Source organism: Schistosoma mansoni, chromosome 5, assembly GCF_000237925.1.
Source record: "Schistosoma mansoni strain Puerto Rico chromosome 5, complete genome".
Lineage (NCBI taxonomy): Eukaryota > Metazoa > Platyhelminthes > Trematoda > Strigeidida > Schistosomatidae > Schistosoma > Schistosoma mansoni.
Genome location: NC_031499.1, coordinates 3,276,117 through 3,420,295, shown reverse-complemented (window position 1 = coordinate 3,420,295; position 144,179 = coordinate 3,276,117). Strand labels below are relative to the sequence as shown.

General features: G+C 37.7%; 8 protein-coding genes and 5 non-coding genes across 13 annotated transcripts in view; 3 read left to right on the top strand and 10 right to left on the bottom strand.

Annotated features, from left to right (window-relative positions):
* The window catches only part of Smp_069890 (hypothetical protein), a gene marked incomplete at its 5' end in the record, with an annotated part of 12,275 nt that extends 9,810 nt beyond the window's left edge, over positions 1 to 2,465 (top strand). Inside the window, 2 exons of the mRNA XM_018797655.1 lie at positions 1,076 to 1,176; positions 2,179 to 2,465. Coding sequence (XP_018652675.1) covers positions 1,076 to 1,176; positions 2,179 to 2,250 — 173 coding nt within the window. The 3' untranslated portion in view covers positions 2,251 to 2,465. The remainder of the gene's footprint in view (positions 1 to 1,075; positions 1,177 to 2,178) is intronic.
* A 4,442-nt stretch (positions 2,466 to 6,907) lies between these two features.
* Smp_tRNA_00808_Asn_GTT.1.1 lies at positions 6,908 to 6,980 on the bottom strand. Its single transcript has one exon. It is a non-coding gene (tRNA).
* A 1,201-nt stretch (positions 6,981 to 8,181) lies between these two features.
* Positions 8,182 to 8,254, bottom strand: Smp_tRNA_00815_Asn_GTT.1.1. Its single transcript has one exon. It is a non-coding gene (tRNA).
* A 4,750-nt stretch (positions 8,255 to 13,004) lies between these two features.
* Positions 13,005 to 13,077, bottom strand: Smp_tRNA_01216_Asn_GTT.1.1. The gene has a single exon. It is a non-coding gene (tRNA).
* A 2,465-nt stretch (positions 13,078 to 15,542) lies between these two features.
* Smp_tRNA_01203_Asn_GTT.1.1 lies at positions 15,543 to 15,615 on the bottom strand. Its single transcript has one exon. It is a non-coding gene (tRNA).
* Positions 15,616 to 19,346: 3,731 nt separating this feature from the next.
* Smp_tRNA_01071_Asn_GTT.1.1 lies at positions 19,347 to 19,419 on the bottom strand. The gene has a single exon. It is a non-coding gene (tRNA).
* An 8,846-nt stretch (positions 19,420 to 28,265) lies between these two features.
* On the bottom strand, positions 28,266 to 38,616 carry Smp_069880. Its single transcript, XM_018797654.1, has 3 exons — positions 38,377 to 38,616; positions 31,887 to 32,069; positions 28,266 to 28,711 (listed from the first exon to the last, which is right to left on the bottom strand). Exons 1-3 carry the CDS (start codon positions 38,605 to 38,607, stop codon positions 28,445 to 28,447), a joined length of 681 nt encoding a protein of 226 aa, XP_018652674.1. The 5' UTR covers positions 38,608 to 38,616; the 3' UTR covers positions 28,266 to 28,444.
* Positions 38,617 to 41,927: 3,311 nt separating this feature from the next.
* Smp_069870 lies at positions 41,928 to 46,013 on the bottom strand. The gene is made up of 2 exons (XM_018797652.1): positions 45,699 to 46,013; positions 41,928 to 42,749 (listed from the first exon to the last, which is right to left on the bottom strand). Exons 1-2 carry the CDS (start codon positions 45,976 to 45,978, stop codon positions 42,043 to 42,045), a joined length of 987 nt encoding a protein of 328 aa, XP_018652673.1. The 5' UTR covers positions 45,979 to 46,013; the 3' UTR covers positions 41,928 to 42,042.
* Positions 46,014 to 57,141: 11,128 nt separating this feature from the next.
* Smp_160100 (hypothetical protein) lies at positions 57,142 to 69,896 on the top strand (the record flags this gene model as incomplete). Its single annotated transcript, XM_018797651.1, has 6 exons — positions 57,142 to 57,637; positions 61,703 to 61,902; positions 62,781 to 62,837; positions 66,041 to 66,185; positions 68,184 to 68,511; positions 69,695 to 69,896. 6 exons carry the CDS (start codon positions 57,142 to 57,144, stop codon positions 69,894 to 69,896), a joined length of 1,428 nt encoding a protein of 475 aa, XP_018652672.1.
* Positions 69,897 to 76,868: 6,972 nt separating this feature from the next.
* Smp_069840 (putative fetal globin-inducing factor) lies at positions 76,869 to 85,792 on the top strand. Its single transcript, XM_018797650.1, has 5 exons — positions 76,869 to 76,949; positions 81,418 to 81,514; positions 83,001 to 83,194; positions 84,412 to 84,544; positions 85,563 to 85,792. The coding sequence occupies exons 1-5, from the start codon at positions 76,893 to 76,895 to the stop codon at positions 85,766 to 85,768; spliced, it is 687 nt and encodes a 228-aa protein (XP_018652671.1). The 5' UTR covers positions 76,869 to 76,892; the 3' UTR covers positions 85,769 to 85,792.
* Positions 85,793 to 88,729: 2,937 nt separating this feature from the next.
* Positions 88,730 to 89,089, bottom strand: Smp_202800 (uncharacterized protein; the record flags this gene model as incomplete). The annotated part of the gene is made up of 2 exons (XM_018797649.1): positions 88,730 to 88,753; positions 88,904 to 89,089. The coding sequence occupies 2 exons, from the start codon at positions 89,087 to 89,089 to the stop codon at positions 88,730 to 88,732; spliced, it is 210 nt and encodes a 69-aa protein (XP_018652670.1).
* Positions 89,090 to 115,544: 26,455 nt separating this feature from the next.
* Positions 115,545 to 122,520, bottom strand: Smp_069820 (hypothetical protein; the record flags this gene model as incomplete). Its single annotated transcript, XM_018797648.1, has 4 exons — positions 122,324 to 122,520; positions 119,343 to 119,965; positions 116,786 to 116,881; positions 115,545 to 115,835 (listed from the first exon to the last, which is right to left on the bottom strand). Exons 1-4 carry the CDS (start codon positions 122,412 to 122,414, stop codon positions 115,545 to 115,547), a joined length of 1,101 nt encoding a protein of 366 aa, XP_018652669.1. The 5' UTR covers positions 122,415 to 122,520.
* Positions 122,521 to 128,910: 6,390 nt separating this feature from the next.
* Positions 128,911 to 142,153, bottom strand: Smp_069810 (hypothetical protein; the record flags this gene model as incomplete). The annotated part of the gene is made up of 5 exons (XM_018797647.1): positions 128,911 to 129,634; positions 132,819 to 132,978; positions 134,302 to 134,628; positions 137,753 to 138,035; positions 141,892 to 142,153. The coding sequence occupies 5 exons, from the start codon at positions 142,151 to 142,153 to the stop codon at positions 129,311 to 129,313; spliced, it is 1,356 nt and encodes a 451-aa protein (XP_018652668.1). The 3' UTR covers positions 128,911 to 129,310.
* Positions 142,154 to 144,179: the final 2,026 nt, after the last annotated feature.

Sequence of the window (144,179 nt, the reverse complement as noted above, 5' to 3'; positions counted from 1 at the left end):
AATTACTCTCCTTTCGAAACTACTAATCTTAGTAGTAATAGTCTATCGCTGAAACTCAGTTCTCATCAGTATAACTGAACAAGATGTTAGTAGTAATGTGGTGTGTACTGTTAGGATGATCCTGAAAATTTCTCTCAATAGATATGACAAGCTCAGGAGACATTAAGAAGCATTTTATCTAATCCGCGTTTGACTAGAAGTTTTGCTAGAAACATCACGAAAATGAAGAGTCACATGTAGAGTTTCTGATTGACTGATTACTACACTGCTACTATGTTTAGTAGTATTTTAGAATTTTCAGGAAAACCCTAGGACTTTTAAAATACTATAAAAGCCCTATATTTTTTGTACATAAATGAACCTTTGGAGTAAAGTGCTTCTCGCATATTTTGCACCTTTTCTCTCGTGTTCAAATCACTGTGTAGATTTAACTTGAGGGTTAAGAGACTAGTTTAGGATACGAATATAGCGTTCAATCAGCAATACTTATCATAATTTGTGTTATGACGTATGAATTTGCCCTCTATATGTGTATATACGTCCAATGATACAGGAAATACGTACGAGCAGTCTTGGGTGCAATCCGGTCCTTCCTATCTGCCTAGCCCAGCCCGCCAAGTCCAGAACACAAATAACAGCCTCAGCAATATGAATCATTATTCACAAGCATACTGAGTTTATATACTAACCAAACAGACCAAATTATACCAAAAAATAGAAAGACAACATTTGTACAATAATTGGCCAATGTGGCTGTAGATAGGGGGAAAGTAATCAATAGTAATAGTTCCAAGGTCAAAATAAAGGTTATGATAAGAGGAACACGAATACGATTAGGTCACTTATTTAACAACTATCCAATAGGAAATAGGCATATTACATTTGTCCATACATAGACCTCAGATTTACCATTCATAATTCAGCATATTACATTTGTCCATAAATAGACCTCAGATTTACCATTCATAATTCACCAGGGGATAAAACAATTTGAATATTATTTGTTTCGTTTGTTTTTATTAATTTTTAACTGCCTAAATGGTTTATTTTTCATTGTTGATCTTTTCTTTATCAGTAATAGATGAAATTAATGAAAGAAGTGAATTTTTGACACAAATGAGAAAACTTGGACGACTCAAAGAATATCAAACAACTGTTGAAACAGAAATATCTCAAGTGAGTTGAAAGAAAAGAAACTAATTTTCGTCGTTTTTTCCAGTGAGAAGACGTGACTAGTGGAGTCCAATCTGCGTCAGATGAAGACACTTATCCACCTCAGACAATGGATGAAGGGTTGCGTATGATCATGGATCGATTAAAGTTAGACTGACTTAGTTGTCTAGAGATGAAGCGTCCGCACGTAGGACCGAAGGTTCATGATTGCGCACTGCTGAGGGGTTCCATACTAGGAGGAAACGGCCGTCCATTGCCTTCGGGTTTTCAATGGTGGTCTTGCTTAGATCGACTCATAAATTCAACTATTAAAAAAGAAATATTAGGAAAACTTACCATTTAAGTAGGTTTCTATCTTAGAGGATTCATTAGTAAATAGAGTTTGAAGAAACTATAAGTGATCTCTAAGAAGAAAATTAACCGTAGGTAGATCATCAGTTAGTTTTTCTCAAATTAACCTTAGTTACAAATCAATATACTATTGTACCTTTATTATGTACGCTTGAGCATTGCTTACTGCCTACTCATGTATTCATTCTGCTAGCCTTGCTTACTATTAATCGCTTAATTGATTCGATAATTCATTCATTTCCATTTGTATATATATGTACATCTTAATCCTGTTCATTGACTCGCTTATTCACTGTACGTGCTTACTCGCTGATTCGATCCATCGATCTCTCGCTTGCTTTACGGCACTACTCTTTCATGTTTGCTTAACGTGCCTGTAATTTTGGATATCTGTGTTGTGGTTCAATAATAAACGCAATCAACACTTTGTATTCGTCTTCTGATGATTTATACACCGTTGGGGCGTTATCGAGTAACGATTATCAGGACGAACAATATACTAAGTTTAAGGATAATATAATGAATATAGCCTATTTAAAAGTGAAAAGCAGTCTCTATAACCTAATTATCATTTTAAATTGTTCTTAGTTCATTGGTATTATTATATGTTCCCCCTATTTTCTTTATATTTTCTTATGAATAATAATAATGAAGTTGATACGTGAAATGGAACAAATCGATTTGAAACGAACCAAACAAATGAATCAAAGTGATCTGAACAATTGATTTCTTTGGTCAGAAATTAATCAGATTGGCAATGGATACATTTATATAAACATATCAGAACCCAAAATGTAAAAAATAATTATCCATAATTTTGTTTTCCTCTTCTCGATCTCTCTTTCTTTCTCCCTCTCACTGTCTTCCTGTCTCTATCCCGAAAACCCACTGTATTAGTGCATATACAGTATATTTCTGATTCAATAATTTAATGTTTTGTCAAACTGTCAGTCTTATCACTGGCCTAAAAGATGTTAATAAAGGTTTATCTAACTCTAGTTAGGTAGAAAGATTTTAACAAAATATACATCTCGTCTACCTTCGTATATAATTATTGACTTCATTAGCATCAGTGTATAACGGAATAAAATAAGTCAAAAGGGTAGAATGAATTCAGGATACGTATATTTCACATATACGACCTAGAGAGACAATCAAAGAAACGAAGTGCAGAAGTAGATCAGACAAGTCTCGTGTGCCAAATCAATTTTATAAAGCGTAACTCAATATTTATGGCCAGGCAAAAATAACCTAAAGATATGTGATGAATAGGGTAAGGGGGACACACACGCTCATACGAAAACAGTCGAGGTAGTAAGCGAATAATTGACAAGGTCAGAATGTAACTCACGAGGACTAAATATATCAGTCTGTTCAGAAGCTAGAATAATTCATATGGGCTTGACTTGGTACTAAACATTACATGGTCCACTGATCATGGCTTCCTACAAGAACTTCAGAAATAATCTTTGAAGCTTGTCACTAGTGAGCGTATGATTCTGGTGTTTCGGATCGTGGATACATACTTCTGAGTCCAATACTAGGCCTAAACTTCCGTCCATGGCTTCCATGTTTTCAATAGTCCTCTGTCGTGGATCGATGCGTGATTTCAATAAATCTATCATTGTCTTCAGTTTCTTCGATCAACACAGGTTTCTCCGTAATCCGAATAATTAATAAATGGTACTTCTATATTTTTATTAATGCATTAGAAAGGACATTTAACGAAGTATAAAATTTACCTGCACACTGATGTCGTATGCAGATTATATTTCGAATGCTTATTGTAGACTTATGCATGAATATTTATGATAAACCTTTTCAGGTTTTTAACCATTTTTCACGATTTCCGTAAGTTTGAAGCACGATAATTTGATTCGATCTTATGAGAATAAGCTATAATGGATCGTTTTTCAAATTCCGCTTCGGATCATAGTTACGTGACTTTTGTATAAACGACACACTACTCATAATTACTCAGTAGTTCGAGTGATATGCAAGTAATATTATTTGCACACAGTTACACGTCATAATTCATTATTGTACTATACCGTTTGTCCAGCCATTTTATTTACTGCTTATTTAATACAAAAATTCGTTTTCATATATGCAGAAGTATTTATTCACTATTTACTTGTGTGATTTTTTTGTGTGTTACTCCTTGAAACCATTCTTTTCACTAAGTATATTACCTACTTACGCCTGTTACTCCCAATGGAGCATAGGCCGTCGACCACCATTCTCCAACCCACTCTGTCCTGAACCTTCTTTTCTAGTTCTATCCAATTTTTGTTCATTCTTCTCATTTCTGTCTCTATTCCTCGGCGTAATGTGTTTTTTGGTCTTCTTCTTCTCCTTTGACCTTCAGGATTCCATGTGAGGGCTTGTCTTGTGACGCAGTTGGATGATTTCCTCAGTGTGTGCCCTATCCACTTCCAGCTCTTTTTCCTGATTTCTTCCTCCGCTGGAAATTAAGTATATTACCCAACATATTTTTCGTTAATCACTCTTATTTCCATTTGAACTAACCGTATTCTCTGTAATAATTATATTCTTGGTTAATTGGTCGGATAACATTTATTTCTGTCCCATATTTTTGCGACTGTTAAATATTCATTCGTACATCTGATAATTCAAATTTCGAACAAAGCAGGAATGATGATATTTGCAGATTACGATGAGTTCATTAATGACTATATCCCTAAAAACCTATCAGTACGATGTGAAAGTTGTTTACGAAGTTCAAAAACACCGAACTCACTAGACGCGGGCTCTAATGTGGATCTAATGAACTCATTCAAAGTTATTAATAAATTCTCGGAAGTCATGGTAATAAGACCAGAGCAAAGACCGGCCGACACCTCGTCGTGGTACGACTAGTAGCCTTAAATGATTCGAATACTTGTTATTTATTCAGTATTTCGGAACTCCTTGGCTACAGCTTGAAGTGAACCGCATCTATACCCATATGTATATTATGTAGGCCTTGGCCTATAAATTCTGTTTATGCATTCAGCACGTGCTTGTGACAGTAGACATCTATGCCCACGTGGGTACTGTAGAGTATATACGTCGTGGATGTGTAAATTCTATATATACATGTAACGCATACTTGAGGCAGTACCGAGTTCCATGATGATGTATTTATTATAAATTTAGACACTTTTTGGTTGTTACAAAGTTACCAAATGTGATCAGAAGGTGCGAGTGTACTGGAGTAGACTGTCAACATGTCTGTCTGCTTCATATGTACATACAAGTAGATTGCTAACGTGTCTGCTTGCACCAAATAAGGCATAGTTGAATCGAAGTTCCTGCATACTAGCGAAATAAAACAAAGTAAACTGCTAACGGGTCCATTTGATTTGCTTTCCATAGTGTTTCAATCTTGCACTCTTTGCAAAGCATTTTTCTTCGAACAAAGGGCCTAATGGCTTCTCGTACATAACTGAGGGTGAAATAATAATAATCATAGTGATCCGAAGACTTACACCAGACCATGATATCTAAAAACCAGACGATAATAAATCTTCAACTGCCTTGGTAACATAATTAACGTTTTCCAATCAAATGTAAATATATTTAGTGGACTGAATACTCATATTCATCATTCCATTCATAGCGTTCAAAATCCGGTTGCTGATGTCCAAAAAACTTATTTGAACATTCTATACAAATTACATTAAATAGTCATGAAAACATTAATCAAAATTGGAAATGAAAAATAAACATTTTAATGATATATACTACCTGACAGAAAATTGAAATTCAGGATCATTAATCACCCACTCATCTAGTTAGGAATGCAGTCGAATCAGTCAGAGATTTGTTCCGACGAGTTTTGCATCGGTCGAAATCGACACTGACTGGTCGTCAGGCAGTTGCATGGTAGACGTTTGATTTCCTTGTTGGCAATATTCTCGTGACGAATTGCACTCGTATGTCTTGTTCCCTCCCTATATCCACATAGTGCGATCAGTCCGGTGATGATTGAGGAGCGTGTCTGCACAGAGAAATGGTTGGTATTCGTCAACTGCGTTGTCAAACAGCATGGTGGTATTTCGAGTCTGATAGTTGATCAATTCAACGCGTCAAATGTGTTATGGGTGAGAATGAGTTAATCAGGGAGTGAGTGCGTGAGTTAGGAGGTGTGTAATGTGTGAAGAGAGTGTTTGACACAATGGTGTAGGATGTGAATTCGAATGGAGTGTGGTATTGGACAGGCGACGTATAGTCGTTGGATGGAGATATGATTTTGGGTTGGTATACTGCCACAGTGATTGAGAGTCGGCCGGCTGTGTGTTGGTGGATTAGGTATACAGTGTGAGTGTATTGATGGATGTGTGACGAAGCGAGTGGTGATGTTGTTGATGTGTATCGTCAAGAGTGGCTACCGCATCCACTAATACACATACACAACTCATCACTCACTCACCAACGCGCTAACCGGTTGCGCCACGGAGGCGACGTTCATGCGACCCACACAATACCAACTCACATCGCACACTAAAACCACCAACAAAACACAATCACCACCACTACCACCATCACATATACACCGACACCGACACCGACTACAATACCACGTCTGCACCACCACCATCACCACCACCACCGTCAACACCAAAAACAACAACATCAATCACAACCACCGCAACACACACTCACACATCCACTAATACACATACACAACTCATCACTCACTCGATTACCACGTCTGTACGCACTTGTACACCTACGTTGAGGAACACCAATCACCCACTCATCTAGTTAGGAATGCAGTCGAATCAGTCAGAGATTTGTTCCGACGAGTTTTGCATCGGTCGAAATCGACACTGACTGGTCGTCAGGCAGTTGCATGGTAGACGTTTGATTTCCTTGTTGGCAATATTCTCGTGACGAATTGCACTCGTATGTCTTGTTCCCTCCCTATATCCACATAGTGCGATCAGTCCGGTGATGATTGAGGAGCGTGTCTGCACAGAGAAATGGTTGGTATTCGTCAACTGCGTTGTCAAACAGCATGGTGGTATTTCGAGTCTGATAGTTGATCAATTCAACGCGTCAAATGTGTTATGGGTGAGAATGAGTTAATCAGGGAGTGAGTGCGTGAGTTAGGAGGTGTGTAATGTGTGAAGAGAGTGTTTGACACAATGGTGTAGGATGTGAATTCGAATGGAGTGTGGTGGAATCGACGTGTGGTATTGGACAGGCGACGTATAGTCGTTGGATGGAGATATGATTTTGGGTTGGTATACTGCCACAGTGATTGAGAGTCGGCCGGCTGTGTGTTGGTGGATTAGGTATACAGTGTGAGTGTATTGATGGATGTGTGACGAAGCGAGTGGTGATGTTGTTGATGTGTATCGTCAAAAGTGGCTACCGCCTCCGGGTGGGCTCGAACCACCAACCTTTCGGTTAACAGCCGAACGCGCTAACCGGTTGCGCCACGGAGGCGACGTTCATGCGACCCACACAATACCAACTCACATCGCACACTAAAACCACCAACAAAACACAATCACCACCACTACCACCATCACATATACACCGACACCGACACCGACTACAATACCACGTCTGCACCACCACCATCACCACCACCACCGTCAACACCAAAAACAACAACATCAATCACAACCACCGCAACACACACTCACACATCCACTAATACACATACACAACTCATCACTCACTCACTCACTCACCCAATCATTCATTCACTCACACACACTCGAAAACACACACGCAAACACTCACAATCACAACAGTCACAACAATCAAGGATGACACCGACGCACACGTTTTCACACATCTCGACACAATCAACATTGGAACGCCGATCGTCACAACACAATTCTATATATACACTCACAAGTCAAATCACCGACAACTCGTCACATACTTGATTCAAGTCATCCAAACTCACCACCGTCACATTACTAATCCGACTAACGCATACACACACACACACTGATTCGATTGCCACGTCTGTACGCACTTGTACACCTACGTTGAGGAACACCAATCACCCACTCATCTAGTTAGGAATGCAGTCGAATCAGTCAGAGATTTGTTCCGACGAGTTTTGCATCGGTCGAAATCGACACTGACTGGTCGTCAGGCAGTTGCATGGTAGACGTTTGATTTCCTTGTTGGCAATATTCTCGTGACGAATTGCACTCGTATGTCTTGTTCCCTCCCTATATCCACATAGTGCGATCAGTCCGGTGATGATTGAGGAGCGTGTCTGCACAGAGAAATGGTTGGTATTCGTCAACTGCGTTGTCAAACAGCATGGTGGTATTTCGAGTCTGATAGTTGATCAATTCAACGCGTCAAATGTGTTATGGGTGAGAATGAGTTAATCAGGGAGTGAGTGCGTGAGTTAGGAGGTGTGTAATGTGTGAAGAGAGTGTTTGACACAATGGTGTAGGATGTGAATTCGAATGGAGTGTGGTGGAATCGACGTGTGGTATTGGACAGGCGACGTATAGTCGTTGGATGGAGATATGATTTTGGGTTGGTATACTGCCACAGTGATTGAGAGTCGGCCGGCTGTGTGTTGGTGGATTAGGTATACAGTGTGAGTGTATTGATGGATGTGTGACGAAGCGAGTGGTGATGTTGTTGATGTGTATCGTCAAAAGTGGCTACCGCCTCCGGGTGGGCTCGAACCACCAACCTTTCGGTTAACAGCCGAACGCGCTAACCGGTTGCGCCACGGAGGCGACGTTCATGCGACCCACACAATACCAACTCACATCGCACACTAAAACCACCAACAAAACACAATCACCACCACTACCACCATCACATATACACCGACACCGACACCGACTACAATACCACGTCTGCACCACCACCATCACCACCACCACCGTCAACACCAAAAACAACAACATCAATCACAACCACCGCAACACACACTCACACATCCACTAATACACATACACAACTCATCACTCACTCGATTACCACGTCTGTACGCACTTGTACACCTACGTTGAGGAACACCAATCACCCACTCATCTAGTTAGGAATGCAGTCGAATCAGTCAGAGATTTGTTCCGACGAGTTTTGCATCGGTCGAAATCGACACTGACTGGTCGTCAGGCAGTTGCATGGTAGACGTTTGATTTCCTTGTTGGCAATATTCTCGTGACGAATTGCACTCGTATGTCTTGTTCCCTCCCTATATCCACATAGTGCGATCAGTCCGGTGATGATTGAGGAGCGTGTCTGCACAGAGAAATGGTTGGTATTCGTCAACTGCGTTGTCAAACAGCATGGTGGTATTTCGAGTCTGATAGTTGATCAATTCAACGCGTCAAATGTGTTATGGGTGAGAATGAGTTAATCAGGGAGTGAGTGCGTGAGTTAGGAGGTGTGTAATGTGTGAAGAGAGTGTTTGACACAATGGTGTAGGATGTGAATTCGAATGGAGTGTGGTGGAATCGACGTGTGGTATTGGACAGGCGACGTATAGTCGTTGGATGGAGATATGATTTTGGGTTGGTATACTGCCACAGTGATTGAGAGTCGGCCGGCTGTGTGTTGGTGGATTAGGTATACAGTGTGAGTGTATTGATGGATGTGTGACGAAGCGAGTGGTGATGTTGTTGATGTGTATCGTCAAAAGTGGCTACCGCCTCCGGGTGGGCTCGAACCACCAACCTTTCGGTTAACAGCCGAACGCGCTAACCGGTTGCGCCACGGAGGCGACGTTCATGCGACCCACACAATACCAACTCACATCGCACACTAAAACCACCAACAAAACACAATCACCACCACTACCACCATCACATATACACCGACACCGACACCGACTACAATACCACGTCTGCACCACCACCATCACCACCACCACCGTCAACACCAAAAACAACAACATCAATCACAACCACCGCAACACACACTCACACATCCACTAATACACATACACAACTCATCACTCACTCACTCACTCACCCAATCATTCATTCACTCACACACACTCGAAAACACACACGCAAACACTCACAATCACAACAGTCACAACAATCAAGGATGACACCGACGCACACGTTTTCACACAACTCGACACAATCAACATTGGAACGCCGATCGTCACAACACAATTCTATATATACACTCACAAGTCAAATCACCGACAACTCGTCACATACTTGATTCAAGTCATCCAAACTCACCACCGTCACATTACTAATCCGACTAACGCATACACACACACACACACTGATTCGATTGCCACGTCTGTACGCACTTGTACACCTACGTTGAGGAACACCAATCACCCACTCATCTAGTTAGGAATGCAGTCGAATCAGTCAGAGATTTGTTCCGACGAGTTTTGCATCGGTCGAAATCGACACTGACTGGTCGTCAGGCAGTTGCATGGTAGACGTTTGATTTCCTTGTTGGCAATATTCTCGTGACGAATTGCACTCGTATGTCTTGTTCCCTCCCTATATCCACATAGTGCGATCAGTCCGGTGATGATTGAGGAGCGTGTCTGCACAGAGAAATGGTTGGTATTCGTCAACTGCGTTGTCAAACAGCATGGTGGTATTTCGAGTCTGATAGTTGATCAATTCAACGCGTCAAATGTGTTATGGGTGAGAATGAGTTAATCAGGGAGTGAGTGCGTGAGTTAGGAGGTGTGTAATGTGTGAAGAGAGTGTTTGACACAATGGTGTAGGATGTGAATTCGAATGGAGTGTGGTGGAATCGACGTGTGGTATTGGACAGGCGACGTATAGTCGTTGGATGGAGATATGATTTTGGGTTGGTATACTGCCACAGTGATTGAGAGTCGGCCGGCTGTGTGTTGGTGGATTAGGTATACAGTGTGAGTGTATTGATGGATGTGTGACGAAGCGAGTGGTGATGTTGTTGATGTGTATCGTCAAAAGTGGCTACCGCCTCCGGGTGGGCTCGAACCACCAACCTTTCGGTTAACAGCCGAACGCGCTAACCGGTTGCGCCACGGAGGCGACGTTCATGCGACCCACACAATACCAACTCACATCGCACACTAAAACCACCAACAAAACACAATCACCACCACTACCACCATCACATATACACCGACACCGACACCGACTACAATACCACGTCTGCACCACCACCATCACCACCACCACCGTCAACACCAAAAACAACAACATCAATCACAACCACCGCAACACACACTCACACATCCACTAATACACATACACAACTCATCACTCACTCACTCACTCACCCAATCATTCATTCACTCACACACACTCGAAAACACACACGCAAACACTCACAATCACAACAGTCACAACAATCAAGGATGACACCGACGCACACGTTTTCACACATCTCGACACAATCAACATTGGAACGCCGATCGTCACAACACAATTCTATATATACACTCACAAGTCAAATCACCGACAACTCGTCACATACTTGATTCAAGTCATCCAAACTCACCACCGTCACATTACTAATCCGACTAACGCATACACACACACACACACACTGATTCGATTGCCACGTCTGTACGCACTTGTACACCTACGTTGAGGAACACCAATCACCCACTCATCTTGTTAGGAATGCAGTCGAATCAGTCAGAGATTTGTTCCGACGAGTTTTGCATCGGTCGAAATCGACACTGACTGGTCGTCAGGCAGTTGCATGGTAGACGTTTGATTTCCTTGTTGGCAATATTCTCGTGACGAATTGCACTCGTATGTCTTGTTCCCTCCCTATATCCACATAGTGCGATCAGTCCGGTGATGATTGAGGAGCGTGTCTGCACAGAGAAATGGTTGGTATTCGTCAACTGCGTTGTCAAACAGCATGGTGGTATTTCGAGTCTGATAGTTGATCAATTCAACGCGTCAAATGTGTTATGGGTGAGAATGAGTTAATCAGGGAGTGAGTGCGTGAGTTAGGAGGTGTGTAATGTGTGAAGAGAGTGTTTGACACAATGGTGTAGGATGTGAATTCGAATGGAGTGTGGTGGAATCGACGTGTGGTATTGGACAGGCGACGTATAGTCGTTGGATGGAGATATGATTTTGGGTTGGTATACTGCCACAGTGATTGAGAGTCGGCCGGCTGTGTGTTGGTGGATTAGGTATACAGTGTGAGTGTATTGATGGATGTGTGACGAAGCGAGTGGTGATGTTGTTGATGTGTATCGTCAAAAGTGGCTACCGCCTCCGGGTGGGCTCGAACCACCAACCTTTCGGTTAACAGCCGAACGCGCTAACCGGTTGCGCCACGGAGGCGACGTTCATGCGACCCACACAATACCAACTCACATCGCACACTAAAACCACCAACAAAACACAATCACCACCACTACCACCATCACATATACACCGACACCGACACCGACTACAATACCACGTCTGCACCACCACCATCACCACCACCACCACCAACACCAAAAACAACAACATCAATCACAACCACCGCAACACACACTCACACATCCACTAATACACATACACAACTCATCACTCACTCACTCACCCACCCAATCATTCATTCACTCACACACACTCGAAAACACACACGCAAACACTCACAATCACAACAGTCACAACAATCAAGGATGACACCGACGCACACGTTTTCACACATCTCGACACAATCAACATTGGAACGCCGATCGTCACAACACAATTCTATATATACACTCACAAGTCAAATCACCGACAACTCGTCACATACTTGATTCAAGTCATCCAAACTCACCACCGTCACATTACTAATCCGACTAACGCATACACACACACACACACTGATTCGATTGCCACGTCTGTACGCACTTGTACACCTACGTTGAGGAACACCAATCACCCACTCATCTAGTTAGGAATGCAGTCGAATCGGTCAGAGATTTGTTCCGACGAGTTTTGCATCGGTCGAAATCGACACTGACTTGTCGTCAGGCAGTTGCATGGTAGACGTTTGATTTCCTTGTTGGCAATATTCTCGTGACGAATTGCACTCGTATGTCTTGTTCCCTCCCTATATCCACATAGTGCGATCAGTCCGGTGATGATTGAGGAGCGTGTCTGCACAGAGAAATGGTTGGTATTCGTCAACTGCGTTGTCAAACAGCATGGTGGTATTTCGAGTCTGATAGTTGATCAATTCAACGCGTCAAATGTGTTATGGGTGAGAATGAGTTAATCAGGGAGTGAGTGCGTGAGTTAGGAGGTGTGTAATGTGTGAAGAGAGTGTTTGACACAATGGTGTAGGATGTGAATTCGAATGGAGTGTGGTGGAATCGACGTGTGGTATTGGACAGGCGACGTATAGTCGTTGGATGGAGATATGATTTTGGGTTGGTATACTGCCACAGTGATTGAGAGTCGGCCGGCTGTGTGTTGGTGGATTAGGTATACAGTGTGAGTGTATTGATGGATGTGTGACGAAGCGAGTGGTGATGTTGTTGATGTGTATCGTCAAAAGTGGCTACCGCCTCCGGGTGGGCTCGAACCACCAACCTTTCGGTTAACAGCCGAACGCGCTAACCGGTTGCGCCACGGAGGCGACGTTCATGCGACCCACACAATACCAACTCACATCGCACACTAAAACCACCAACAAAACACAATCACCACCACTACCACCATCACATATACACCGACACCGACACCGACTACAATACCACGTCTGCACCACCACCATCACCACCACCAACACCAAAAACAACAACATCAATCACAACCACCGCAACACACACTCACACATCCACTAATACACATACACAACTCATCACTCACTCACCCAATCATCCATTCACTCACACACACTCGAAAACACACACGCAAACACTCACAATCACAACAGTCACAACAATCAAGGATGACACCGACGCACACGTTTTCACACATCTCGACACAATCAACATTGGAACGCCGATCGTCACAACACAATTCTATATATACACTCACAAGTCAAATCACCGACAACTCGTCACATACTTGATTCAAGTCATCCAAACTCACCACCGTCACATTACTAATCCGACTAATGCATACACACACACACACACTGATTCGATTGCCACGTCTGTACGCACTTGTACACCTACGTTGAGGAACACCAATCACCCACTCATCTAGTTAGGAATGCAGTCGAATCAGTCAGAGATTTGTTCCGACGAGTTTTGCATCGGTCGAAATCGACACTGACTGGTCGTCAGGCAGTTGCATGGTAGACGTTTGATTTCCTTGTTGGCAATATTCTCGTGACGAATTGCACTCGTATGTCTTGTTCCCTCCCTATATCCACATAGTGCGATCAGTCCGGTGATGATTGAGGAGCGTGTCTGCACAGAGAAATGGTTGGTATTCGTCAACTGCGTTGTCAAACAGCATGGTGGTATTTCGAGTCTGATAGTTGATCAATTCAACGCGTCAAATGTGTTATGGGTGAGAATGAGTTAATCAGGGAGTGAGTGCGTGAGTTAGGAGGTGTGTAATGTGTGAAGAGAGTGTTTGACACAATGGTGTAGGATGTGAATTCGAATGGAGTGTGGTGGAATCGACGTGTGGTATTGGACAGGCGACGTATAGTCGTTGGATGGAGATATGATTTTGGGTTGGTATACTGCCACAGTGATTGAGAGTCGGCCGGCTGTGTGTTGGTGGATTAGGTATACAGTGTGAGTGTATTGATGGATGTGTGACGAAGCGAGTGGTGATGTTGTTGATGTGTATCGTCAAAAGTGGCTACCGCCTCCGGGTGGGCTCGAACCACCAACCTTTCGGTTAACAGCCGAACGCGCTAACCGGTTGCGCCACGGAGGCGACGTTCATGCGACCCACACAATACCAACTCACATCGCACACTAAAACCACCAACAAAACACAATCACCACCACTACCACCATCACATATACACCGACACCGACACCGACTACAATACCACGTCTGCACCACCACCATCACCACCACCACCACCAACACCAAAAACAACAACATCAATCACAACCACCGCAACACACACTCACACATCCACTAATACACATACACAACTCATCACTCACTCACTCACTCACCCAATCATTCATTCACTCACACACACTCGAAAACACACACGCAAACACTCACAATCACAACAGTCACAACAATCAAGGATGACACCGACGCACACGTTTTCACACATCTCGACACAATCAACATTGGAACGCCGATCGTCACAACACAATTCTATATATACACTCACAAGTCAAATCACCGACAACTCGTCACATACTTGATTCAAGTCATCCAAACTCACCACCGTCACATTACTAATCCGACTAATGCATACACACACACACACACTGATTCGATTGCCACGTCTGTACGCACTTGTACACCTACGTTGAGGAACACCAATCACCCACTCATCTAGTTAGGAATGCAGTCGAATCAGTCAGAGATTTGTTCCGACGAGTTTTGCATCGGTCGAAATCGACACTGACTGGTCGTCAGGCAGTTGCATGGTAGACGTTTGATTTCCTTGTTGGCAATATTCTCGTGACGAATTGCACTCGTATGTCTTGTTCCCTCCCTATATCCACATAGTGCGATCAGTCCGGTGATGATTGAGGAGCGTGTCTGCACAGAGAAATGGTTGGTATTCGTCAACTGCGTTGTCAAACAGCATGGTGGTATTTCGAGTCTGATAGTTGATCAATTCAACGCGTCAAATGTGTTATGGGTGAGAATGAGTTAATCAGGGAGTGAGTGCGTGAGTTAGGAGGTGTGTAATGTGTGAAGAGAGTGTTTGACACAATGGTGTAGGATGTGAATTCGAATGGAGTGTGGTGGAATCGACGTGTGGTATTGGACAGGCGACGTATAGTCGTTGGATGGAGATATGATTTTGGGTTGGTATACTGCCACAGTGATTGAGAGTCGGCCGGCTGTGTGTTGGTGGATTAGGTATACAGTGTGAGTGTATTGATGGATGTGTGACGAAGCGAGTGGTGATGTTGTTGATGTGTATCGTCAAAAGTGGCTACCGCCTCCGGGTGGGCTCAAACCACCAACCTTTCGGTTAACAGCCGAACGCGCTAACCGGTTGCGCCACGGAGGCGACGTTCATGCGACCCACACAATACCAACTCACATCGCACACTAAAACCACCAACAAAACACAATCACCACCACTACCACCATCACATATACACCGACACCGACACCGACTACAATACCACGTCTGCACCACCACCATCACCACCACCAACACCAAAAACAACAACATCAATCACAACCACCGCAACACACACTCACACATCCACTAATACACATACACAACTCATCACTCACTCACCCAATCATCCATTCACTCACACACACTCGAAAACACACACGCAAACACTCACAATCACAACAGTCACAACAATCAAGGATGACACTGACGCACACGTTTTCACACAACTCGACACAATCAACATTGGAACGCCGATCGTCACAACACAATTCTATATATACACTCACAAGTCAAATCACCGACAACTCGTCACATACTTGATTCAAGTCATCCAAACTCACCACCGTCACATTACTAATCCGACTAACGCATACACACACACACACTGATTCGATTGCCACGTCTGTACGCACTTGTACACCTACGTTGAGGAACACCAATCACCCACTCATCTAGTTAGGAATGCAGTCGAATCAGTCAGAGATTTGTTCCGACGAGTTTTGCATCGGTCGAAATCGACACTGACTGGTCGTCAGGCAGTTGCATGGTAGACGTTTGATTTCCTTGTTGGCAATATTCTCGTGACGAATTGCACTCGTATGTCTTGTTCCCTCCCTATATCCACATAGTGCGATCAGTCCGGTGATGATTGAGGAGCGTGTCTGCACAGAGAAATGGTTGGTATTCGTCAACTGCGTTGTCAAACAGCATGGTGGTATTTCGAGTCTGATAGTTGATCAATTCAACGCGTCAAATGTGTTATGGGTGAGAATGAGTTAATCAGGGAGTGAGTGCGTGAGTTAGGAGGTGTGTAATGTGTGAAGAGAGTGTTTGACACAATGGTGTAGGATGTGAATTCGAATGGAGTGTGGTGGAATCGACGTGTGGTATTGGACAGGCGACGTATAGTCGTTGGATGGAGATATGATTTTGGGTTGGTATACTGCCACAGTGATTGAGAGTCGGCCGGCTGTGTGTTGGTGGATTAGGTATACAGTGTGAGTGTATTGATGGATGTGTGACGAAGCGAGTGGTGATGTTGTTGATGTGTATCGTCAAGTGGCTACCGCCTCCGGGTGGGCTCGAACCACCAACCTTTCGGTTAACAGCCGAACGCGCTAACCGGTTGCGCCACGGAGGCGACGTTCATGCGACCCACACAATACCAACTCACATCGCACACTAAAACCACCAACAAAACACAATCACCACCACTACCACCATCACATATACACCGACACCGACACCGACTACAATACCACGTCTGCACCACCACCATCACCACCACCACCAACACCAAAAACAACAACATCAATCACAACCACCGCAACACACACTCACACATCCACTAATACACATACACAACTCATCACTCACTCACTCACTCACCCAATCATTCATTCACTCACACACACTCGAAAACACACACGCAAACACTCACAATCACAACAGTCACAACAATCAAGGATGACACCGACGCACACGTTTTCACACATCTCGACACAATCAACATTGGAACGCCGATCGTCACAACACAATTCTATATATACACTCACAAGTCAAATCACCGACAACTCGTCACATACTTGATTCAAGTCATCCAAACTCACCACCGTCACATTACTAATCCGACTAACGCATACACACACACACACACTGATTCGATTGCCACGTCTGTACGCACTTGTACACCTACGTTGAGGAACACCAATCACCCACTCATCTAGTTAGGAATGCAGTCGAATCAGTCAGAGATTTGTTCCGACGAGTTTTGCATCGGTCGAAATCGACACTGACTGGTCGTCAGGCAGTTGCATGGTAGACGTTTGATTTCCTTGTTGGCAATATTCTCGTGACGAATTGCACTCGTATGTCTTGTTCCCTCCCTATATCCACATAGTGCGATCAGTCCGGTGATGATTGAGGAGCGTGTCTGCACAGAGAAATGGTTGGTATTCGTCAACTGCGTTGTCAAACAGCATGGTGGTATTTCGAGTCTGATAGTTGATCAATTCAACGCGTCAAATGTGTTATGGGTGAGAATGAGTTAATCAGGGAGTGAGTGCGTGAGTTAGGAGGTGTGTAATGTGTGAAGAGAGTGTTTGACACAATGGTGTAGGATGTGAATTCGAATGGAGTGTGGTGGAATCGACGTGTGGTATTGGACAGGCGACGTATAGTCGTTGGATGGAGATATGATTTTGGGTTGGTATACTGCCACAGTGATTGAGAGTCGGCCGGCTGTGTGTTGGTGGATTAGGTATACAGTGTGAGTGTATTGATGGATGTGTGACGAAGCGAGTGGTGATGTTGTTGATGTGTATCGTCAAGTGGCTACCGCCTCCGGGTGGGCTCGAACCACCAACCTTTCGGTTAACAGCCGAACGCGCTAACCGGTTGCGCCACGGAGGCGACGTTCATGCGACCCACACAATACCAACTCACATCGCACACTAAAACCACCAACAAAACACAATCACCACCACTACCACCATCACATATACACCGACACCGACACCGACTACAATACCACGTCTGCACCACCACCATCACCACCACCACCGTCAACACCAAAAACAACAACATCAATCACAACCACCGCAACACACACTCACACATCCACTAATACACATACACAACTCATCACTCACTCACTCACTCACCCAATCATTCATTCACTCACACACACTCGAAAACACACACGCAAACACTCACAATCACAACAGTCACAACAATCAAGGATGACACTGACGCACACGTTTTCACACATCTCGACACAATCAACATTGGAACGCCGATCGTCACAACACAATTCTATATATACACTCACAAGTCAAATCACCGACAACTCGTCACATACTTGATTCAAGTCATCCAAACTCACCACCGTCACATTACTAATCCGACTAACGCATACACACACACACACACTGATTCGATTGCCACGTCTGTACGCACTTGTACACCTACGTTGAGGAACACTAATCACCCACTCATCTAGTTAGGAATGCAGTCGAATCAGTCAGAGATTTGTTCCGACGAGTTTTGCATCGGTCGAAATCGACACTGACTGGTCGTCAGGCAGTTGCATGGTAGACGTTTGATTTCCTTGTTGGCAATATTCTCGTGACGAATTGCACTCGTATGTCTTGTTCCCTCCCTATATCCACATAGTGCGATCAGTCCGGTGATGATTGAGGAGCGTGTCTGCACAGAGAAATGGTTGGTATTCGTCAACTGCGTTGTCAAACAGCATGGTGGTATTTCGAGTCTGATAGTTGATCAATTCAACGCGTCAAATGTGTTATGGGTGAGAATGAGTTAATCAGGGAGTGAGTGCGTGAGTTAGGAGGTGTGTAATGTGTGAAGAGAGTGTTTGACACAATGGTGTAGGATGTGAATTCGAATGGAGTGTGGTGGAATCGACGTGTGGTATTGGACAGGCGACGTATAGTCGTTGGATGGAGATATGATTTTGGGTTGGTATACTGCCACAGTGATTGAGAGTCGGCCGGCTGTGTGTTGGTGGATTAGGTATACAGTGTGAGTGTATTGATGGATGTGTGACGAAGCGAGTGGTGATGTTGTTGATGTGTATCGTCAAGAGTGGCTACCGCCTCCGGGTGGGCTCGAACCACCAACCTTTCGGTTAACAGCCGAATGCGCTAACCGGTTGCGCCACGGAGGCGACGTTCATGCGACCCACACAATACCAACTCACATCGCACACTAAAACCACCAACAAAACACAATCACCACCACTACCACCATCACATATACACCGACACCGACACCGACTACAATACCACGTCTGCACCACCACCATCACCACCACCACCGTCAACACCAAAAACAACAACATCAATCACAACCACCGCAACACACACTCACACATCCACTAATACACATACACAACTCATCACTCACTCACTCACTCACCCAATCATTCATTCACTCACACACACTCGAAAACACACACGCAAACACTCACAATCACAACAGTCACAACAATCAAGGATGACACCGACGCACACGTTTTCACACATCTCGACACAATCAACATTGGAACGCCGATCGTCACAACACAATTCTATATATACACTCACAAGTCAAATCACCGACAACTCGTCACATACTTGATTCAAGTCATCCAAACTCACCACCGTCACATTACTAATCCGACTAACGCATACACACACACACACACTGATTCGATTGCCACGTCTGTACGCACTTGTACACCTACGTTGAGGAACACCAATCACCCACTCATCTAGTTAGGAATGCAGTCGAATCAGTCAGAGATTTGTTCCGACGAGTTTTGCATCGGTCGAAATCGACACTGACTGGTCGTCAGGCAGTTGCATGGTAGACGTTTGATTTCCTTGTTGGCAATATTCTCGTGACGAATTGCACTCGTATGTCTTGTTCCCTCCCTATATCCACATAGTGCGATCAGTCCGGTGATGATTGAGGAGCGTGTCTGCACAGAGAAATGGTTGGTATTCGTCAACTGCGTTGTCAAACAGCATGGTGGTATTTCGAGTCTGATAGTTGATCAATTCAACGCGTCAAATGTGTTATGGGTGAGAATGAGTTAATCAGGGAGTGAGTGCGTGAGTTAGGAGGTGTGTAATGTGTGAAGAGAGTGTTTGACACAATGGTGTAGGATGTGAATTCGAATGGAGTGTGGTGGAATCGACGTGTGGTATTGGACAGGCGACGTATAGTCGTTGGATGGAGATATGATTTTGGGTTGGTATACTGCCACAGTGATTGAGAGTCGGCCGGCTGTGTGTTGGTGGATTAGGTATACAGTGTATACAGTGCAACCGAAAACTGACAGTGTTTGTTATTTGTGATTACCTCTTCAAACAGCGTACCATTGTAATTAACTGAATTATTTCGGTTTTCTGTGTTGAATTCCATAGACAATGAATTTCAAGATCCAGGTTTGCTTACTCTCACTTTACCGGGTATTTCGAGTGAAATAACTAAGGTGTATTCATGTCTTTATCGGGAAAGTGGGGATGGTCATTTCGAGACGTATTACACTTATGGTTAAAGGCTGACTGACGGAGAAGGAGATATATGAGTGGCGTTATTTAGCAGACGATTTGTATGCTCATTTATTCACTCACTCACAATACAGCAGTCACACTTGCAGTTCTCAGTTATATTACCACCCAATGTAAACGGAAATGTGTTTTGTATAAGACAGAAATAAACGAGAAGTCCTTGGAGCTGATATTTTCCTTACAGAACGCTCAATTGTCATACTTGACTGAAATGGTCATGTGCTGTTGAAAGATGGATCTGAGTTTAAAGACACGCAATGAGCGTCAGTGATTAGGTGTGATCCATTGTTTTGTGGTTGTATGTGAAAAAATTCACTAGACGTTTCATCAAGTGGTATATGTTGATCAGTTGACGTGTATCACCGAGTCTTTACACAGTGAAGATAATACTCATTTTCTCATTGTTTGTTTGAATACTCCCATTGATGACTGGAAATGAGATTAATCCGTCTGATTTTGATATACGTGCTTCCTGTGACGACTGTCTCGATGTTGCTTCAAGTCACGAGCAACGTGAGCAAAAATGGATGGTGACCAGCAGTGAAGTCCATTGCAGTCCTAAACATCAATGAATCAATTTATTCAACATCACAAAATTAAATATAAAACCCCACCCCAATGCACAAGTCATTTTATATGTGGACTTAGTAGCTAAGTGTATAACGAGACGCCGCTTGAAGGGAATGGTACTGGGTTCCAGTCTCAGAGTAGTCATCAACACTGAGGTGCATGTATATCCAGCTAACATGTCCTAAATTTGACGAAGTATGATGCGTCTGTGATTGCATTGCTAGCCATTTCTCTTCCTTGGTTTGTAAGTGACTATATCGCCTGATTGTATCTTAAAATGTGAAGTAACTTTTAAAGAAATAAACTTTTGTGAAGACTCTGGACTGATTCCTTTGTAAAATACTCAGAAATTACATGATTACATTCTTCAGTTACTGGTCGAACATTGTTCACTTTCGAAAATGAGAGTAATGTCGACTGTACTTTTCGGCGATGTCTGACGATCAACACTGTATCTGTTATGAGAACTCCTTCAGTTTCTTATTTTGACCGCTCCTTGAATAGTGTCAACAACTTGTTATACTTGCAAAAAAATATCGAAATTTTAAGTGTCTCTTTCTGTTTAATGTATCACATCAGATGAGAGAAACCGTTACATAGATGTTCCTGGGAAATGGATCAAAAGTGGCACGTTAGTGGAGTATGAAGCTTACTGGAGTATGTTAAACGTTACTTAATCATCGCTAACTATTTTCACACTTCAATACATCACTTTTGTTTTATCAAATTTAAAATTCCTTGTGTAATTGTAGTCAGCTATTAAATCATATCTTGGCATTCGAGTCAAATGACGTTTCACTTACCATTAAAAACTACACGTCAATTCATCGTTGAAAAGTAAAAATGATTAGGCATCTATTTTGAACAAATGTTGAAGTGTTCACTTTGATGAATTTTACTTAAACACATAGTCACAAACGATAGATGAGATCATATTAATCTCAAAAATGATTCAGTGTCAGATAGTTGATTGTAAATTGACTAGGAAGCGTTCACGTTTTCTTTTGGTACATATTATATCGAATATTCAAGAGGCATCGAAACCGCAAAAACACTGCATGTAATTGCGACTACCTTGAAGACGAATGCTCAATTTCCGAAATCTCTACTTTGTCATACATATCCGAATAATTGTAGGTATAGACAAGTAACGTCTCCAAATCACAATTTACCAGTTTGCCAGTTTCAGGAATAATTTCACAGTATAAAGATGTCTTCGTTCTCGAGTATGTACAGTGAGTAATTACAAACAATTTTTAGTTCACTGTGTGTTGACCATTGAAATAACATTTCGCTTACTGGGAGAATCTCTCCATAATCTAATTGTCAGATCGCATTCAACATTCGTTGAATAAAATTCCACCTTTATCGTCTATGAATTTTCGTTGATTCAACTAATCGAACACATTAACTGACAGCACAAAGACCAGAATGTGGCCACACACATCGATATCTTCCATCATAATAGGTCGACTGAAATCTTCTCAAGAAAAATATAATTGGTCATCGGCAAAAAAATGTCACTCTCATTTCGTGTTTCGACTGAATTAACACTACTGAAAAAGAATTTTCAGTCTGAGAACAACTGACTTTCTTGCACTGATTTCAATCATAAACCTGATATCATGAAAAACATCTGTATAACCATCGAAAATTCAATGCAGTATGGTTTGCTGAATCCAGTGGCACCGTCGAGTATACATGTCTGAATGTAGACAGTTATTCGCCTGTCGTAATCCACTCTTCATATTTGACATTCAACGTAGTTTCATTCAATTCAATCATGTTGTCGTGAAATATGATTGAAATTGAAAGTATACTAAATCTTGCATTATGCAACTTGATGACAATTTTCCAGTGAAAAACGTCGTCACTTAACTCCAAAATCACCATTTTATCATTCGGTTATTGTAACATGTTTTCTTGATTCACTTACCTTTTGTTAGATAATTTGAAATGAAATCACCTTATTCTTTTCACAGAAATCTGTTCACAATACCATTCTATTGAAGCATGTCAAAATGTAAGACTGCCGAATATAACATGTATTTGGTGTGGAAAAGTGGAAAAATGCATAGATAGTATTGATCAGGATACTCATAACTTGAAAGTAAATGATTGCCGTGTTGAGGTTAGTACTTGCTAAACTTCAAATGTCCTTTACAATATCCCCTGATTCCACATTCCGAATAAAACCACTTATTCGGAAGAACATTATATTGCTACGAATAAGAACTGACTTGTATTCTTCCATCAGTGACTAAATAAAGCTTTGTATACGTTGATGTTATCTAATGAGAAATGAGTACAGTGTTTCCTTTCCATGGAAACAGTAAACAAAGAATCGAAGCTTCGTTTGCTATCGATTACTTACATACTCCTGTTACCCCTCTTGGAGGATCATAGGCCTCACACCAGTATTCTCCATTCAACCTTGTTTGCTATCAATGCTTAACAACAACTATTTTTGAGCTCATTCAATGTGTATTTATTTCAGAAATTCAACGTGGATTGTTACGGAATACCGAGGAAACCATTTTGAGTGAAAAAGCGTATCTTGTTAGAAATTGTGTATTATGTTTAAAAAATTAGTGGTCGTTTGTAGACTTCCATTATTCATGTCCAGAATAAGGATTTCTTACTATGTGTTGAGAATTATGAAACCTGAATGGTTTGCATCAATTACAAATTTATTGATTTACATTTACATAGTGATTGGATGTGACATCCAGAACACAAATTTCGTCACACAAATGATCCATTAATTAGTTGTAGGATGGTGCGTACTTATCACATTGATTGTCAAATCGATAGTAGATGTTTTAAATGATTGTACAAAAATACAAATTGTGTAATTAATTGTGGAATTCTCTTCCATCGTCCTTACTGACAATGCTGTATAATGACTAGTATTTGACATTTATTAATGAGTGGCATTGTTTTGTTTATTCAGAAGAGCACGGGTGCTGATGATTTGAGTACATACACACCTGTCAAACATAATGAAACGACATCGAGAATGACTGATGTTCAGGTTAAAGAAAACCTCGAGGAAACTATCGAAGAAACTCATCAACATTCAGTAAGTATTTGACATTTATTAATGAATGGCATTGTTTTGTTTATTCAGAAAAGCACGGGTGTTAATAATTTGAGCACACACACACCTGTCAAACATAATGAAACGACATCGAGAATGACTGATGTTCAGGTTAAAGAAAACCTCGAGGAAACTATCGAAGAAACTCATCAACATTCAGTAAGTATTTGATATTTAGTAATAAATGATACTGTTTTGTCTTTCTTCAGAATATGTCTACCAAAATAACAGAAGAAAATAAACAGAACAAATCACTTCGATACTTATACATTTTGATTCCTTTGGTCGTCTCTCTATTTGTAATATGTATCGGTTATATAATTTGGAGATGGCTCCATAAAAGAAAGAGAAGTAATGAACGATTCTCATAATTGTCTTATAACTCGATTTGAATATCCTGACGAAGGTTTTTCTATCTCGTCTTTTATTGGAAAACTGTAGATTTAATTAATCATTTCAATAAGTTGCATAATTTCTTCATGGAACTATGTACATTTTTATGCTTGTGTATGTAATAACTGATGTAATCTTTTTAATAAAATTGAAAACATGGTCTTCATTCAATATGAACTGGTTTGTTTTACAAGAGGTTTACAACAATTCATTTGTCAGTCAGAAGTATTGTATATACGTGGTTTTGTGATAATTGCAATCAATAATCTATCTAAGGAAACATGAGACGATTGTATGATTTGACAAAGAAGCTCGCTCGAAATTATAGTAAACCAGAACGACCAGTGAAAAGTAAGGGAGGCAAAGTAATCACTAACATTGAAGAACAGCGAAACAATTGGGTAGAGCACTTCAAGGAACTCCTAAATCGTCCAGCCCCATTGAACCCACCCAACATCAAAACATCACCCACGGACCTCCCAGTCGATGTTGACCCGCAAACAATTGAAGTGATCAGCATGGCCATCAGACAAATCAAGAGCGGCAAAGCAACACAGGACCAGGCAGCATTCCAGCAGAGGCACTGAAAGCAGATGTAGCAGTAACTGCAAAGATACTCCACATTCTCTTCAGTAAGATTTGGGATGAAGATCAAATATCAACAGACTGGAAAGAAGGCTTTTTTGATCAAAATACCAAAGAAAGGCGATCTCAGCAAGTGTGATAACTACAGGGGCATCACTCTTCTCTCAATACCAGGAAAAGTCTTCAACATGGTGTTGTTAAACAGAATGAAGGATTCCGTAGACACCCAACTTCGAGATCGACAGGCTGGACTCCGTAAGGATCGATCATGTACAGACCGAATGGCAACACTATGAAGCCTTCTTCGACACTATTGCGTGCCTGAGAAGATAGTCAATATCATGCAGAATTCCTATGATGGATTAAACTGCAAAATCGTGCATGGAGGACAGCCCACTGACTCGTTTGAAGTAAAGACCGGTGTCAGGCAATGTTGCTTACTCTCACCCTTTCTCTTTCACCGGGTGATCGACTGGATCATGAAGACGTCAACAACTGGAGGGAAGCACGGGATACAATGGACAGCTGAGATGCAGCTGGACGATTCAGACTTCGCAGGTGATCTGGCCCTTCTATCACACACGCAACAACAAATGCAGGAGAAGACAACCGGCGTAGTAGTAGCAGCATCAGCAACGGTAGGTCTCAATATACACAAAGGCAAAAGCAAGATTCTCTGATACTACACAGCATACACCGATCGAATTGCACTTGACTGAGAAGTATTGGAAGATGCGAAAATCATTACATATCTGGGCAGTATTATTGATGGACATGGTGGATCTGATGTAGGTATGAAGGCACGGATCGGCAAAGCAAGAGCAGCATATCTACAACTGAAGAACATCTGGAACTCAAAACAACTGTCTGTTAACCAACACTAAGATCAGAATTTTCAATACAAATGTCAAGACAAATCTACTGTATGAGGCGGAAACCTGGAGAACTACGAAAGCCATCATCCAGAAAATACAGATGTTTATTAACAGTTGTCTACGCAAGATACTTCGGATCCGTTGGCCAGAGACTATCAGCAACAACCTACTGTGGGAGAGAACAAACCAGATTCCTGTGGAGGAAGAAATCAGAAAGAAGCGCTAGAAATGGATAGGCCACACATTAATGAAAGCACCCGACTGCGTTGCAAGGCAAGCCCTCACTTGGAATCCCCAAGGCCAAAGGAGGAGCGGAAGATCAAAGAACACATTACGCCGAGAAATGGAGTCAGACATGAGAAGAATGAACGAAAACTGGATAGAACTGTTATATACTAGATAAGAAGTAAGTACGGATAACTTACGGGACCTATTACTGGACTATTATTCTATGTATATTCCTATTGTATAACTATTCAGTAACTAGATTATCTATATCTATATTCATCTTATTATAAGCTTCATTTTGACCTATTGATTATTATCATACGATTCACTGTTCCTAAATTATACTCAGTTTATTGATTATTGTCTCCCACGCTTACAGCCACATTTGGCTTGATTTTGTACAAATATTATTTTCTATTTTATGGTATGGTGTGGTCTGTCTGTCTAGTATATAAACGATTCGCAATAGCAGAAGCTGTTATTGGTGTTCTGGACTCAAGTGGACGGGCTAGGCGGATTAAGGACCAATAAGGGCGCGAGATTACTCATACTGATTGGACGTCCTTGATTGTCACCGTGTTAAGGTCGTAGAAGTCGTCTTCCTATTGGTGGATAATTCACGCGAGTTACGTCCTTGTTTAATTTGTAAGGTCATAACAAATTAGCGACGACCTTGAACAAGTCATAACAATTGGCTAACGACCTTTTTTCAAGACATAACAAGAACTAGAAAAGAAAGCCCAGGACAGAGTGGGTTGGAGAATTCTGGTCGGCGGCCTATGCTCCATTAGGGGTAGCAGGCGTAAGTAATCAACAATGATCCCGTTGCGAATGTCCATTTTGATGAAGTCTCTATACTGAAAATATCATTTGAAATTAATGACGGTCATTGTTTTAAACTGAGCTGTCGGAACATCTTATTAATACATAATTGGGCACCTACATTCTTTTTTACCTTATTATTCAACGTTCATTGAACGCTAAGCGACAAACTATTGTTAGCTAAGTATCATCAATACTAATTACGATTCCGTCCGTCATTTTATTATTGACATGGTCAGTTTACGGTCACTTATTTCACTTAAAGCTTAGTCTTTAGAAAGACCTAAACTGGAGTCGTCTTTGTCAGGTTCCGATGCTTTGATTGAAGTGATCACTTTCTTGAACGTAATAAACCTATCAATATGTCTTGATATGGATCCTCATAGTCTATAAATGTCTCCCAAAAACCATTTGCAACATAATCTCTACGAACAAGCTCAAACTGTATTGAATGAATAGGAGTACATTTTGGAGGAAATAAGGTAGAAACAAACAACTCAAGGCATTCATTAGAATCAGTTAACGGAATATACTCATTGAGACATAAAACTAAGAAATATTAGTTCAGTGAACAGTGCTCTGTCCGTCCAGTTGATTTTCGAAACTATAAAACTACAGATTTGTTGCTGATTTGCTATACCGATTTCTTCACTTATAGGCAAGCGGTATTTGCTTAAATAAAACCACTTTTATCAACCAGTAATTCTCTGTAAGCCTAGTCTTTTTAACCAGCGTGTAATAAGCGGAAGGAAAGGAAAATTGTGGTATTTGAAATGAGGCTAGGTATTATCGCCCTCTAGTTACACAATCCTCGTGCATTATGGGTATAATTCAGAGAGTAGTCCTGAGGTTATGTACAGAGTACTGAAAAAAGGTAACAAAGCCGTTGATATGATTATTAATCTTCATCAAGTGATGTGGTCGAGATATATATTATGTATGTATAACCACCGCCCACCTCAATATGCGGTGTTAGCAGGTAATCATCAGAATAGTAACAATAATAATATTAATAGTAGCAATTAACTAATGAACGAGGTTAAGAAAAAGAGAAGTGATATTTATTTCTTAGCAAATGTGATTTGCATAGCATGAGTCGGTGTCAGTTTAAACCCTTCATAAGCAGATCGCGCAGCAGCAGCTTGTGATTCAGTATCATATTCGACAAAGCCAACTCCACCAGCAGCACGTCTAGCCTCTTTGAATCCCGAGAATTGACTAAATAACATTGTAAGCATAGCATCAGTAGTTTCTTCTGGTAAATTACTAACAAATAAAATATGATTTGGTTGATCTAACAATGCATTGATATCTCCACCGGTACCCGCCTAAAAGAGATTTGATAAAAGTGATCAAGTGTGCTTTAAAATATTTACTGGGGAAAAAATTAAAACGTTTTTTTAGAATATGGGAATTAGTACTATCGTCCAAGTCATTAACATATCATACAAGTAATCAAGTAAGGAAGAACGGGGTGTTCTCTTTCTCCCTTAAAATGCTATCGTATGGTCACGTGTTTATGAGTTCTGCCACGAAAGTCCTAATAACTGCCTTCTTGTGGTGCGGGTATTTTCTACAAAGTTGAGAGGCTGGAGAGTGAACATCTGGTGCTTAAATCAACCAAGTTGGTGAATACGGAAGTTTTAACCAAGGAAGTTGATAAACGATTATTTACAAGTGCTCCAGGAATATGATGTATGAACTTATTTTGGTTATCGGTTACCACGAAAACGTATCACATGTTGTGCCACTGCTTTGTGGAGTAAAATTCAAGGTTAAAGGCTCCAGGAATGGGACCCTAAGAAAACCACTTGATTCCAACTGATTGTCAGGACAGTATCCCAGTCCACACATAAATATTTTGTGGCGCAAACTATTTGTGGTGCCCAGTTGTACCACATTTTATACTAACCCAATAGATAAAGCAGAGAAGTCAAGTTTACTAAAGGCGTTTGTTTCCTTAAAATTTCAAGATATTTGCACAATAACTGATCATTATCAGAGGCTGGGATCCTCAAATATACAAATGAGAATAACTGGAAAATAAGGAACTAGAATAAAGACAACGAAGGATGAAAATATTCAGACGTAAAAAGTATGATATTCGGAGTTAAATGAGAAGAAATAATTAAATGAGTTTGTCCAGATTTTATTGTTTACCCCGCTATGCTTAAATACACAACAACAACGGACGATCATTGATAGGTTAAAGACTTTTATCATCATCTGTAATGACTTGTAGACAAGATTAATATGCCGCTGTTGTTACTTGAACTAAGTCCTGATAATTGTTGCTCGTAAAACTGTTTAATACGACTGTGGAATAACTGCTACTTGCTACCTATTACAAGGAAATGAAACTGTTATGCCGATCCAAGAAATATAAGAAGACTGATTTACTCAATTTTAATACCACATCCTCCTCTATAGTTTCAGTATAATGACAAGTTCAAATTGACTAACAAAATAGCCGTTAAAACTCTTTATAAAGTCCATTTTTTCAATAAAGACGAATAGATAACTTTGTATACCTGATTGTTTTACTTTAAAGCGTTTAAACAAATTCATAAAACTCTTACTATATAGATACCTTTATCTAACAAACATATTTCATAACATGGATGCTGCTTCAGGACTGCTCTGCCTCAGTACTTGGACTAATAACAATGATTGAGCACGTCGATAACTTCACTCACCGTGGAAGTCATATCAGACCTGGTGCTTTGATGTCTGACGAAATCTCGGGATACAATCAAAAAACTCAGGTGGTTTTTGACAGCTACCGGCTGTCACAATGTTGCTGGTGAATTTGTTCTTCATCCCTGTTTAGAACCTCAGTCCAAAAATCTTCTTATACCTTCCGGTTACCATTTTATATGCCTAATTTCTTTTATTACTACTACTGTAGTAAACGAAAACTTAGATGGAGAAGATCAATTTATTGATCAATGCAAAATTACCGAATGTTTTCGTAAAATATGAAAACCACACATCAAATACGTATTTTGCACATCTTTCATCAGTTGTCCTTTACATCCTTCATGATTCTTTCAGCTCCGTTGTTATTACGATTACTTTCTGTTTTTTTTAATTGAATCTTCTCAATCTTCTGCAGGCATACATTTCACTTCCGATAGGTGCTGCATACTACTTATATCTGTCAACATAAGTAGCATCCACCATACTACTACTGATACCGTTACTACTCCTACTGCTCTGGGATGTCTTTAAATAATTTTATCTCGCTGTCCTGTGGTGTGGCAACTTTAACCCAAGCACATGTGTCAGGTTCTAATTTGCGTATGACTGATTGACTGACGTGAACTGAGTGTAACGAACTAAAGATCTCATGCTAACATTTCAAGTTGTCATTGCTGAATTGTCTTAGTCACATGCTATTATTGGTCCTTATCGATTGGTTTCATTATTAAATGTAAGTGCATCGAATATGCTTACTGAGTTATTGGTTCATTTTTTCTCTTATTCTTCTCTTTCCCAGCTTTCTTTAAGCACTCTGCTCTTCACGCTCCCCTAGAACACAAAGTACCTTCAGGCTTGACATGAATCACTACACTGAACCAATAATCCACTCAATGATCTATCCCCCAAGTCAATCAGCACACAGAATGATTGAACTGTAAAATTAATTCAATCAATATCACTACTAGTCAGTATATCATTCTACACTACATATAAGTCACGCTTCCTACAATCTCTGTACTTTACCCCTATAATTTGTTAAAACAATTTGTATGAATTATACTTATTTCCCAAAACGTATTTCGTATTTGACATTTAACATCAAGTTATCTCTGAAATTGTTACACAATCGCGTCATTGCAAGTAATATATTTGAAATTGATTAGGAATTATGATAGATGAAGTCAAATGCATTTACAATACAACTTAACTATTATGATTCTGAATACAATCAAAACAAAAAAAACCATAACTGTGTCTTTCACTGTTATACACAATATGATGGAAAAAAATCGTAGCTCAGGTAAACATTTTTGGTGATGATAAGTACACTGGGCGAAATGATTTTATTTATGGAGCTTTCACTATCTTTCAGGATAACAAAACATTAGAGCGTATTTCATTTATAATAAAGTGAACTCTTTAATTATTCCATTTGAAAGAAAATGTCAGTTAACAAACAATCTGACCAGTAATCAATCAAACAAAACAGTCAACTTAAATAGAAAGGAAATGGTAACACAAAAAATTATTGATTTAGCACTAATAGATGCACTCTAAATAGTTTGCTTCTATACATGGAGTAGAATGTCGATGATGTAGTAGTGCTCAAAATAAAAATGAAGGCTTTGCATTTAAAAATAAAAATGAAGGCTTTGCATTTAATTAAACTAAGTACTAGTTTGGAGGATTTTACAACTATACAATATATATATATATATATATATATATATATATATATTGGATTAGTCAAATCGTTTTTATGATCAAATAAAGAAAACGATAATAATGATTAAAACATACTGGACCATTTACTGATTGATTAGCTGCTTGTAAAGCCGCTGCTGCAGCTGCAGCACGTTGTGCCATTTTCTTTCGTCTACGTTTTTCACGTTCTTCTTCACGTCTCTTTTGAACTTCAGCACTGACACCTTTCAAACAGATAATCTGTTGCGAATCTTTTTTAGCATAAGTTACTCGCATAGGCTGAGAAAAAAATGAAAAACAATATATATATGAATAGAACAGAATAAAACATTATACGAAGAGAAAATTTTTAAGCAGAAATGAACGGTTATTAATATTCAGTCAGTCAGTCACAACGTAGAACTTCGTACGTACGTACATCAGTTCGAGTTGCCATACCACATTAGCACAGAGATGCAGTTGTCGATTCAAATCCCATAGTGGTAGAAGTAGTAGGAGTATAATCAGAAATCCAAAAGATTAGGGGTTTCAAGAAATTATTGAAGGAGTATAGTACAGTGAAATAAATTTGGAAAGAGAAAAAGATAAAGACATGAGGAATTTAGAAGATTAGAACTTGGGAGAACACAAAGAGTGGATGCACCTTCGCCATTGCAAACGATTTTGAGCCATGTCATTCAAGGTCTCTAACCATCGGTTGCTGTCATCTCGCGAATCCCAACCAGGTAGTCTACACCTACCAACATGGCCCAGTCCACTTGTCAGTGACTTCATTGATTTGTGCCACGTTTTGGTCTGGCCACCCCTAGCTTTCTTCCAACCTACTCCTACACCATGAAACATTGCACGTCGGGGCAGTCGGTGGTCGGGCATACGTAACACATGTCCCAGCCATCTCAACTGATGAAGTTTCACTACTTCATCAATCGATTTGCCATCCCTACCTAGTACTCGTTTCCTAACAACTGCATTACTTACCCGGTGGTCCCAGGATATACGAGCAATGCTTCGAAGACACCTATGATCGAACACTAGTAGCCTACGAATATCCTCTACTCTTATTGGCCATGTTTCACTGCCATAGAGTAGGACGGAGCGAACTGCTGCACAGTAAACCCGTCCTTTGGTTGCTAGACGGATATCTCGCCTACGCCATAAATGACGCAAGTTGGCGAAAGCTAGACGAGCCTTCTGTATCCGTGCTGAGATTTCGTCACATACCAGACCACAAGGGCTGATGAGACTTCCAAGATAAGTGAAGTGGTCTACACGCTCAACTACTTCACTCCCTATCATTAGTTCAGGTGTCGATGCAACCCAATCCTGAAGTAACATTTTGCACTTCGAGGGAGAGAATCGCATTCCGAACATGCCTGCATAGTTGCTTATAGTGGTCAGAAGACTCTGCATGTTGTCAGCGTCTTCACCGAGTAAAACTATGTCGTCGGCGTATTCTAAGTCGACAAGTGAGTCTCCTGGTAAAAGTTCAACTCCTGGAGGTTTAGCTGATGAAAGTGCTATCTCTAAAAGTAAGTCAATGACAAAGTTAAACAAGAATGGGGAGAGTATTAAACAGTTACGGACAGAAAAGAACGTAACAGTGATTTATTACTTAATCTGACAATAGGGATAGACATTGTTAGAGTAGAGAGCCTTTATGAGGTTAATGTACTTCTTTGGTACTCCTTTCAGTGACAAACATTGCCATAGAACCTCACGATCAACAGAGTCAAATGCCGCCTTAAGGTCAAGAAATACTACTATTGTGGGACGTCTGAATTTGTGTCTATGTTCTAGGACCTGACGTAGGGTGAATATCTGGTCTATGCAACCACGTCCAGGTCGAAAACCAGCTTGGTTTTCTCTAGTCTGCTCTTCACGAGCTTTGGTTAGGCGACCTAGTATTATTGAAGCTAATATTTTAGACACTATATTAGTCAAACTGATCCCTCTGTGATTGTCACAAGAGGACTTTTGTCCTTTCTTATAAACTGGCACAATCAGTGATTGGGACCAGTCAGATGGAATTACGTCCAGTTCCCAGATTCTACCTAAGACCTCAGTCAATCTCACTGCTAGTACTGGACCACCATCCTTAAAAATCTCAGGGGTCAACCTGTCAGGGCCTGCTGCTCTCCCTCGCTTCAGATTTCCTATAGCTTTTTCAACCTCACAGAGGGTTGGAGGACTTACATCAATTTGCCATTCAGGACGACTGGGGATCGTGGGTAATTGAAGTGTGGCTGAAGGCCAGTTGAACTGATCCCTAAAGTGTTCTGCCCATCGATCCAACCTCCTGGATTGAGAATGAATTATATGCCCATCTTTATCTGAGATGGTTTCACTGATATTCGGGTTCCTAATACCGGTTTCTTTAACGAGTCTGAATAGCTGCCTACTGTTACCTATTGCCGCTGCCTTTTCCATCTCTCTTGCTTTCGCTACCCACCACTGTTCACGATCATTACGTAGACTTCTTATAAGCCTGCGCTTAAGTTGACTCCGCTCTTCGTTATGCTCAGAGCCAGGTGGGATGAGTTTACGAGCATCTATCAGTGCGGTAGATGCTGCCGAGATCCATTGTTTCTCCCTAACGTTATGGTTTACCTTATTAGCGGATATCACTGCTGATTCCACAGCTTTTCGGATGTCATTCCACGCTGCCTCGGGGTGGACACAACTTACATGGCTGCCTAACTGTTTTTCTAGTTGTTCCTGAAATATATTCTTAGCTTGCCTACCATTAAGTAGAACCCTTAGAGGCTTCCCTGCAGTGTCTTTCCTACGTCCAGTAAGACGCAGACAAATACGTGCTCGCACTAGAGCATGATCTGAATCTAAGCATGTGCCCCAGAATGAGCGACAGTCTTCTATCGAGCCCCTCCATCGGTGGCTGATAGCGATGTGATCTAATTGGGTCCAACGTTGGGACGAATTCGGGGGTCGCCAGGTCAAAAGATGTTTTTCCTTATGCTTAAAGTTAGTATTTGCAAGAAATAGGCGGTTATCTGAGCATAGCTGCAACAGACGGTCGCCATTATCTGTTCTTTTCGCCATGACACCATAAGATCCACCCAGGTGTCCTTCCCTTTCACTTAGTTTACCTACTTGAGCATTAAAGTCACCTGCTACTATTACTACATCAGAACGCCTAGCTTCTCGGAGAAGGTCAGAAAGTTTCCTGTAGAACTCATCTTTTATATCGTCTGAGCTGCAGTCAGTGGGAGAGTAGGCAGAGACGACGAAGAGGCAACGACGAATTTCCCTATCTTTCCGAGTCCTTACTGATCCGTTTAGTCGAACAGCGCATAGACGACTGTCTACTGGGATCCAGTCTAAAAGAGCTAGTTCTGCCCTAGGACTTAATGCTATACCTACTCCAGCGAGGCCACGGGAAGCAGCGTCAGGGCTTCCAGATACACGGAGCGTGTATCGAGATGAAACTTTATTTTGATTAGGTGCGGTCAAATGAATGACACTACTCGGATCTTGTATGCGCGTTTCGGAGACGCAGCACACATCGATGGTGTAAGATTCTAGAGTTCTAGCTAAGGAAGCCTGTTGTCCTATTTGGCACAATGTTCGGACATTAAAAGTTCCTATATGTAGTTTAGAGCGTGGTTTCAAGAGACCAGGAATAACGTTCTGTGTACTCGAATCGTTTGCCCTAGCGGTGCGACGCGATAAAAGGACGTGGGAAGGGTTAGTCGAGGAGATAACAGAGTTATTAGGTGTAGGAAGGATTTGAAAGCGACCAACTTGGTCTTGTGTGCAGTTAAGGGTATGAGGGCTAGTATCACTTCCCGGCTGCCCACACCGTGGAAGGGTATTTCTTGAGGGACCTGAAAAAGAAGTTGGATTAGTGTTGGTCTTAACGACCTGGGAGCGTGACCGCAGTGCCCAAGGGACATCTGCTTGAGGCCGGTCACGCACGGCCTTTTTGTGGGGGATTTTTGACGTGTTAGCTCCGTTCTTCAAAAGTCCTTACCGCCGGAGACGGAAATCCGTGGGATAAGGCGAGGTGTGCATTTTTAGGGTCGACCTTTTCTAACCCCACCCCTCCTTGTGGGAAGGCAGCATCGCTGTCATGCTGGTTGTCTGAAGGAAACACCTTACTGCTTTCACACCTCTGTACAGTCAGCAGTACGACTTCGCCTTCGGACCTTGGGATTGCTGCTTTTAGTCTCACCGCTCTTCAACCGACCTGTCTGGCATGGTAGGACCTTGAGGAACGATTGTTCCAGCCAGCATAGCTCGATTGGATCATCACGATAGGCAAGCCCGACCACCACGTCAAGGTAGCAGCAACGGTCGGGGGTTATTAATATTAGATTTGAGTAGTGGAGTGAACATCAACACTGGGATGTAAGTACATCCAGCTGATGAGTCGCAAATAGAATGAGACGTTTGTCATGAACTCTACTACTTCTACGACTACCTACTATCTATCTATGCTTAAAAAAGCTTATGAATGATAGCAATATCAAGACAATCCCATAAGGATACACATAGTCCAAAAGAGACTGATCAATTCCAGTTCATAACAGCAACAATCGGAAGACATAAATCAATACAATTGAATTATAAAGTAACAATTGAGTATTCCAAAAGAAAAAGAAGGTAAGGGCTCAAAGTGTGACACGTTAAAATACAACAACAAATATGGTGGTCATAATAATATAAATTGGTTTCTATACGTCTTTTACTAATTCTAAGTCATGTATAATACAAGACCATATATTATCTTGGTGTGGGTAAAAATGAAAGCATAATTTACAAACGTATCAATCAGGTTTAAGATGGTAGCTATTGGATTTTCCCGAGAAATTTAAAACACGATAACAGATAGTTTATATTCTTGTTTAGAAATAAATGTAACCTAAGAATATTTATTCATTAAAATATTTAAAATTGATAAATATTGAACGATTGAAGAAATTTTAAAAGTAACTTAAAGAATCCTGATACTTAGAATCAAGGAACTAACTGCATATTTACTCATCCACTCTATTCCTTCCTAACCACTCCTCTTAAATCTTAACTATTAGGCCAGATAAAAATACATAACTCAGTAATATATATACATATACATATAGATCCTTATACGGCTGAGAGTGGGGAGGGTCAGCTCTCCCTCTCGAAATGCTCTCACATGGCTATAACTATCGACGGAATAATAATATGCACAAATTATTGATATATATAGATATACATCGCCCCTCAGTGATATAATCCAAGACCTTAGTAAAGGACACAATTAAATATATTCAATATCATGACTTGTTTGTCGTCTATTACTTAGCACTTGGCTTTAATACATCTTGTGCGCACAGGGGGAGTCATATATCTGGACTCGGTTAACCTGTTATTATTATTATCAGTTCGTAAGATAGTCTTCGAAAAAAAAATAGACGGAAGATACCAACTGGCCTTTTCAAATGCATATGAAGCCTCACCATATCTAACACGACTGAAACTTAACAACCCCATGTACAAAACTTTATATTATTAATATTGCTTTACGACTTTTGAGTCACGCTTTTTGATTATATTACTTATAAGTAACTGTTAATTTATTGCAAAGTTTTCTCGTCCATGTTTTTTCGATCGTTTACAATATCTACTTAATTGATCGGTGTAACTATGATTCATTCAGCCATATTGAACAGGCTATTTTATCTCAATGTATGTGTTTGACGAAGCATGAATTCAATAATTTGTGTGAAAACTTGTAACCTAGACAAAATGCTACTTATTGTACAACTACGTGGAAATAATTTATTATTGAGATGGATTTAGTAATAGAGAAATTCTTCAAACTACAGAGGGTGAGGTTTAAATTTTCAAAATAATCGCTTAGTATACAAGGGATTAGATTTTCAGCCAATGGTTATAAATTTGAACATCGCGTAGATATGTAGTGGTAGCAGTAGTAGTCTCATTAGCTCTAGAACAAAATGTGTGGCACTAAGTCTAATACATAAACCCCAAGTTGGTTACTGAGTGATGTAAGACTTAATTTTACTTAAAGTATTAAGTAGTGTAGGTAAGGAATCGTAATTTTCCGTTGTCGATATTCAAGACTGTCAAATGACACACATACTGAAACCTGTGATAAGGCTATATCGTGGCAACCCACTTAGGATGCACACGTATCAAAGAACGATTAATCGCAGCCCTGAGCATCAACAGCAGGAAATCACATACATTTACTGATATCTTCCTACCTGATGAATACTCTAGTGGATCACTGGACTTGGTAGCTCAATGGATAAAATGATAAGCACTCGAAGAGAAAAGTACAGAGTTTGAGTCAGTGTGAACATCAAAAGTGGAATCCAGGTACATCCAGCTGACGATCTCCAGATAGGACAAAATCCGTGTCCTAAACTCCACTGATTGTTACATATTAAATATTATCAATTTATAGCTTCAATTCTTTCACAACACTGCATAAGTATACAAATATATTATTTATCTATAACAATCTACCCAATGCTCAATTTATTTAAAATTATCAAATCAAAACTTGGTAATGATACCTACAAATGTATACATGCATTAGGACTAACCAAAATAAACTTACTCGTTGAAATAATTGAAATCCTTGTAATGAACGATAAGCTTGCGTTGCACAAGCAATATCCTGATAAATAATAAATGCCTGTCCACGCATTTTCATTGTTTTCATAGCTATAATATCAATTAGTCGACCATGTTGACCAAATATATAATATAGTGCTTTTTTCAAATCGTTTTTCTTTACTTTGTCATTTAAATTATTCACATATAACGTATGATTTGGTCGGATATCCATTTATATAACTAATATTTATCAAATCCGAGCACGCAAGCATACACACACCGTATATGTATGAAAATAAAGAAGGGATATAATGAATGAATTGAAATAGTGTTACATGTGGGAGAAAGTAGGACTTGATATTATATATATAATCAGTGTGAGGGAGTTTTGATTTTTGAGTTTGAAGTTTTACATCATGAACTGTCTGAGGATTTTCATGAGAGGACGAAATAGCTGTCCAGTGTGCCCTAGTTATAGAATAATTGTCTAAGGTCAATCAGTGATGTGAATTATGAAATATCATATATTACTATTATTATCAGTACAGTCTCAGATTAGAAGTGAAATTCCCGACCGTAGCTGCTACCATGACGTGGTGGCCGAGCTTGCCTATCGTGATGACCCAACCGAGCTATGTTGGCTGGAACATATTTTCCTGTAGGTCCTACCATGCTAGGCAGGTCGATTAGAGAAGGGTAAGACTAAAAGCAGCAACTGAAGGTCTGAGGGCGAAGTCGTACTGCTGACTGTAGAGGGGTGTGACAGCAGTAAGATGTTTCGCTAGGACAACCAGAATCTGCAGCGATGCTGCCTTCTTACAAGGAAGGAAGAGGTTAGAAAAGGTCGGCTCAAAAAACACCACGCCTCACCTTACCTCACGGATTTTCATTTCCAGCGGTAAGGCCCTTTGAAGAATGGAGCTAACACGTCAAAAATCCCCCACAAAAAGGCCGTGAGTGACCGGCCTCAAGAGGTTGTTCCTTTGGCTCTGCGGTCATACTCCCAGGTCGTTAAGACCAACATTAATCCAACTTTTTTTTCAGGTCCCTCAAGAAATACCCTTCAACAGTGTGGGCAGCCAGTAAGCGATATCAACCCTCATACCCGTAACAACACAAGAGACCAAACTGGTCACATTGAAATCCTTACTACACCTAATAACTCTCTTATCTCCACGACTAACCCTTCTCACACCCCTTTATCACCCCGCACCGCTAGGGTGAACAATTCAAGTACGCGGAACGCTATTCCTGGTCTCCTGAAACCACGCTCTAAACTACACGTAGGAGCTTTTAGCGTCCAAACACTGTGCCAAATAGAACAGGCTTCTCCTTAGCTAGGCCTTTAGAATCTCGCACAATCAATGTGTGCTGCGTCTCCGAAACACGCATACAGGATCCGAGTAGCGTCATTCATATGACCTCAGCATGTCAAAATAAATAACCGATTCGATTCACGCTTCGTGTATCTGGAAGCACTGATGCTGCTCTCCGTGGCCTCGCTGGCATAGGCATAGCACTGAGTCCCAGAGCAGAACTAGCTTTTTTAGGCTGGATCTCAGTAGAGTCTTTTGTGCGCTATTCAACTAAACAGAACAGTAAGGACTCCAGAAGATAGGCACACTCGTCGTCTCTGCCTACTCTCCAACTGAATGCAGCTCGGATGATGTAAAAGATGAGTTTTACAGAAAGCTTTCCGACCTCCGAAAAGCTAGGCGCTCTGATGAAGTAATAGTGGCTGACTTTAATGCTCAAGTAGGTAAACTAAGCGAAAGGGAAAGACACATGGGTGGATCTTATAGTGTCGTACCAGGGCATTCGGTGGCGGCCAAACCAAATCCATGAAGTCACTGACAAGTGGACTGAGCCATGTTGGTAGGTGTAGACTACCTGGTTGGGATCCGCGAGATGATAGCAATCGATGGTTAGAGACCTTGAATGATATGGCTCAAAATCGCTTGCAAAGGCGAAGGTGCATTTACTCTTTGTGTTTTGCCAAATTCTAATCTTCTAAATTCTTCATGTCCCTTTCTTTTTTCTCTTTCCAAATTTACTTCACTAGATCATACTCCTTGAATAACATAATTTCTTCTTACTACCTCTACCACTATGTGATTTGAATCGACAACTGCATCTCTATGCTAACGTGGTATGACAACTTGAAATGATGTATGCGCGTACGAAGTTCTACGTTGTGACTGACTGACTGAGAAGTGAAATTAGGGCATTTTTATAGGTTTGCTTTTTGACTGGAAGCCTCAATTCGAAAAATGCGCTTTTTTATACTTCAATTAATCTGTGGAAAACGGAAACTCTGTATAGGCCTGCTTTTGAATGTTTTGACGAGATTGTTTTCTTAATATGATTAAAACATATAAAGAACACGCAAATTTCAACCCGTATGCAAGTGTACTGAAAATGTACAAACGGACAACTACTGTGTAGAAATCAGGCTACATTAATCTTAATTATATCGCATAACGCGCAAAAATCAAGCTTTAATCCATTCAAACAAATAAGCATAAAACAACTAAAGGTAAATTATACATCATTAATACTAGCCCATAATCCAAGTACAGATTTGTGTCACTGAATTTGATTCACACTCGGTGACGGCTGGTGATACGATTCGATTTCTTTACTTACTTAGCAGTAACTGATTTCATGTTATCTAGTAGTGAGTGTTTAATGAATTTTGTTGGCCAGGTTCCAATGTTGATAATCGTCAAAATTAATCGATTTCATAATACATTTTACTTTAATATTGGAGGCAACTTGAAAGAAGCACTGGATTTAGTTTCTAAGACAATTAACGCCCTCAAGTAAGGCGTATCTTCAGTCTTGGGGGGACTGACGTGTTTTTTGTGATTAACTCAGTGTTGTAGACTGTGACATGAGGATAAGTTACTTTAAGATTGATGTCCCTCGTTCAAGCGTCAGACAGCATTACTCCTGGGTCCAGTAATTCCTGCAGATTACCTCCAGTCACTAAACACTACACACAACTTGAGAAGTCCCGTATGTACAAAAATGCAGATATGGTGGTTGCAAGTAGTTACGTCAGCTGTGAAGTCTGAATGAATATCGTTCAGTGCCCTATTCATACAACCCAACAAAGTATTGGATGACCATTTTAAGAAGCGGATTACGTGAGCAAAGTAGTCAACTGAATGTGATTAAAGTAGCATTATAGCTTTTCAGTGACCTAAGTGACTTAAAAACTTACGCACTACGAAGTCAATCCATTTTGCTACTTTGGAATTCTTAATAAATGACAAGTACGAATAAATATGGGATGAGTTGGAACATTTGGACCGATTTGTAAAGGCAATAAAAATTAATGACACGATATTTTACTTATCTAGTGTTTAGTACATTATAACTAATCTTATACACAAAGGTTTGTTCAATATAATCTATTCATACGAAACAAACCAAAAGCCAAACTTTATGCAAATACAATCAATTAGAAAAGGAAAAACAACAATAAGCGTCATCACTCCTTCAACAATCAAATAATATTAATTATCGGTATGGAAAAAAACTCATAAAGACCAAACAGAATTTTTTTATTTTATTAAAAATTGTAAACATGTACACTTATGAAGTAATAAGATTGAAGAAATTCATAGTTAAAATGAATGAATTATTTTATCTCAAAATCCTTCTATTTCTTCGCAAAAGTAATACGTATTGCTTGACCGGGTCGAATATTAAAACCTTGAAGGCCAAGTTTTGCAGCTGATGCCTCTACTTCATTACCAAATTCAACAAAAGCAATATCATGTCTTCCTGGAACCATACGAACTTCTCGATACCCAGTGAATTGTCCAAAAAGCATACTTAACATTGCTTCATCAGAATCATCCGGTAAGTTAGTTAAGAATAAAATCTTATTAGGTGGTTGATCTGGAATAGTTGCTGGATTCACAGTCGGTGGTGGTGGGGGAGGACAATAACTACTAGTTTGATCGACACCATTAGAACTTTTTTCGTTGGTGGTATCATTGTTAGCTGAGGCCGAAGCTGCAGCGGCAGCGGCAGCAGCGGCTGCTGCAGCTCTTTGTTGTCTTCTACGGATAGCTCTAGCACTAGTGCCTCCTTGTGGACCAGCTGAATTTATTGCAGCAGCAGAAGCTGCGGCTTCGGCGGCAGCCGCAGCGGCGGCGGCCGCTGCTGCTCTTGATGCAGCTTTCGGTCTTTGTACAAATGTGCCTTTACGTTTAGCAATGACATCTGAATCAACTTTGGCAAAATGTATTCGCATGGGTTTTTCATACAATGGAAAGCCTTGCATTGACCGAAGTGCTGTGGACGCACTACTGATATCATCAAAGACAACAAAGGCTTGACCGCGCATTTTAAGTGTTCGTGCTATGAAAGGAACAATAAAATTATGACAACTTAGAATCAGTCTGAACAGTAGTAAAGATTAGCGAAAATGTAGGTCACGATAATATGCTTCATAGATGCCATACAATACTTCCATAATTCCACAACAAGTGTACACAAAACGACATAAAGTATAAGTATTCACAGAAACATGCAGAATAGAGGCTTGAATAGTGACATGCAAAATTAAGCTCCCACCATGCTAGAAATACTTTGCGATTAGAACGAATATGATGCTATTTTTAGAAAATCAAAAGGTTTTGTTGAGTATTTAAAAGATAAAGAATAAAATGATTTGTTACGATTGTTAATAATGGGCTATTGTTAAGTGATATTATGACTGGACACACCACCAGTGTTGTTGGTCGAACCGAGACTATGTAAGATAAAATGCAAATCGTATTTTCAATATCCGGATGAGAAATACGTACTGGTTTAAAATATCATTTTATTTAAGCATCACTTTGGAAGTGAACTCCACATTTTCTAGTTACAACGTAAGAAGCTGTCGACTGCCCGTGAATGGTGACCGACTCTTAAGTTAGTACACGTCCTTGAATACACATCAGAGGTGCCTCTTAACTCATATAATATGAGTTTCTATGAAGACAACGAACCACACAGTCTGTCCACGGAGAAAGATCTAGTATACCTCTGAGGAGACAGGCTGTTATGCCCCGATAAAGATAATGAATTGTAACTTTGGGATCTATTTAGGAACAAATATTATGCATATATTTTTTATCGTATAATCGCTAAATAACTAAACTATTCATATTCGTGTCCCCCTTATTCTAAGCTTTATTGTGAACTATAAACTATTGTTATATAATTTACCATTCCTGAATTATGCCGTCTATTATTTACTATCTCCCCTATTCACAGCCACATTTGGCTGAATCTTGTACACATGTTATTTTCTATTTTATGGTACGATGTGGTCAGTTTGATTGGTATATAAACTCAGTACGTTTGAAATACAATGATTCATACCACAGAGGCTGTCCTGGACTTAACTGGCTGGGCTAGGCAGAAGAAAGGACCGATACGTACTGTAGACTGCTCATAGGGTTACCTTGTAATTTGCTGCTCTCTGATTGGCGGTTTTTATCACATCTTACGTTAACAAGGCATCCACCCGGCCACAAGTTATAACACAGGCGTAATAAGAAAAGGTGTAAAGCATTCAGGTACTTATATCATAGTATGTCCTAAAGACCAAGTACATATCTTACAATAAAGGAATGTTGCCATAGTAAAACGTTCCAATCAACAGCTTTTGATGTATTTAAAACGTTGAAAATATCTATATCAACCAAAATCTGACTAAATGGTGCTAAATCCAAAGTGACTGCAGTTAGTAAGCTAAACATGTAAAATGGTCGGCAACAACTTTGTAAAGCTCTTTTAATGGACAGCTATATTACAACGAATTCAAAGAAGTGTAGAAGCATAAATCGCGGAAAACCGATAGCTGTCTCTCAATGACTTTGATTCCAACACCTAGCACCTCACTAGGGCGACAAGATAACATTGCGAGCTTCTACACAATAGACGACTCAAAACGTGGAGCGAAAACCCCAACTCGATGAATAAGTTGTGGGGTAGATTTAACACCTAGCGCAGCTGAAGTGGCACATACAAACAACTAAGTTAGGTTTCATTAATAGTGAGCTTATACGTAACCTGAATATTAATCACTACTACCCAAGAATACCAAGATTTATACTAGACTCCCATTTCGTGAACAACATGCGGTTAAATGGAATTAAGTAAAATTATTCACCACACATAAAAAGGAACAACCTAATATCAACGGACAATCTCTTTTAAATTAACGATCAGGAGATATGGGATGACAGAAACAACTAACATTCATTACTGTCAGTCTTAAACACCTAACATAGCCAAAGTCGATTTATTTATTTGAACACAAATATCAGTACAAAGGGGCACCAGATAAATATGCGCCGCACAAAAAATTGTAATTTCATTGATCGTGTGAGGGCTATGATACTGTCTGGGTGCCCAGACCGAAGCAGGTGGTTTTCTTGGGGGACCACACCAAGAGCTTTTGACCTAAAAATCTGACCAACAAGACAGTGGAGCATCGTGAGGAGATGCAGTCTCATGGTAGCCGGTTACCAAGAATTGGTCTATACGCCATTTTTCCCTGGCGGATACTGGAGCCCATGTACACCATTGGTTTGGAATCAGGATTTTCCAAATCCTCCAGGTGGACTGACAGTGTCTACTGGCCCGGTTATAGCACCGGACATTCGCTTTTCGTATTCTTAACTTCGTAAACAGTAATGCCACGAAAAGGCAGTGAGTAGGACTTCCCTAGCAGAGGCTGCATACGCGTGGCCGTGTAAGAGTATTTCGAGAGAGGGCGGGCCCTCCCCACTCTCGGCCGTACCAGGGCATAAGAAGCAGTTACGTGTCTCAAAGATTAGTGAAAACAAACGAAAACCCAAAAAATGTGATTAAACCCTATTGTCAATTAGTTGCGAGTCATAGTGGCCTGCACAGCGAATATTAGGCACACTAGAGATATTTTAGGCTTTATTAAGAATAGACAAATATTCTCATTGTATAGGTTTTACCGCTATTATTTGTACCAGCTCTGGCTTGGAGACGTAGTATAAGAGTAATTAAAATATGACGAGCAATTGTCAGATGAAATGAGTAATTTAAAGACGGACAAACTTGTTTGTACGTACGGTGAGACTTTTGATACCTGAGGATCTAGTTAGCACTGTAATTCGGGGTCCTGAAATGGTGTGACTAACATCAAGTAGCTAATTGAACATAAATTACATTTAAGTGTTTCAAAGGTATCATGAAAACAACGCAAACTTATTATTGGAGAAGGATAACTAGGGCTAACAGTTTTGACTAAAAATGAAGAGTCTAACAAACTCAACTTACATGTAATTATATCCAGTATTTGACCAAACTGATCAAATACTGCGCATAGGGATTTCTTTAATTCATCACACTTTATCTTTTCATTCATATTGTTTATATATATGGTATTATTTGGTTGTCCGATTGATTCTGGCATGCGTGTAAGAGCTTGGGGCATGACAACAGCTGGAGTTACGGAAGGCAATGCTCCAGGAGCTGCCATATGTGGCAGTCCGACTAGCAAGTTGGGAGCAGCAACAGGGGGGATGATAGGTATATTCCCAGTTGCAATCGGATTCATTTTCGGTGGAATGTTACAAAAATTCAAAAAATCCGCACCCCTTAAGGCCGTGTGTACAGTAAATGATTAATTCCCAATAATCATAAAAACGAAAAATAGGCTTTTCTAACGTTGCTTTTGATTATTAGTGGTAGCAATAGTAGTATTATTATTATTAAAACTTTGAGATTCAAAGGCTGACCAACGATAATGAATTCAATGCAGTATGAGTTGGTTTCATGTCGTATACAATGTATATGCGGATTGCCTATTGAAAATCATGTGTGAGATGAGATTGAGCGAACAAACTTCTATTACTTTGGAAAAATGGCAGGATGAAGATATTTTTGCAGCAGACCTCTGGTTTGGGAACGAGTGAAAATGGTTACGTTGGACTTATGTGTGAATAACTTTTGTTATTGTTTATACTATTCACAATGTCAACCCACCCGTACGATTGATTTTATCGATTGAAAAGCGTTATTCAAACCAGTTTGTTAACTTTATTATGAAAGTACGTACGTTATTATCACAATCGTTTAATATAATGCGTGTGTTTCTCCTCACAGGCCTTGTTCTCTGACTGATGTCACTTTGCCAGGTTTCTGAAATACTTGTTGCACATCTTTCACTTGGTGTTCCTAAAAGTTGAAATAAGCGTTACGGATTATAGACGAGCTTGTCGATAAGCTTTATCTGGTATCGAAGCCTGTCTTTTCTTATTGTCTTTGTGCATACGTTCCTTATACGTTTGCATTGCACGTATCAGTTCGTTTGTATTATATGCGCCATCTGTAAAAAGATTATAACAACTGCCAAATCATAATAAAGTACAAACAGACAAACCGATTGATTAACTTGTTGGTATACGTGCATGAATGCGCTATCGTTATTTTTCTCTGACTTAAGTTATCTAACAATCTGGCCTGAGTAGCATCTTGTTTGTAAACCCGTGCTGTGAATTATTACTTATGCCACTAAATGTGACGTATAACTGGTATGCACGAAATATGTTACTACTAATAGTAACGTTGTTCAAATTCTTATGCACGTGGATTTACTTCCTGTTTCTACGACCAGTGTCTTATGTGATATATCAACCTAACTGAGTAACGTATTGCAGCAAATCAAGTAACGTCTGTAACATTTTAATCCTGCCTACAAACTGTGATGCCTCGTGTGACATATTAATATCATTATTATTATTTGGGGATAACACATTATTATTACAAGTATCGCAATTACTAGTATTGCTGTCTAGTAGCAACACGTTGTTCGTAAAGTTAATATTCTATTGAGGGAACAAGAGAATAATTGTGTCAGTGTTCGTTTTCTAGTTAGTGAGTATGGTCCGTCTCTGCTTGGATCAAAGGGCCTTCAGATACCTGGACGACCTTAGTTAAAGATCCAGCATTGCGATTCCGGAAGGCCGTCAGAGGTAGGAAAACTCAGCCAATAAACTAGTAAATAAAGGGAGAGGCCGTAGACTAACTCCATATGGTTCAAGAGAGGCTGTAAAGAGTTAGTTAGATAAACCAGTTGGAAAAGCGATAATAATTACGATTGTGTTTTCCTACTGGGCTACCCTCATCGTGACTTCGTTAAAGGCGGATTGGAAAACACTTAGGATTTGTGGAGATTACCTCATGACTTTTATTACCCGGCTACTTCAAAAATGTTGTGGAACTAGAGAAGCTGGAGATATACTTAGTAAATTACGGGGATCTGTAACAACCTAGGTTGATTATTTCAGAGTTGACTCCAAACAACCAAGTATATGTCAGAATAACAAAGCTCAAGTATTCGTTCACTTCATTGTTTCGAAGAGACATAACATCATCTTTTATGCTATATTGAATGTCGAAAAGCTTTGAGTGTCTGAACAGGTACGCTTCAACTCCATTGTGACTGTACCATGGGCGAAAAAAGACTTATTCACGACTTATCTGGTCTCTTCTATCAATAAAACGTGGTTTGCCTTCCTCCACAAAAGGTCTACTACTTGAAATCTCTAGAGAAATGACTACAATTAATACAGCATTTGGAATGTGTAGGTAGAGATTCCTACCGCTCAGACAGTAAGTCACCCCTGCGATATTTCAGGCTGCATGCCAGACTGTTACTGGTCTTTAAGGTGTTGAATCGTATCAAGATCACATGGTAGTCCATGAGGAGAATATTGAATTGCACAATAGATGCATTTTAAAGTTATTTAGGCACTTTCATTATAAATATAAATCCGTCTATCCAATTATAAGTTTCAAGTTGATTCTGTCAACTGACTAAGCTGTACTGTAGGTGCCAACGGTCGTAAGCTTGGTATGGGTCGCTTAGTTCCGTTGATTTGGGCCCACTTACCTGTAAATATCTCAGCTCCCAGATCATGGGTTACTGATCTTTCTTTTAATTCCAGGTTTATTGCTAACTTGACACAAATATTATCTTCAATTTTCTGCTTAGTTTACAGTGGTGATTTTGTATATGAACAACCAAATGGGGATGGTCTGAGAAACGTTTCCCAGTTCTTAAATAGTGAGGCTTTCCTCGTATCTTCACCTGCTAATACATTTGTCCTCACCGCAGACGCATCTCCATCGGAGTCAAGTACGGCTCTATAGCAAAATAAGAAACCTGTTTTATTACTAAACTATCAGGCAAGAGTGAAAAGAAGTATTCCTGTACTCGAGTAGACGCTTTAATCGTGGTTTAGTTATTATAGATTATTTGGTATAAAGCCCCATGTTTCTACTGAACGTCAAACTCCAATGTTTATTTAACGCCTGAATAAATCACTTAGTCGGCCGTAGTCCGCCAGGATCCAGTGATGAAATTAGGAGTTAATTGTTTGTGATCTCAACATGTTTCCTCGTTAGTTTCTCATCGAAAAACATTACAGAACCTTGTCAATCTAAATGAAGGTCAAGCGACAAAATTATTCATGCAAATCATCAGCATAAACAGTTGAACAAACTGAGAAGATCAAAGTCGATTTAACCCCAACACTGACAAATTTTCAAGCCCTTATGACTGACATGAGTTAGGAGCTGCGTGATTATATTATAAATTGCGATCCGGTAACATCCATCTGCTTAATGTTGATATTAATAGTCGGATTCAGAGTTTCTTTTGAGTGCTTGTTTGGCCGACAACTGCGAGATAGTTTAGTCATTATACCAGTGAAGTGGGATAATATCTTAATTGAGTTACATTATGATCTTCACTGTGTTCAACGTCCGCTAAGAAGACTGATATGGTAGCCAAAATTATGAACCAGAAAACATGTATCACTAACGACTAAGATTGGTTTGATGGCAAATGTTAAAACATATGTTCTCCTCGATAATCACACGAACAATGACCAATGTTTTCTATCTTGTAAATATATTTGATAATTACAATCAACTAGCATACATCAACAACCGGCAGGTAAGAATATTAATAAATGGTCTTTCGAAAATTAGAACATTTAATCAAGTGCATGTAACCCGCAGATGCCTTCATGTTCAACAGATAACTGTCGTCTGTCTGTCCGAAATTCGTATAATTATCAGTATTTTCACCTATAAAGAGAATTTTTGATTACAGTTCATATGTGTTACAAGTATTACTCGGCCCCATCATGTTCGAGCAGTGATAGGGCTGAAAAAATTCCCCGTAACTAAATGAATGGAAATGGGATCTATCTCATTTTCAATAGGTTTTAGTTCAATGAGTTGCTTCTAGGAACACAGGGAATAAACTTCTACTTATGACTTAATCCAATGCATTACTTATGCGTCTGCTTTCGGTACGAAGTGTACCAAGCTCCTTGTCCTTGTTACTTTTAAAAAACTTTGAAATCATTATACAGTTCCACCACATAAATAATTAGACGGTATATTCCCGTAATCATATTTTTATAACATTTTCCAAATTTGTCAGATTAGTCCTCTAATAACTACACTAGAATGGAACTCTATCTGCGGACCCACACTGTTTGTTTTCGATCATATCTGGATGAATGGCATCTAACTGGATTGTCAGAAATATATTACTGGTAGTATCGTTCGCATCCAGTAGACTAGCATCGACATAAGAGATATTGGGCGTTTTACTTTCTGGTGTTTGGTATACGTTTGTCGCGTAGCTTCTTCAAGTATAAACAGCCATTTGTGTCAGCGGAGAGATGGGATTTGCTTCAGCGAGCGCCTTTAATTAAGGTGACTTTACAGGTGCTGTACTTTAGCTAGAATAAGAATGCAAAGGGCTTAGCATGTACCAGGTACAGGAGGAATATCTAGCAATAGATTAGAGGGGGAGTATTTATTATAGTTTGCGTCAACGTCATGATATTTTCTCGGTCACCATGCCATTTTTTGGACCTATCGCGCATGATATTTTTGCGTTGTTTCTTTGAAAAATTTGAAGTGGGATTAATTTTGATCTGGTTATTTATTCTTTGAAGTTGTAGCTTACACTGAGTCACAAAACGTCAGAAAATCCAATGTTTTACTCCATCGGATATATATAATGTGTTTATTTATGAATCATTTTTTATTATTATAATCCAACTTAACTCCTTAAAGATGTTCACGTAGACTTTCTTTTTGCGCATGTAATGAATGAAATCTAACATTTTGGAATTGCTACACATATCTTCTGATCTATTGCCACCGCCTTCTTTTTGACTTATCTTTCAGCCTACTAATACCCGAAGAATTTCTATCATTTTCTTGGTGACCTCCGTCGCGCAGTTATCCCGGTCGGTATGGTATCGAACCGACTTCACGATGATTCTGGTGGGAGATTAGTTCAGTTGTATTAGTTCCATATCATATTATTTTCGAAGCCCAGAGTATAAATGCTGAGAGGATTCCCTCTCAACATGCAACACGAGGAGAAGGTCAGTAATGGCAAGCGCGCGAACATTCAACATGCATCACACGGCTCGTTCATACAGGCTCGGTAGCCCTGCATAGCCTGTTGCTTTTTGTCCCAGTTATGTTACCCTCTTTCCGGCGCAAGTGCATTCTTCAGAAATGCCAGACGTGATACTCTTTATTATTACGCTAGGATGGATCAGTGTAGACAATCATGTGACTTACACGTAAAAACCTTCAGGTAATGTAGTCACGCCGTAACAAATCTACAATGTTAAGATTAGGTCTATTGTTATAGTAGCAAAGACAGACGTTCGAATATCAAAAATGAACATGATTCTAAAAGCTTCACGTAATCTTCACTAAGAGTTAGATGTTGAATGTAAACCTTCCCAGTCATCGCGCGTTCGTCTTTAAGTATAGTGTGGCTAAGATTCAAAGCCACTACAATGTCACAATATTCTTGGACGTTTTATAGTTTATTGGTAGTTTAATTATTCTCCCAACATTTGAACATGTGGTATTAGACGGACTTCACTCAACTCATCTTTGTGGGGGCAAAGGGCCAACACCTGCTTATCAAAGTTGTTGGTTGTCTGAGACTGATTCTGACAGGGGCCCACAATTGGAAAGCTGTGATTCATGTTTACTTAGGCTATTATACAATAGACGCGCTTGGAATCCTTGGCTCACATTCTGTGAATCGTGACACCGTTTCGATTCCTATTATCGTGACCCATTTTTAAATCCATGTTATGCTCTAGTCACTATTCATTCATATTCCAGCTGACCAGAAGTGATTGTAGCTGTAAATAAATCCCCAAAACCAACAGCTCTGGAAGTGTTCGTTATTGGATGCTGACCACATTAGTTTTAGTGGACTCGTTTAGCTGAAGGCTCTCGGTCATGCATCCGTACCAGATCACGTTACAGAACGGCGTGGGAAACATCTCCTACGATCATTAGCCAGATTAGATCAGTCACTTCTCGATATATTGATAACCCATCAAATATACCTTCCAACCTCCTGGCTTCTGACTTTTGATTTCACTGGGTGTGCGCTATTCGATTATAGAAGGTGCTACTGGTAAAGTGTTGTCAAACTACAATACTGGTGGTATCTTCATGGTACTCATAAGCAACCCTAGCGGAAACCTTACTCAGAGAGCACTTAGGAAGATATTTAGTCGTGCAGGGTCACCCTATTTATTAGTAGTTGATAATGTAACCCATTTCACGGAAAGAGATCAACAGCTGGCTTAGTGATACTGGATCCCCTCATCTATTCACACCTCAACTCCATTATCAATCTGGTGGCTTAGCAGAAAATTTCGTACCAATCCCAATAAGTGTTATCAAACCAGTGGACAGAACTAATTCAGAAGAACTAAAAAAGTACGTCGACACTGTCTCGCTCGGATATCTTAATATAGAACATCCAAGATCTCACAAAAGTTCAGCCCAATGCCACAAATTTCCCATATTACGAACTCAGTGAACAAAAATACATCATCTCGAGTATCGTTTTACCGAATAAATGGCAAATGACCATCTACGGAGATCATAATTCAGAGAATGGGTGGTAGAACAGTAAAGATTCTTGATTTAAATGACCATGCAGTTCACAGTAGACATATAGACTGAGTGAAGAATAATGAGTTAGGAGTCTACAATTTTAGCTTTGATAATTCTCTAAGTAACACTGATTCTGTAGATAATTCTGAACTTCATACAGATAGTTCAAATTTTTGTTCTAATGATTCTCCTGCTACTGATGACTCTCTAGATAATCCCAAATTTCGGATAGATGATAAAAATAGAGTTCAGGTTGTCCAACAGCTGAGAAGATCTAACAGAATTGCAAATAAATCCAAACTAAATTATATTCACATAGATAGATCATCAATATGTGGCGGCTGTGGTAAATGACCAATACACTTATTGTACAGTTAAATATTTTATGTTTAGTTCTGTCGTGATAACACTAAAAATTCACACTATATTCTTCGAATCGAAGTTTTCGCTTGTGTATTGCAGAAGTTTTAGACTTGTGGTAGACATGTAGTATTTAGTTATACTACTTCAAATTCATAGATAATCTAGGTAAAGTTACCTATTTTTAACCCTCAATCTACAAAACATGCTCCATGACGTACAAATTCTGCTTTGTTCTGTTGTCAAAGCACGGCAGATCGATACAGTCAAAACATACTTTTCAAACAACGTAAAGACTGAATTCCAATCCAGGTACAAAATTTTTTTCTTTAACTGTCACTAATCAACATAAATATACAGTTCCAAAAATAATTATAGTGAATTTCGCAACAAACCTCCAATTTTTAGGTTTTCGAAACAAATACCTGAGAAAAACGGTGCGACGCCGAAAATGTCTTGGTACAAAGGTACAAACAAACAAGTTCAAAATTTGTGTAAAACAATTATATCAAAAACTCATTTGAATTATTGATATTTATAATAACAATTGTTATTCAGCCAAATAACTTCAGTTCCTCCCTCGACATAACGTTTTCTATGTTTTTTCCAGGAAAATGAAGTGGCTTGAATCCGGATTTATTTGAACAGGTTCCCAGTGCTTATCTAGGTCATTGTAGTGCCGTGCTTCGTTAATAGTTCACCTCAATGACCGTTATAATACCAGTCTTAACGGCGCATAATATCAGAAGGCAAAGGGAAGCGGCAACTACATTTTTATTTAAATAACGTAGGTAAAAAAGCTGTGAGCACATGAGCAAATGTTAGCAAGCGAAACATACATGACACGTAATGGGGTTGGCTGGTAAGCCAACTCACTATGAGCAAGCATTAATCAATATTTATAGTGAGACAACGATGAATGACAGACATATGATGGATAAGATACAAAGTGTGCATACACATACGCACATATAAAAAAGTAGTCAAGGTTAGTAAGCGAATAATTGACAAGATCAAAATATGACTCATAATGGAAAAACGAATTGGCTTGACCAGAAGCTAGAATAAAGTATATGGGCTTAACATATAAACTGATACTATAACATCTTGAAAAAACTGTTACATTATTTCATTTTATCTAAAGGAGAATATCTTGATCTTAGAGTGTTTTCAGAGACTTTCAGGCTAAAAGTTACTCATCATAGAAATAACCCTTTGGTAACTTTTCTGATACTTATGGAAATTTTGCAAGGTTAGATCGACAAAAAAATAACGGAGTCTATGACCGTCCATATGTTCTTTTATGAATATTAGGCACTGTGTTTCGGAAGCCATGTTGGTGTGTGATAGCTTAAAATTGTTCATAGACTAGAGAGTGACATTATATGCACCATTCCTCAAAGCATCTGATGCAGTAACTCTGTCCAACTCTTTCAGATCGAGCGAATGAAGTCCATAAATCCGCTTCTTTCCTGAAGATTGAACTATTCATAAGATTAATAAGTACGCACGAAAGTCTAAACAGTTGGTAAAAAACTAATTACCTCACACTAGTGCTTCACAAGGATATTGGGTGCTGCAATAAGAAACTGAAAGTAAACACGACCTTGAAAGCATTCAAAATAGTATTCACATCGTGACGTACTCTTCATTGTGTGTTGTTGCTAGAAATGACGGTCATTTATACTTCTACTATGTTGAAATGGTTTTCACTAGGGACTGAAATTTAGGCTGTAACATATTGAATGTGTATTTTTCATTAATATTTAGGTGCATTTCACTGAAATCGTCCATAATAGGCTTGTGTGGTATTGCATTCTCTGAAATCTTTCGGTTTCTAGAAAGAGGAGTTTAATTAACTGTCGATGTGCGTTTTTGCTAGAGATCAGCTAACTTCATATTCTAAAGTTATGATCCAAGCAACCACTATAGAGGGAATAAAGGCGGATAAAGAAGAAATAAGGGGAACATTCCGTTAGAAAACAAAAAAATATTAGGAAGACGTTCAAAATCGGGGAAATTGTAGATTTTCCTCTTTTGTCTTTCCATGTTCTGGACGTACTTAAATTGTCAACAAAATGCCCACCGAATGGTCTACTTTTCCACTAAGTACTCGCCAAAATTTTCAGTTTGGCTACACACTTGATTTTCTACCTTTTGCCTTACTCTAAATGTCTACTATGTTCGTTATATAGTTTAACCAGCCGTTTTCTTTGACGGATGACAAGGGCTGCGATTATAGTGCACTTAATGATTGTAAAGGAGAAAAAAACACTTGAATTCGTATGTTGCTGTAAAACATGTGCTTCTGAAGTACTCTTCGATGGAGTGCCAAGTAGTGTAAAACAGCTCGCAAATTCAAGTGTCATGACGTATAACAAGATATAGTGCATAGACGTTTTCGGATTATCTTCCATTAGCCACGTCACCATGGCAATGTGGAATGTAAATGAATAATCCAATGGATTTAGTAGATTTACAAATTTGTCCTTCCTATCTTCTTGCCAAAGACACGCATTCGACGTTCACAGTTCCTCTTCAGACGACAAAGCGAACTGCAAACTTGATAGTCCAATATTAAATTTTCGTAGTTCTTCACGCCCATCAAACTTAGACATTGGTTGCACAGTGTTCGCACTCAAGTCTGATGTAACTGATGATATGTTCTGCAGTAAAATATGCGGTTTATTAAATCTCAAGCATTTACCTCAACTGGACACGTGACTTGCCCGGCCGAAAACGTGCTACCCACGCGCTTCAACTCAGACGTTGGGGGAGGGACGCATCCACATGCGTCGAACTAGTTCATTGACATTTTTAAATAAAACGCCTGCTTCGCAATTGGTGAGTTGTATGTCTATCTTCCTGTGGGTAATATCACGATGTGTTTCTTGTTACAGATAATCCTAGGTAATTATTTGCTTAAGTATAAAGTAGTTTGATATTTTTTAGGTATCTTGACAAGGTTTTAGTGACTTCAACACTTTTTGAATTCTACAGGACTTGAATGGAAGAAGTAATTGTACCGTCAAGACGGCAAACTAGGCTTTATTGGAATATGTTATAGTTACATGAGGCGGTTTTTCATTATGTTGAGTGATAGGATCCTACCATAAATTAAATTTTTCCGGGTTACTCAGAATTTCAAATAAACGGAGTAATATATATGGGATTCTAGGCCAATAAAGTATACTTTAATAAACTACTCTATGTTACTAATTGGTCGATCATATGAACAACTTTTCTCAAGCTTTTTTGCAAAACAAGAGTTTTATTTCTACAAAGCTTTAGTGAATATGTGGAAACCGATCCCCAGATAGATGTTGCACTACGCATAATGTCGCCCCAATACCCAATCTACTTTTTAGAACAATTTTATTCTACAGGTAAATACGGTACTTAATATGAAAGAGATGGCAAAGTAGTTTATTAGTTAGTGAGCAGTAAGTTGAGGATCAGTGAACTCAATGCCTAGACCTTCTGGCTTTCTTTTCAAATCCATCTTCACTTTGGAGCTAAGTAAAATGCGAGTTAAGTATCACAATCGGTTCCTGACTCATGAGGTACATAATAATTACTGTATTAATAGGAGTATTTATATCCCGGGAACTTGATTTTCTGAATATCGTTCTTGACAAAATATTTAGTGATCATATTCACATCAGCACAAAATTCAATATTCACTGACGTTTTGAACAGTATTGTTTGGGTTGTATGTATCTTCATACTAACGCTAGATAATTGGGTTGATACCCAGTTTAGTACATTTCTCATGGTATTGCTCGCAAAAACCAAGCCAATAAATTATCAATGAATGCCAAGCTCTTTTGAAATAATATCTTTCGAAAAATTAGATTTATATGAAATGTATAAACAACAATCTTTGAACCGAGATATTAGGTCAAAAACCAGTTGTGTTAAACCATGCGCAGTTAATCAACGCGATTTTTACGATCGTTTGACGATGAGAAATAAGACATGTTTGAATAGAAGATACGTTCTTGGCCTTAAGAAAAGAACTTTGAATATTTTAGTCAGTCATGTCTTAGATTCCTCCATTATTGTGTAACTAACTCCCATATACTTTTTCAGTGATAGCCTTAAGTGGTACACAGTATCGTAGTTCTTTAACTTCTATGCATTATTCACGGCTTTAAACACCTTGTATAGTACCCTCATGATCACTAAATAGAACAAGGGACTTTTAAATGCTTATTACTGGTAGTCACTTATCTTTTTATGTACGAAGCATTTCACTATTCAAATTCTTTTATTTTGTAATGTTTTTATTGGTACATCTTCTAAAACTATGTATCTGTTTATTTAAAATACACAATGAATAATCGTTTCATTATCACACCTATTAGTGCAGAAAACCAAAGTAAAAACAATGCTAGAAACGAACTCGAAAACCACAATATCTCCGAGGGATGTAGATTTGCGTATAAATGTGATCAATCCTGTTGATAATGAAAAGGAATCACTTCACACTTATCAGAAGAGATATCTGTCATCCAACAAAGATGTTGACTACCGAACTTACTTGCCACGAGTTCAAATGGATTCTATACGAAAAGATTACTCTCTTGCTGGAAATTCATCATCTATTAAAACTTCGTGTGTTACCGCCTATGATTATGGTCAACCTTTTGTAGACAGAAAATGGTGTTCTTTACAGAATAGTGAGCAGTCATTAAATCTTAAAATTAGTGGTTTTACGCAATCTAGTCTTAACAATTCGCTATCTGGAAGAATGTGGCGGAATGAACAATCAGATTCGTTCAGTCTACCAACAATTAATGTCCCCCGTTTAAATCCTACTGCTCTCCTGCCTACCCCTTCCACAAAGCCATTCAAGGAGTCCGATAATCCGCCTCATTGTTATGGTCATCAAAATTAGATTCGACATTTGCAACAATAATGTGTGACAAAGACAGTATTCATGAGCCTACACATATATTATTCTTAATAATTCTAGAATAAATAACAAATTTTCACGTCAACTCAGGGTACTCAGTCACAGCAATCTCCCTGATTCCAGTTGAGCACAGTTCGCTCCAATATTTTTATATATACATATCATTTTTGTGGAAATAAAGTACAGGTGATGTTTTTTATTACTCTTTACTCTAAAAAATTCCCTTAACCAAATATTCGTTGCTATCAGCCAAATTATGAATAGCCACAAATATTGTACATTCATCTGAATTCTTATTTAGTTCACTTGCTATTTTCCTTGATATTTTTTTGTGTATACTTTTGAAGTAAGAATCATTATATGTTGGCAATTTGTCTTTTTATGCGTTCGTTAGAATATATCTTTGTTTCAGTATCAAGTCTGTGTTGTTAACAGTTAAGCTGGATTGTTTTTACCTAAATATAAGGTAGGGAGAAGATATGATTGTTTTAATAAATATGTTACATGCAATTTATTATTGTATTCGTTAATATTATTTTCAATTGTTTGATCATGCGTATGTTGAGAGCAACGTTGTTAATTTTAAGATTTTCTCATCCTTACTGTTTAGGAGAAATCAAATTGTTCATCTTGCATACTAAGATGTTCAAACTAATAATTTATTCCGTGATCCATAGTTTGAGAACGTTACAAGTATCAGTTATTAGCCTGTGGTCCTATCGAACAATTGATGAGTAGTGGTAACTGAGACAGCATAATATGTATAGGGATTTCTTCGTGTTTGCCAAAAGCAATCGCTTTTTTAACGACAGTTTTTCGCAAAACCTTTAAGAAATCCCCACTCATATTGACTCGTTCACATCATTGTAACAATTGTTTAACGTAGTTGCTGAGTAATCTGTCAATAAAGTGGTTGTAACTGTGAATCATAAGGTTCTCATGTTATTGAATATTGAAAACCATACTGTAATGATCACAGTAGTGGGTTTGTGGATCAGTGGTAAACGCGTTCGACTTTCAGTCACTAGGTTTCAGGGTCGAGTCCCCTTTCTATTTGGACAACCGGACAATATCACTAGTTAAAGCTGAATACACGAATCTGAATCTGGTAAATTAGTTAATTAACGAGAGGTTACTATTATTATTATTATTATTATTATCCTTGCTAATTCATCTGTCTATTTTTACATTTATAGCTGGGTCTGTCAAATATGTCTTATTATTGTACAGGTCTGTACAGAATTATCCAGGCATCTAAACACAACAATAACATTTTTCTACAGATTCCACATATTATACAATTATTGTTCGTCCAACCATATATCTGGTGCCCCCCTGTGTTAAAATAAATAAATATTTAAAAAAGATTTAAGAAACCCTGAACATTTAGCAATAATAATAGGTACACGCTGATTAAACCTAGTGTTTTGCAAATGAAACGTTCCTTAATGGAAAGTAGCAACCAGAAGAGCATATTATTAACACCGACATTGAGGTCAAGTCTTCGTTTGGTTTTGACCGATGGGCTGAAACGATGATGAAAACATGCCATGCTGAGAAATTACCGTGTATTTTCTAATGACTGACGTTGTGTTAAAAAAATATTCCCAGGTATTGAAAATTGTGACATTTCTGTAGATTGATTATAATAACAGACAGATAACATATATCCATCCAACTTCATGGCTTTCCAAATTTCAAGGCCAGAATATATATATATATATAATGGTTTCAGCCAGGTGATCAAAGACAACCAGAAACTTGACCCAAATGTATGTCAGCCCAAGTTCTCACTTTGGCACAGTAAGAGAAAGAATGCACAGAATGTGAAATATAGTAGGAAGAATAACGATTTATATACGGAGTACGAATATATATACTCCATTTCGCGTTCTGCTTATTCATTTGGTAGTGATACTAGTATTTGGCTGCTTGAACTGGATTTAGTGGAACGGAGTAGTTGGAAGTCGCTTGTTTTGACCTTCAGACCATCGCGCTACACAATCGTCAAATTTGTAACTTAATATTTTCTTGTAAAGTAATCTTGTGGGTTTGTTTTAAGTAAAGTTAAGTCTTCGACATTTCGTAAAACTGTTGATAAGTCTTTGAACCATCGTTGCGCAAACAATTACGGTATCTTTTGGATAACGAAATGAAGCTATAAAACTTGTCCGATCTCACTTTATAAAATAGATAGTTTCGACATTGACATCTCGTTATTTGTAGGTCATATCCGTCACAGATTGATCTCAGGGTACAATTAAAAACCAAGAAGGACTGGAAATCCTGAGTTTGATCTCTGCAGCGGTGGTGGGTACTCACTGATGAAGAGTCCTATGCTGTGACTAAACAGCTTTCCAGTGCTCCTTAGTTTTCAACAGTACCTTATATCATTCCCTGATAAAATAAATCAGTCTCCTCAAGTTCTCTTCCACTTCCTTTGTTTGTTAGTCATTATAATCGTTATTAATTATGAAGGTTGTATAGGTAGTCTAGTAAATTTTATCTTTTTCTTGACCTTTTTTATTAGGCTAGCAATTCCTTTTCTGTGCTCTCAAGTGAAAATGCCATACCGAACCTAACTAACAGCCGATCAGTTTCAAAGAGTAGACAGACAAGATCATTGCTGAAATACTGGAATAGTGTGTGGCAGTTTTTTAGTTCTATGTATATTTTTTAGATAAGTAACGTAACTCATTTATAACGTACTGACTTATTCACTGGAATTCGAGTCACACATTTGGATGAACTATCCATAATGTATTTAGTGAAGTTGTTAAATCCTCACTTAATAGATGGAAAATACACAATGATGTAAATCTGCACTATGCGCTAGTATTTACTATGTCACATATATAGACAAACATTTTTACAAAAGCTAACCAACTTCTTTATGGAAAATAGGAATGGATACTTGTGTTTTGTCATTGGAACATCGTTAACATTCTAGATCTAGAAATTTTCATTCTGATTAGTTCCCTTTTACGTAAGTTGTCATTCACAGGCCTGTTGATTTACATTCGTCTTACTTATTTTTAACTTCCTATTTACCAAACGCATTTATAAACGTAGTTATGTCGCTTCTTGATAAGCCCAGATAAATTGGAGCCGGTATCGTTAGATGTTAAGTGCGGCAGTTATCGCATTTTATTGTTGGATTAGTAAAGGAATACAGACAATTCTACTACTATTCATATATGAACAAACCTAAAATGATTTAAAAAATTAAATAATCAACGTCTCTAGTGGGTAACTAACTACCTCACACCCGATATTGTTTAGTTCCACTAGTCACGGCTTCTTACCAGAACTCAGGGGATTTCCTCTCGAAGCTAGTCACTAGTGAGTGAGCACATGATAATTGTCAGTATAGGGTTGTGGAAATTGTTGAGTTTCATTGAAATTATGAACCCATCATTGTTGGGTCACTATTAAAAACCTGGAACTATTAGACGGCTGTTTCATCCTAGTACGTACGTACGAAGTTCTACGTTGTGATCGACTGACCCATCCTAGTATGGGACTCCTCATGAATGAGAATCCTCAGGCGGGAATCAAACTCAGGACCTTTGGCATCACACGCCTCTAAACTACTGGGCAGTCATCCGATGGTATTGTTATCTAACTTCAATCAATCTACGACACGGCGCAACTATTTTCCATTGCTTTTGCTGGGAAACTGCCTCACACCCGCCAATATACAGTGACATTGCAGTAGTGAAAAATCGTGTACATATATACAGAGATGATAATGGACTTTACAAGAGTTTTTATTTTCATGATATTTACATGACCATGAAAAAGATCAACTTTCAGGCACATTAGTGAATCATGTAAACTGATTTATAGTTGGTTTCAATATTCAGTTGATTAATAAACGTAGCAATTTAAAGTAATGATAAGTTTAGTGTTTCCAAAATGATCTTCCAAACAAGCCCTCACCAGTTGTATTGAATACTATATTATTTATACTGTATTGCTTTCTCACTTCATATTTAGTTGCTTATTTTTATTCGCCTTAATAATAAATAAGGTTTCGATCCTGCACAAATTCATTATGGTGTACATCGTTTCCATTCACGTAGACAACAGCAACGTATCTTCAGTCCTATGGCTAGTTTATGGAAAGCTATGCAAAATCAAAGTCAAATAATGGTTATGACTCGTGGTTTAAAGGAGCCTCGTGCTTCAATTATTGGCAATTTAGTTGCTTTCGATCGTTATTGGAATTTAGTAAGTGACAATTAGTAATTTTAAAAAAAACCATGTACAGTTTATCTGTTCTGCATAAATTTGTGTTATAATTGACTTTTATATCGAAACAATCCACACTGGATAAACATATATACACCCAATAAGACTGATCAAATTCCATTTTATGTCATCAATAACAGAATATATCCCAAATTCAATTAATTTACAGTTTATCAGAAGGGGGTTTTGTGGAGATTTTATTAATTTTATATAGTTGAGATAATGAGTCAATTGAAGCTAGACTACCATGGAAAACCTGGAAGTACTGGACGGCCGTTTCGTCCTATTGTGGGACTCCTCAGCAGTGCGCATCCACCATCCCGCCTCGCGAAACTGATAGGTCCTGGGTTCGAGTCCCGCGAGCTCGACCGTGAATGCGCACTGCTTGGAAAGAGATACTACAAACTTATTCACATTAATTTAACTACCAATACATGCCAGTAAAACTTAAATAAATAAATAAATGTCATAGGCATAGTTTTAATGTGATTTTAATCTCATTCACATCTTCATTTGCTATTAATACTTTGTTAAGTAGTTAAAAGTAGTCGGAAAGAAACTCGAAACTTAGGTGTTGTGTTTGTTAGGATCAGTCAGCAAACGGTACCTGGAACAATAAGGAAACGGACATATATGAACCACCAATCAACTGTATAGTAGCTGAGCAAAACACATTCAAAGCATCTAGCTCAGAGAACGAAAATTCACTTGACCTACAAATCACCATCACTAAAAGTTTAGATCAGCATGACATTTTGCACTACTTAAGGACCGATCAGTTATGTTTTTATTAATTATATTAATTAACCGTGCATCATCGATGTTCTTATTTTTCATTCTTTTCTAAATATCTTTAGATTCTAAAGAATGTGACTGAGTATTCTGTTCATCTTCCGAAATCAGCTTTAAAAGGTGTAGGTTTTGTTTATTCCTAGAAGTCATTTTGATTTTTACATTTATTTCACCACGTTCGCATATCTATATTCATAGTTTTAGGCAATAATTTAATTCCCTTAGTTTGAATACAAGAGAACAGTTTAGAAAATTCTGTTGATCAATATACTTAATTGAATCACATGTATTTACATGAATACAGTTCTAATTGCTAGACAAAAATATAAGCACTGGTAGTATTCAATATGTTATTAAGATCCAAATGTATAATGCTTGAAATATCAAATGTTTAACTGTGATTTTGAACATGAAATTCTGGTTGATGTTAATCGGTATCCAAACTAATCAGTCATATTACTCAGTAATATGGTGAGCCAATCAGAAGTAGTCTAATGAGAAGGTCAATTGATGGCAATCAGAAGTGATCTTAAGGACAAGAGCATTTCATTAGCTAAGAAGTGGGTCAATTTACTAAGGATTATAGTGGTATATATATGAATGAGTATTTGTGCATTTTATCCAGTAGTTCAATGCACTTTCTCACTCGCTGTTGTGTTTTTGCTCAAGTAATCAGTTGGGGTGTGGTAGCGCATAGCACACAGTATACCAGTATCAGATTTTGAACACCGTCCATCACAACACTCAGAAATATATTTTATCAGTTAATGAAATTTCTTTATTAACAAACATTGCTTGATGCCATTCTGTGATAGTTAATGTAGAATCTCATATATATATATATATATATATATATATATATATATATATATATATATATATATATATCCTTGACCTTGACAGGGATCGATGATCTGTTCGATATTCAGTGACCCAACTGCCGGATATATATATATATATATATATATATATATATATATATATATATCAGTTTTCATCCTACATCAACACAGTGAGATGAAATCATCAAGGTGAATCCCAGACTATTCGAAGTAGTAGTACTATCCGGTATAGTAGAAAAGATTCGGTATAGATATTGTGACTCATGAAGAAAGAATAAATCAGCTTTGCAAAATGTAAGAAATACTAAGGGAAGATTCACTGAATACATCTACTCTTTTGTTACCGATTCTAATATATATTACTCAAAATATGAAGGATTTCACTGATTATTTCAACGTATACAAATTTCCTCCATATAATATCAACTGTTTAACTTAATATCATGGATTTTGTATTAAAATTACGGTTTAACTTACACTTATATCTTAGATATTTCAAATAATTATCACCTTAATAATCTCCTATAAAGTTTAGAGTGTCGACTTAAAGTATTTCTCCTTTAATTCTACTTCAAAATCACTGAGGGAGGGTACATACGTAAACATTGTTCTATTTACTTTATTGTGGACAACTAAGTAATATCCGTGAACTTCACACTTTAAGCATAAACCTAAATAAATAAATCTCTAGTCGATTAATCAAACTGAAATAATCCCTAGACTTGAACAATAACTAGAATATAAAACCTAGTTAAAATATTATCTAAGGTGTTCTTATTTATTTAACAATAAATTAATCACAGTAAATAATAAGATTGAAAGTAGGTATCAAATTCAGATCAAAATAGTTTGAAGATGGAATATGACCATATTAAGGAATTACTGACAAAAGAGTTTCATAATAGACTAAAATAGATGTTTACAGTGACTCTCTCCTATAAAAGTAGGTAGAAACAAGACTAGCGAGTCATAGCATAAGTTCATGAAGTTACTAATTATTGAGTCTTGATATATTGGTAGGTGAATAATTCTTGTGTACGTTTCATATGGTTGGAAACCTTCAATCACTTGTCTTATAATCTTATAATGTAATATTACACTATACATTTCATTTCCCAACGTTATTTGATTTTTTTAATATGTGTCAGTCAGTCAGCTACAACGTAGGACCAGGCACATATATGCATTGGTCCAAGTTGCCATACCTCATTAGCACAACAAAATGAACACCAAATTCATAGAAGTAGTTAATTTAGTGGTGGTAGTATATAAAAGATAGGTTGTATATAAGGATATAGTATAGGAAAGAAGAAAGTTATGAAGCAATTTTAATCTCAAGGTTTAAGAGAAGATAAAGAGTGTATACACCTACGCCATTGTGATCGATTCTGAGCCATGTCACCTAAAGTCTCCAACCATTGGTTATGATAGTCACGCGGACCCCAACCAAGTAGTCTGCATCTGCCAACATAGATCATACTAGAAGTTAGTGAATTCAAGCACTGATGCCACGTTTTGGTTTGGCCGCCCCTAACTTTCTTCCAACCATCCCCAACACTAGTCAGTGTTGCGCGTCGTGGTAATCGGTGTTCAGGCATACGTAACACATGGCCTAACCATCTCAATCGATGAAGATTCATGACCTCATCAACTGATTTACCTACATTCCCTAATACCCTGATTGTAACCTCACTATAACTTACCCGGTGTGTGTTCTGTTAATTTAAACTATTATCATCTGGACACTGTTAATTTCTATCTTGTCAATAGTCTTTCTCAGAGTACAGATACAAATATGACAAAATCAGTCTATGAATATTCGTACTAGGTTCTATTTTTTTCCTTACTAACTGACAAAATTGTTTTTATAACTTACCAAATGCATATTCGTGCATTTGGTTTCAAATTATACTCTTAATGTGCCATCTAGTAATACTAACCGGTTGCCCAAACTAAAGAGGCAGAATGACGTTAAAACTTTGAATCTAGTGATTAAAAATCAAACACATTTTAACCATTAAAGTATCGTCCCACTCACCAACTTGTTGCAAATAGTTTTTTTTGTTAATATGCTACAACGATACTTCAATAATAACAACAATGCGCACATATTTTTGATTAATTTAATGACATTAATTTTATTCTGTCATAGAAATACATCTTAAATTGTTATAACGCTCTTCTACACGAATGGGACGCTAATTTGCCTTTGACGAATATCTACACTAGGTTCCCTCCCAGTGTCTATTCTACAGGACTTTGACACAACTCAGATCAAGAACACATGATTAGCCTGACTAGAATGTAAATATATTTCCACACCAAAAACCGACAACAATCCTACACAATCACAATAATAATAAGGATAGGAGAATATATAGCTCATCTAGTACCTGTCAAACTATATTACAAGTCTGACTAAGCAAACAACCAATCATTCTCGCCCACACATCCTAAATATTCTTCTCAATTTGTTCTTGTAGAATGGAAAACCGGGACGAAGTAAAAAACGACGGGAACAACGTTTACGAAAGTTTCAACGAAATAATGACGCTTTATTTCAGTTAAAACAATGTTCAAATTTATGCCAATCACCATCCAATCAAACTGATGATCAGCTGAAGGATAGTAAATACATATTTTTGTAATATTTATGTTAAATGATTAAATTATATCATTTCTATCACGTTATGTTTAATATGTATAGTTTCTTGTTAATTTAAAATTTAAAATAATAGGACGAAACGGCCGTCCAGTGCTTCCAGGTTTTCCATGGTGGTCTAGCTTCAATTGACTCATGGTTTCAATTATGAAAATACTGAAATATCCACAAAAACTCCTTCTGATCTATAATGATATGCTCACTAGTGACTGACTGTAAGGAATGTTTCTTTGAGTTCTAGTGGTAGGCAGTGACCAGTGGACTTCAACCAAGTCTGTTGTAGAGATATCAACTCACTGAAGACAATTGGTGAACGGTTGCTCAAAACATCATGGATCGGTTGAAGTTAGACATTAACACCGTTGGATGCCGGCTCAGTGGTCTAGAGGTTAAGCGCTCGCGCGCGAGACTTATAGGTCCTGGGTTCGAATCTCGCGAGGCGGGATCGTGAATGCGCACTGCTGATGAGTCCCTATATAGGACGAAACGGCTGTCCAGTGCTTTCATGGTGGTTTAGCTGCAATTGACTCAAGATCTCAACTATGAAAATACTGAAATATCCAGAAAAAACCCTTTCTGAATTTAAAATTCATCTTATTCAGTTAATTGTAATCAACGTAGAACCTGGTGTAAATATTACATTAGTTCAGTTGGCTCTACAATACAAACATAATTAAATGAAATGAATGAGATAAATTACAAACAAAAAGCCTGAAATAATGTAACAACAGTAAAATAATGTAAAAGACTAAACATTGACATGGTGGAATAAAAATGACATGTATTAAGAGGTATCTAGAAGATAAAGGATGAATGTATCTGCATCACAGTATGATCGATTTCAAGCCATATCATCTAATGTCTACAACCATTGATTGGAATTATTGCATGAATCCCTACCATGGTAGTTTGAATCTCACTAACATGACTTGAACCAACAGTTGTTGATCTCGTGAATAGATGCTATATCTTCTACTATGTCTCTGTAAAACACTAGTTAACCAACCAAATCTACTTTCATTTTAATCTGATAACACTTTAATACTACATTCCATTGCATAAGTCACTGATCTTAAACTCTAAAAAGAATTACTGAATAAGTGAATATCTAAAAAATCAAATTACATGGTATAGACCAGATAAATGTTGCTTATGCTAATTCAGTGAACACTATATCATCAATACAGTGTCAGAAAACTGCCAATTTTTTCCTAACAAAATACATTAAGCATATATGGTATTAAATTGGTGTCTTTTATATAATGATCCATATTGTGATTAAATATTTATTGGTTTTCGATTTAATTCGAGTATCGAATTGTGTTAAACTTGACTAAATGACATGTTTGTTAGTTGTACATGTGAAAAGCACTAGATTTACCTTATTCTGTTAATCATTAGACAAGTTATAAGCTCTGATAACTAAAGTAAACCACCAATTACCATTTAATACTTAATTTTATAATCTTTAGAACAGTTCGACTGAATGATGAGTATCAAATGCTTTAAACTAAGTTTAAAGCCTCAGAGAGTGTGGATTTCCGTTCATAAAGGCAAGAAAATGTTCAAACAACTAACTAATTAACTCCGAAGACTTTCTTTTTACTCAAAAATATAAACAAATAATTAGTTAGACATTAACACCGTTGGGTGCCGGTTCAGTGGTCTAGAGGTTAAGCGCTTGCGCGCGAGACTTATAGGTCCTGGGTTCGAATCTCGTGAGGCGGGATCGTGGATGAGCACTGCTGATGAGTCCCTATATAGGACGAAACGGCTGTCCAGTGCTTTCATGGTGGTCTAGCTTCAATTGACTCATGATTTTAACTATTGAAAATAATATACTACTTATGTTCATCAATCGTTCTGTTACAAATTATATATTATAACATTTTTATTCCACTAACTTTGATATGTATCTTTATTTTCACTCCTTATAAATATTTGTAACTATCCCGTTTTATTAGATAAACCATTAGAAATCGGACAGTTATTTCCTGATCAGTTTGAAAATCATGATCAAGATGGGATTGTGGAAAAAGAAGTATATGATGATGAAATTAATAGACTGAGACCTTTTCATCTACTCGGTAAATCCCCTTTATCTGATACAAATGATCATGATGATCAATCTATCAAAAAATGTGATAAGATTGATAAAAGTGTTTCAGTGAATATTCATAATCATTTAGACGAGAATAATAATAATAATAATTGTCATTATTATAAATCGTCAAATTGGACATCATCTATGGTTGATTTGAATGAACGAAATATGTCTGAACTGTCTGATATGTGAGTTTTATATCATGTGATTGTTGTTGTTGTGGTTTTTCCGTTCACATTTTGCGTTTTATAACAAAGTGTTCAGCTTAATCGTACTGAATAGTTTCGATTGGTAATGTTTTCGTGCTCAGGAATTGTACTACTAAAGTAAATATATGAGCTTATCTTAAGGAATATTTTGATGGATGATTGAGTTTCCATTAAAATATATTACGTATTTGATGCACTTGATAGTTACCGATGTTAGTACAGTCTGTCTACATTCCACTGCTAGCCATAATCCTTTTTTTGGTACTGCTTGTGCTAAAAGTAGTTGTATCCGCATAATCTGTACAGTATAAACATATGCTAATAGACGCTAGTCAAAGTTCAGTTCTGAACTTCACTGTTTTTATTAATAATATAAACGTCATATCCATTGAACAACGTATGGCGGTAAATAAATCCCCCAAATAAATAGTTATATGCGTTTTCGATATTGATACTTGACCTCATTAATCTTACTGGACACACTTAGCTAAAGACTCTCAGTCACGCATCTGTACTAGATCATGACTGGGTACGCCGTGGTACTTATTCTTTGCAACTGCTAGCGAGCCTAGACTAAACGCTTCTCGATATATCGATAGCCTTCGAAGTATATTTTCGAACCTCTCCATTCCCGACTTCTGATTTGACTTGATTGGTATACCTCAATTATAAAGGTGTTACATATAAAAGCATTGTCAAACTCCGAATGCCTATGGCATCTTTAACGATAATGGTGATGTGAATTCAATAGATAACGCTTTCAGAGTTTGAAATAAAATGTACTCACTTCAAACCTCGATATGAACGTTAGCACCGATGAGCTCGAAATGGGATGAAACATGCGTCATAAATTCTATTGCTAGAAACAATTTACCTATTCAAATTCATTCAGTATTGTTTGTTTGAATCTTCCCAGCGATTTGTTAGGACTGCAACTAGTCAGTCTCTAATTGGCATATGTGCATACTGTGCGTATTGCCCCAATTTAGCCTTAATTCACAAGCATGGTAAGCAAAGATGGATAGTGGCTAGCAGTGGAATCCAGTTTGACGCGCGTTTCGTCCTATTTGGGACTCGTCAGCTGGATATACCTGCATCTTCAAATTAAGTACTATTTTTCTTTTCTTATCAATATTTTTAATTATTCTTTATTTTATTCTAGTTCACTTTGGTATAATTTACAAACTCATCAGAAACATTCTTTCACTGAGAAACAACATAATCAACAAAATGAATTAATTTCCATTGATGATCATCATTATGACAATGATAATGGTGATGACAGCAACGAACAACAATTATTTATCCGTGGTGCTAATATTATTTTAATACGAATTATTTCAGAGAAACAATTGCAAAATTGAACAAACAGAATTCTCTATCGGTTTATTTTTTCACTTCTCCATTCATCTTCTTTTATCCAATTTGTAATTTTGAGTAAATGAATAAATCAGAAGGGGTTTTTGTGGAGATTTAGTATTTGCATAGTTAAAAGCATGAGTCGATTTAAGCTAGACCACCAAGGAAAACCTGAAAGCACTGGATGGATGCGCACTGCTGAGGAATCCCACAATCGGACGAAATGGCCGTCCAGTGCTTCCAGGTTTTCCTTGGTGGTCTAGATTCAATTGACTCATGCTTCCAATTATGTAAATGAATAAACTCAAAATTTCGTATATATATGTGTATATGTATGCCAAGAAATAAGTTTACTGTTTATCCTTATCTTCCTTACTTTTACTCCATAATAAGACGGACATTGTATGGTTTACAACAAGGGAAATGTTCATACTTTTAAATTGTTAGAGGGTCAAATACCTAAGGCATATATATTAAAAAGGAATTTTTATGTTCAAAAAATATTCAATAGTTGCTAAACCTATATTTGTTTTTCCCAATATGGATGTCAAAGAGGATGTGGTAGGTTTTATTACTTGATATACGGAATAAGAAGCACATTAGATCTTGATTTAAACACACAAGTCTTTCACCATTCTCCATAGAATAATAGGATATATAGTCCCTATACAAAGTAAGGAAGTAAATAAATAGGTTAACTTTGAAGTTTTACTGCTGATGGATTATTGGCTACCTCCTAAGCGTCCAATTTAGACTATTACAGAGGACCACAAAAGGTTGGGACCTAATTTTCCTTGTTTGTTTCACAAAGAGGTTAAAAATTTCTCAATACTACAGCACCAAAGTTTAAAACCGAACAGGAACACCGTGTACCTGGTCTGTCGACTTATTTGTAAAGTATAACTCCAACAAGTAAAAGTATTTGTTTTGAAAGTAGAATAACACATTCTCAGTAACATGGTCGTTCAAGCTGCATGTACAATAATATAGATTTGTAAAATTTCGGCCTAATAAATATGCATATGGTTATTTACAGAACTAGATTATTGAATATAATAAAGCGCGACAGACTTGGCATGATATGGCTGCCCATATATGATCATGAGCCAAGGTCAAATATCTTTATACTGTAAGTGTTACGTCTTGTAAGTTGAACGCTATATTCAGATCCTAAGCTATTCTGATAACCCCAGGCTAGAACTACTCAGCGACTTGAACACCAGGGAGAAGACTTGAGTATGAGAGAAATACTTTACTACAAGGTTCATTCTTGTACAGAAAATACAGGGATTTTATAGTAATTAAGAGACCTTGAGTTTACATAGTAACAGTGTGTTGATCAGCCAACCAGGATCTCGTTATTTTAGTAACATAGCTTCTGACTAATCGCTGATTGGTTGGGGCTCTTTATGAGACTCTGGAGGCTCTGTTAGAGTTCTCTGTAAGCCGACTCAACAGTATGTTTCACATCGTGACACACAAAGGCATAGTTTTGTGACCTATAGATGATAAATACAAACTTTCATGCAGAATCATATATCTAACGTAATGACTCAAGATCTGGAGTCACCACGCTTGGACAACCCAGCCCTATTGTTTCTACTACATGTCTCAGTTGACTATGAGTGACCCTCACTGTCCAGCACAACACTTCTTTGTTAGCATATTTTTATTGAGGATGGTACGTCTAAAATTCAGTGTTAGTCAGTTGTCACAACGTCACTTTACTACTTGAATCAACGCTAGGCTGATTAGACCCACTACTCACCTGAAGTCATCGATAAATCTATAAGAATCCCCTAAGAATTGATTAGCTGAAAGGAAAATAAAGAAGGAGGTTTAAGTAAATGACCGAGTTATAACTTGTATTAGCTTCAAATACTTTGGATCCACTCTCGATAGGGGTAAACATAACTGACACACGTACTATTAATAGTAAACATATGGCGTAATGTGAATATTTTTAACACGCTAAAATAAAATCCGTAGTACACACAGGTGACTAACGGTTCAAAGTATGAATAGAGCAAATATTTTGTACCTAGATGAATAATAATCAGGTAAGAAAGTCGTCAGTGTTAGAAATGTGAGTAATAGAACTACTTCAGCTCAAAGAAGAAGTTCAATTGTGATTCTGATGTTAAATTGTCAACAACTTGTTCAATTGTGTGTTCAGAAACTGACCTAGTCCTACTAGATATAGAAGCTTAGATTCCGGTGCTAATTTCTCGGTGGATGGATAAAAAAAATTATCGTTCTTGATTTCTTACAGAAATACCTTAGCACTACCCTATAAAGACCCTTAGTAATACTGTGTTAAACGCACACATGGAGTTGACTTGCAAATCCCAATATTCCTGCACCTCCTCATTTCAAGGCTGAAGTTCAGGAACGAGCGGAAAAGTGGATGACAGTGTCGATCTTAGTAATACAGTTGCTATAGACTATTCTATTTATTGCGCTAGATTGGTTCCAGTCTTACTTTTTTGACTATCTGCCTATCTTTCTATCTGTCGGTCATATATCATAGTGGTATTGATATTTAAATACTTAAAACACACCGAGCAACTAATATACCGAAGAGTGTGGACTCATGTCAATACAATGCAGTCTAAAATTATCTAATTAAGTTCTGGATTTATCCCATTACAATACAGTTGCCGAATAAATCAATCCCAGTTCTATTTCTCTTCTAATACAGTTGGTAGTTGTCCTGGCGGCAGTATCATTATAAGTCCAGTCTGACTGCAGTTTTATTGAAGTCCGGTATAATTTATAATACTACTATTACTTCATTCAACTTGTATCCACCCGGTCTCATCACAATTAAATTATGTTTGTTATTACTGTACACGTCAGTCGACCAAATTAGTTATTTATACATCTAGAGGCAGTTTCATTCTAGATCTTGTTTGGTACATTAGTTACTGGCCATCGAGTTAACAAACACCAATAGAGTAGGTACGCAACATAATATTTACATCGGTCACCATAACTAAAACATTCTTCCTGAACTCAACAATCGATCCCTTGAAGTAACCCATAAAATGTTCATCAAACCGGTAAAGTCACAATTTTTCTCTGTAGATGTCGGCCCTATTCGAAGCACTCTGCCGGTTATTGTGACCTCAATCACCTCAACAGACTACTCTAAGAGTAGAGTTAACTATCACAGACTATGGTTCACGATCTTTTGCTTGTAATAGCTGTACATGATGCATGTCTCGCAAAATGCCCATCATTATCAGTTTCATTATGCCCATAACTAATTGTTATTATTTTCATTACTATCGATGTCTGTTTCACCATTTATCGTTTCCATTTGTCTGTTATCTTTACGTTTTTATTTATCCATGTTGTCTGTGTTTTAATTTCTTCTGATCATTTTATTCTCTTAGCTCCCCTGGATAACAATCTATAATTTCCAATCTCCAAGTAATTCATATCTAGACATGATAGTGTGAAAGCTCATTGTTCCAGAAAGCCTACTCACCTGAGGTAAATACATTCACTCAAGCTCATGTCATACAAACACACGGATGATTGTTGAATTCAGTGGGACTAGTATGGTCATGTGGCTAGTGAAGCGTTGTTGGAAGCAGCCGGAGATCTGTAACTATATCATGACAATAAGAATGGAGCATAAGTTGACCATCTAGTTCATAAACCGGATAATTTCTTGTACCCATACTAGCTCATTGTAATGATATTAGATGTTGGACCACTGTACAAGGTTACGAGACGATTTTCGATTCACTCATCTAACCCTCCACAAGTGTAAATCTCTGTCTCAACAAATTATTACGCACCATTTTGTAGAGGACCAGATTAAGTCGTGACTTATTATTACTCCCAAGTCTTTTTATTCTTGAACGTTTGGAAGAGATGTGCCATCAATTGTATTTTGGTAACTATTACCGTGCACGATGTGCATGAGCACATTCTTCTAAGAATTATCTTCTAAGCCCCAACCTCGAGTCCATCTAACAAATTCGTTCAAGTCAGCTTGGAGATGAAAACGATCAGCCTCACCTCTTATTGTTCGCCAGATTTTGACATAATCTGCAAACAATAATGTCGACGACTTAAGCAATAGACGTAATTCATTAACATAAGGAAGGAAAAGTAGAGGGCCTAAAATGTTACATTGGGGGACGCAACCTTCGACTGGCTTCCATTAGGATAGCGTTCCACTGACCCTCACACACTCTCTCTCTCTGCGGTCACATAAGAAGTTTCCTATCCATTCCTGTATGGCGCCTGTTATTCCAAAGCTTGGGTGCTTCTGCGTAAGACCTAAGTGTGAAATTTTGTCAAACACCTAGCTAAAATCTATGGATATCACATTGACAGACAGACCGTTATCTAGATCTGCTGTCCAAACATCTCTCGCAATCGTTAGGTAGTTAGGCGGGTGAGAGGGACATGTTGAGGAGCGTCGCGAGCGGTCTTGAAATAATATTTGCAAGCGATGAGAGCAAACCCTAAACCCATCGGGACCCGATATCTTACAATGTTTCAGGTTACTTATCAATGGAAGAACAGTTTACACAGTCACATGTACAGATCCTATGGCAGGTATCTCGGTGAAATTGAGACAAGTATTTGTACCACTACACATAGAGTAGACTTTACTAAAATATAACATTATACCCCCCCTTTGCGACTTATAACTCTATCACTTCTGAGACAGATGTAGCCTGCAATGTTGAGAGAGCAGTCTATATATACGGTTAGCCAAGTTTCTACGACAACAATTATATCACGACTTAATTCATCCACCGTCAAACATAGCTCGGACGTTTCATTTCGAAGACTACAGGCGTTCGTGTAGCACACACTTGAGGTGCTTTGGGAGTCATTCATTCCACTCACACAGGTCACGAAAGCATCAGCTTCCATGACCTGACCACCCAAAAACCCAAAATCATAAGGTTCGTTTCACCATTTAGCTCTCGATTTCGTAACTTTGTTGGAGCATTCTTCCACTTCATTCGATCCTCAAGTGGCAAATCTGGTCGGATACGAATATTTGAATCACGAGTTTCGATTACGTTATTCAATATTACGACTGTTTTCACAAAATTCTCAAGTGCCAACTTCGAGGTCCTTCTTTGGTGGGTCTCGGTTCAACTCATTTATTGAGTCTTATTACTAGGAACGTGCTTAACTTATTTAGAAGTCGTATTCACGGCTTCAGACCGCGATGTCAGATCCTGCCTGTTAACTGCTGGCATCTTACCGTTAGTTTTTCTTGTAAAAGAGTCATGAGAGTCGAGCGAATGACCGACAACAATGTTTGATAGGACCAAACTTTTCCTATCTACGGTAGGACTAAATATTGTCTTAACTTGTCACTTTGATGAAGTAAACTGACACATGGCATGTGAGTTCACGAAGGACTTTTTATTAAACGGGAATTATTTGGGGCTATCTTTCCTTCTCTTCTAAGTTTTCGCATCATCCATTTCCCATCAGTTGCAGCATTCAGAATAGAACTATTCGGGACGGTAATCGTTTTGTCTGCGTCACCAGTCACTGCCCTAGCAACTTGGCCACAAGTATCTAATAGTGTAACGATCAATAGTTGTTTCGGGATAGTAAGTCATATTGCATGTTGAACAGTCGTGGGTCTGGTACGTACCGTGACAGCACTTACGACAGTGAAGCATTCTTCGCAACCAGTACCCGTGTTTCCGATACAGCCCTCGTCAAAATTTTCATCAGCCAACGGCAGAAGGCTAATTGCCTCTTGGATGAGCAATGTTTTGCTCGAGCAACGAAGCATACAGAGCCAATGAGAGTTATACTTTGAGCACATTTTATAAGCAGTGGGACTTAGGCGGGTACTCATCTTATGGAACCACTTCTTGCATTCATCACATATTCCTTCTTCCACAAGGAATAAGCAAGATAGCTGTCCACATTTGTGGGCAGAGCCAACTGTCTTAAAATTAAATAAAAATGGTAACACAAAATAGCTCGTAAAAAATCTCAAACCTTAACCAAATAAATCGAGTCAAGGTAGACTAAGTGTGTTTTAATAAACTGAACACAAAAATCAAACCACATAAGTACAATATCACTTTTAATAAAATAAATTCAATTTAAGTGTAAACAGTAGTTTTGATACATAATATACGATCCAAATTGTTAATTCAACTTAACGAGAAACAATATCACCGTCTTTTTAAATTGTGCGTCTTGAAGCGTATGGTCTTGATGAGTCATTTTGGTGCCGCGGTTTCGTTTATTCTTGCAAATATCCAACAACAGTGACCAACTGAAAAAGTGTTAAGATGAGTCAATCACCCTTCAAGTCGTTGCCGCAAAATCCGAAACCACTGATAACCTTGAGGTTTGCAACGATATGAACATTAGTTTGATGTCTACTGTATTATGTGGGTTTCGGCGCGCGTGCTTAATTGCGAACTATTCAGCAATATCTAAGACTTTGGTAGCATCAAAGAAATGTTTAGGAATTCCATTTAAAGCATTTCCACTGTCAACGCCCTGTAGATTCTTTGCGCATGGTATACCATTAACCAAAACAATGATCGAAGATCGAGTAATGCTCGTGTTAAGACTCTACGATAAAATCGACCCGTACAAAGTTGGTTTAGTTAGTATGGCTCAACAAATTATAGATAGCACTAAATTCTAGATTCAATGAAGACTTTGGAATAGACAGTTTAGATCATGTAGAGCTTGTCATGGCAATAGAAGAAGAGTTCAGTAAGTTCTTTTGATTTAATAGTCTCCAGATATTGAAATCCCTGATATGGATTCTCAACGTTTCCTCTCTCCCCAAGATATCATCCAGTATCTATGTGATCGGCACGATGTCTACGATTAGTGATTATAGTTCCAAACACTTGTTTGTTGTAATTAGTATCAATATTCAAAATAAACCTTGATGTACACATGTTTTTTCTCTCTGTCTATCGTTTGCTTCTGTTTTAATCCACAAACCCCTCGTTTAGGTGTTCTGATTGACTGGGATGTCGTCGCAATCTGAAGATGACTCACATGACGAGTTGCCATTCGATATCGATGAAGTGAGTCTTTTATAACTCAGCCCTTGTTTTCGTTATCTCAATCTTAGCTTTCCTACAACATCGGAATAATGTACTAATAAGTCCATTGTTTCATTCATTAGAAAGAGTAAATCATCATGATAGAAGTAAAAACATCAGTGTAGTGATAATAAGCATTTTTTATCACTATATATGGCTTATGAACAACTTTAGAGAGGCTAAAGTGGCCATGAGAATGTCCATTTACTTACAAGGGCTAAATAAGGGTCATAAACTAGTGTGAGGAATTAGGATTATGATTTACAGTTGGTGGTTAAATTTAGTAATTAAATCCTGGGTTTTCACGAACTGACGTCAGCTAAAATACCAGAAAGCCATTTATCCGAATGAATAAATAAATCTCAAGTCAAAATCGAAGACCTGTTGCTCTAAATTTGATTGGATCGTCCTTGAATTATAGTCTCGCCCTTGTACTTACCGTTCAGTTTCCTACCACACACTAACCTAATTTAGACATTGAGATCGGGATTCTGACTGATAAAACACTTTGATATACTCATTAATGTAGAACAAAAACTAATGGTGTCCTCTGATGCATTAAGGTTGGAGTTCTCAAGGGTTATGGCCCGGAATTCGCAGTTTGATTAGGGTTCCCAGATAAGTGATTCAGACATACTTTCTCCCAATCGAACCCGGTAACGATTAAATTCTTCAAGTAACAATAGTAAAACACTCGCGTAGTTTCGGTTTTTCTACATCACATGGTGATCCGGCTCTGAAACAAAACTAGGTAAAACCTGTTGCTTTTCGGGTCATACTAAATAAAATAGTTGTGACAAGTCACTCATGCCTAGCGGATCTTTTACATGCTGTGGTAATTTTTTTGAAATCTTAGTGAAATCAGAGAATACCGAACACCCAGTCCATTTAATAATCTTAACTGTTTAGTGAAAAGCAGGTTTCGTAGTTAAGGATCGTCAACCATGATGTAAAATACATGATTTGGTGGCATGAATGTAAACCAATCGTAATGGCTTATATATGTTCACTGTTTATATCTTTTGACGTCGTCAATATGATTTAATCATGCTCTTTTCTGCTCACACTTTTGTTTTGTCTTATCCCGCAAATCTCTCTACTACTATTAGTATCATGTTTTCGAGCCATAGTTTTCTTTTTGTATCGTCTCACTGTGAAATATAGTGACGTAAACTACTGTACAGTCGTAACCGAATTTGACCGGTTTTCTGTGTTTTGAGGTACACGATTCATCAACTTAAAAGTAGTGTCTTTATAAGTTAAATTATCTACATTCATAGTATCGTTCATCCTTAATAAGTATGGGTCAGTGGCCTAGTGGTTAATGTACTCAAACCTTAGCCAATAAATCCCGTGTTCGGTCGCCGTCCCACTCACTTTAGTTTGGGGAGCCAGATAGTATGATTAGCTCTTAATGTGGCTCTACATTATGAGTTAACTTAATAAATTAATCAACAAGTCATCTATTTAGAAGTTTAGTGATCTTAATGTAGCCGGTTATTATGACTATTAACATTATTTGTTCTTTAGCGTGTAAGAATCTAAACTAATGTACGTTTGTGAGATTTATAGTGACACCACTAGTTGGTGACTCACAATGCTACTGTATGACTACTTTGAATGGGATAAAAATAAGCAAATGTCTACAACACTTCACTGATTTATACTACAGAAAAACTATCATTTCCGTTTGACGAAGTAGATATATATTCCTTGCTTTGGCGATCTGTCTTATGAATCACTATAGGGTTGAATTTTGTGATCTGTGAAGGAAAAATTTCCACAAAATATGAACTTCAGATTTATGCCTAAACATGTGTTTGCGTTAGATATTGGCGACAGTTGATATTTAATACCCTTTTTGTATCAATAAATCTTGATGCTTTTCATCTAACTTCTTAAAAATTACCAGTTACGTAGTATTTACCTTACTCATTGGACTTTAAGCATATTTTAATGCCTTTATGTGCAAGTTATCTTTTTTGTACCCTGTTAAATCAGTTCACAATAAGTCCATCATTGCAAATTCTTACTGGTGTGTATACATTGCTGATCAATTTTTACAATCATTAACTATTAAGCTTGATTAATCAGCGTTTATAAAATCACCTTATAGTCTAACTTTTGTTCACTTTGTTCAATAAATTATCCACAAACTTATAATGAAGTTGAGCATTATATAACTACTAATCCAGACAATCCTATACTAGAATCTTAGTGTACTTTCAGACGTCAGTGAACCACTTGATTAGATGAATGTGAACTCCATCGATCACTATTTACGTGGTTAGTTTTCATCCACCTATTCTGTTGTTCATTAACTTGAAACTGAATCACGATGCATTTATCCACTGAAACAATGGTGGGAACTCTGGAAATAATCCAAGTTTGTACTATGATCACATTCCTTAACCGATGTGATTTACCATAAATATACTTGCGCCTTGTGGAGAGGATAAACCACCTACCAGCATTATTCATCAAACTCTGTCCTGTGTAATTCTTTCCAGTTGCTATTCAATCTCTTCATGTCTGCTTCCAATTCTCGTCGCAATCTGTTCTTCGGTATTCTTCTTTCCCGTTTTCCTTCAGCATTCCGAGTTAGCGCTTCCTTTGTGCATAAAAGTATGTTGAAAGAAAGCTAGTGGCAGCAAGACGGTAACATTGCACTGGTTTATGAAGTCATCGACTGAGTTATGTTACTAATTGTCTGATACCTGATTATGTCCTCGTGATTATTGTAACCAATGGTTGAAGACTTTGAATGAGGATGGTGAAGATCGTTTGGAATGGTGCAGATGCATCCATTCTTTGTCTTTTTCCACATTCCAAGCCTTTGGACTCCTCATAATGTTATTGTTGTTATTTCTCCGATTCATATTTCGTAGAATCGTGTGTTCGATGTCTAATTTTTTGTATTGCCACTGATTTCGTTACTACGTCTACTACTGTGAGATATAGCATAATGGTTTTATTTGTGTTTGTTAATGGGATATGACAACGTGAACCGACGTACATGCATATCAGTTTCGAAGTTGCATCTGACTGATTGTTTTTAAATCATAGTCGAGTAGTTAACAAATATTATTTACTAAAGTTAATCTCTTTTTTTTAATTTCAATGCATGGAATGTGTTATTCATTATTCTTATATCTGTAATGTTTCTTAAGTAGGAACATATCTTCCAATTTTAATGTATTTATCAAGTTTAGAACAATTCAGTTTTTTCTCGCAATACCAAAAAACTATTTTCGTCCTTTACACTTTTTCAAAAGTTAAATGTTGTTGAAATAAATTCAATGTTTAACATATTGGTACTTTCACTAACTTAGTCAATTAATAGTTCCTAATGACATACATTTTCTTACTTACTTACTTACTTACGCCTGTTACTCCCAATGGAGCATAGGCCGCCGACTAGCATTCTCCAACCCACTCTGTCCTGGGCCTTCTTTTCTAGTTCTATACAGTTTTTGTTCATTCTTCTCATGTCTGTCTCTATTTCTCGACATAGTGTGTTCTTTGATCTTCCTCTTCTCCTTTGACCTTCAGGATTCCATGTGAGGGCTTGTCTTGTGACGCAGTTGGGTGATTTCCTGAATGTGTGTCCTATCTACTTCCAGCACTTCTTCCTGATTTCTTCCTCCAATGAAATCTGGTTTGTTGTCTCCCACAATAACTTGTTGCTGATAGTGTCTGGCCGGCGGATCCGAAGTATCTTGCGTAGGCAACTGTTAATAAACACTTGTATCTTCTGGATGATGGCTTTCGTAGTTCTCCACGTCTCCGCCCCATACAGTAGAACTGCCTTGACATTCGTATTAAAAATTCTGATCTTGGTGTTGGTCGACAATTGTTTTGAGTTCCAAATGTTCTTCACTTGTAAGAACATCTGGAACTCAAAACAACTGTCATTTTTCCATTGGTCATGTTCTATAGGAATACAATTGTTGTATACAATCAAATGGCAAAAATAAATGATTGTTCGTATAAAACGATTAAAATGAAGGACTTCAGTGATAAAATTAAACCTATTTTCTTGTCCTTATGTTCATTCATTTATTCACATAATTAGACTTAAAATAAATGAATATTGTCATGATACATTAACTATATCGTAATCTACCTTTAATTTAAGATATTCACTATATGATTATATAATATATTCAATTCTTGTTGGCAATCAATATGAGTTAGCATATGTAACGTGTCTAGTTTCATGTTAAGCTTCATTAAATTAAAACAATCTACTTTGAAAATGATTCAATAAAGGAAACTATAAGAATATATATAGTGTTCTGTATTGTATCACTAAAGTTCAAAAAGATATGCACCATAATCAAACACAGTCTCATTGAATCCTAACCATATGTAATGAAAAAATTACATCAAACAATACTTCTCATTATCAAAAATCAACTCAATAAAAAATATGGTCTTGTATTTCTAGGTAATGGCTGCCAAACGTAATAATCCTGGTATGTTTGTGAGTGCTTGGCAGGCAGATGAAAATGATATTAATCTGTGGACAAATGATCAAATAAAAGGTATGGAGTGTCTCATTATTTTGTTTTCGATTCTTTACGATCTAGTTTCAATTTAGATAACAGTAAGCCTTTCTGTATTGATGAAAAGTTTACCTGTAGATTTCTGTTACTTTGATAGCAGTGTACTTGTTTATTGTATGGTGCACTCAGTGGATTTGAATGGTTGTTACTTCGCGTTTTCCAATACCACAGAAGAGTACTTCTTTTCGGAGTGTCATAAAAGGAAACTGGACTAGTAGTAGTGGTTCTGGAAACTCGGAAGTTTAAATGGAAAGCTTAAGAGGAGAAACATCTAGAGGCTAGTCAAGACAGGCCGTTCCTCCTACGAGGAGACCTATAGTCTATGTTATGGTTTCTGAACTGCATGATTTAGTTTGGAAGATTCCGTTGTACGTCTGAGTAACATTAGCACGTGATTCAAAGAGAACTAAGCGATTAGAATTTATCCATAATTAGCTTAGAGCTTATTCTATTGACGTGGAATTTTTCTGTTGTTATCAACAATCGTACAGTCGTTGTGGATCAAAGTAAATGGTGACATTTCTAGGAAGAACCATTTCTAACCCATCCTTTCGTTATGGGAGGGCAGTATTGTTGCAGATGCTGGGGGAAACTGTACTACCATCTCACCCTATTATCCAGGGGTACGACTTCGCCGTTCCTGGTTTTGGTTTTATTACTCTCCAATCAAACCTGCCTAGCAACGTGGGCCAATTGAATCATGATGATAAACAAACCTATTTACCACGTCAAAGTCTCAGCTACGATAGGCATGGGGAATGAAACATACTTGCACTCATAGTGAAAATGGATTTTTTTCTGGTAATTAACTTTTGTTTCTTAAGGAGTCTTGCTAAATCCAAATATAGTTTTTGGTTATGAATTTTGAAGTGGTACATCTGTGTTAAAATGACAAATGTTAGTTCTTAGTGCTAACGATCACGTAACTCCTAGAAATCTTAATGATACCATAATCATCGGTGCATTTTTACTTGAAAATAATAGTTGTAACGGGGAAGTCAACTGTTCCATTGTTTTTATTCACAAGGTGCATCAGCTATTTCAAGAATGCGTATACCATACCTTGCTGATAACTGCCAACTAGTACGCGAAACCTATGTTCCAGTAGTAATAACCTTCAACCACATAATATTGAAAGGAAATAAAACTGTATATGAATTGTAACTGCATAATATTTTCACTTTAATCATATTATTAGTTCCTAATTTTTTTATTTAAAGACATAAACATTGGTACAAGGAGGCACCAAATATATATGCGCCACGCTTCATGTGGTTTGTGTGAGGGCTGGGATACTGCCCGGATGCCTAACGGGATATGGAAACGTGAACCGATATGCACAAGTGTTAGATCATGAGTTAGATTTGACTAACTTAGTGATCTTTGTTGTTTTATAAAAAGTAACTATCTTTGAATTTTCCTCGGATATTTACCAAAAACTTCTTTTTTCCAAAACGTAGTTTAGATGATCCAAAGAAACAATTTATTGTCGCAGCAGAAAACAATGATCTATCTACTATCCGTAGCCTTATTGAGTCAGCTAAGCAGAAAGGTGCTGATGGAGAGGTGGAGTTAAGAGAATTATTGTCAGCTAAAGATCAAGATGGTTATACAGCATTGCATCGTGCGGCGTATGGAGGACACGTAGAAGTTTTACAGGTAAATAAAGTTTGTACACTGATTAATTTAAGGCGATGAACTGTGGACAAACATATGTCCGAGTAATTTTTAAAATTGCATTTCGACTACTTGTAGTACTTTGTTTCTAGTCGTTATAATTCAGCTGCCGCCTGTTTTTGATCACGTTCAACATAAGGCATCTGAAAAATTATTATCTTGCGGAAGTATCACGTAGTTCATCTTGACAGTGGAATACTTTTTAAGAACTAACGAATTATCAATACTCCTTGGAATATAGAATATTTTCATGGTTAAAATTTTCGCAATCCTTGTTTAAAATAGAGTAGTACATCATTCCAAATCTAGATTATTTGTTTGAATTACTTCGAAAAGCACTTATTTGATAAACTTCTACATTCATTTGAATTCAAGACCATACAAAACATATTGTTGCGATAGTAACTTGTTAAAATAACGCTCGGTTTTTTACCTTACACAAATTGAACGCTAATTTACTTTAGACGAATACCTATTCTACAGGACTTCAACACAACTCGGATAAAGAACACGTGATTGGTATAGCTAGAACGTAAGTATATTTCCACCTCAATAACAAAATTATAAGGGTAGGTAAATACATAACACATCTAATACCTGTCAGACTATCCACTAGGCTGACTTGATAAATAATTAATCATCATTTTCTCCACCCACATATCATTTGTATATTCACTCCAATGCTTACCGGCAATTAATCGGTTATTTTCTAATTTATACAATCAAGTACTTATTTATAATTCGTTTAATTTTCAACTTAATATCCTCTCCTTTTATTTGTCTAAATATTGATTGATGAAATTTGGTAAGTAATCTGATTCACTTAAAGTATAACTTTATGTACTCGCGTTTAAGCTGCATTTGTGTAAAAGCTAGTTTTATTACCTACTTGCCTAATCAGGCTTTGAAGCTATGATCTAATAAATAAAAACCAGACACTTAAACAAACTACTAACTTCAAAGCCCCATTAAAGTAGCGAACACTGGATAACTGTATGTCCTAGCTTGTGATTCCTTAACATTAGGCACCTGTGTCCCCGTCCGGGTACTGAACCCAGGCCTGTCAATTAACGCACCACCTTTAGATTATTGAGTATCTGCTTCTGATTGAAAAATGATTAAAAAGATCATTGGTGTTTCTATGTATTATTTGAAATGTTATTTTAACAGATACTTTTGTGTATACTCCTTCAACTTAGTATCTAATGAAATACGGAGCAAATATAAACAATAGGACGGAAGATGGATGGACACCATTACACAGTGCCGCATTCTGGAATAAATTATCTTGTGTCCAATTACTTATTTCAGCGGGTGCAGATTTAAATGCTCGTAAGCTAGTTATCTCTATGCTTTTGAATCAGTCTAAATGTTCATTAACAGGAGTATAAGTCCTATTATTCACATAGATTAAATAATAAGCATTGGCTTTATTTAAATTCATAAAGGGAATTACTTGCATGAAATAAGCACTGTATTAAAGTTCAATATATTTCAGTCTCATTCAATGTTTAGCATTAACATCTTCCTTCATGAAGGCTTTCTTGTTTGCCGCTTTGCTTACCAAATATCAATGCGTCAAATGTCGAATGCTTTTTCCTGTATAATTGATAATCGCTTGCAAATCCTCTAACTATTAAAATATGCCTCTCCAACATTTGACACTAAGGTTTAAAAAATATAATCTTGGAAACGGTACACTACACTTTTCTTCATTACTATAGGTATGTAATATATATAGAATCCAACTACCAGTTATTCTATAATCAATTTCCTACTCCATATACCGGTACCTCGTTTTATCATATCATAGAAATTATGTCGAATATACAAAATCCACTATACTGGGTTCATTAGTTAGTCAAGATGTGTAGATCATTTAACACTAGGTAGTATAGTAAAAATAAACTTCTTCCCATATGATTATTTCCATGATCATTTCACCAATACAAATATTGTGCAAGTCCATCTGCTATTGTTTATTACCGTATTATTCTGATAGATATGTAGACTCCGTTTGATTGACCGACTGATTAGTTAATAAGGCGGAGTTCAATTGATATTCTTACAACTTACTTAAGCCTAAACCACACTCACTTTTTAGGAGCCAGTAATTTACTAATCAAAAGGTCTAACTTTCAACTACTGAATCACATGCCCCATTGACATCTCGCCTTCGGTTTGAGCAGATAGTTAGTGTCACTAACCCTTATACACAGTTTAACTCAAAACCCAATACATGAATTTATAGTTAGTGAGTAGTATCATATTTACTTTTACATTTCTTACCATAAAATAAGACATATTGTTCTTTCTAATCGATTCAACATTGGGCTTTTTGTTTTATTAGTTACAAACAGTGGACAAACCGCCTTACATTTAGCTGTTTCAAACAACCAAGGACCTGAGACATTATATTTATTGATCGCTCAACCTGGTGCACCAGTTTATGGCGTACGCAATAAGTTAGGCGATGAAGTAGCTGATATTGTCAAAAGAAATACACCTTATGGAGATATTTGTTACGCATTCAGTGAACCAGCAACTAATTTGTGAAAAATATAAATGATTCACTTTTTTAATATTTCTTAGTGTCTTTTGTATAATCCTGACATTGAGGTTTTCGACCAGTTGTTCTTTAGATAAGGTTGACGTATATATAAAAAGATAGGTAGCTCATGAATATGCTTTTGGTATTTTTTGTGGTGTCACTCAATTCAAACACAGAGCAGTTCTATTACATTAGGCGTATCTTATTCGCTTGGCACTGTAAGCCCAGCCACGTAGTTATTTTCTCATACTTCAACTAAAGACTGATTACGAGGACCGTTCAGGTTTGAGGAAATGCATCCTATCAAATACAGAGAGTAGAAAAATATAAATGATGAGTATGTCCAGAAACATCAGCCAATCACTATTTACCTTCACCAATGCATCAAGTGTTGTAATCTTTAAGGGAAATGGTTTAATTACAAGATTCCAACAGTCATTCTAGATATCATAATTAGATTAAGCATCAATTATATTGCCTGTGATTACTGTTTATATTCATATTAAATATTAAAAAAAGGATCAGACGGGAGTTTTCTTCATCAGTTTAACTAGTCTTTATCCGATGTATATTTAGTGATTAGCATAATTAGATTTCTAATGGTTCTGTTTACTGGTTTAGACTCGAAAAAGACAACCAACTGTACAGGACAGATTCCTAGATAAGTTCTTAAAAACACCATTACTTTTTCATTTTGAGCTCGCACTTTAATGATGGCTGTAATATCCACTGAAGATCATCTAAATAACGTTACTTATGTGAGCATTGCAATCTAAACACATCCTGAGATTAAGATAATTTCTACAGACTAGAACGACCATACAATAAACATCAGTGCCGACTCCTTTATGAAAGGATTTACATTATGTGCCTGAACATTCTGGTATTTCAGTAATCAATCGGGCTTCTTATTTCAAGACGGTATTTTTCACTGATTGTAGTGCTATGAAGTGGAAATAAAGGAAGTAACCAAGCATGCATCGCAAAGTGGTTTTCGTGGCATTCCCAGAACACAAACTGGAATACTATTTAACAAGAAATTAGTCCTTTTTTGCTACAAGGAACTCAGACTACGTTGGATGTCTTTTTCAACTATGTGGACCATTCTGCATTGCAACGTGTAGTAATCTATATAAATACCGCATATAGACCACGATTTTCCAAGTGGTAGCCTGGAATTCATTGAAAAATGCAGTAAAGTAACCTGTAGATGTATCTGGGATCTCACCAAATGTCTGTCTCTCATGCCAGTGGTACGTCTTTTCATTAGCAATGGTTAACAGATTTACAAGTCGAATAAACACGTGGAACTCAGGATAGTTTACTGGCTTATCTACGGACGAGACTTCAGGTTTGAACGGTATTGTCAGAAAATCCCTGCTTGCATTTTTGCTATCATGATTGAATTAAAAATTGAACGAGGCTACTTTTTGGTCCTTCGGTATTTTGAAATTGAGGGTATAGTTGGAGACGGTAAACCTTTAGTTGAGCTAACACTAACTGGTTTCCAGCTCCGACAATACTAAGAATCATGTGTTTGTCAGTCAGTCCTAACGTAAGAACTGATACTTATATACATCGGTTTACTTTGCCATATCCCACTAACAAACACAAATGAAATCATCACGCCAAATCTCACAGTAGTAAACGTAGTAACGAAATCAGTGACAATATAAAAGATTAGGCATCGAACACACGATTCTACGAAATATGAATCGGAGAAATAATAACAAAAACATGATGAATTCAAAGGCTTGGGATGTGGAAGAAGACAAAGAATGGATGCACCTGCATTATTCCAAACGATCTTCACCATTCTCATTCAAAGTCTCCAACCATTGGTTACAATAATCACCAGGACAACTAATAACATGGCTGAGTTCAACATTAATAGTCCACATACAAACTACCACGTGGTCGAGTGTGTGTTAGGGAACACACAATACTTCTATAACCCTGGATTAAATTTGACACTTAGATTCTATGTTTCGAGGGGGAAGATAACTGACGATAAGATACAGTACTAGGGAATATATCCGATTCCGAAAACTGAGTCAAGGCTAATAGACAAACTTGTCCGAATGACACTGATGTGTTTGTCTGAGTTGTCACCATCATATGCAGAAAGCTTTAGGGGGACTAGGAAGATGACACAAGCCATCGAAACAAACACCTATTTGTATCTGGTTTAGACCATATAAATCACACGCCATTTTAACCCCTGAAGACGGATAACTATAATTTTGGAGTTTTCTTCACTTGTACCTGTCATAAGTCTAGCTAGTCAAGATGACGTGCAACCTCTCTTATATGATGTGTAAAGCGACATGGGCGAGTGAGAAGGAAAACAGTTAAGCTGAGTATCAGGCCAACCAACCCCACAGTTACCATATAACGGGACAGCCTTAGAAACCATGTCTCAAGTGAATACACCTAATCGTCTGTTACAAAAAAGTACTAACAAATTTCCTACCCTTGGGATTAAGGTCGAAACATTATTGATCGACTACCTTCGAACGGTAGATATGCAGCCATACTACATAAACGAATACTAGACATGAACATCCTCTGGAGACGTCAAGCACAAGGTCCTTGTAACGAGTAACTACTGCAGCACAAGATAAAAATAACTGTTTTCGATAAATTGTATTAGGTATATGATATACAATTAAGAGCCTTTAAATACTAAATACATTTGAAATGACGTAACTACTGTCCTGGAGAAAGAGGCATAAGTACGCTCCATAACGAGATAGGAAACTCGAGCGGACGGCCTTGGTTTGTCACGCCGAAGTATATGATGAGTGGGATGTACCCTATATGGAAAGCTATCCTGAGGAAATCGCAAAGTTTCGATAAATATAATTGATAACCAGTTTTTGGCTTCTGCAGTGTAGAGTCACCTAGCATGAACATTGTTGTCTAGTTTTTCTCACTATAGAAGTCCACTTCTAGACTGAAGATACTCAGGATACAGGGGAAGCGGGCGTGCAGAAAGCTGGAAAATAAAATAAGTGATAATGTGAGTCGACGACTTGGTAAGTTCAAAATGTAATCATATTTAACATGAAAAGCAATCAACGATTTGTGACAGAGAAATCTTGAAGCTAAGACAATCTGATAGGACTATGAGTTATCAGGATGACGGTAACACTCACACAAGGCACAGCTACCGTAGAATTCAGACCACCGCTCTTTTTCCTGGCGACCTTGACGAGCATTAATCTCCTATTTAACTCCATATATAGAAAAGTTGATAAAAATGAGCCGAATACGGGTTGCATTGGATGAATGTATTTCAATAACTCTTTTACCCAGATAGACATTAATAATAACAAGCGGGAAGAGGAGCACAGAGGGCAACTGAGTCAACTCGACTTCAGTTTCAGTTTGGAAAGGACAGGAGGCTTGATGGTCTGTGTTAGTCCTGGCAATCATGGTCTCTCAGCTGATCCAACTTCCTTTTGAAAGAGTCGACGGATAGATCCTTAACCTCGTGCTGAGATAATGAATTCCACTCGTTGATGATTCGATGAGAAAGTCGATAGTCAGCTGAGAAGTAATTTGTTCCAAGCTTGTGAACATTTTTGGAGTGTCCTCGTAAATTTTATGTTTTGGAAGACAAGAAAAATGAGGGCATATCAGTTGCTTTTTTATCACCAAGTAATTTGAAAACTGTAATCAAGTCGCCTCTGATTCTTCTACATGACAGCGAGAATAGGTTTAGCTTGGTCAGTCTAGTACCATACGGGAGATTCGCTATTCTGGGAATCAGCTTAGTTGCTGTTCTCTGAACCCTTTCCTAGAGTTCACTGTCTTTTTCAGACAGGGGCTAACTTCTTGTATGCAGTTCTCAAGTTTAGGATGCACGAACACTGTATACAAATTCAAAAACGTTTTAGCGTCGAGATGACTAAAAGCCCTACGTACGGACCATAGAGTTCTAAAACCTTTGGCGACTATTGCATGGCAGTGTGCAGTAGCCTTTAAGTTTTTGCTAACGATGACTTCTAAATCGTTGTGTGTCTGGACAATAGTTAACTCAGTGCTATTCATCGTGTATGTATCTTGATGGCCGATAAGTATTCTAATACACTTGGAAGTATTTATCGGCAATTACCAGGTTTGGGATCATTCAGATAATTTCTCTAGGTCGTTTTGGATTTCTAAGCTGTCACCCTTACTTTGTATCGCTCTCCATATCTTGACATCGTAGGCATAGAGCAAGACTGATGACGATAGTAGAGGAGGGAGGTCATTCGGGTACAAGAGGAATAACACTGAGTTGGTCAAGCGCGACATGGTATTTATGTTTCGACAAAAATAAACTGCAGATACTCAATGAACGAGGCAAGCAACTAACACATATATACGCATACAATCAATCAAGTATTGGAAGCGAATAATCACCAAGGTCAAATATGGCCCGTAAAGAGTGAATAAATCAGTTACGATAATACATGTGGGTTCAACATAGTACAAAACATTATGCATATACTTTCTGTCAAACAGTTTTATCTCGAACGTTTTTGACCATGAATAAATGTTGTGATGCCCTTAATGTTTTTCAGCAATTAAGAAAAACAAAATCTTGGTCGTTGCAGATGAAATATAATAATGAAATTAACGTACTGTGCAAGCATTCCTGTTTTCCGTGATTTGTTTTAGTAACAATGCTGTGCAGCTACGAAATCTATGATAACATACTTGTACATGTTTTTTGTGACCAGAAAATTTATGTCTGGCTCAGTCGTACTGATAATCAGGCAACTATGGGGAAATCTTAACTAAATGAAAACGTTTCACAATGATGAATAACGAATATAACTTTGGCGTTACTACTGTCCCGAATTTATGAGGTCTTGGGCCACATCAAGGTTCTCAGTATTCAACGCCGTTTTATTCATCAGTATCTGTTGTGTCGTGCTACTGCGGTTCATTATGAGCGTACAGTGTTTGAGGATCTAAAACGAGAACGACTGAACTGTTTTTATAAGATCGGTTTACTTATAAATTGGTAACAGATTTGCACACAACACATCAAAACCACGTCGGCTAACACAAGCATAAGTGGGGTTTCATGGGACTATATATTCAGGCTAAAAGAAGCAAAACAAAACGTATTACCGCAACCATTGTTACTATAGTAGTAAATTGAGACCTTTTTGTATAAAGAACTGTGAAACGAATACAGCGACAACAAATAAGGGAGCAAAATTCATACAGGAGATCGATTTCAGAGGGGACTTTAGTAATTACAATAAAACTTAATAATTCTTTTGATCGCTTTATTGCTTTCTCTTGTTCGAAAATCTTCAGATGTTTCTGTATTTGATGACTCTTATACTTTGTCGTTTACTTCCTCGATTTAATAATTTTTTTGCAGGTTTTTTTGATATCACTCTTGTTCACTATATATCATGCTTGATGTTTTACTTGGAATGTTAGAAACTTCGAAGAGAACGTCCAGAGTTCTGCTGGTTTATCTTGGTGAATCTGTAACGGCATTTGGCTTAAGCCACACATTCCTCAAAGTTGAGCAAACGACAACTGGGAAATAGACATTCAACATTTGACGCGGGGAAAAAACCCATCGGTAGAAAAGGTGGGAGGGAGGAACTGAATTATTCTAATTCATCGGATGGCATGACTCGGCCTTGCTGGGGTGGTCATTCTTCCATAGATTTTATTAATATTGAACGCATTGTTCTATCTCCAGCCTAAAAGTGCTCTGCACCATGTAATGATGATGACTACAATGAGATGAGTCAGTGTAGACAATAATCTGACTTTCACGTAAGATCTTATAGATCAGGCAGTTACAACATGACAAATCTACATTTTTAGAATTTGGTCAACTATCAGAGCAGTATTTATAACGAAAAAGACCATAATTCTACATATATTTAGTCTTTCATGTGCTCAGTTCTAGTGATGTCTATATTTCACCTTTCTATAGTCACTTCAAAAATGACTACCCTGAACTCGGGGCTTCTTTCTTACACGACCTTCCTTTCCAGGTCTGGAGTCACGAACATACATTAATAGCCCGGTCTTATGTAAGATATCTTACTGCTGTCTTTCCCTCGCGGTTGGTTTATACGCGCCATTTACCACCAGCACTCTCCGTTCTTACTCCGCCTGTAGCTCTTCTAGAGTTACTGCCGATCCCAAGCCTGGGTAAAGGAGGAGGGTTGGGCATGGGGTTATCGTCCCCATCCCGTAGAAAATCAACTCGCTAAAAAAACGCTAACCAGAAAAAATAATTCAAACCATTTAAACTCTGCCCTGGGAGTTGAAGGAATAATTATGACGTCTCATGATGAAAGCCGAAATTCTTCGGAAGTCACGAGACCGGTGCACCTTCTAACAACCAGAGCAACACTCTTTATAGGTACATGGAACGTCCGGACAATGTAGGAGACAGGAAAGACCAGCCAAATAGCAATGGAAATGAGGAGATACAACTTGGCAGTACTCGGAATCAGCGAAACCCATTGGACACAAACTGGACAACAAAGGCTAGGTACAGGAGAGATGCTGCTGTACTCCGGTCACGAAGGGGAAAATGCTCCACACACTCAGGGAGTTTCTCTAATGCTGTTCAAAGAAGCACGAAATGCACTTGTGGGATGGGAATCTCATGGACCCAGGATAATCAAGGCATCATTCAGAACAAAGAAGCAGGGGATCACAATGAACGTTATCCAATGTTATGCACCCACCGATGATAGCAAGGACGATGATATAGATCAGTTCTATGAAAGGCTGCAATCAATTATAGAGAAGTGCTCACGAAAGGACCTCACCATCCTGATGGGAGATCTAAATGCTAAAGTTGGAGTGGACAACACAGGATATGAAGATGTAATTGGACGACATGGATTAGGAGAGAGAAATGAAAACGGGGAGAGACTTGCAAACCTATGTGCATTCAATAGATTGGTTATAGGCGGCACAATATTCCCACACAAGCGCATACACAAAGCTACATGGATCTCACCGGACCACACCACAGAGAACCAGATAGATCACATCTGTATCAACAAAAAATTCCGAAGATCAATGGAAGATGTGAGAACCTGGAGAGGAGCTGGCATAGCTTCAGATCACCACCTGGTTGTGGCCAAGATGAGACTGAAGCTAAAGAAAGACTGGACAACTGGACAAACAGCACTACAAAGGTTCAATACAGCCTTCCTTCGAGATACTGACAAGCTCCATGAATTCAAGATAACTCTCAACAACAGGTTCCAGGCTCTACAGGATCTACTGAATGAACAAGAAAATACTTTGGAGGACAACTGGAAAGGGATAAAAGAAGCACTAACTTCAACGTGTCAGGAGGTTCTTGGTCCTAAGAAGCATCATCACAAGGGATGGATCTCTATGGGAACCCTGGACAAAATTCAAGAAAGGAAGAACAAGAAACTAGCAATTAACAACAGCCGAACACGAGCAGAGAAAGTCAAAGCACAAGCAGACTACGCAGAAGCAAACAGGGAAGTGAAGAAAAGCATTAAAGCCGACAAGCAGAAATACATGAGGGAACTAGCTACGGCGGCGGAAAAAGCTGCAAGAGAAGGGAATATGAAACAACTATATGATACAACGAAGAAATTGGCAGGGAGATATAGCAAACCAGGGAGACCAGTCAAGGACAGAGAAGGAAAGACAATCACTGAGATTCAAGAACAGAGGAAAAGATGGGCAGAATACTTCGAGGCATCAGTTTGTTATCAGTACCAGGTAAAGTCTTCAACAGAGTGCTGCTGAATCGGATGAAAGACGCAGTAGACGCCGAACTTAGGGATCAACAGGCTGGATTCTGTAAGGATCGGTCGTGCACAGACCAGATTGCGACACTACGGATCATCGTTGAACAATCAGTTGAGTGGAACTCATCACTATACGTCAACTTCATCGACTATGAGAAGGCGTTTGATAGCGTGGATAGGAGGACATTATGGAAACTTCTTCGACACTATGGAGTTCCTGAAAAGATTGTCAACATTATCCAAAACTCATACGATGGACTACAGTGCAAAGTGGTGCATGGAGGACAGCTGACAGATGCATTTCCAGTAAGGACCGGAGTCAGACAAGGCTGTCTACTCTCCCCATTCCTCTTCCTTCTAGTGATTGACTGGATTATGAAGAATTCGACATCTGAGGGAAAATACGGAATACAATGGACTTCTCAGAATCGATTAGTTGATTTGGACTTCGCAGATGACCTAGTCCTTCTGTCCCATACACACGAACAAGTGCGGATGAAGACCGCAAATGTAGCAGCAGCCTCCGCATCGATAGGCCTCCACATTCACAAAGGAAAATGCAAGAATCTCAAATGTAACACGGAGAACACCAACCCAATCACACTTGATAGAGAAACTCTGGAAGAGGTGGAAACATTCAAGTACCTGGGGAGCATCGTTGATAAACAAGGAGGATCTGATTCAGATGTAAATGCGAGGATTGGCAAAGCAAGGGCAGCATTTCTACAGTTGAAGAACATATGAAACTCAAAACAACTCTCAACCAATTTCAAGGTCAGAATCTTTAATACGAAAGTCAAGACAGTCCTACTGTATGGAGCTGAAACGTGGAGAACTACTACGACCATCATCAGGAAGGTACAAGTATTTATAAATAATTGTCTACGCAAAATACTCAACATCCATTGGCCGGATACTATCAGCAACAGCGTTATATGAGAGAGGACAAACCAGCTTCCAGCTGAAGAGGAAATTAAGAAAAGACGTTGGAAGTGGATCGGACATACATTAAGGAAATCACCAATGTGCGTCACGACTCAATCCCTAACTTGGAATCCGGAAGGGAAGCGAAAAAGAGGAAGGCCAAAGAACACACTACGCCGGGAAATAGAAGCCGATATGAAAAGGATGAATAGAAACTGGAAAGAACTGAAATGGAAGGCTCAGGACAGAGTTGGATGGAGAATGCTGGTGAGCGGCCTATGCTCCTCGACGAGGGGTAACAGGCGTAAGTAAGTACTCTCCGTTCTGTTAGCGCCTCCATTGGAAACGTTTGCTGTGGCTATCTACTGTAAGGAGTACTTTTCTATGAAAGTATAAATAACTTGATTGATTGTCCTACAGCTGGAAAGTAGTGGGTAAGTGTTTGACACCGATGTAGAACTTTAGGTAGTTCATAGTTGTATTGTTATATAGGTCTAAAGAATACTCAACTATCTCTTTGAACCCCTTAGCTTGATGAATTTCAAGACCATGTTTACTGATTTTGAGTGATAACTAAGGGTCAATTGATCGTGATTTTGTTCAGTGATTTGGAGCTATTCACAAAAGTTGATGGAAAATACTTTCGCAACACCTTGAACTTACCGTAGATAAGCTAGCAAACCACATGTTGCGGATACAGTCGTTCAAACTTTCAAAGCTTCTCGGTCGAAAATTCAAACCAACTAGGTTCACAGCTAGGTATGACAGAAATATCATACGAGGATATAAGAAGTGATATTTCAGAAATAGTTTATAGTAGGTTCGATATGTTCGTGGTGTGTGCTACTGATGTCGATAAATATACGTAGTATGTACCATCAATCAAAAATGAAAGGGAAAACCAGTCAAGTTTGATACAATTGATTGACATTTGGCGAATGAGAAATTTATTTTATAGGTCTCAGATTTTACTAAAAGATTCTGTAATTTCGTGCTGAAATACATTTGATTGTCCCTACATTTGTTTTCGTTCACTACAATTTGAGTTTCTCTCGTAACACTTCCGACCAATAGCAGTGTATTTAGGATGTAAAAAGAGAAGCGACCATGGCGACGCGAAAGTAAACCACATCTACTCATATATCCGTCGATTGACTATGAAGTGACTACTTACTTGTGGTTAGATGTTCACAACAAGACTATAATCGCTTAATGGTAAATCAACAATAGCAGAGATCATGCAGGTTACTACAATATTGATTCATTCTAAATAACCATAAGTTGCATGAACCATGCAAATGTACAAACAAGATTAAATTGCTACAAATGTTGAGACGTTTACTGTGTTAAGGTAATTTACCTATTTCGGTCGACGCATTATAACAACAGTTTTGCCGTATCAGCAGGATTACATGTGGACCCAAAAGCGGACCCATGCTGAATTAAATGTGCAACGTAAAAGATAGTTCGTTATACGGCTGATGTATTACAAGTACGAAATTTTGGGCTGTATGGTAGGAGGGATTTTAATCGAAAGTACGATATAAGGCTACAGTTTGAGTCAGATGTTTCAGATACTCAATTTAGAAGTTGTAACATAATAAATAATTCAACACTGACTGAATTGACAACCTGAGCACTGGTTCTTTGAAGTTAATTAGCTATCAACTTAAAAGGAACCTTAATATCATGCGACTCTGAGTTTCACTGAGTAAAGTTGATACTGATATCAGCACGATCGGGACTAGTAGTGTTATCGAAGTTCAAACGGATTACTGTCCCATATTTTAATACTTAGAAGTTCATTAACAATCAGTAAGAACGAGGTTAGCAGTAAGACATGGCGCTTGTGGTTTTGAGCGTTCGGAACTGCAAAGCTTCAAGATGGCGCTTACTCAGTACTATCTCAGTTTTTTTAGGCGGATTAAATTACAACGTATTACATTAAAAATACTGAAAATTGACGCACAACATTCATCGCTGATCTCTCTTTCATAGTACAACGATAAATGGCTATTAGGTAGTGCAGTACACACTGGATTGAAATTTGAGATTTAGTCGTAAAGTGATAGACTTTGAAGATTGGTTGGAATATCCTACTTTGTGGAACAACGATGAGTCTTTCAGGATTTCTGACTGTCCGAAACATGCTCTTAAGAATAATGAACCCAAATCACTCACTGTTAGTGTCAACTAAAATTACGTAGAACATACATCATCTCTTATTCTATCCCACTGCTCTATCTAGGTTGAGTGAGCTAAAACTGTGCATTGTTTGGAAGATTTTCCATGTATCCGATTGTTGCGAGTCTTTCGGATTATAAGGAGTCCATTTATCTGAGGTGTCCGAAAGCCAGCGAAGTTGAAGCTACCAAGAATAAAAATCCTAATAGTTGTATAAAAACAGGCGTATGAAGAAACACTCATTTGATTTGAAGAAAACCATATGTCGGTTGGTCTCAGTGACCTGAGAAAAACATGGCAAAAGGTGTCAGATGATTACTATGTATTTGAGATCGCCCGAATTGCACATAACTTTCGATTAACTTCAGACGGTCTATAATTTCACGCATCAGGCATTAGTCATTACCAAAGAGGGGAAGGACATACAGTTGTATTTTGTGTGTTGAACACAGTTCAGAAATGCATTAGACAATAAAAGGGATCAGCATGACTAGAATACTGATAATAAGGTATGTGCTTGTCTGTGGCCTGCAACGAAGAAAAAGCGACAGGTGGTGGCACCTTTTCTATTACCTAGAACTCAATAGGGTTGATATGAGTTTCAGGCTGCGAAGATTGATTTATTCGAGTATCTCTTGCTAGGTATGAGAAAGAGATTTTGGTACTTCTTCACGCCCTTGCGAATACGGACAGTCTAGATTAAAACGATATGTAATCTAACGAAGTATTCATTCGTCATGGCGCTCTTATGTTACATTTGTAAGAAAGCAATCTTCTCAGAATCATTCGGCGATGATAGGACTAACTTCGTGAGGGAAGTATCCGAGGTACACCAGTTCGCAGAATAGTGAAGTCAGTGTAAAATTTAAAAAAGCTGGGTCTAGAAGCAGTTTCAGAGGCACTTCGATTCATAATCGTTTGACCATGAAGGTGGGGTGTGAGGGAAAATTACTCCTTTTATACGCCAATTGTTGTTACTGATTATCAGGGAAATAATCAATCTTCAGCCATTTACTTATTGGAAGCAGCCAAGTCAATGAAGAGTCGCCAAATAGCTCCCATCACACAAGATGTTAGTGGCACTTTGCTCTTGCTGCATAATACTTTGACAGTGCTACGAAAATTACTAAAGAAAGCAGAATTATGGAAGATTTTAGTTGTCGGTGAAACTTTTCTACCAACCCGTTTGCTTGTGGGTGGTAGGATGTCAAGTGATTTCTAGTGGTGTGGTCAGACAACAGTAAAGCTCAGATTCGAACTGGCGTACACGGTCTGTAGTGGTGGTTGAAGGGCAGCTAAAATTCGCTACCCATCGTTCGACGAAGACGCGAAACACTGTTTCAGCAGTAATGTCCTTAAAAGGTACTGCTTCTGGCCATTGAGTGAAACGGTCTACGCCGGTTAAAAGATAAGAGTATCTTCGTTGTTGCAGATGTTTTTATGCCAATCATTGATATAAACCTACTACAACGCCACAATCTACTCATTGATACACGCAAGCGGAAACTAGTAGGCGTAGATAATAATTTATGTTTTTACATAACTTCTTCGGTTGCAAATTATCTGCAGTCACAATTAAGCACACAACAGATCAATTCTATCATCTCGATAGGTACTCTGGGATATACCAACCGTAAACCGAAATTGCCGTGTGTAACCAGCAATGCTACACATCACATCACGACTACATGACCACCTATATTCTCGAAAGCACGCCGACTGGCTCCCAAAATGCTGAGGTTGGCTGAAAACGAATTTGACCATATGATAGATTTAGGAATCATTCAATCACCACATGGAAATATCCCTTGCACATTGTTCCTAAAAAAGACAGCAACTTTTGGCGTCCAACTGATAGCCATCGGCGTTTGAATGCAGAAACAATACCCGATCGTTAACTGTTGCCTCACAATGTCTTGCGGTACGTTTGAAGTTTGCGTTACGCTTACACGGTATTTTTTATAAAGTGCTTATATATCGATAAACCGTAGTTTGTAACTCAATAATAACATTTAAATTAACCCTTGAAGAAAAGTGGTTCGACTGACACGAAAACAAGCCCGGAAAAGCCCTATTTCTTTAGATATTAACAATTCTGCTCTCACCTATACCCCATGCCCTGCAACTCCTGTCGCACTTGATAATAGTGGGAGTGGACGTAATCCGCACCTGTTGGTGAATGACTCAGTGTCAAACTTAATAATGAGTTCCAACTCACGAACTGAAGGTATCGATCATATTAAGAGTGAATTAGCCACTGTCAAGTAGCAATTAAGCAACATGCGTTCTAAAGTGGAGTCACCTGCGGGCTCTTTATTAAAGCATGATGATCTTAAACTAGAAATAAAGACACTGTCTCCCCTTAAACTGCTGTTGTCAAAGGGCTCAGTTCCTTCAGAACTCGAAGACAGGATCAAAGTAGAATCCGTTATTGACTTGATGGCTAGTGAAGTCACTAAGCGAATAATCTCGCGAAATAATGTGATTATATATAATATACCGGACAAAGTTGCCATTAAAACTGTAAGGAATTCGATACTAAAGGCAGCTAATCTCCAAGACAGTCCATGTCAATGTATCGGACTTAATAAAAACACCAAAAATACTCGTGCGCTATCCTGTTTAGATTCGACTCCCATTTATTAGCAGAACAGTTGAAAGATTCTGAACAGCTAGTCTGCACGCTTACGAAGTTTAAAAACGCTCGTATAGTCTCAGACAAAACCACTAACCGAAGACTAATGCAAAAGCGTACCATGGACGAAAATAACATTGTTGAGGTCACAACAAATGTGATTGCCCCAGCAGCGGTACCCACTGGTGCAGCTAATCTATCTCAAGTTAGTCAGTATACTGATTTACCGATGCAGTGTGCTAATTTGCCTCTCATACCTCTAGTGGCTCTAGATAACCAGGACATATCTGACGGAGACACCAATACCATTCTTTCCAGTGTATTATTTGGAGACTGCAATCAAACACCTAATTCTATTGTGAAGGCTCCTAAAAACACTGCTAAAACCAAAAAGTCTATACCAATTAAAAAGAAGGTAAATACAAAACCTTCTGGTTCTAGACCGAATACCAAAAATATTTCAACGGCCTTACCGAACAAAAGTATAATTTCTGAAACCGTGCTTAACCCTACTCATCGTAAGGGAGGTTATAACGACACAATTCGTTTAAACGCCACACGAGACGGCCACTATAACCATCATGTAAGCAGGCCTACTATTAGATAGACGACAACAAACCAACGTGCCCCATGGTTTCCCTCAAATGTTATAAATACTAAACCTGCAAGATGCAACTCTTATCATCACTTTCGCAACAGGGAAGATGGAATACTAGGTTACGCACCATCAACGCAACCCCAACTTGCAGGCGCCTGTCTTAATTGTCCACCAAGACAATTACAACAAATTATTCCACTTTACCAAAATGAGGATTTTTTTCGGCCTCCAGAAATCTCTTGTTCCACTAGCACTGCAATTCGCTCAAGCTATAGCCCATACGATCCGGCAAACACATTAAACCGTAGTCCAGGCATATTTAGAACTCATGCCATCGGTAAGGATGCTCTCGGTTTTTTCACACTACACACTCCTTTTTTAAACTTATTACTTATTAGCGCACGTTCACTTCTAAACCTTAGCCTTTCTAGCCAAGCCTTCTTTTATACTTATCACTGAAACGTGGTGTTATCCAGCAGTAGCCGATTCCGAATTAAATATCCAGAACTATTGGCTCTATCGCTGTGACAGAGAAACTAAGCGAGGAGGCGGTTGTCTTATATTTGCTTTGGATACCTTAACAACTAACAAAGTTGAAGATAGTATCTTGAATAGTTTACCAGAATTGATCTGGATATCAATCAACACCCTGAATCATAGTCTACTCCTAACATGTATATACAGAGCTCCTGATAGTTCGGATAATTTGAATGATCTTATTATCAATGCATTTATACATGCATCTACTCTAAACTTCAGTGTTAAGATTATCACTGGCGATTTCAATTATCCTGGGATTACCTGGAATACCGGTAGTTGTCAGTCAAGCAATGATGAATTTTTATCAATCCTTAACCTGTACTGCTGGTCACAGTGGGTTCGTACCCCAGCAAGGGGTGATAATATACATGATCTAATATTTTGTAGAGATGTCATCCCCCTATCTGTACAAGTATACGACGAGTTTGAAAGCAGTGATCATAAGATAGTAGCCTGTGCTCTCCCCATTTATCCCTCTTATAACTGACCAACTCAAAGAACCTGCAATTATAGAGACTATAAGCATGCAGACTGGAAGCTCTTGCGCTCACTGATCAAACTCTCAGACTGGGATGAATTCTTCTCATGTAATAGTCTCACAGATGCCACCAACATATTCTATTTGATTGTTAACTCTCGTCTAGATTCCTGTGCACCAATTAAGACGTACAGGACTAGTAAACCTTACGAATTATATATACCAGCTAAATATCGTAATAAACTAAGACGCCTACAGAAACGTTATTATAAATCTAACGACTTCACGGCAGTTACACAAATAACAATAATTTTTAACCAAATTAAAGAGAAACATAGGTTAAAAGCCATTAATGAAGAGCTATTAGCACTAAGTACTAGCTCAAAAGTGCAAAACCTAATCCACCTTCTCAATAAACGCTCTAAATCAACTCAAAAGATTGATATACCTTGCATCCTGCATAATAACAGTTTTATATATGACCCTAAAACTACAGCGGACCTTTTCAGTGGTAATTTTGCAAATGGCAAAGAATCCATAAATGGCTCTGTTTCAAGAGTTATATGCATGACTGGTAACTCAATAAAATCTATCTCCTTCACATGTCTGAAAATTAGTAAGGCCTTAAATAACCTCAAGGTTTCGAGAGGTCACGGAGCAGACGGGATTTCATCATTTCTCTACAAATATGGTGGTCCAGATATTCCACTTCTCCTTAAGTTGTTCACTCTCTCTATGGAATCAGGCTCTTATCCTGACCGTTGGAAAACCGCGTACATAATACCACGTTACAAATCTGGAGATAAGACTGATATGAACAACTATCGGCCGATAAATATTACTCCAGTTATCTCTAGGATTATGGAAAAAATTATTAGTGACGAACTATCCAACTATTTATTGACTGAAAAAGTTATCAATGATACGCAACATGGATTTCTTAAAAATCGATCCTGCATGACATGTCACTTTGACTTCTTTAATTTAGTCTATTCTCTTCGTAGCCAAGGATATCTAGTATTAGTGCTATACCTGGACATTTCCAAGGCCTTCGACATGGTCAACCACCAACTTCTCATAGGCAAACTCGCATCTTATGGGGTCGAAAACCCGTTACTAGCCTGGTTTGATTCCTTCCTCAGCAATCGACATCAAATAGTTAAAATCAACTCTTCATTGTCGAATGCCGTCCCTGTTAGAAGTGGGGTAATTCAGGGTAGTGTCTTAGGCCCTTTGCTCTTTTTAGTTTTTATTAATGATATTTGTGAGTGTTTTTGTGTGGGTAAGTCCCTTTTGTATGCAGACGATCTAAAAGTGGTGTATTCATTTTCTCCACATGAGCTGAGCAATATTCAAAATTGCATCAGCACGGAGCTTAACAGGGTAGCACAGTGGTGCTCGAAATGGCAACTGGAGCTGAATAAAGTTAAATGTGGATGGATATGCTTCGGTGATACATCACTCAACTTCGATCTCGCCATAAATGGTGAAGTGTTATCTAAGTTACACACGGTAGTAGACCTAGAACCTAGGTACTCCTACGACTTGTCGTTTACCGAACAGATAATGAAACAAACGTCCAAGTCTCAACGCCTTATAGGTTACATAACTCGGAACCTTCATAACAACGGATCTCGTATTCTAATGTACAAAGTTTGTGTCCGACCACTCCTCGAATACTGCGCGTTTATTCTTAGTAGCGCGCGCATAAAGGACAAATTAAGGCTGGAATCAGTACAGAGATGATTTACACTTCGTACTCTTGGAACTGATTGTGCCTTGACATATAATTCTAGGTGTAATAAACTCGGGCTCGACCCTTTATGGAAGAGGAGACTCAAACTTAACCTTATCTTCTTTTTCAAAATACTTAACAAACTATCCTTCACATCCAACCAGGCGATTCAATATGCTGAAGCCTCACATAACGACATTCGTAATTCCTTGTCTTTAGCGAAATAAACATATTCCAGATGTTCTCTGTATATGAATTACTTTACCTGTAAGTTTTCTAGACTCTGGAATAATCTACCACAAACTATCCGTACGTTAAACTCTCTCCCATTATTTGTTCGCTCCATTAATGTATATTGCTCCTCTGAAAATGCATTAAATGCTCTAGCGCCTGTAAGTGTATCTTACTCCACAAGTGAAATTATAGGAACTTTAAATGTTTAACCACTTACTTGCTGTCACCTTACATTAACACTGTCACTAGCAACTCTAACACGTTTGAATAATGTTTAAAATGAACAGTGGTAAACCTGACCGGCATATTTTGGCAATCATTGTTTTGTTGTTTCATGCTTTTTGCATTAATCTTACTTTCTCTATTTGTAGATAATTATCAATAACTCGCTCTGGCACTGGAAATAACCTTAAAGAAATACGTTCATAAATCATCAGGCTATCCACTTAAGAAAAAAATAAAAGTTCCCTGATGTTGCATTGCCTTGCCGTAATATATTAATATATTAATATTGTCAGCAGCCATAGGGATTCCGTTATAGGCTTTAACCAAGTCGATTTTCGAAAAGACAATTGTACCTTTCAAGGTAGCTGTCAAATCGGGAATAATAATAATAATATATATTCTGAAAATAATGTTTACAAAATTCACACCAGTTTACAGGCATGATCAGATTGATATAAAAAGAAAAATTTAGTGTAGAGAATAAACATGAAATATAAGATTGTATTATGTTTTCTGGTTCAGTAATAGATAAGTAGTTTATATATGTCATATATTACGGCAAGGCAATGCAACATCAGGGAACTTTTAATTAAAGAAGTCAAAGTGACATGTCATGCAGGATCGATTTTTAAGAAATCCATGTTGCGTATCATTGATAACTTTTTCAGTCAATAAATAGTTGGATAGTTCGTCACTAATAATTTTTTCCATAATCCTAGAGATAACTGGAGTAATATTTATCGGCCGATAGTTGTTCATATCAGTCTTATCTCCAGATTTGTAACGTGGTATTATGTACGCGGTTTTCCAACGGTCAGGATAAGAGCCTGATTCCATAGAGAGAGTGAACAACTTAAGGAGAAGTGGAATATCTGGACCACCATATTTGTAGAGAAATGATGAAATCCCGTCTGCTCCGTGACCTCTCGAAACCTTGAGGTTATTTAAGGCCTTACTAATTTTCAGACATGTGAAGGAGATAGATTTTATTGAGTTACCAGTCATGCATATAACTCTTGAAACAGAGCCATTTATGGATTCTTTGCCATTTGCAAAATTACCACTGAAAAGGTCCGCTGTAGTTTTAGGGTCATATATAAAACTGTTATTATGCAGGATGCAAGGTATATCAATCTTTTGAGTTGATTTAGAGCGTTTATTGAGAAGGTGGATTAGGTTTTGCACTTTTGAGCTAGTACTTAGTGCTAATAGCTCTTCATTAATGGCTTTTAACCTATGTTTCTCTTTAATTTGGTTAAAAATTATTGTTATTTGTGTAACTGCCGTGAAGTCGTTAGATTTATAATAACGTTTCTGTAGGCGTCTTAGTTTATTACGATATTTAGCTGGTATATATAATTCGTAAGGTTTACTAGTCCTGTACGTCTTAATTGGTGCACAGGAATCTAGACGAGAGTTAACAATCAAATAGAATATGTTGGTGGCATCTGTGAGACTATTACATGAGAAGAATTCATCCCAGTCTGAGAGTTTGATCAGTGAGCGCAAGAGCTTCCAGTCTGCATGCTTATAGTCTCTATAATTGCAGGTTCTTTGAGTTGGTCAGTTATAAGAGGGATAAATGGGGAGAGCACAGGCTACTATCTTATGATCACTGCTTTCAAACTCGTCGTATACTTGTACAGATAGGGGGATGACATCTCTACAAAATATTAGATCATGTATATTATCACCCCTTGCTGGGGTACGAACCCACTGTGACCAGCAGTACAGGTTAAGGATTGATAAAAATTCATCATTGCTTGACTGACAACTACCGGTATTCCAGGTAATCCCAGGATAATTGAAATCGCCAGTGATAATCTTAACACTGAAGTTTAGAGTAGATGCATGTATAAATGCATTGATAATAAGATCATTCAAATTATCCGAACTATCAGGAGCTCTGTATATACATGTTAGGAGTAGACTATGATTCAGGGTGTTGATTGATATCCAGATCGATTCTGGTAAACTATTCAAGATACTATCTTCAACTTTGTTAGTTGTTAAGGTATCCAAAGCAAATATAAGACAACCGCCTCCTCGCTTAGTTTCTCTGTCACAGCGATAGAGCCAATAGTTCTGGATATTTAATTCGGAATCGGCTACTGCTGGATAACACCACGTTTCAGTGATAAGTATAAAAGAAGGCTTGGCTAGAAAGGCTAAGGTTTAGAAGTGAACGTGCGCTAATAAGTAATAAGTTTAAAAAAGGAGTGTGTAGTGTGAAAAAACCGAGAGCATCCTTACCGATGGCATGAGTTCTAAATATGCCTGGACTACGGTTTAATGTGTTTGCCGGATCGTATGGGCTATAGCTTGAGCGAATTGCAGTGCTAGTGGAACAAGAGATTTCTGGAGGCCGAAAAAAATCCTCATTTTGGTAAAGTGGAATAATTTGTTGTAATTGTCTTGGTGGACAATTAAGACAGGCGCCTGCAAGTTGGGGTTGCGTTGATGGTGCGTAACCTAGTATTCCATCTTCCCTGTTGCGAAAGTGATGATAAGAGTTGCATCTTGCAGGTTTAGTATTTATAACATTTGAGGGAAACCATGGGGCACGTTGGTTTGTTGTCGTCTATCTAATAGTAGGCCTGCTTACATGATGGTTATAGTGGCCGTCTCGTGTGGCGTTTAAACGAATTGTGTCGTTATAACCTCCCTTACGATGAGTAGGGTTAAGCACGGTTTCAGAAATTATACTTTTGTTCGGTAAGGCCGTTGAAATATTTTTGGTATTCGGTCTAGAACCAGAAGGTTTTGTATTTACCTTCTTTTTAATTGGTATAGACTTTTTGGTTTTAGCAGCCTTCACAATAGAATTAGGTGTTTGATTGCAGTCTCCAAATAATACACTGGAAAGAATGGTATTGGTGTCTCCGTCAGATATGTCCTGGTTATCTAGAGCCACTAGAGGTATGAGAGGCAAATTAGCACACTGCATCGGTAAATCAGTATACTGACTAACTTGAGATAGATTAGCTGCACCAGTGGGTACCGCTGCTGGGGCAATCACATTTGTTGTGACCTCAACAATGTTATTTTCGTCCATGGTACGCTTTTGCATTAGTCTTCGGTTAGTGGTTTTGTCTGAGACTATACGAGCGTTTTTAAACTTCGTAAGCGTGCAGACTAGCTGTTCAGAATCTTTCAACTGTTCTGCTAATAAATGGGAGTCGAATCTAAACAGGATAGCGCACGAGTATTTTTGGTGTTTTTATTAAGTCCGATACATTGACATGGACTGTCTTGGAGATTAGCTGCCTTTAGTATCGAATTCCTTACAGTTTTAATGGCAACTTTGTCCGGTATATTATATATAATCACATTATTTCGCGAGATTATTCGCTTAGTGACTTCACTAGCCATCAAGTCAATAACGGATTCTACTTTGATCCTGTCTTCGAGTTCTGAAGGAACTGAGCCCTTTGACAACAGCAGTTTAAGGGGAGACAGTGTCTTTATTTCTAGTTTAAGATCATCATGCTTTAATAAAGAGCCCGCAGGTGACTCCACTTTAGAACGCATGTTGCTTAATTGCTACTTGACAGTGGCTAATTCACTCTTAATATGATCGATACCTTCAGTTCGTGAGTTGGAACTCATTATTAAGTTTGACACTGAGTCATTCACCAACAGGTGCGGATTACGTCCACTCCCACTATTATCAAGTGCGACAGGAGTTGCAGGGCATGGGGTATAGGTGAGAGCAGAATTGTTAATATCTAAAGAAATAGGGCTTTTCCGGGCTTGTTTTCGTGTCAGTCGAACCACTTTTCTTCAAGGGTTAATTTAAATGTTATTATTGAGTTACAAACTACGGTTTATCGATATATAAGCACTTTATAAAAAATACCGTGTAAGCGTAACGCAAACTTCAAACGTACCGCAAGACATTGTGAGGCAACAGTTAACGATCGGGTATTGTTTCTGCATTCAAACGCCGATGGCTATCAGTTGGACGCCAAAAGTTGCTGTCTTTTTTAGGAACAATGTGCAAGGGATATTTCCATGTGGTGATTGAATGATTCCTAAATCTATCATATGGTCAAATTCGTTTTCAGCCAACCTCAGCATTTTGGGAGCCAGTCGGCGTGCTTTCGAGAATATAGGTGGTCATGTAGTCGTGATGTGATGTGTAGCATTGCTGGTTACACACGGCAATTTCGGTTTACGGTTGGTATATCCCAGAGTACCTATCGAGATGATAGAATTGATCTGTTGTGTGCTTAATTGTGACTGCAGATAATTTGCAACCGAAGAAGTTATGTAAAAACATAAATTATTATCTACGCCTACTAGTTTCCGCTTGCGTGTATCAATGAGTAGATTGTGGCGTTGTAGTAGGTTTATATCAATGATTGGCATAAAAACATCTGCAACAATGAAGATCCAGATAATGAGTTTGCATAAACCCACGTTAAGATAAAATACCATTTACCATATATGGCGATTGTCTTTCCGTTTACCGCCTGTAAGTTTAAGACAGATTCATAGAGCCGGTCGTTAGAATTTGTAGGAAGGACGCTCACTTCTGCGCCAGTGTCGCAGAAGTAGCGAACTTTCGTTATCGTATCTGTGACGTATAACAGACCGCTATGTGTGCCATCTACGGCGATTTCTAGGATGCGGTCGGCAGATGTAACCAGCTCGTCTATGGCGTTGTTTTGAAACGAGAAAAGTACAGCTTGCACCTTTTGAGAAGGTTTGACAAGAAAAGTTGTCTGAATATTCCATCATCGAAAGTTCTTTGGCCGATAACCTATCTCATTCTTAGTAAAATATCTATCACAGAACCGTATCGCAGGTCAATATTATTAAGGAGTTGATCTAAGCTTTGTCAATCAGTTAGATCTCTGCGTTTCAGAATGGACCGTTTAAGGGTTTCGTAAGTTTCCGAAACATCACTAGTAAACATACTAGATGTGATGTACCTGTTGAATTTGCACGCTAGTGTCTTTACTACCACGAAGATTTGTGCTCGTGGATCAGCCATTCCGTGCTCGTAGAAGTCGGCTATTGCGCAGCAGAACCAAGCCTCGATGTTGTCTGGTCAGAAGGGCATTATTTGAAACGAAGGTGGGGACACAGTCTTTAATTTAGGTACTTTGAGTGTCTGTGCCGTCATGATGAAATATCAAGTATGGTAATGAATGAAGTGAAAAAAATAAAATATATCCGAAAACTCGAAAAAAATACACTATATACAAGAGTTAAAACAAAGCGATGGTTCATGAAATTCCAGAATGTAACAGTTTCACTGTTTATGGGTTGGTGTACTAGATCTCATCGGTCTCACAAATGAAGATGCCACAGGTCTTGTAGTTTGACAACACTTTACTAATAACACCTATAATTGAGTCGTACCCACCCAGTGAAATCAAAAGTGAGAACCGAGTTGGTTGGAAGATACATTTGATAGATTATTAATAAATCGAGAAGTGACTGATCTGAACTGGCTAGTGATCGCAGGAAGTGTTGAACACGGCGTTCTGACTCGTGATCTGGGGCGGATGCATGACCGAGCGCCCCCGGCTAAGTGAGTCCATTAAAGCTAATATGACCTGCACCCAATGTCGAACACTTACAGAGCTATTGATTTTGGGGATTTATTTGCCGCTACACTTGCCTCGCAGCTCCCCAAATGAACTGTAACACATGTTTCCACGAATACAGATGCCTAACTGTATGGCCTTGAGTACTCATAGGACTAAGATAACAAAGTAATGCAGCAAAATTCTTGATGTCTTGGAAGTTAGTTTCATTCATCACCTCGGAATTATTACATACAATTCCAGCATCTTGGAAGGAACACTTCGGCATTTCTATAAGCCCTTTTTACGGCTTTGTTTCGTCAATCCCCGAAACTAAAAGATCATGCAGCTGCACGTGAATTTTATTGCTAAGATTACACTTGGAGGCTTGAATCTGAAATTCAAGAATAAATTCTCTGACCTTTGTTGAGACGAATCATTTAATGCAATTCAGTTCTTTCTTAGCATTCGAAGTTAGTACACATTGCATGATTTAGTAGTTTTTTGAGCGTTGCGTAGGGAAGTTAAATGGGCTTGTCTTGAGATACCAACATCTGTAGTAAGCTGCTGGCACCGTCTCCGAATAATGCAAGGAAATTAGCCCCCATTTCATAATCGCCAAACGTTTTCATGCAATTCTATAAAGCTTCAGAATGTGTAGGTGGCATGGAGTCGCTACTACGAGAAGATTACGTCCCAGCTATCAAGTTGGATCCCTCGGTAGGCAAAAAATCAGAAGGCTGCTGACGGTTGAAATAAGATATATTTGTTGGCGATTTTGTGGTATCGAAAGAATACCGAGAAGTGCCAAAATCTACAACTGGAACTACCGAATGTATGCGAGGTCGTGCAGGGTCACAGACAAGGTAAAATTGTGTGTTTTGCACACTTAAACAAACAGGCACAGTAAAACAATCACTGTTACGATTAGTTATAGTAATAACTATTTCCATTATACCAACCGCGTTCTTGTCACAAAAGTAGATCACTACAAATGTATACCTAACTGTCGAATCACAGACTCCATCGCGACGCCAATATGTTTTAGCTGAAGAGTTGACTGAACTTCGGAAGTTAAAGTCCTTATGATTTTAATAATGAAAAGTATAATCAAGAATAAACCGAAGGACAAATAATATAAGCGCGAATGCTATCGGCAAAATAAGAAAATATACACAATAACGGGAACCAGAGAATAGTCACAAGGAAAGCCAGATATGAATGGATTTTTTCACATATTCTCATAGTTGAAAGCAAATGTATTCTATCCGCTTCGAATAAGCACAAATTAAGTGTGATGAAGACTTGATTGACAACAATCTATATCAAGAGAATTGTTAGATGTATACAAGTACAAACCAGTATGATTGTGCTAGTTTCTTGACTGCTGGGGATACCGAAAAGAAAGTAGCCATGTTCAACAATGTTTAACTTCAGTTACAAAAAAAGTAATATGAGAAACTGAAAACACTATCAACACGATTTTCAGGACTCTATAACTAAGATGCAAGTCGTGTCCGTACATGACAAACCAGGGGTTATTCTATGAATTTGAACCCAACGCTTCAGTTTCTGAATGTTCCAAGATAACATTGATGACCGAACTGAAGCTAACAATCACAAATATATAAGCACGAGAATGAGTCATCAAGCGGTTCGGGTACCAACACTTGAGCCAGTAAGAGGAGTATATGTGGTCTGTAACACGTGACCAATCATACACAATCACACTGTGATAACATTTCCATTGTCCCCAAATGCCCTGGTACGGCCGAGAATGGAGAGTCCGCTCTCCCTCTCGAGATGCTCACATGGCCACGCGTATATAGCCTCTGACAGGAAAGTCCTACTCACTGCCTTCTCGTGACATTACTGTTGTTTACCAAATTGAGAGGACGAAAAGCGATTGTCTGGCGCTTTAACCGGGTTGGTGGACACGGAGAATCCACCTAGGGGAGTTGGCAAACCCTGATTCCGAACCGATGGTGCACATGAGATCCAGTATCCTGAGGGAGAAAATGGCGTATGAATCAATCGTTGGTCATCGGCTACCATGGGACTGCATCTCCTCACGATGCTCCACTGCCTTGTGGATCAGATGTTTAGGTCAAAGGCTCCGGGTGTGGCCGCTTAAGAAAATCACCTACTTCAGTCTGGGCACCTGGGCAGTATCACAGCCCTCACACAAATCAAATGAGATTTGTGCGGCGCATATATATCTGGTGCTTCCTTGTACCAATATTTATGTGTTTAAATAACAATAATAATAAACATTTCCATTATATTATACATTTGGCTATATTACTGTAGCCATATCAACCTCACTGGAATTATTATTTACCTATAATTGTGGATCCTGGTACCAAGCGCAACCGAACACACACCAATCAGCTGATTTATGTAACGTCATTTAACTTTTATTTGTGTTCATAACTTATAAATTGTATACTATTATATTTACTTTTGGACGTAATAACTTTATTGCCATTTTTGAGTTAATATGCTTTTTTGTCCGCCACAACACAAGCATAAGAATAACAACGTGAAGATAGATAATATTAATGGCTGAACTGACACAGTTTGTTTGTCGATAATACCACAGTGTTAAGATAGAATAATTTGTGCTACAGAAATCAATCACAAAAGTAGTTTCAATGTTAGAAGTTTTGAATTTTCTTGATCCACTACAATCACTTAAAGACTATAACTGATTCACTTATTTGTGTCATAACTTCAATAGAATGCCGGATATACTGCATTCTGGTGAATTATGATGTGAATACATTTCGAAAATATATCATCCAATAGTGAATTAAAAGTTAGTGAGGATACAACGGATATTCTAGTTTTACAACTAGCAACCAGTAGTATCTTCTATAATAGTTCGTTCCCGGCCAGAGGAAATCAGAAGTCAGACGAGAAGAGGTAGGAAAGATATATTTGATACGTCACCAATATGTCGAGGAACCTTTACTATAAGCTGGCTATAGAAACGTAGGAGCAGTGTCCCACGCCGAGTTGAAACGTGATCCGGTGCGGATGCATGACCGAAAGCCTTTAGTTAAACAAGTCCATTTAAACAACGTGGTCAGCATCCAATGTCGAACACTTAATGAGCTATTGATTTTGGGGATTTATTTACAGCTACATTAGTTTAACTTCTACTGTTACAACAAAACAATAACTATTATTAATAATCAGACCACCGTTTTATAAATTACAATAAGGTAAAAAAGCCGAAGAACTCGTTTAAGCTTATTGTGACACACATTCATTGTGTCAGACTGTTTGTGCCTAATCAGGATGGATTTTACTCCATATTATGTTACAAGTACTTTGTGTTAATACCATCCAAGTTGAATTTTGTAACTTCTTCAAATATGCTTTTATGTGATTCTCATAGTTGAAAGCGTGAGTCAATTGAAGCTAGAGCACCATGGAAAACCTGGAAGCACTGGACGGCCATTTCGTCCTATTATGGGACTCTTCAGCAGTGCGCATCCACGATCCCGCACTCGCGAGCGAGATTCGAACCCAGGACTTACCAGTCTCGAGCCAGAGCCCTTAACCGATAGACCACTGAGCCGGGATCCAATGGTGTTAATGTCTAACTTCAACTGATTCACGAAGTTGAGCAACCGTTCACCAATTGTCTTCAGTGAGTTCCTATCTCACAATAGACGTGGTTTGAACTCCACTGGTCACTGCTTCTCACTAGAACTCCTTGATGTACTTTTCAACTATGAAAATACTAAATCTCCACAAAACCCTTTCTGATAATTCTATGTGATTACTGTTAGCTATTCAGCAGATGTTATTTAAATCGATAAACGTATTACACAACCACGATAGCCACATGAGAAAACCATGTGAGGTTAGTTAATATCCTAATACACTGTAATGAATCATCGATTTATACTGTTTGAAATAAATGCAGAAGTAATATGTTTAGCGATGTGTATTTGCTTGTTTAGCGAAAATATTGCCCCATTTAAGCTAGTACTAAGAACCTCCATTTTCGACTCATCAAATACGAATTTAGAAATGTGATTCGATTTGTTTTTCAGTATAATAAATTAACAGAAACAGTGTTCGTGTTACATGTTTAACAGTAAAACTAAATTCATTTTGTACAGTATCTTAAACGGCAACCAGATGGCTAATCACACAAATCGTCCAAACATGCAAGACTTAAATTTCCTGTATTTCATACTGTGAATATTCAGCTGAATTCTTAAGCTGTTTGTAATTGATAATTATCGTTTTCGAATTCTGGTACTCAAATAAGTACTCATCAGGATCATAAGCTTTTAAAAGTTTTTTTCGCTTAATCATATTTTACTCAACTTACACTTATACCATTTATAACCAGCATGAAAATTAATATTTGTTTGCCTTTAGCTTGATGTCAGATAGATTTTCTTTGGTTTGAATGCACTTGCACACTGGTGTGATATCTGGTAAATCCTCTCATTTCACAGAAGCTATACCATCAACATTATTGGTATTCTAATTCAAGTACGCATTATTGATGTCTTCTAGATATATCTACGTTGAACACCGTATGAATATGATGTCTTAATACAATAGTTTATATTATTGCTCAGATAAACAACACTGATCCACAGGAATTCAATTCAACATGGATTCAACGGGCTATTATGTGTGCAGAAATTACTATTATTAAACAAATACCCGTTTGCTGAGTAATTATTCCATGTTTTGTCTGAAGTACAATGAAATTATCACTATTAAGATTGAAAATAAAATTTCGAACAATCTTGAGGATGAAATTTCCTAACTAGTCTAATCACCCTGGGGGACCATGATTGAAATCATGATGATAAAACTAATTAGGTTTTACATAGGTACATAATCAACTATTATCCAATCATGTGTACATGTTGATTTATTGTGTAATGAAGAGTGAGTCATTCAATGCAGAATGTATTCAATGTATAACATTTGTAAGAGTATGTGGCTATCTCAAAAAAACCCACCGAATTACCATATCCAGACAAAAAACGCACATGGATGTCACAAACCGCTTCTGGACACTTGAACACCTATAGCTTTTTTCATAAGTTGGAAAACAACGAACTTATACGTTAGATTACTGGAAAGGATTTGGTTTTGTTCCTCAGGTGATAACTGTTAAACAAGTGCACCTAGAGAGAGCTACTCAGCTTTAAACTTTTTGGTTGAAGATTTATACTTACATTCGTTTGTGTAGCCAGGGAGTACAACTAACATTGACACAAATACCGTGATTCATTTTAAGTGCACAAACCACTACTTCACATATGACATCGAAAGCAATGGAAGATATCCAAGTAAAACTCACACAATTATCTTGTAATGCAATGCAAGCAAATGCTAGCACAGGGCACCGACCAGGATTCTCCATTGAAATCTGTCCTGGGCTCTGCCTTCCAGTTGTTCTCAAGTGATATTCACTTTTAATATGTCCCTCCGATTCCCACCTCAATGTGTTCGTCGGTTTACCTCTTCTCTTTTTGCTTTGAAAATTGCGTATTACGGCTTGCCTCGAGATGCAGTTTGATGATTTCCACCATATGTGCCTTATCCATCTCCAATGTCTTTTCTGAATTTTTTTAGGTTGGAAGGTGGTTCGTTCTCTGCCACAGTAGGCTATTGCTGATGATACCTGCCCAATGGATATGAAGAGACTTTTGTAGATAACTGTTCATAAACACCTGTACCCTTTGATGAGGGTTGTGGTGTAGTGTGGGCTACTTATATCCACACCAGTAGTATATAACGAAGGTCGGGCATAGAATGTATTTCAGCAGGAGATCGATAAGGAGAGAACAGGGACAGGATGCAGTCGGTATGAAAATGTATGAACAATAATAATCAGAGACGGTGGACTGATATTTGCAGAAGGAACAGTCAAGATTGAGACATTTGATTGATAGTTTGCCAATTAACTGTTTACTGTATGGTTGTCAGATTTTAATGAGACGTTCTGTAATTTTGTGCCTAAATACATTCGACTATCCTCACTTGTGTTCTTGTTCACTACAGTAGTAGTTTTCCAAGTTTTATTTCTATACAGTAGAACTGTATTGACGTTCTTATTAAAAATTTTGACTTCGGTGTCGCCTAAAAGTTGTGTTTGAGTTCCAGATGTTCTTTTTCAATTATAGGAGTGCTTTCCTTGTTTTTTCAACCCATGCTTACACATCTGCATCAGATCCTCCTTGTTTATCAATTATGCTACACAGATACGTAACAGTTCCCATCTCTTCCAGAGCCTACCCATCCTTTTGGTATAACGATACTACTTGTAAGTAATCCGAATTTATTCTTTTTCTTGTATTTCATTGACTGAATTGACTGTTTTCTTAATTCCATAGCGTAAATCACAGAATGATCTTAGTTAGACAGCCACTGAGAAATCCAGAAGCACTAAACATCTGATTCACCCTAGAACGAAACTCTTCATTACTGAGCATCCACAACAGCTCAACCATCAAAAGGAATCAAGACATTCGATTTCGCGCATGAATACCTAAAGTCAAGATCATTCACCCAGTTTTCAATCATTTCTAACTGCTTGATATAAATTTTAAAATAACGTCAGTTATAAAACTTTAATTCAGTTGAAAAGAATCATTATTATTATCAAACGAGATAATCATATAAGAAAAGTAAATTATTTACAAGTTTATAGGTATCATTACCAAGTTTGGATTTGATAATTTTGAATCAATTGAGCATTGGGTAGATTGTCATAAATAAATAAATAATATATTTGTAATATCCCAATGAGTAGAAAAATTAGATTTTCTGACGTTTCGTGATACAGTGTAAGCTACCACTTTTTCAGAGAATGAATAACCATTTGGTTATGCATAAATATTCTACTCAATTAAAACTTAATTACATCCTATTCAGGTAATAATTCATTTAAATTATTTATTGAATTCATTAATTGTTTACTTAATTCATCACATTGTGTTAATAAACATGAAATTTGACTAGTTAATAAAACAATACTTTCAATCTGTTGTGATCCGGATAATTTTGAAGAGTCATTTATTGAACTAATAGTTGTATTGACTTTTTTTGGACTATTGAAAGGACTTTGAAATATTGAACTAATGGAATGTTGATTATTGCTGATACCTTTTTCACGTGCTTGAAGTGTATCAACAAGTTGTGAAATATCTCGATCAATCTGTTTAAAAAGAAAAAAACAAGAGGTAAAGAAAAGAAAAAAATTCATGTTATGAATCAGTTTTTTTGTCAAGTAACTACAAAGGGTAAACAATAAATTAATTTGATTGTATCCATCATAGATTATTCTCAACTAGAATACCATTATGAACCAAGGAAAATTGGATAACTGTATTTTTAGGGGTCCTGTTCAGTAGGCCATTTATTCATTAGATCACCCTGTGTTTTTACAGCTAAAAAACACTTTCAACTTAAATCAATTTGGTTTTATAGCGCAACGATCATCCAGAAATTTTCATAGCGAAAGAAATTTTATTCATGGTATGAGATAATCGTTGGACTTCATCAATGTGGTATCCATAACTATTTATTATATTTCAGATCAATTATCTGACAGTCGATAATCTTGAAGAGTTATGAATGCGATTTCATCAATGTGTACGAAAAAGATAACCTCAGATTATAAACTTATTATTACACTAGTGATTAATTAATAATCAACATTAGTAAATTTTGAAATCTTTGTTTGAATAAATTACCCAACATGATTGACTAGTTTATAAGTTCAGTTTAGATATTTCATGAATCTAAAGGTCAAACAGTAGGTGAATGATTGTACACACGGTACACCATTAAGAGATACTGATTATGAACCTAGTCAAAGTCTTGGTTTAGATGTTGTTGTTTAGGTAAGAAAGACAAATATATGTAAAGTTATGGTTTGTGTATATCTTATTCAAGTAACCAATCGAAGCCTGTCGATTATTTCTTTGTCTTTTTGTTTGGATATCAAGTTGAGTAAGTATACAGAAAGCGTGTGTGTGTATCTGAATCGGATGACAGTAAAACGTAGAGCTAAGACAGTATCAAAAACATTAGTCGTGAACAGATTAACAATATGAAAAAACTAATGTAGTTTAAAATAATAGGAAAAAAGTATATATTACTCACTTTATTTTGTATAATGATAAGATCAGATTGTTTTTGTGACAATTCAGTAGTATATTTATGCAAATATTGTTCATAAATTGATGACATTTTCACCAACTTTTTTGTAAGAAAGAAAAAAAAAGTAAAGTTTAAAAAAGTAACGAATAAAATAGCAAGTAAATAATGAACGATACTTTAATTACAATCAAGTTCAAAGGTTAAAGGATATCACATTGTGTAAACATGTTACGAAAAGGTAGATTATGAAGGAAAAGAATAAAAGTGAATAGCGAAGATAATTGTTAGCTGATAAGTCTTGTTGATTGAACTCTATTCTTGGATACTAAGCTAGTCTCGTAACCCGCAAGCTAGAAATACACAGCGACTTGAACACGAGAGAAAAGGCACAAAATATGCGGGAAGCACTTTATTCCAAAGGTTCCTTTATGAACAGAAAATATACGGTTTTTATAGTATGTTAGAAGTCCTTGGGTTTTCCTGAAAATTCTAGAATACTACTAAACATAGTAGTAGTTTAGTAATCAACCAATCAGAACCTCTACATGTGACTTTTCATTTTTGCGATATTTCTAGCAAAACTTCTAATCAAACGCTGATTGGATAAAATGCTTCTTAATGTTTCCTGAGCTTGTCATATCCATTGCGAGAAATTTGCAGGATCATCCGAACACCTCCCCTCTTGTTTTTGAAGATTCGGGGTTGATACCCAGACTGCATTTGTCGACTTTGCAGGTTCATCCCAACATTAACAAGTTGTTTATCGCAAAATATAAAGATCTTAATTCAATTTGTAAACATTTGCATTGTTTTATTGTCGGCTATGAACTGGATTAAAACTTGTAGTTGTTGCATATGTGAATGACTTTCTGGAATTAGTAGCCAAGCCAATATGTTCAATGTTGAAAATGAAAGGTACTTTGTCTGAAGTCCGGAGTGAACATCAACTTTGGGATGCAGATACAGCCGGGTGATGAGTTCTGAATAGAAAGAAATGTCTGTTATATCCTAGTGAAGAAATAAGTACGGGTAACTTTCCGGGACCAATTAATCAACGATTATTCTATATATATTCTTATTGTTTAACTATTGATCAATTCGGTTGTGTGTATCTATATTCATTTTATTATAAGCTTCATGTTGACCTATTTATTATTATTATACGAATTACTGTTCCTAAATTATATTCAATCTATTGATTACTGTTTCCCACGTTCAGAGTCATAGCTTGATCTTGTGCAGATATTATTTCCTATTTTATGGTGGGATGTGGTCTGTCTGTCTGTCTAGTATATAAACCTAGTATGCTTGAAATAAATGATTCGCATAGCAGAAGCTGCAATTGGTGTTTTCGGACTCAATTGGAAGTGACTAGGCGGACAAGGGACAAATAAAGACGCTAAACTGGTCATGCCAGTTGAAAGTCATTGATTTGGCACAGTGTCAAGATTAGACAAGTCATATTCCGATTGGTAAATAAATCACGTGACAAAAAGCCGGACATAAAATCATATCAAATTGGCAACGGCCTGTTTTAAAATTCATAACAATGTCTGTCCTGGATTCCACTACTAGGTATGTTACATCTATTCTGCAAAGGTCTTACGACTGTTTGTATGCAACATTGTGAGTTTGTACTGTTGAGTATCCCCAAGTAGAATGAGATAGCACTATAGTGATATCTATTGTTCAATTCATAGGTTCCCAATTGTATTAGTTAGAGAAAAAGCAGCAATTTCAAAATTAACGGTGTGTTTAAAATTTCTTAAGATCCGAAAACCTATTCCAAACCATATGATTCTTTTCGTCTTGTAAGCGTTGCATAGACAACAGTTTGAAGAAGCGAACAATTTGTCAGTCAGTCATACGTAACGTACAACACGGTACATTTATGCATCGGTTCCGGTTGCTCCACATCTCATCAGAATAACGCTACAGTAACATCAATTAGCTGTCAAACACCACGACATATCCTCGCTTATATTAATCCATGTGGACAAATGTGGACGCACATTCGACTGGGAAAATGTTGAGATCTTGGACAGATGGAATATTGAAAGCACTAGAAATTTTTTAGAAGCTTGGCACTCAGGTCAATCAGAAATCAACAAACACATTGAGATCGATACAATCATCTACCTGCGCTACAAATCTCCACTATACATAAATATTCAAATAGAAATGTTACGTATATAACTAAGTTATTATTTATTATTTATACACATAAATATTGGTACAAGGAAGCACCAGAGACATATGCGCCACACAAATCTCATTTGATTTGTATGAGGGCTGTGATACTGCCCAGGTGCCCAAACTGAAGCAGGTGGTTTTCTTAAGGGGCCACACCCCTAAGACAATTGTATTTAACTTTTATCAAACCAAGTAAACCTAACAAAAATCTTTCTACTTAGCAAGTTGTAGAACCATCATCAGTCATACCTACGTGAAGATGAAATTCATTCATAGATTAATATAAAATTATATATTTGCACATTAATAAAAATTATTTTCAATAAATTCATAAATATTTCTCTATAATCGATAATTGACAGATTACCGCTTCACAATCGAACTCTGGAATATTTGGAATAAATTGCCTCTTTTTAAATGATGTTGACGTTGACGACGACAAGGATGGAATTGATTGAGAAGTTGATGCGTATGGTTGATTCGCTATTGTTGTTGCCATTGACGAATGATACTGTACTTTCATAGTAGATAAAAGTGGTTCAAACGTAGGAATCCGTTGAAGTTTTTTCAACATAACTCGACCTAATTCTGTATGATTGTTGGTATCATTGCTGCAACCATCTCTACTACCACTTAAATCATAATGACTTGAAGTTTGTCGACCGCGATTGACAATCAGAATACCGGCCTCAGCTGGTCTGCGATTAGTTGTTGAGGATAACTTGTCAAATGAGGAGTAGGTTAACGATTTAGTCGAAGAAGATCTTTGACATATATCTAAACCCAGCTCAGTTGATGATGAAGCAAGAGTATCTTTTGGCAGACTAGATACAGAACCTCGTTGTTGCTGTTTTTGCTTAGAAGGAGTTTGCAAGCTACCATAATTGCGACTGTTGTTAGTGTTGTTCAAATACGAAGTACTAGCAAGTCCCGGTAATGATGAACGATGCCAATCATATTGAGGCGAAGAAGGTAGAGATGAAGAACGACCTAAGGACAATAAATCAGTACATCCATAAAAAGAATGACATTCGAAGTGAAATGAGATCTAGTCAGTCAGTTATAGCAATGGATAACTTGGGATAGATGTGTATCGGTCCAAATTGTTATATTTCACAACAGCATAGCAACAACGGCAGTTAACAGGATGAGAGGTAAGTGAACGAGTCAAAACGACAAAATATCAATACAAAAAAAACTAAACATAATAAATTTACTCCAAGAACAACAAGTGAGATAGAAGAGTGAATAGTATCTGAATAGAACAGAGTGAAACTAAATGGTTCTGCTTCATGGTGACTTGGTGAGAGCCACGTTATCTAGCATCTAAACCACTGATTACCATTATTAGGCCAAAAAGTCACAGAAGATGCACCTCTCAATAAGGTACTTTCCATAATGATACCTAACTCTTTCCCGAAAGATTGTGAATTCAGGCTTTTAGACTTAGTGCTAGACCAAAACCGGCAAGATCACAAAGTGCCGTTGCCCCCAAATGCCCTGGTACGGCCGAGAGTGGGGAGAGTCCGCTCTTCCTCTCGAAATGCTCACACATGGCCACGCATATGTAGCCTCTGACAGGAAAGTCCTACTCACTGCCTTCTCGCACCACGGCTGTTGTTTACGAAATTGAGAGGACGAAAAGCGAATGTCCGGCGCCTTAACCGGGTCGGTGGACACGGAAAGTCCACCTAGGGGAGTTGGAAAACCCTGATTCCAAACCAATGGCGTATGAATCAAGCATTGGTCACCGGCTACCATGGGACTGCATCTCCTCACGATGCTCCACTGCCTTGTGGATCAGACTTTTGGTCAAAGGCTCCGGGTGTGGTCCCCTAAGAAAACCACCTGCTTCGGTTTCGACACCTGGACAGTATCACAGCCCTCACACAAATCAAATGAGATTTGTGCGACGCATATTTATCTGGTGCTTCCTTGTACCAATATTTATGCATCTCCAGACACAGAGGTTGCATTACGTTGACATACCATACTGGTTAGATGAGGTCAAGTGAATGACCACGCTAGATTCTTAGAGATACATTATACATTGATGGCATGAAATAATAGAGTTTAAGCTAGTGACACCTATTGTTCTGTTCGATATAGGGTTCGGACATTGAAAGCTCCGGCATGTAGCTTAAAGTGTGGTTACAGGAGACATTGAATAAAATATTTTGAGCTTCAATTTTAGGCACTGGTAGCACGTATTGAACAAATCAAAGACAGAAAATGAGGGTCGATGGTGAAAGTGGAAGTAGTATTTGGTGAATATGGCGTTCGATTATTAAGGAGGTGATTTGAGTGCTGTTAGAGGTATAAGAGAAGCTATTACTTGTTATTTCCTCAAGTTGTGGAAGAATATTTCATCTTAAGGGACCTGAAAAAGAACCGGATTGTTAGTGGTGGTATCGAACTGGGAGTCTGAACGCAGAGTTCAAAAGGGAGATATCTAAGGTCAGTCACACATGACTTTTCTCTAAGACGTTTTTAATTTGTTAAATCTGAGCTTCGAAACGGCTTAACTGTGGAAACGGAAATCCTTGGAGTAAGCTGTGATATTCTACAGGGGGGAACTTCTTTAAATCCTTCCTTCCGTTATGAGCAGACAGAATTGCTAAAAATGATGATTTTCTAAGGAAAAAAACCTTACTGTATTCAGAACTATGTGCAGTCAGCAGTACGACTTCACCCTCGAACCATAAGCTGTTGCTTAGTGTTGTCCAACCAACCTACCTAACACTGTAAAACCTAAAGGAATAAATGTTCCATACAATTTAGTTCGACTGAGTCATCTTGATATGCAAGCCCGATAATCACGTTAAAGTAGAAGCTGCTGCTACCATCAATCTTTTATTCTTTCTCTATATTCAAATGTCTAGATGTTACTCACAAGACAGTTGAATATGTCTATATTCCTCATATGCATTAGAGCATCTGTAGCGAATATACAATTTAGATTGGCTATTAATGTTCGTAGACAATCAATTTCTGATTATCTAACCAATTAATTCGTTTTTTACATCTAAACATATTTGAATTTGTGATTTCATCTGAGTTTTTTTAGTTAGTTTGAATTAAATAGAAAGACATGGTTATCTTTGAATTCACACTTTTAAAAGATTTTAATTCATTACTGGTCAGTAAATTCATATTCCCCTCATAATGAAGGAGTATTATGAATTCAGATCGAAGCTAGCCCCACGGATTCGTCTTGGAGTAACATATATATGTATATCCACTTGAAAAATATGTATTATATTACGTTATAAAAGCAAAAACCAGGATAATAAATCAAGTTAGAGAGATTATAATTAGTTACAATTTATTCAGAGCAATAATACTTACCAGATCCTTTTGTTGACTGGAAAGAATTTAGCTGCGAATATCTTGTGAAATTATGTGACTTCTGCTGACTAACACTTTGTTCTGCACCCATTCAGTTCAGCATTAGGAAGAAATTAGTTTTAGCGTCCACAAATTGAATAAAGAGATAATAGATTATAGTGTTTACAATGCAATTACAGTTTGTGAGAGCCTAGGAAGGAGAAAGAGAAATTCGGACAAAAAGTAAAGTTAGGGAGAAAATAATAACCGCACTTTTACATCAAAGAAAAACTAGACGCCATTATGATTTATAAAGTCATCAGAACTATTTTTGGGTCAGAGTCTCTGAGTAATATATTTCACAAAGATATTCGACATGACAAGCAGAAAAAAAGGCTTAAAAAACAATATTGAAATCGCTTAGCCAGTCCTACATTCTGACGTTTTAAAAGTGCTCAACTTCAATGTTCGTTAGGGATCCAAAAAGGTTGGTTTATATTTCTGAGTACTTTCTTGTAACGGTTGAATTAAGAGAATAAAATTCAGAGAATGAACTCTCCCAACTCTAATAAGAATTAGGTCTAGTAAACTGTCTGATAAATGATAGACAAAGTACATTGTCATTGGTTTACAGGATTAAATTTTATTTTACCAACCAAATACCATTGAAACAGTCAGTTAGTCACAACGTAGAACTTCGTATGTACGTACATCAGTTCGAGTTGCCATGCCACATAAGCACAGAGATGCAGTTGTCGATTCAAATCCCATAGTGGTAGAAGTAGTAAGAGTATAAGCAGTAATGTGAAAGATTAGGGTTTGAAGATGTAATTTAAGGAGTATAATCCAATGAAATAAATTTGGAAAGAGAAAAAAGATAGAGACATGAAGAATTCAGAAGATTAGAGTTTAGGAGAACACAAAGAGTGGATGCACCTTCGCCATTGCAAACGATTTTGAGCCATGTCATTCAAGGTCTCTAACCATCGGTTGCTTTCATCTCGCGGATCCCAACCAGGTAGTCTACACCTACCAACATGGCTCAGTCCCCTTATCAGTGACTTCATGGATTTGTGCTACGTTTTGGTTTGACCATCTTAAGGTTCTTAAGGACTGCATCAAAAACATGTCGATTGTGTAGGAAAATCAAACATTCTTACATTATAACATTATTATTGTGTTCAACCAGAAGACTGGATAAAACTACTAATAAATTAGATTTTTGAAATTATCCATAGGAATGATTTTAGCACATGGCTGTTTTCTTATTTATTTATTTATTCACATATATATTGGTACAAAGGGCACCGGATACATATGCGCCACACAAAATAATGAGAATGGGAGGAGAAGGAAGAAGATGTGCATATATAAAAGAAGGAAAAAAAGAAGAGGAGAAGAGTAATGATGGGGGGAACGGAAATGTACAACCAGAAGAGCTCTCTCAGTTAGGAAAGTTATAGCCACTCTTTATGAAGAAAGTAAAAGATTGTTACAGCAGGCACGCCACTGGCTTCTATTCTGAGCCATATCTGATAACGTCTCTAGCCACTGTGTTGCACCATCTCTCGGACCCCAGCCAGGGAGTCGTGAAGGACCAACAGAAGCTAGCCCTTTGCAGCTTTCTTTCATACCACGACACCATGTCATACACTAACCGGCTGCTTTCTAGACTGAATAAATAAATTGCAGTTGATAACTTTCAAGGAAGTCAATATGAGAAAATCCTGAGTAAGAAAAATATGTCGTTCAGCAGAAATGATTCTTTTAATAAATTCAACCCAAACTAATTTAAGATAAAAACGTCTCAAGTGTATGTTGTCATTACTCTACTTTTAACACCCTCCATATATATAGAAATTCTTGTTCAATCTTACAAAAAAACCGGTAGTACACAAGATCAGTAGTGAATGTAAATCTCGTTTGATTGCTATTTATGACTTATTCAGTTTCACAAATAAGGTATAAGATCACAACATTCAGTGAATCTATTAATAAATAGAAAATTACTACGTTTTTCATACGAAATATGACGTATTCATAATTCATTGATTGTAATTTGATGTAGAATTCTTAGTTAAACAATAAAAACACGAAATTCAGCGAAAGGATCTCTTTTCAATGAAGAGATTACAATACTAGATTACGTAATATGAATAATGATAATAATAATGAAACATTGTGTGTGTGGGCAAGTAGAAAGGCTTATAAAATAGATAAGTTAGGAACGGATTATTATGTGAATAAAGTAAGATGAAGTAGAAGTTTAAAATTTTAAAAGCTAACACCCCCCAAGAAAAAACCTGGAAGCCATTGGGACCAGCCGTTTTCGTCCCTATTTGGTGGTGGGTCTAAGCTTCAATTGACTCATGCTTTCAACTATGAAAATACTGAAATATCCACAAAAACCCCTTCTGATTATAATCATATGCTCACTAGTGACTGACTTCAAGAGATAATTCCTGGAGTTCTAGTGAGAAGCAGTGACCAGTGGAGTTCAAACCAGGTCTTTTGTGAGATAGGAACTCACTGAAGGCAATTGGTGAAAGGTTGCTCAACTTCATGGGTTGGTTGAAGTTAGACATTAACACCATCGTATGCCAGCTCAGTGGTCTGTCGGTTAAGTGCTCTGGTGCGAGACTGGTAGTTCCTGGGTTCGAATCTCGCGAGGCGAGGACGTGAAGGCGCACTGCTGAGGAGTCCCACAATAGTACGAAACGGTCGTCCAGTGCTTCCAGGTTTTCCTTGGTGGTCTAGCTTCAATTGACTCATGCTTTCAACTATGTAAAATTTTTTCTTATAATAATTAAAGATAATAGGAGTGCATAATGAAATGAAATGTAATCAGAAACAAATATGAATAAAATCATGAATATATGAGACAGAGTTAAAAAGAAAGAGAGGGGTATATTTTCAAATACGAAATATAGCAATAATAATAGTTTAAGGCCAAGATAATGATAAGGATATGACGTACTTCATTCGTACACACAGTTCTGGCTTCAACTCATAGATAACAATAGTTTATGTTGTTTTAAGGAGTTGGGTACAAAGAAATCTAGGTACTTTTGCACGGAGTGTAAAAACAACCTTGCAATGAACCTGTGGATTGATTAGGGTCGATTAAATGTTCAAGAATGGAACTTGTAACTGCTTTTATCACACCGTTGTAGAACCATATTGGGACATGTTACCATATCCGAGTTGAAAGCAAGCGTTGGCTATGACCTATATACCTTGCTCCGCAAGAGTAGGTGGACTGGTAAATGCATGTAGGGGCGGATGCAAAAAACAAATTCCTACTGATGAACGTTATAAAAATATAACAATATTATAAGATTTAAAAAATAAATAATGGTTCAAAAACAGCTCACTAATATTATTTTAAAAGAATCTTTTGGTGAAAATCAATCATTTTGGACAAATATGGCGTATTAGTATCTAAAAACATTTATTTTAAATGACTTCAGTGACAATTTCAACGTTGATTTTGGTTAATTTCCTAAAGAAAACTAAACCCAGTTTATAGTCAAAAAAGGGTTTTGTGAATATTATAATAACTTAATAGTTGGATTCATGAGTCAATATAAGCTAGACCACTATGGAAAGCCTGAAAGCACTGGACATCCGTTTCGTCAAAGTATTGGGACTCCTTGGAACTAGTGACTGTCGCCAAGAGGTATATCCTGGAGGTATAGTGAGAAGCCGTGTCCAGTAGAGTTCAATGGGGTCTGTTGTGAGATAGTAACTCACTGAAGACAATGGTGGACGGTGGTACAAATTAGTGTATTGGTTGAAGTTGGACATCAACACCATTAGATTCCGGCTCAGTGATATAGAGTTTAGGCGTTCGCGCGCGAGATCGATCGTCCTGGGTCCGAATCCCGGGAGCTGAATCGTGGGTGCGCACTGTTGAGGAGTCCCATACGAAAACGGACGTCCAGTGCGTCCAGGTTTTCCGTGGTGGTCTAGCTTATATTGACTCATGAATCCAACTATTAAGTTATTATAATATTCACAATTAGGAGTAAGATAACAAGATTCGGATTTGTATTTTTATGATGCTCAGTTTGTATTCCAATAAGAATTAAGTAAAAATTATGTCCCAGAGTGAACATCAACTCTGAGATGCAGGTACATCCACCCGACGAGTCCCAAATAGGACGAAACGTGCGTCCTGGATTTCACTGCCAGCCACTACCCATCTTTGCTTACCATGCTTGTGAATTTAAGCTATATCAAGGCAATACGCGTAGTATGTACATATGCCAATTAGAGACTGACCAGTTGTAGCCCTAAAACATCAATGGGAAGATTCAAACAAACAATACTAAGTGAATTTAGATTTTTATACTTATTGTGTATAGCTCTTATTCCGATGTATTTTCCGTGCTTGTTGAATTTGACAGAGTTAATGAATAATAACTAATTTATCATGATTTTGAAGATCATTCTTATATAAACATTACTTCTTCGACTGTAAACTCATTTTCTAACAATCATCTGAAAGATGACTTCCAAAATTCTAATTAAGCATCTAAGCGACTTATAGTTGATAAGATGCCTTGTAACATACATCACACCAGAATTTAAGCCATGTTACAAGAAAATTAATCGATGGAAATTCCATTTAGTGAAATTCGAGTGAATAGTTCAAAGATTAATGTATATACTGCTTAAAATTGAAAGTTTGAAGATTTCAAACTAAGGGAATTTATAGAAACGTAAGGCAGATTTTCTGCACAACAGGGAAAAGTATGTATTTAATGGTTCCTACTGTTTAGAAGATTGATATAGATTTATTATGAGAATCATTTCATCATTCATTATAACTATAATTAATTATTTTGAATTAACAGATAACGGTTAGTACTTATCAACTGGAGAACAGAATAGTTTGTGAGTTGTGTTGTCCTGATTTTGAAACTCTTCAGCAGAGCATTTTCAGCACTAAGACATCGCTAGCTTTAAATCTTTTTAGAAGAATCAACAAGATCGTCAAATCAGAAGAGGACAAACAAAAGAATGTGATTAGTATCTTACTATTTAATAATTTTCCTATGAAGATGATTAGAAGTATATTAAAACAAGACGGTTTAGTGCATAATAATAATAAATCGAATGAAATACCATGGATTGGTACTGCAGTTTTACCATACCGTCATAACACAACCGAAGAACTCCGAAGAATCTTAAGATAAAACAATTAAAGTATGTTACAAAACAACGAACACACTTCGAAATGCTTTAGTTCGATTAAAAGGAAAAATCTTATTCATGTTTACACAGAACTGCGTCTACAAATTAGGCTGTGTCGATTGTGATGCCTTCTATATTGGAGAGTCATCTCGCGAAATCTTGACTCCTACCAAAGAACATATTAGGTACACAAAGAAACCTCCTAATAATCCCGTAGAACTGGATAGACTTCAAATTAAATCGGCAATAGCAGTTCACGCCATTTTCAAATTGATTTCAAAAATAACAAAATACTACAAAAATGCTTTTCCAATTACAAAGAAAGGACAGTAACTGAAGCGCTCCATATAATGCTTAATCCTACTTCTTTCAATAGAAAAGAAGGCATTACCATACATCTTACTTGGACTATCTATCCTATCCACTTAATCTGATATTATTTACAATTCACAGTATTATACGAATATTCGTCAAGGTTAGAACGAATAGTTTGACAATAATTGGGCGCCGAGTATAGAGAATTCATTATATGTGAAAAAATTATATTTGAAATAGTCTCAGCGACTGAAATATAAATAATTTCAACGTTTCGTCCACCTAACTTGTCTGGACTTCTTCAGGGAAATAATCAAAATCATCAAAGAAATACATAGTGTTTTTTTGTTTTTTTTCACAGTATTACCTTACAAATTGAATTCTATTCTTTCTCACCATAAAGGTTACACAATTTTCATCCCTAACAGTGCACATATATGCATACACACAAATTTACAAACATGTCGTTTATGAATCACCTTGACCGAAATAACATGACATTGATTTATTCAGATGTGTTTTTCGATTGATCGCTTAATATTCTTATTGTTCTGCTGTACCATTTAAACTTGGATTAATGTTAATTTGGTTATTTATTCTCTGAAGAAGTGGCTTACACTGAGTCACGAAACGTCAGAAAATCTAATTTTTCTACTCATTGGGATACTACAAATATATTATTTATTTATTCTATTTAATGATTACACTATCTCACTAAAAATTCACAAGCACTTTGCTTTGGAAAAATAATAATTTATAGGTTGTTTTTATTGTATACTAATCTCAACCGGAATACCACTGAAAGCCAGAGAACTATAGGCACCTATTTTGGCTTAGTATATGATTGAAACCTAAAGGTACGGGATTCGACTGCTAATAAGCTCAAAGGTGCGTACTGCTAACAAGTCTCATGCTAGGAGAAAACAGTTACCCAGTGCTCCATAGTTCTCATAATACATCAATTGAGATCAATCTATAACAGATACAACCCAAAAATGAAATCAGCCTCCACAAAATTGCTCCAATGATAAAAAATAACTAATCAACACAGGCAAACAAAAACTGTTCATTTTACTTGACAAAAAACCTGAAATGTTTTAGTAACCAATTTATTATACACAACTTGTTTAATCCACTATACACTACAAACAAGTTAAGAATTATAAAAATTATGAACAGAATAAGAAACCAGAAAAACGAGAATGAAGAAAAGAACACCCCACCTATAGAAAGGGGAACGATAAAGAAACCAGCTTTTGCTCAATAGTTACTGAGGTAAAAAAAAAAACAAATATCACGAGCAAGTCATTTGAAGGGCAGGAAGAAAGACAGTAAGGCAGGGCATATTATATATATATATATATATATATATATATATGTTTGTATGGTTGAAGAATTGTTCAAATGTACACGAAATATGGGTAGAAGGCGAAAACCGATTGGTACCACAAATGAAGCACATTTTCTGATGTTATCTGTTAAATACAACAGATTTCAGTCCAATTGTTGATGAGAAATAATAAGTCGTGATACATCACGAGCACAAAAATATGTGCGACATGTTGGACAAGGCACACGTCCAGAAAGCCATTGAGTTGTTGGACGATGCATATTAGTTTGTCTTGAAGCAAACCAACGTGCTAAACATTCTAAGCACCATAATGGTCTACAATAACATATACCGCATTGATTATTATTTAACGACTGATTACTATTATTTGCTAATGATGATGAAGAAGAGGTGAGTGAACTTTCACATTGACGATTTAAAGTGACATTAACTTGTTGTACCATACATCCAATGCACTGTCCCAACTCCTTTAAAGGTATGAAAATAGATAACAATGAAGTATACAATAAGATAATTAATAAAAACCGAATGTATAACAATGAGTGAAGCACTATCAAAAATATGAAGTGACACATTGATAACCTAGTGAGCAGATATTAGTTGTTTATACACTAGACTTTGTACTATACTTATTATGTAAAAATAGATAAGATTCGACTTTTCGAATCAGATTAAATGCAGTATGATTGAAATCTAACATTTGGTTAGCTGACACTTGAATCAGTCAATCAATATTATGCAATGTAGAAATTTGCCCATATGTGTATCTGTTCAAGTTGCCACATCATAATCAGAACGGAGAGATAAATTGTCAGAGTAGCATCTATAGCTAGTTAAAATAGTGAGAATATCAGTGGTAGTAGGAAACACTAGGAAAAGAAAATCCGATTCGAGAAGAAACAATGAATTTGATTGATAAAGAATACGAGGTTATGTTAAAATTCAAGATCTAAAGTGAGACAAACAGTAAGTTGATCTGCGCCATTTCAACCGATTGTAAGCCATGTCATTCGATAACTTTAAGCATTGGTTACGTTAATCGAGTGGACCACAACAACGTACTAGTAGCAGTAGGCACTGACTAATACGGCTCAGTTCAATAGACAATGACCTCACAGACTGATATTATGTTTTGATTTGAATGAGTTGAAAGTATTAAATATTTCTGTTAAGGTGAGTTTATAAAAATAATCAGACAAGATGAAGAATGACAGGGTATACAATATTTTTGGGAATAAAATTTTTAAGGATTAGAAAATGCCAAGGAATTTGAGAACGAAATTATTTACCAAGCACCGGTAATTCTGATAGTTTAAGTTTTGCAGTTGAAATATGGAATATGTTTATTCAAACGTTTTCTAGGTTAAAACAGAGTAGAAATTTTGTAAATAAAACAAGACGAATTCTGCTTGATACATTCAGTCTATTACTTACGAATACAATTTTCGGAATGAAAATTGTTTACAAACATGGAGTTAGTCATTCTATAAGAGACTGACATCAGCTGAAGAGCTATCGATGAATACGAAGCGATAAACAGCGGTTTTGTAAAATTTTCAGACTCCTTAGTCGTGTGCACTCGCAACTGTAGTTATGACCGGCTCTACGGACATGAAGTCTTGCGACAATCAAGATACCTTTGGAATACTGGATGAGGTGAGGACTCTTGAATAGTTCTAAATTAAAACCTGACAGTTATTCAGTAGTTCCTGATTTCAGTGACTTTGTAACGTAAAGTAACTTCAAATGGAGCAATCTGTACACAACATCTTAATAATTGAAATATACAGATTATGTTTAGGTCAAACCGTAAAATATTGTATATAAGGAATGATATACAAGTTTCCGAGCCAAGCCATAAACTAGCCCTATTGTGAGAAGGTTAATTGCACCATTAGGCTTTAGAAACTTCGGCGAATGTAAGACATGATTTAAATTCATTCCTTACTGCTTAACAGTAAAGTAACATAACGTATTATCAAAAGTGCTTTGAAGGAATACTTGGCTGACGGAACTACTGTGGTGAATGAGTGACCCCGAGTGTATTTTACTCATGTAACTGAGCTTTGAACCTCATCCACATAAGATACTGTTGTGATGTTTAGTGTACGAGAATTGATACTGACACTTAAGTCCACAGTACTCGATGGAGAAGGAAATTTGTGTTCCCATACTCGTACATATATCTCCTACAAAATGATTATGTGTCATTCCTAGACAATGTAATACACCTCTTGACCAATTGTGCACACATCATCCGTACGATTTCTGATTGGCCCCATTGTATGAGAGAGAGAGAGCTACTAGCTAGATGACTGAACAGCATTATTAAGAAATTGAAACTGTCAATTATGAACAAAGTATTCAGCTAGGTTAGTATGACTTTATATATTGGAAGTTTTTAACACAACGGTCAAAATGAAAGTAACAAAAAGTCAAGGAGATTAACATTTTATTCACCACATTACAATAAAGCACCAAGTTAAAATCCCTTCTACTTCACTGACATTTTTTTATTTCAGTAAAATTAACATTGAAGTAGGACTAGACAAACATGACAATGATCACTGCTTAATGATTGGTCAATTGTGAATATCTCAGTCCGACAGAACGTTCATCACTACCCGAACAGAACACAGTTGTAACGTCTCAGAATGGTGAAACTGGGTGATACATATTCAAATCCACTATGGAATATCAATTAACTAAATGATGTAGATACGCCTTACTTATGAGTGTCAACCAGCACGTGACTTAGGTCTAGGATTTCTTGTCGACAATCTTTAATCATTTAACATTAATATATATTTTATTCAAAACAGGATTATGCAATACATATACTAGTTACATACAAATGATTTCTTTCTTAACATGCCTTTAGCTGAATCAACTGATACTAAAAAAGCACATTTAACTCTCAATAATCAAGTAATATGATATCCAAATACTGAACTGTTGGGTCGTATTTATATTGCATAATCTAGTTACATTACTTATGAGTAACTTATTTTATTTCACAATTGTCTTGTCTGAATTTTACTGGATGGTTAAAAACTAGAACAGTTTTTATTTGTTAATGTTCGATCATACTGAACTGGTTACTTTCTTTGCGTTATTCATGCCAGATGTCGAACGACTGTTGCCGGTTTTATCAACTTAAAAGTAAGATTAAGACCTAAACAATTTTTTTCTAGATGACCTGTTTTCTGAACTGGATAGTTTAATTGTGAAGCCTTCAAAAAGTAAATTATGATGTTGTTGTTGTCTGGAAAGACAACGAAAGCTTCACAACAGAACTACTTAGCTCAAAAACACAGTACCTCTCAGATCCTTAGTCTGGACTAAAAATATAGTCCATCATCTCACAAACCAATCCTTAATGAATGAAGAACTATACAAATATCTAAGTAAATACACCGAGTAGCTAAAGTAGTCTTTTGACTGTGTAGACAGTAAATCGATATATAAACTTGTTTTGCTAAGGCAGGTAAGATGTGAGCGGAAATAATACAATTTACTGAATAGTTGAAGGTGGGGAGAAATAGAACCATGAAAAGATTCAACATAAAATTAATCTTTAAGTTTGATTGAGTGTTGATAATTAGGAAGTATTCTGTTCAGAGTTGTACACATAAGATATAAACAACTCACATAGCCAGATGGTAGGTTTACCGGTTGATTTTCATCAACGACTTGTGTAAATGCTTCAATAAATCTTTGAATAATTGTTGGCTCCAATTGTACACCTTGTGCTTGTATTAAAGGGAAACGTAGTTTACTGCGCAACTCATCTAAATTTGACGCTGGAAATCTTGAAATAATAAATTGGAAATAATGTTAGAAGAATTACGATTGATCTCATCAGTATTAAGTCTACTGAAAATACAAAGCGACATTTTTATTGTCGGTGTTAAAAGTTTGTAGCTTACGAAATTTATGACGCTTAGGACTTATTAAAACAAGTAATCAGTCACCAAATATAGAAATAAAGTGTTCAAACATTATAAACCATACGAAATTCAATGATATGTAACGGTTGAAATGATCAGCGATGAACGTGTTGAGCAGAATTAATAAATGATATGAAAATTATGGTTTGATTCTGTTTTGAGTAAAATATTCAAAACAGCATGAATTTGGATGCTACTCAGAAAAAAACGCGGATCCCAACCAGGTAGTCTACACCTACCAACATGGCTCAGTCCACTTGTCAGCGACTTCATGGATTTATGCCACTTCGTGGCGTAAGATCACTAGGGCCACTCCAGAACCTATGTTCAAATAATTTCACTAAATTATATTAAATTTAGTGATTATTAGTTAAAGAGTTTATGAGGATGATTTCGAAGAACTAGTTAAGGCCGGTCAAATGTGGTCTTTTTACGAGTAATTATCGATGCATTAGCTCTCCACTCTTCTCACACCTTACTCCCGCAGACGGAAAACCATGAGGCAAGGTCATGTTTGTTATTTCCAGGGTCGACCTCTTCTAACTCCCTATCCAGAAAGACAGTGACTTAGTGGGGTTACAGCAATCAACTTTTAACCACTAAGTCCCAAGTTCGAACCCCGATTCACCTAATTCGTTTTGAGCAACCGGTTAGTATTATTAGCCTTCAGACTAAGTGTGGCTCATATCCAAAAGTACCTGGTGAATGATTTATTTATATAAACTTCTTACCGCTATTCCACCTCCGTGCAGTTACCAGTATTGCTTTGCCCTAAAAAGTTCAGTTTAGTGCTTTTAGTCTTATTAACTTCCACCAACTGGTCTGGTAAATACGACAAGATGTAAATGAATGTGTTTTAGCCAATTACCTCAACTAGGTCATTACGATGAACAAACCTGACAACCACATCAAGGAAGCAGCTATGGTCTGGAAATAATTCAACACTATGAATTTGAAAGGAAATGACTTTGACTTTTATTCACCAATGGGAGACTGCAATAAATTAAAACCCTTGGGTAAACAACTTTCTGAGGATAACTTTAAAAGTATAAAAATGGATCACTTCAGGTTAATTGAATCAATGCTGATACTAGATTCGATTAATCCATTAACCTTGTAACTAGAAAATTATCAACCAAAACAAATACAGTAACATCTTACAATGTACACTCATTATTACTTACCCAAAACTAAGCAAACACACTCCTGTATCTGTACGTATAAATCTCACTGTAACAATTGTTTGCACACCGAGACTTTCTCCGTCAGGTTGACCATCTTGAGTTAGAGAGCTTGGATCCAGAACTGAAAATGCTGAAACAACAACAGCTAACATATTTTCCGAAGATTGTTTAACTATTTTGAATTCAGTAAAACGTGAAGTTAAAATCCATGAATCTGTGATAACAAATCGCCGACCAGACCAATTAGTTGATAAACTTCCTTGACCTGCTACGAATTTGTCAGAACGTTGATATTCAGAATTTATTGAAGATATCAAAGCTTTTAGACTCAAACAAAAAATAGAGGTTAAAATATGAAAGACTTTATAAAGTACTTTAAAAAATGATCATTTCATAAATGACATAAAAACTCGAAAAACTGAGTGCGTTAAGAATTTATCAGCTATTCAAACAAATTAACTTATTCACCACATACTTTTGGGGATGAAACACAATTCAGGTGGGAAGGCTAATGGTACTACTAGGTTGTCAGAACAGATATAGGTGGAGCGGGCTCGAAGCTGGGACTTAGCGGCTGAAAATTGGACGTCTCAACCACTAAGCCACAGCTCCAACTGTTCACAAATACAATACCAATTTCACTAAATAGGCAGGTTTATGTTAACTTTTGAATACAAGTTTTGCCGGATGATCGGAATGAGGAATTTCATTGAGGTTACGAAATAAAACAATCTACTTCCAAAGTTAAGAATGATATCATCAACATAGAAATAATAAGTTAACTTAGGAAATTAAGACTTCGTATTAAAGTGAGACAGACATCTACAAGTTAATAAATATTTACAATGTATTTCAACTTAAAAAACTAGATTTATACTGAGCTTCAACTGAACTGACATATATGGGTGATTATCTATAACATTGGAACCACGTTCTCATGCTAGCTAGGCAAACTTTGAATTTCATCATTCGCTTTGTTTGCAACGAATTGATGAGTGATCGGTTGGTCTAATTCGAGCTGAAAAATTCAATAAAATATACAACAGTTTGGAAAATGCCAGTAACAATTGTAAAGCAGATTAAATTGTATTTTAATCAGACTGAAACAGCTTCGTTCGTATAGTTAGTATTTTGACGGAAATATAAGAAGAGGGCTTTTTTGTAGTTAATAAACGTGATATTATTTGTTTAGAGCAATCATAAGGGTTGAGTCATAAGATAACAGTCATTTGAAAATTAAATCACAGTTATCAGCTGCATATTAGGCTAGTGGTGATCAGTTTTACCCTTAAGATTTACTTCTTTTTGTTTATACGTGATTTTCTTAGAATCTTTTTTAAACAATATGTTAAACAACGATGCCAAATCACGTTCAACTTAGTATATATAACGAAAAGACGGGATGATAGTTTTGATTTTTAAAGTATTTGATTAGTAAAATAGTTCTGAGTTTTATTTTATTTTATTTAAACACATAAATATTGGTACAAACTTGAACCAGATACATATGCGCCATACAAATCTCGTTTGATTAGCGTGAGGGCTGTGATACTGCCCGGGTGCCCGAGTCGAAGCAGGTGGTTTTCTCAGGAGGCCACAATCGAAGCCTTCGACCTAAAGGTCTGATCCACAAGGCAGTGGAGCATCGTAAGGAGATGCAGTCCCATGGTAGCCGGTGATCAACGATTGATTCATACGCCATTTGTTCCCTCAGGATACTGGAGCCCATGTGTACCATTGGTTTGGAATCAGGGTTTTCCAACTCCACTAGGTGGACCCTCTGTATCCACCGACCCGGTTAAGGCGCCGGACATTCGCTTTTCGTCCTCTCAATTTCGTGAAGAACACCCCCGCCACGAGAAGGCAGTGAGTAGGACTTCCCTGGCAGATGCTGTATACGCGTGGCCATGTGAGGGAATTTTGGAGAGGGAGAGCGGACTCTTCCCACTCTCGACCGTACCAGGGCACTTGGGGGCTAGTGTTATATACGAAACATAAGTATTTCTCTGAATAAAATTGCTTTCTTTGAAAATTTGTCTGTGGGTGCCTAGTATAAAGCTTAATGTAATTTCATACTATTTCTGATAATTTGTTCACTAATTCAAAGTTATCTGATGAAATAAATAAAAATCAGTGGTCTCTATAGTCATTAAATTTTCAAGCGTTAAACTGGACTCACATACCGAAGAAATCTTATACTTAAGACAAAATAATAACCTAGTGAGAATAGTGTGACTCACAACAAGTTAAGGAGTGATTGTCACATATAAGAATAGACTGATTAGTGTGAACGACTAAGCACATTATTTAAAGAGTTTAATAGATACAATAAACCTGAAGCACCTCCGATTTCATAACAATACTATTTTCCAGTATTGCAGATTGGAAAATATTGATATTATGAGATATATTTACGAACATTTACCTATATTTTATATTCCTTTTAAAATAAAGAACGAGACAATAGTAGTTTGTTTTTAGACGTCGGATTAATAATAAGGTTAGATGATACATATATAAAATGGTCAAATGAACAATGCACTCATTTCTACAGCTCTGTACTACATAAATACAAAACGAACTCAGTGGAAATTTTGATTCCTTACGCTAAAGTAATATGTTTTCAATGTCATGAGACGATCACTCAACGCTTTCAGTCAGTATTTTTCAACATAGCTGATTTCTATTAAATATAACTTGAAATAGAAATTTCGGGTATTTATTTTGAAGTTAGTCATCAGTGAGCCCCAATTTTATTTAGGTATGTTTTAGCGATAATTTTTGCTTGAAGACACTTTCCGTCACAGTCCTACTCACTGCCTTCTCGTGGCATTACAGTTGTTTACGAAAGTGAGAGGACGAAAAGTGAATGTCCGGTGCTTCAACCGGCCCGGTGGACACGGAAAGTTCACCTAGTGGAGTTGGAAAACCCTCATTCTAAACCAATGGTGCACGTGGGCTCCAGTATCCTGAGGGAACAAATGGCGTACGAGTCAATCGTTGATCACCGGCTACCATGGGACTGCATCTCCTCACGATGCTCCACTGCCTTGTGGATCAGATCTTTCAGTCAAAGGCTCCGAGTGTGGTCCCCTAAGAAAACCACCCGCTTCAGTTCGGGCACCTGGGCAGTATCACAGCCCTCAAGCAAATCGAATGAGATTTGTATGGCGCATATGTATCTGGTGCTTCCTTGTACCAATATTTATGTGTTTAATTAAATAAATAAAATAAATCCGTCACAAACCTACATAATCTAATCAAGTGCTGTCAAGTCAGTAGATAGTTTTATGAAAAACTACTATCAGTTCGCCATATTGTACCATACTGCACAACTGAACTACTATTTTAAAGATCAAAATATGGACAGTACATAAGGTTTTGAATAGCACAACAATCTTTTTTAATTCACCAAGTATACAGAAAAATATCTGATGTAAGATATGCTTACGCGACACCAAATGCGCCATTTGACAAGGATGATGATGCTGTGGTTGAAGATGACGATTGTGAATCAGGTAGTGATTCCATAATAGTCTGTTTCAACGATAAAATTGTTGGATGACCATACCATGTACCAGATCCATACCAAACTAGATAAGTATGTGATCCGATGATAGATAAACCGCCTATGCCAATCCATAAAATAACATCCCAAATTGTAAATGGAAATGAAATATTTGGAGCAGAAACTGCTACATTTTTGGACAGAAACTGCATGAACATAAAATACACTACAATTTAGAAAAAAATAAACAAGAAGCGTAATAAAAATCGGTGAGAGCATAATTTATGGACGACGTTTGAGTAACGCTAAAGTGACCTTGAGAATGTCCACCTATTAACCAGGGCTAAATGAGGGTTATAAACCGGTGTGAGGAATTAGGATTATAATTTACGGTTGATGGTTAGGGTTACGAACTAGATTTAGGGTTTTCATCCCGAACTGACATCAGCTATAATGCCAAAACGCTCTTTAGACTAATGGGTCGATGAATTTTGCGTCAAAATCCAAGACCTGTTATCTTATATATGATTGCTTTGTCCATAAATTATAGTCTCGCACAAAAATCTTCAAAATATTAAGTATTAACATAGATTATTAAAACTATATAAATGGTATAACGGGATAAATACTATGCATAGTTGAGTTTTCAGAACCACTCTATCTGAAGTTAATGTTTATACCTTTGTTGCATGACCAACTAAATATTTAAACTATTCTATTTTTATACTCTCCTACATGGTTAGAGACCTTGAATGACATGGCTCAAAATCGTTTGCAATGGCGAAGGTGCATCCACTCTTTGTGTTCTGCCTAATTCTAATCTTCTGAATTCTTCATGTCTCCATCTTTTTTCTCTTCCCAAATTTATTTCATTGGATTATACTCCTTGAATAACATCTTCAAACCCTAATCTTTCGAATTACTGCTTATACTCTTACTACTTCAACCACTATGGGATTTGAATCGACAACTGCATCTCTATGCTAATGTGGTATGGCAACTCGAACTGATGTACGTACGTACGAAGTTCTACGTTGTGTCTGACTGACTGACTTATTATGTACTGTATCTTTCTTAAGTTATTATTACTTTATTATAGACACATTAATCAGTCCTCTATAAGGTTATGGAGTGATCGGGATTTGACGCTATATCAATGTACGAGTGACTTATAAATTCAAACTGTATAATTAGAAGTTATCTGTCAGGGGTCCTGTATTCTATTCTCCATATCGAGCGACCGAGTGTGGAAAACTGAGTTCTGAACCAATAGTCATTGTGTTATTCTCACCTGTTATCTCACTATCATTGTGTCATTGATACTAGATGGATAGTTTTGGCAAAATAATCGGAATATCAGACTAGATCAATATGACTGCTATCCTGTTTTACGGTTTGATCACAAATGATCCGAAAATAGATAACAATAAGAATGTTTTATTTTTATCATCATATCAATAAATGTAATAAACGAAGCAAATTATTTTTCGAATACATATCTGTGCACTCAGTTCCAAATTATACTTGAACTACGTAAGGGTTAGTAAGGTTACCCAGCTATTAGGACAGAATAAGCTGAGGAGTTGCAACCAGTTACTCTGCTTGAAACTAGGTATATTAACCACTAGCGTGCCGAGTAATATATTTATAACTGTTTTTGGGATGTAAGTATAGGTAAACATGGGTTTTCTAATGATTATAGGTGGAAATTTTACATATGTTTAATCGCATTTGCTTTAAATATGTCATGTTTTTGAAGAATCTATTGAAAGAAGAAACCACTATGAAGAAAAACTGGAAAGGAATCATTGTAGCATTAACTTCGACGTGTTACGAGGTACTGGGTCGCAACAAGCATCATCATGAGGAATAGATCTCCATGGGAAACCTAAAGAAAATTCAAGAAAGGAAGAACAAGAAGACAGCAATTAACAACAGACGAACAAGAACAAAGAGAGTTAAGGCACACTCAGAATACACAGAAGCAAACAAACAAGTGAAGATGAGAATTAGAGCCGACAGGTGGAAATACGTGGAAGATCTAGCAATGACTTCGGCAAAAACTAAAAAAGAGAAAATATGAGATAGCTATATGATACAACGAAGGAACTAGTAGGGAAAAATTGTAAACCAAAGTGACCAGTCAAGGACAAAGAAATCAAGCCAATCACTGAGATTCAAGAACAGAGGAAGATGGGGGGAAAACACTTTGAAGAACTCTTCAATAGACCAGCTCCATTGAACCCACCAGACATCGAAGTAGCACATACGGACCTTCCTATAGATGTCAATCCACCAATGATAGAAGAAATTAGGAAGTGCATCAGACAGATCAAGGTTGACAAAGAAGCAGGACCAGACAACATACTAGCTGAAGTACTGAAGTCCGACATAGAAGTAACTGCGAAGATACTCCATGTTTCATTCAAGAAAATTTGTGAGGAGGAACAAGTCCCAACAGACTGGAAAGAAGGATACCTCATCAAGATACAAAAGAAACGAGAACTGAGCAAGTGCAAGAACTATGGAGACATCACACTACTATCGGTAACAGGACAAGTTTTCAACCGAGTGTTGCTGAACCGGGTGAAGGACGCAGTACACGCCAGACTTCGAGATTAACAGGCTGGATTCCGTAAGGATCAGTCGTGCACAGATCAAATTGTGACACTACGGATCATCGTGGAACAATCGGTTGAATGGAATTTGTCGTCATACATCAACTTCATTGGCTATGAGAAGACGTTTGACAGTGTGGACAGAACATTATGGGAAATTCTTCGACAGTATGGAGTTCCTGAGAAGATTGCCAACATTATCCAGAACTCATACGACGGACTACAGTGCAAAGTCGTGTATGAAGGACGGCTGACAGATGCATTCCAAGTAAGGACCGGAGTCAGACGAGGCTGCTTACACTCCCCTTCCTCTTTCTTCTGGTGATTGACTGGATTATGAAGACCTCAACACCTGACAGAAGGCACGGAATACAATGGACATATCGAAATCAATTGGACGATTTGGACTTCGCAGATGACCTAGCCCTTCTGTCCCATACACACGAACAAATACAGACGAAGACAGAAAATGTAGCAGCAGCCTCTGCATCAATAGGCCTCAAAATACATATAAAAAACAAGATTCTCAAATACAACACGGAGAACATCAACCCAGTCACACTTGATGGAGAAACTCTGGAAGATGTAGAAACATTCACGTACCTGGGAAGCATCATTGATGAACAAGGAGGATCTGATGCAGATGAAAAGGCGAAGATTGGAAAAGCAAGGACCGGATTCCTACAATTGAAGAACATATGAAACTCAAAACAACTCTCAACTAATTTCAAAGTGAGGATCTTAAATACGAACGTCAGACAGTTCTATTGTACGGAGCTGAAACGTGGAGAACTATTACAATTATTATCGAGAAGTTAAAAGTATTTATAAACAGTTTACGCAAAATGATCAACATTTACTGGCCGAATACTATCAGCAACAGCGTTTTATGGGAAAGGACAAACCAGCTTCCGGCTGAAGAGGAAATTAGGAAAAGACGTTGGAAGTGGATTGAGCATACATTGAGGAAATCACGAGGCAATTCCTAACTTGGAATCCGGAAGGGAAGCGAAAAAGAGGAAGGCCGAAGAACACATTACGCCGGGAAATAGAAGCAGATATGAAAAGGATGAATGTTAACTGGAAAGAACTAGAAAGGATTGCCCAGGACAGGGTTGGATGGAGAATGCTGGTGTGCGGCCCATGCTTCTCCACGAGGAGTAACAGACGCAAGCAAGTAAGTAATTATACAGGGGAAAACAACACAATAACCTTGACAGAGATACTTGATAACTAGATTTGGATGTTTAAACTTATTGCATACCAATCTATAATTTAATTCATGAGAGTTTGTCGTACGTCCAGACTGCTCATTGTGTCTTAGTTGAGAAGCAACACTTGTCCATGAAGCTAAACTACCAACTAACATCCTTTACGCAAAATAAAATACGTCTTAAAAGTTACCGTTTAAAACCAAATACCAACTACATTGATGTAAATAAAAACTAAGACAACTAAACTTACAAAAGACTAAAGACGATGAAAATAACCGTACCATTACAGTTCTTTTTAAATGATACTGTACAAAGTATTGACTTTCATTACCAAGAAATCGATTAAACAAATTCTCCAATGTTACACCAGCAGAAATAAACTCTGTAGTCGGTGCCATAATGCAAAATACAAGAAGTCCAAATAGTAATGTATACAGAACATCAAATGAATCAAATGTTGAACTAATGAATAATGTATCCATTGTCGACAAGGTAGCACTATCACTATTCATCTTGTATTATGTTATAATTACGAATGATAATGTAAGGAAACTATTGAGATAAGATAGACATTGGAACAAATTACAAAGTCAAGTCCAGTTAATGATACATCTAATATCACCCACGAATTTGTACGAATTTTTCCTCAGATAAAAAGTCTAGGAGGGAAAATACGTTTTATGAGTTGATAGGTAATAAATTAATAAAAAATTATGATCTTGGCCTGTAAAACTTGAAAGAATTTTCGGGGCGCAAATGCAGGATTGAAGGGATAATGAATAAACAAATAATAATTATAAACTTTATGAAATAAACTAGTTGGTGGTAAGTTTCATTAATTGTATAACACGGTTTTAGACAAGTGATGAGTTAAATAAAATCTGAATGCTAAATATGCTTCATCCCACAAGTGCCCTGGTACGCCAGAGAGTGGAAAGAGTCCGCCCTCTCGAAATGCTCTCACACGGCCACGCGTACACAGCGTCTGCCAGGGAAGACCTACTCACTGCCTTCTCGCGTCATTACTGTTGTTTACGAAATTGAGAGGACGAAAAGAGAATGTCCGGCGCCCTAACCGGGACGGTAAATACAGAGGGTCCACCTAGGGGAGTGGGGAAACCCTCATTCCAAACCAGTGGTGCACATGGGCTCCAGTACTTCAAGGGAACAACCAATCGTTGGTCATCGGCTACCATGAGACTGTATCTCCTTACGATGCTCCACTGTCTTGTGGATCAGACCTTTAAGTCGAAGGCTTCGATTGTGGCCCCCTGAGAAAACCACCTGCTTCGGCTCGGGCACTTGGGCAGTATCACAGCCCTCACACAAATCGAATGATTTATGTGCCTCCTTGTACCAATGTCTGTGTGGTTAAATGATAATAAAAGCATTAGTGAAAATAAAGTGGATTAGATGTGATTTGAGAAGAGAACATAAATTTACGAAATGAAAAAGATGTTTCTAGGGTAATCAACTCAATGTCAAGAGACTCTAAGTTAACATGTTTATCGGTCGACTCGTTCTAGAGTCTATGATCCCTTCTGTTTGAAGATGTATGTAGTTATAGACCAAGTGGCAGCCAATGATGCCGTTGTGTAATGTCATTCAAGAAGGTTATTTCGAAGGAAAAACCCTACTACATAATAAATAACCGGTCTTACAAAAATGATATTTAAAGTTTCAGACGGTTTCTGCATACTCATTTGACGTTTATATCAAAGATATCTACTGATATTTACACAATGTGAACTTGATTTACATGTAGTAAAAATAACTCTAGTGTATAACAGTCTCATGTAGACTGCCAACACAATAATAGGCCAGATTAGACTCTATGTTGTCAAACAGAATACTGAGCAAGTCCAAATGAAGTATATCCAAAGCAATTCTATCTCTAGGATACTTGTTAATTAATTACGATCAAAATAATGATCAAAAGCTTGTGTAATTGCAACGTATTTGAGTGTGCAGTTTTGAGCCCTGTCAACGTTACACATTCATGCTGTCTCATCAGACGAAATCACAGGGCTTTTGAGAACAGAATGGGAGACAAAATGAAAAATTCCTTAGTCAAAAAATACAAGCGTATTCTATAAGAAATCTACATGAAACTGGTATGAAATCACAGATCTAAACTACTTATTATAAAGTGGCAAAGCTTGTTCACTCGTTACATACTTCACAATCACTGTATTTTTTAGTTTTATAGAAAATTACCTGTGATTTTGACAAGAGCGATCCCAAGTGGAAAACAACGCAGTATCAGCCTTACCTACGTAAGAAACAGTAGTGCCTAGTACACGACGAATAAAATTGAGTAAGATCGTATCTCCCAGAATTGATCAAGAGCCTGTATTTATCGATGATAGTTGGGAATTTATTGGCTAATCAGAAGACAAACAGTAATGAAGTAGCTTTTGGTTTATCCTTATACTTCGTCTATTTGATGAGCCACAATTTATTGTCACTATATAATCCGTGAGATCGACTGCTAGTTTCAGGATTGTTGAAGAATTAGGAACGCTCACATAGGGGCTT

What these genes read in the sequence shown, in the direction of transcription:
- Smp_069840 (XM_018797650.1), top strand. Translation starts at nt 76,893, where the DNA reads ATGTCGTCGCAATCTGAAGATGACTCACATGACGAGTTGCCATTCGAT. An exon ending in TGCCATTCGATATCGATGAA is followed by an intron (nt 76,950 to 81,417) that starts GTGAGTCTTTTA and finishes TTGTATTTCTAG; the next exon opens with GTAATGGCTGCCAAACGTAA. An exon ending in GACACGTAGAAGTTTTACAG is followed by an intron (nt 83,195 to 84,411) that starts GTAAATAAAGTT and finishes CCTTCAACTTAG; the next exon opens with TATCTAATGAAATACGGAGC.
- Smp_069870 (XM_018797652.1), bottom strand. Translation starts at nt 45,978, where the DNA reads ATGAATCCGATTGCAACTGGGAATATACCTATCATCCCCCCTGTTGCT. An exon ending in AATACTGGATATAATTACAT is followed by an intron (nt 42,750 to 45,698) that starts GTAAGTTGAGTT and finishes TTCCTTTCATAG; the next exon opens with CACGAACACTTAAAATGCGC.
- Smp_069880 (XM_018797654.1), bottom strand. Translation starts at nt 38,607, where the DNA reads ATGGATATCCGACCAAATCATACGTTATATGTGAATAATTTAAATGAC. An exon ending in GATTTCAATTATTTCAACGA is followed by an intron (nt 32,070 to 38,376) that starts GTAAGTTTATTT and finishes TTTTTTTCTCAG; the next exon opens with CCTATGCGAGTAACTTATGC. An exon ending in ATCAATCAGTAAATGGTCCA is followed by an intron (nt 28,712 to 31,886) that starts GTATGTTTTAAT and finishes AATCTCTTTTAG; the next exon opens with GCGGGTACCGGTGGAGATAT.